At 45.7% G+C, this 141,297-nt stretch overlaps 6 protein-coding genes across 7 annotated transcripts; 3 read left to right on the top strand and 3 right to left on the bottom strand.

Moving 5' to 3' along the window:
• Window positions 1–1,077: 1,077 nt before the first annotated feature.
• On the top strand, window positions 1,078–8,988 carry RBM44 (RNA binding motif protein 44). Its single transcript, XM_036387194.1, has 11 exons — window positions 1,078–1,791; window positions 1,916–1,959; window positions 2,544–2,720; window positions 3,086–3,260; window positions 3,349–3,374; window positions 4,236–4,308; window positions 4,617–4,707; window positions 5,852–5,925; window positions 7,005–7,150; window positions 7,250–7,395; window positions 8,055–8,988. Exons 1-11 carry the CDS (start codon window positions 1,078–1,080, stop codon window positions 8,066–8,068), a joined length of 1,680 nt encoding a protein of 559 aa, XP_036243087.1. The 3' UTR covers window positions 8,069–8,988.
• Window positions 8,989–9,593: 605 nt separating this feature from the next.
• RAMP1 (receptor activity modifying protein 1) lies at window positions 9,594–32,265 on the top strand. Its single transcript, XM_036386995.2, has 3 exons — window positions 9,594–9,971; window positions 21,254–21,392; window positions 31,481–32,265. Exons 1-3 carry the CDS (start codon window positions 9,932–9,934, stop codon window positions 31,734–31,736), a joined length of 435 nt encoding a protein of 144 aa, XP_036242888.1. The 5' UTR covers window positions 9,594–9,931; the 3' UTR covers window positions 31,737–32,265.
• Window positions 32,266–32,955: 690 nt separating this feature from the next.
• UBE2F (ubiquitin conjugating enzyme E2 F (putative)) lies at window positions 32,956–94,351 on the bottom strand. The gene is made up of 10 exons (XM_036386874.2): window positions 94,247–94,351; window positions 91,307–91,439; window positions 82,303–82,332; window positions 81,316–81,381; window positions 75,162–75,229; window positions 71,682–71,752; window positions 67,239–67,296; window positions 57,143–57,175; window positions 54,869–54,931; window positions 32,956–35,039 (listed from the first exon to the last, which is right to left on the bottom strand). Exons 2-10 carry the CDS (start codon window positions 91,422–91,424, stop codon window positions 34,989–34,991), a joined length of 558 nt encoding a protein of 185 aa, XP_036242767.1. The 5' UTR covers window positions 91,425–91,439; window positions 94,247–94,351; the 3' UTR covers window positions 32,956–34,988.
• Window positions 94,352–98,583: 4,232 nt separating this feature from the next.
• LOC118688992 (interferon lambda-3-like) lies at window positions 98,584–101,494 on the bottom strand. The gene is made up of 5 exons (XM_036386986.2): window positions 99,871–101,494; window positions 99,541–99,603; window positions 99,269–99,412; window positions 99,120–99,191; window positions 98,584–99,033 (listed from the first exon to the last, which is right to left on the bottom strand). The coding sequence occupies exons 1-5, from the start codon at window positions 100,030–100,032 to the stop codon at window positions 98,941–98,943; spliced, it is 534 nt and encodes a 177-aa protein (XP_036242879.1). The 5' UTR covers window positions 100,033–101,494; the 3' UTR covers window positions 98,584–98,940.
• Window positions 101,495–105,183: 3,689 nt separating this feature from the next.
• LOC118689156 (putative methyltransferase DDB_G0268948) lies at window positions 105,184–112,322 on the bottom strand. 2 transcript variants are annotated; one of them, XM_036387250.2, is made up of 7 exons: window positions 112,248–112,322; window positions 111,089–111,216; window positions 110,626–110,786; window positions 108,845–109,058; window positions 107,405–107,505; window positions 107,132–107,269; window positions 105,184–105,644 (listed from the first exon to the last, which is right to left on the bottom strand). In XM_036387250.2, exons 2-7 carry the CDS (start codon window positions 111,197–111,199, stop codon window positions 105,554–105,556), a joined length of 816 nt encoding a protein of 271 aa, XP_036243143.1. In that variant the 5' UTR covers window positions 111,200–111,216; window positions 112,248–112,322; the 3' UTR covers window positions 105,184–105,553. The 2 variants fall into 2 exon arrangements, with proteins under 2 accessions (XP_036243143.1, XP_036243144.1); XM_036387251.2 differs by lacking the exon at window positions 112,248–112,322 and adding an exon at window positions 111,643–111,883.
• A 4,433-nt stretch (window positions 112,323–116,755) lies between these two features.
• MREG (melanoregulin) lies at window positions 116,756–132,465 on the top strand. Its single transcript, XM_036386744.2, has 5 exons — window positions 116,756–116,860; window positions 120,162–120,321; window positions 127,453–127,543; window positions 129,123–129,286; window positions 131,278–132,465. Exons 1-5 carry the CDS (start codon window positions 116,772–116,774, stop codon window positions 131,407–131,409), a joined length of 636 nt encoding a protein of 211 aa, XP_036242637.1. The 5' UTR covers window positions 116,756–116,771; the 3' UTR covers window positions 131,410–132,465.
• The last annotated feature ends 8,832 nt before the right edge of the window (window positions 132,466–141,297 follow it).

Here is a 141,297-nt window from a genome sequence, read left to right on the forward strand (position 1 = left end):
CAGCATTTGGCTTTTTAATTCCACGGAGTTGCTCAAGCTTCAGTTAGGGGGGTGAAAGTAAAGTTAGTGTAGTAAAAGGGACAACGTTTCTGAGGCAAAAGTAACTATAGAAGTGTATAATGAAGCCATGGAAGTGTTCAAGACTAGGTTGGAGGGGCCTTAGAGCAACCTGGGATAGTGGAAGGCTTGAATATTTGCACATTTGAATATTAATCCTTATTCCTCCCCACCCTCTGGGGAAGGGCTGTCAGAGACAGTGACTGCAATTGGAATGTGTCATTTAAGTAGTTTAGAAAGCAGACGTAATTGAGAAATATGGCTAATGTTTTTAGGTATTCCTTTCTTTGTTAGAAGCTTCTGAGGGCAGGCAGAGAACAATTAACAGTATTTCTAAGAAACAAGCTTCACAAAGAGCTTCTTCCATCCCTGGGTGCTTCCTCTCTGCTCTTTGGTAGTGTTGGTAGCCCAAACCGGGCTTGCTGCAAGTTCAGAGCAGGTGTATTGCTTTAGTCTGGTGAATTGTCCAGCCTCCTTCTAGTGCTAAATGACCTTCCTGTGCTCCTTTACAACTTTCTGATTGTAAAGATTCTCAGGTTTTCTTGGGGTTTTGTCCCTGGTAAGTTTCTTAATTCTGGGGAAGCAAGAAGAGGAATATGCCTTGATTTCCCCATTGTCCAACATCCAAGGGGTTTTTAGCTTTTGGGAGGCACAGAGCTCAAACTTTACCTCTTCTTAAATAAGTAACCTTTATTTGAACCCTTTGTGTGCTGTGTGGTGTCACAGGGATTCCACCAATTCAGAAATCAACCCTTGGGGTTTCTTTAGGAAGGTGCTGTAGAATTCCTACCTGCTCTGTTAGCATGTAGTAGGTGAAAACAGGATGGTTAATTTAATTTAATTATCACATTAATTTAATGTATTTTTTTTGTCCTTCTGTATACTATGGAGCATCATGACCTTCTCTTCATTTTTATTAAGGCAGGAAGAGCCAAGGCAGTGACTTTGAGAGGTTGCAGTGGCAGTGAGTTGTGTGATTCCCTCTGAGGAGGAGGAGGAGGAGGAGAGCGTGGTGGTGCCATGGAGGTGGAAAAGAGCAGCAGAAGGAGCTGCTTCACTCAGACCTCCTGCCTGGGTGCAGATTTAGGGGAGGACTCACAGCTGGAGTATCTCAGTGCTCACGAGGAGTACGAGGAGGAGAAGAACAACTGCAGTGAGTTTTCTGAGCAGGGGGAGGTTGGAGAGGTGCCACTGATTGGTGACAAGGTGCCACCCCAAGTCACAGCAGGGGAAGAAGATTCTGGAAAGAGCCAGAGCCCCACCCAGAGCGTGGCAGTGGAGCCAGACATTCCCTTGCTGCCTCCCAGGGAGGAGGCCCAGCTCTGCAAACACAGAGAGCTCTTCTACTTCAGCAGCTGTGCAAAACCTGCAGTGGGCACTCGTGGCACCAGCAGCACTGGGGAGGATGCTGAAACCCAGCTCCCAGCCCCAGAAATCCTCCCTGGCAAGAACCCTGTGGCTGCCATGGAAGCTGCAAATAAATCCTCTGCTGGGAAGACAGAGCGTGCTGAAGCCCTGAGGAGTGTCCCCAGTGTCACTGTGGATGCTGCCTCGGATTCCAGAGCTGGATTCCCTACGAGCAGAAGCAGCAGTGCCCAGGTGTGTGTGTGCTCAGTGAGCACAGAGGTGACCGTGATGAGCAAAGCTCAGCCCGTGGGGTGGCTGGGTCAGACCTCTGTGGATGCTGCTTCCAACACAGAATGGTCCACAGGAGCTCTCAGCTCACACCTGCAGGTAATTGACACAAAACAAAAGGGCCACCAGACCAGTTTGACAGAACCAGTTTTGTTAATTTTAATTTGTCTCCATGGGTGTTAATCTGTAAGTTTTGATTTTTTTTTTTTTCTTTTTTGAAAAGGGGGAATCCAAAGATCATCTTGACTGGAAGACAGGCAGTGACAGGTGGGTCAGGAATTGTTCTTGGTTTTGGAATCTGAGATCCTGGATCAGAGGTTTTTTCATGATTGAAAGGTTGTCTGTGGCTTGGCAAAACTGATGGTATTAAAAGTGTGCTGGGCAGCCGTTTGTGCTGCAGGGGCCTGGACAGGTGAGAAGAGTGAGCTGAAGACTTCCTGCAGCTGAACAAAGACCAAAGCAGCCTTGTTCTGCAGTTGCAGACCTCCAGAGATCCTTCCCATCCTAAACTATTCCTGTGTTTATTCCTAAACTATTCCTGTTCCTATTCCTAAGCTACATGGCTGTGCAAACAAAATCAGTGTGTTTTCAGATCCACAGTGTTGCTAAGTTTCTTTTTGTTCTTAAGGCTTCACTTTGTGGATAGAAATGATGATGTGCTTGGGCAGTTCCCACCTGTCAGATAAAACTGACTGTAATGCTGCAATCATTATTGTGGGCTAAGCAGGATTTGCCTTAAATCATATCAGAAATAGCTTCTGCTGAGCTCCTTGATTCAAATTAAAACACCTCAAACAAAATCTTGAAGCCCTGAAATAAATATTCTGTTATTGTTACTATTATTTTTAAAGGCCAGAACATCCCAACAAGCAAACTGGGAAGAATCCTGCATCAAGCTGCTGTCAGAACATCCTGCAGAGAGCAACTGAAGCAGAGCTGCAGCTCCTGGCCATCCATTATGAGATGTGCTACCAGCACTGCTTCAAGGTTTATGAGCTGGCCTTGGAGGAAAACACCTGTCTTGGGAGGCACGTGCTGTAATGTCCTTTAAAATAAAATGGGTGACTGGTTAGCAGGCAAAAATTGCTAAATGCTGCTGGTAGATTCTATCCATAGCTTCTAAGAGTGGTTATAATTAGTGGTGTTATCCAGAGGGACCCCCAAGCCTTATTTCCAGCCTGAATTTTTTAATAGCATTCACAGTCCTAAAATCCTGCTTTTTTCCCAGGAATAAAACTCAAGTGATGCACAATACAGTTGTTAATTCATGTTCTATAGACTATAATCTTAGAGAGGAATCTTTAAACCCTGTAAAATCTTTGGGCATCTCCAGAAGCTGTAAAATCAGTGAAATGTTTAAAGTGATGTTTCTTTCTTATGCATGTTTTAATAGCTGTGAGAAAAAGGCTGAGTTATATTCATCTCTGCTGTTGGTTTTGGATGAACTGGACAATAATTACAGCAACATGAGAAAGGAAATAAACATGGGCACACCTTTAAGTGAGCTTCCACCACTGTCAGTTGAGCTGAAGTTTCCCCCACTCTCTTCCTTTTACATCCCCTCCAAGGTAATTTCTTAACTGGTTTATGTTTTTAATAGAAATTGTTTTATAATTAAGATAATTATAGTTAAATATTTCTCCTTTTTTTTGACAGTTTTTCAGGAAGAGTCTTTACTCTGAGTAAGTAGTTTGCATTTGTTGTTGTACTTACTAAATTAACTGAGGAATGAACATAGAAGATGTTAATCCTATAATTTCTTTATATCAGGATGCATTTTGTCGTTTCAGGCTGTTTAGCTAAAAGATCAGCATTGCCCTGTGGGTACAATGCTTTTATTTTAGAGCATTTTTCCTCTGTGGTGCTCTAGTATGCAAAGCAGGGAGTGTCTTTACTATCTTTAGAGTAAATTTATCAATTTACAGGCCATTTTCCTGGTTCCCTGCTTTCACTTCTAAAAATCTTTGTCTACAGTTATAATGGCACTAAGCAACAAAAAACTCCCCCAAAAAAATCCCACACCACAAAACCCCAAAAAGACTTTGCTGCCAGCAGAGATAATATCAAGCATGTAGATAATATGAAGAGAAAATAGGATGCTGTTTTGCTAAGATTATCATTCAGATATGAAGAATGATAGAAAATAACTTATTTCAGGCAGGTACTTGACAGAACACATTCAGGGACCCCATCCAGTGACTCTCTGTAAGTGGAGATGAAAACAAATTTGGCATTAAGTTTTTACTGAATGGGGTAAACTGCTAGAGACTGTTTGAAGTTTCCTGTTAAGCATGAGTGAAGTTAATCAAGAAAAAATAAAGGCAATTTTTTGTTTTGTAAATAATTAGTCAAAGTTGCACAGGTATTTTAAATTGTAAGCAACATATCTGAACGTCACATAGAAAAGTATTAAGATATAATGAAAATAGCCAAAATTTATTAATTATGTTAATTTTACTGTGAGCTTCTGGAAATATTTCAATTACTGGAGAACTTAAAATTGTTGTCCCATATTTTGTATGAAATTCTCGGATGTGTTTTAGTGATCTTTCAGGTGAAGGGAAAGCTGACTTTGAAGAACCAAAACGTCAAGAAAAGGGGATTTCTGTCAATATGGTAGGGAATTCTTCACTCCTGGGTTTTGGAGATGGTCATGCTGAGAAGTATTTTCTCCTTTTAGGTGCCTGCAAATGTGATCAGAGTCTTCAGGGCTCTCAGCCTGGGATCCTCTGCCACTGATTGCAAATGCAGCTCATATGTTGACAATTTTAATTGCCCTTTCAAAATAAAATAACTTGGGGGGTTCTTAAGGATGATCAGCAGACTCAACTTTTTTTAAATTCACCTGCTTCATGAGCTGATATTCTGAAAAATAACTTAAAATCAGGTGGGAGTGCTGTGATATAACTGCAATATGTTTGTAGGACAACTCACAGACTGATGGTGATCAGCCAGGTGACTCTGCTTCCCCTGAGAGGTGGGAAGAACTGCTTAAAGGTCAGGCTCTAGAACGTGGTGAGTGATCTGCTCCTAGTAAAAATAATCCTTCATTTGTGAGCTAAGTTCTCAGGGGAGGAAGGAAAGCCTGTGTAAAACATGTCAATGGGAACACAGCTGCCCTTTCTGTGATGGAATGTTTATATATCAGCTATCAAAATTGACTGATAAGTAATAATAGCTCTATATTAATTACTTGCATCTTAAAAAAAAGTTTCTACTTAAATTAGAATTCCAAACTAGTAATGTCACCTCTTTGAAATGTAGCACCATGAGATGTAAGTAGCTGAAATCCTCTTCAGCACAGAAGTTTGATATTCATTTATGTAGCATACCATGATTTAAACTTTAACACTTGAATTTTATCCCAACTGCCAAGGCTGTTTAAAAAATGAGGAAGGAAGTGAGTATTGGTTTGATGCTAAGGAAGACTTGTCAGTGGCAGATATTTCAGTAATGTGCAAAGAAATGAAAAAGCACCAAGGAAAGCAAGACTCGATTGACTCAAGAGGTAAAGTTGTGTGCTTTAAGCTGATAAACCAAATAATGGTGTTTATTAGTGGAGTGCTCTGTTCCTTCTCCAAGCATAAGTAAACTGGGAATAAATGCCAGCTGGGGTTTCAGATTTTCTCATTCTCCAGCAGTGAATCCTTGTATTCAGCTGTTTTCATCCATCCATGTTTTTCCTTGAAAACTTCACCTGCAGTGCTTGAACTCAAATTAGTAAATGCCCAGCCATTTACATAGATGGAAATCTTTTCTTTTTTCTCCTCCTCCTCCTTTTTGTGCTTCCTTCCCATGCTGGACTTTTCAGAGTGAGATGCACATGGTTTGTGGTTGGAGACTTGAGTGATGGGTGTGGTGAGAAGTGCCAAGGGTGTTGAAGGCAGAGAGTTTGGGGGTTCCCTGTACCAGCCTTCAGCACTGGTACTGTTAATCCAGAGCTGTGTTTCCTCTTAAAATCTCAGGAGACGCTTTTGGGGCAAGGATGTTGCACAAACTGAACTGCTGTGCTTCTCAGGACACTCATTTTCTGTTAGGAGGTTCTCTTCTTTCCCTTAGTTTGTTCTAAGCTTTTCTCTCTGGGCTGCCCAGAACCTGCAGAGAAGATGTCAGCTCAAGAACAGTGAGTAACTCTTTGCTTTCTTACATTTATTGTTAGAAGTGAAGATAGTGGTGAGTGGGAAGGAACATTCTTCTGTTCCTGTTGGTGGCCCCAAGCCCTCAGTGCCTGAGGTGGGTCTGTTCTTAATTTGTAGCAGGAATTTCTTGCCTCTTTAAGGCTTCTTTCATACTCTACATTTACTACCAAACGCCCTGGTCTTCATGAAATCACCTACTCAACAGCTGGCACATTCTTTACTAGAAGATAATAAAAAAGGAAATAATTATTACTAGCAGTCCTTTGTGTGACAGGCTAAGAGCTTTAAATCTTCTTGATACATAACATTTATGTAGAAAATTATAGAAAATTATGGATAGAAAATTATGTCAGGATAGGAAAATACTTTACATATTGGTAATAAATTTCTGGCAGAAGAGTGGAAGCACCATTCTTCTGCCCTGCATCAAACTCTGACACTCCAGCTGTTTTTTCTTAATTCTAGGACAGTTTGGAGTTTCCCCATTAGCACTAGATTTTTCATCTTGGAACACCAATTTTTTTTAATATAAATGTCATGAGGCTTTATACAGGAAAGAGTTTGGGGTAATGGATGGGAAGGAAACACTTGGATTTTCTAGAATAAATCTAAGAAACCTCTACATTAAAACAGAGGGTTTTGTGTGTTGGCTCAGCCTGGTCCTTGGAGAGTAAAGGGAAAATCAGTAATTGCTGGTGTTGCTCACATAAACCACACAGATTTGCTGTCTTTAGGGATTTCCCTTTAAACATGCTGGTCCTTTGGGAAATGGTAATTGGATCTAAGCTAAAATAAATTAGATCCAATTATTTTACTTTATTAGAATAAAACAGGAATAAGATGAGCTTTAAGGTGCCTGCCAACCCAAACCATTCTGTGAGTCTAAGATTTTATATTTAATTATATGAATTATATATATATATATATATATAAAAATATTATTTATATATTAATTATATATATATATTTATATATAAAATATATAAATATATAATATTTATATATTTTATATTGAATTCTATTTTATAATATTATAAATGTTAGATATAGAATATATATTTATATTATTATATATAATTATATTTTATATTTATTTTCATAGGAAAGAGGTGTTGTATTACCTGTATGATGCTTAACCCATGCATTTTTTTCCTTATTTTGATGCAATTCTAGGATCCTGGGGAAAATTCCCTGCAGAAAACATCCATTTGTTCCTCTGTGAAGTCATCTGATATCTTTGTTTCTCCTTATGCACTGAACTTGAGCAGCTTTACCAAGTTAATAAGGAGACTTCAAACAAAGCATCCAGGGTTTAGCAGGTCAGAAACTGGGGGTTCTTTTCAGCCCTGATTTGTAACGAATCACTAAAGGTGTGGCACAGAATGTGACGTTAACATTTATTTCCCCCATTCCCGCAGAGGTGAGATTGTGGGGGCTGTGCAGGAGGTGAGGAGAATGAACAAAGGAGTGCTGAGTGGCTTGGCCATCAGTTCTATCGAGGAGAAGGCCTCTGCCATTCTGAGGAGTTCCACACCCTGCTCTGAGCAGAGGAGCACTGAGAAAGGTGAATATTCCAGCCTGAGGGATAACCCACCCTGCAGCCTGGCTAGGTTAATGCAGCCTAAAGCACGAGGTGCCAGGGTCAATCCACTAGAGCAGTGCTTTGTAAGGACTGGGAGCTGTAAAACAGGCTGCATTGTATATAACTGGTGGTTAATTACTGAATATGGGGATTTTGGGAGGAGTTTTGAGTGAGTTAAGAGACTGCACCTCTGAGTTTTTAGATGATGTTGTCTATTTTTCTTCTATATAGATAGGAAGGGTGAGTTTGGCTCACATCTTTACTGCATGGTTCAGAAGGTCACAAGACCTTTAGTTATAAGACTTTTTAAGGCTTTTTTGACCAATAAAACACTGTTAGCAAGGATATTAATGTTTTTGACCTAATTATTAAATATTTTGTCTTATGGACTCATGCTACAGTGTAAGTTTTCTTAGCCAATCATGTTAAGACACAAAACCCTAGAATATTGCATTCTAAACTCCTTGTTTACCTTTGTAACAATTTTGGTGGGTTTTTTTGTATCTTTAAATCTTTCTCTTCTTTAACTTGTCTCTGCTTTAAACTATAGATCCTATTCTCGCTTCTATCACCTAAGTTTGGGAGCCTTTTCCAAGGCCTCAGATCAAATCCTGTGTTTAATTCTAAGCTTTGGCTTCCAGGCCCAAAGTTCTGAGAATTCCCTGTACTTTGGATTCCAGCATCTGGAGTGCTTCACTGCTGAGTTGTGTGGAGGGCACTGTCACACACGTTCGGTGCACAGCTGACACCTAACGGCCAGGCCTTGTGCAGCCTCTGATTTATCCAGAAATCCCAGCCCCGGCTCCCTTCTGCATCCAGGCACTGATGGTTTCTGTCTGGGGGCCAGCTCTGGGCTGGAAACCTGACCCAACCAGACTGTGCCTTGTCCTTTCCTCACACCAATCCCTTTGCATGATCTCGTGGCACTGCAGGAAGCTGCAGCGAGCTGAAGGTGCTGGAACACAGCCCAGAATCCCAAAAATGTGTCTATCCATCCTTGCTTTAGTCTCCTGCTCAGCTTGGTGCTCTGCTTGCTTTGGGTACCTCCTAGCAGTGCCACTGCCAGGTTTCCTGCAAAAAGGAAAAGTCTTCATGTTAATCTCCTGTGTGACTTTCACAGGGCTGCAGATAGGGACAGAAACTCATCCCCAAAACGTTAAAATCTTTTGTTTGTTCGGTCAGTAAGGTTTTAACAGCCTCAATGTGTTGTGCTTTCCTTGTTGGAGTGATTATTTGGTTTTCCAGTGGTGTGTGGGCTCTGTAGTCCTAATTGTTCCTATTACAGTAGTTTTTCCTGTTGTTTTGTGTGGGAGATAATCACTTATAATAATTTTTGTTTTTATCACAAGGGAGGTGTGAAATGGCCAAGTCATTAGTAAATAATGGGGAGAAAAAAAGTCCCCATTTTCCATAGTAAGGAACAAGTATGTAATACAGTTAAGAGAAGGTGATTCTGCTCAGAGCTCACCTACAGTAACTCAGTCTCTCTGTTGTACTTTGTTCTAGACCCTGCTGCAATTGTTGCTGGAAAGAACAGCCTTGTTTACTGTCAATAAAGGTTAAAATTTGTTCTTCAAAAAAGTTGGGCCAATGTTGTGCTGTTTGCAGACCTCTTCTGCTGCCTCAGAGCTGTGGCTTTGGGCCGTGCCCTTGGTCCTGGTGCTGCAAGTGAGGCTTTGGTGTCTCCTGCTTTGTTCAAGATGGGAGCAGTCCCAGGTTTTGCTTTTCCACCTCACTGCCAGCAGCTGCTGCTGTTTCTGTTCCCCGAGCTCGGCTCTGTGATCAGGCAGGTGCTAATAGTTCAGGAAGAGCTGGCTCTTGGGCCTGTTCTGTTCCTCCTGGGAAAGCAGAAGCGTGCACGATGTGCAAGACTCGAGTTAGCACGCTCTGTGTTCCTTCACGTTCCCCTTTTTATTGATCTTAGAGAGGAAGAGCTGACTCCAGGCGTGAGAGAAGCGGGTTGGGGGGCAGTGACCTCGCTGCAGGCAGAGTCCTGCCCTGATCGGGAGCACCTGAGGAGCCCGGGCAGGCTCCGCTGCTCGGGCATAGCTCGGGAACGAGCTGCAGGTGGAGCTGTAGGAGCTCGGGAGCGATGTTACACTCCAATAGCAATTAAAGCGGAATCCACAAAACATTCCTCCTCAAAATCGCGTTCCATGTGTACGTTTAGCCCTAGAAAGGGGGAAGGCAGGGTTTTTTAGGGAGAAAATCCCCTTGGAGGAGGTGGAAGCGGGGTTACGGAAAGCGCGGGAGGCAGCCGGACTGCTCTGTGCATTCCTTCGGAACTGTTCGCTCCCCTGGCCGCGCCTTTGGGCTGCGAGAGGGCGATACGGAGAGCCCGGGCTCCATCCTGCTGCCCCCACCGGGGCGCTTCCCCCGTCCTCTGCTCCGCGCTGCCGCCGGGGGAGCGGGGCCGGAGCCGGGCGGGGCTGCACCGCCCCGGGCCCGCCCCTCTGGCAGCGCCGCGGGCGCGGAGCCCGCCCGGCCCCGGGAGCGGAGCCGCTCCTGCCGCGGGGCCATGGCCCTGCTCCCGCGGCGCTTCCTCTGCTTCGTCCTGGGTAAGTGCGGCCGCCGCGACACAACTTCCCGGGGGCTCCCGGGATTCCCCCTGGGCGCGGGCGGGCAGCCCCGGCCGCCTCCCCCGCGGTTTCACCGCTCTCTCTGAAGCACGGCGAGGCTCCCCCCTGGCTTCGCTGGCGACACAGCAGTAGGGGAATTAAAAGGAGAAATGATTCCAGGGCGCTTGGCCTCAGGAGCAGTGAGGCGGTGATGCTGTGGGACGCAGCCTGCCTTGTGGGGGATTCCCTGCTTGCTAGGTGAGGTGGACCGAGGCGAGTTCTGCCTCCTGTCCGCGCCTTTTGGTGCAAATGTTTAATTACTGCCTTTGGAGTCTGCCTTCCCTTTGTTGAGCCGCAGGGAAGAGCAGATAGCCCGAAGTGCCCCTTCACAGAGCTGAGGTTGGATGTTCTGGGGTTACCGGTGGTGGGGTTGGAAGCGCTGGCGTTGTGTGGTTGTTTCCATGGGATGCACCGTGCCTCGGTTTCTTTGCTGCTGCTTGCATTTCAGTGCAACAGGTAGAGATTTGTGCCGTGCTTGTCACCCGTGTACCTGCAGCAAAAGCTCGGGGGTGTTGGTGCTGTGGAAAAGAGGGAAACCGCACCCCCTCATCCTAGCGCTGATCTTCCACAAAATCAAGTGCTCCTTGAGGCAGCACAAATTTCTCCTTCCTTCCCTTCCTTCCCCTGTGCCGGTTTTGTCCCCGAAGCCCCGGTGAATAATGCATTGAGCCGTGCTGCACATAATGTGCTGATCTGTACCATGTAATTAACTATTTACTGCTCCTCAGCTGTGCGGGGCAGGAGCAGCCCGTGCCCTTGGACGAGGCACATTCCCCTGCTGGGTTGCAGGGAAAGGCTGCACGTTCCTGGCTGCAGAGCCCTGCGCAGGGAGCACTAATTCCTCTCCTGCTAGCTAGGATTTCTCTCTGCTCTGCTTTCCCAGCCTCTGTCTCCTTTCCCTGACTCTCCCTTCTCTTGGTCGGGGAGCTGTAACTTTGAAAGTACTCCAGGCTGCTCCTTTCCGTCTGTCCAGTGGGCTCGGGAGCAGCGGGATGCTGCCTCTTGTGTGAGCCAGGTGCCCGGTGGCAGCTAACCTTGGTGCTGTGGATGTGTTTTTCACTGCCTTCTCCTCCTGGGATTTTGTATTTTGAGCACATTTAAGGAAAACACCCAGCCTTTTTACACCTTTCTACTTTTACAGTCAGGGCTGCACTGAAATTGCAAGTGGCAACTGAGTGCCCAGAAATCACGGTGATTTGCACCAAAAATGCAGGTGTTTTAAAATGAGATTTTTTTATTTTTTTTTTAAGGGAGGGGTATGAAAGAAAAACCTTTCTCTTAAAGCTCGAGCTTTAAGTAACTTCACCACTGGCTGCAGTCTTTAAAAAGCAATGGCAGGCAGGGAATCAGCCATCCTAAAAACCCCAGTCTCATTCAGCAGGCCAGGGATCCAGCTGTACCCCAAGGTAACCACTTCCATTAAGGCAAAATGAGGCATTTTCTGGATTTTGGCTGCAGCTTCCTGCAGAGGCTGCTCAGGGAGGAGGGGATGGGGCAGGCTCTTGCTGTTACTGGGGCAGTGATGATTGGCACCACACACAGCTCTGTGCTGTGGTTTGGTGTTTAAGGGCAGTGCTTGGATTTCTTTTGGGTGTAGAGAACTATTACTGTGAGAGGTAAGAGGCAGTTGCAGATAAGGTCAGTAAAACATTAATATCTTCTTGATTCCCTGCATCTTCTGTCTATGCTGTACAGCACTGTGTTTGTGTAGCCTACAGATGCTTTCCTAAAAACAAAACTTCTGGGTACTGTGTATGACCTCTCCTGGAAAACAGGAATTAAAGCGCTTTGTGTCCTCTCTCAGCCCAAGCACACTCGGTAATGATTGCAGTTTGAGTGCCTCCTTTACAAAAGCCTAAAGCTCCCTTGAAACTCGAATTTAAGGCTGCTGCCTCTCTGAGAAAATCCTCCTCAATATTTACAGAGTGCCCTGGTAGAAATCCCTGACAATGAAGTAAAACATTGCTCCTCCTGACTCAGAACTTCCTATGCATCAAAAGAGAAGCGTGTGGACGGGGACAACAAAATTCCTCCCCCCTGTAATTCCTTGCAGTGCTCCTACAGGTGCCAGTTGTTTTTCCTGCAGGATTTGGTGGCTGTGTGATGGGCTCAGGAAGCCTCTTGGCTTTGAGGAGCAGGGTTGCATTGATTAACATTGATTAACCCTGAAACCGTGCTGAGTTTAAGAGCCGTGAAGCACCGGCCTCACAGCCTCCCGTTCGTGCTGACCCGGGAGGCTGCGAGTAATGCAAATACAAATGCCATGGCCTGGCTGGAATGAAATGAGACCCTCATAATGGCTAAAGATGGGCTTGGCATCTCTCACCTTTGCACGGGGCTGGAAATCCACCTTGGGGTTGTGGCGGAGTTGAGGGAGCTTTTGGAAAGCCGTGGCTGCGAATCTGGAGTTACTGCTCTGCTCTGGCGACTTTGTTCTGCCTCCCTGAGTGGATGCAGAGTCTGGCTCTGTCATTTTTTGGGGGAGGTTTGGGCCCCACACCCGTGGCTGTGGTCAGAGCCCCTCCCAGCACAGACCCTGCTCCGAGCAAGGACCGAAACCACCACTGGGCTGGAGCGAGAGGAGCATTAAAAGCCCATTAGAGGGGAAATGCAGCGTGTCAGCTCACTCAGATAGCTGAATGCCTTTTTCTCCTCTAAAATACAGTGGCTGGGGTTTGCCGGGTCAGTTCCTGCTGTGGGTGGGTGATTACCAGGGAATCTTCATCCCTGTCTGCCATTAAGCTGCCTACAGAGCTGGCTGCTTTTAATCATCAAATCCACTAATGAAGCTGCTTCATGGTTTCAGTCTCTTGTCTCTGTGCTTTTAAAACGTGAGCTTTTGGGGATGTGAAAACAGAGAAGCAGCCCAGTGGGGAGGCAGGCAGCAGCTTGGGTGAAAACCACCCCATTTCAGCCAAGGGTGACCCCCCTGGGCATCCCTATATCCCTTAGGAAACATCTGCAGGGAAAGCAGTAGTGCTGTGTGTGGGGGAGTTGCAGAGAGGTGCAAAATCTCTGTGTGCTCTTCAGCTGGAGGGGAGGAAAACCACATTGAGAAGTCTCTGTTGAAAAGGAAAACAAATGATTCTGGTGATTCCTGGGCTGCTCACGTGGCTCAGCAGCAGATTTCAGTCTGGAAACTCTGTGCTGAAAGTGTTCAGTGAAGCTGCTGTTGTGTGCAGCCTGTGATGGGTGCACCAAGGTGACAGTGAGGTTATTTTGCTTTTCTCCCGAACAGATTTTTATATTTACTCAATATGTGCTTCTTCATGGGAAATCTGTTAGATTGCCCTGGCAGTGATTTTTTTATCTTGAAGGTAATTCAATAAAATGTTTGCTTGTCCCATGTAGCAGAAAATCTGTGTTTAACACACGTTGAAACCTGAACCAGCAGGATCACAGTGTGTTGTCTCCAAACCAATGCCAGGCACTTTTAACCTTGGTGTTGCTTTCCCCTGTTCTTATTTTAGCCTCAATCAACTGAAATAGCTGAAGGAAAAAATAATCCCGGGGGTGGAAGGAGAGTACATTTGCCTTTAGCACATTCCTGAGATCTGGAGTGTGGTGGCTGCTCCTTTCTCCCTGGCTTTGAGACCAGGGATCTGTGGCATCCAGTGCTTTGTTGATGTTTTAAAAATAACTCTGAACCTTGCTCTAACATTGGATTAAGATGTTGGTTTGGCAATGTTGGACACCACATCCTGCCTGGGAATGCAGGGGGTGTGTGGCTGGTTCCCTTCACGCCCTGGATTTAGGGTGCACAGAATCCAGTGGGGATCCCTCCTTCTTCCACCCCGCTCTTGTGAGCAGGGATTTGATGGTGGCCACAGCCAGGCATGATTTGAACTCGGGGTGGGTGAAGTCAGGGCTGTACAGACACTGCCAGTGCCTGTCTAAAGCCTGTGGTTTGCCTCCATTAATTCAATCAAGAAGAACTATTTTCCAAAAGACCCCGCTGTTCATCAAGGATATAATTATCTTTATAACTAACAGCTCATGGTACATTTTTCCCTCCCCTGATGTGCAGTCAGCCAGCAGTTGGGTTTCAGCATGCCTGGCTTTTCATTTCCTTTCTCCTTCCTCCCTTCTCGGCTGCTTTTGATTTTATTTTGCCTAGTGAGTGAATTGGGGTGAGTAAATAAAAGTATTTGTCATTCTGTCCTCTGCAGAATCAAGTCTAGGGATATGTAAGAGAAATCACATTCCTGGAAATGTGCTTGGCAGCCTCTGATGGATAACAAGGCTAAGACAGGTGGGAAACTGAGGCAAGGAGGGAAAGACCCTCATGCAGTTCCTTGGAGCAGCCTATTTCAGTGTATTTAGTAGTTAATATTATTTAACAGCAATGCTTTATGACAAAAAGTCACCCAGCTAAGCAGGGCTGCCCTGCACTGGGCTACACAGTACAAACCTTGATTTTGCATTTTTGTTTCAATCCCGTATTCTGCATCTTACAGGAGCTGTTACATGGAATCTTGCATGGATTGGAATTAAAATTATTTATTTTTATTATTATCTTTCCTTTGGGGATAGATTGGATGCTGTAGGTGCTCCATGAAATACTGGACTTGAAAGAGGAGTGACACAGTTCAGTGGTACCTCTGAGCCCCCCAAAAGCCCCCAGGCAAGCTTTGCTTTCAGGCAGCTGGCTCCTACCTCAACTTCCAACTAATAATTCCCTGACAGTTATTTTTAGGCAGTTTATTTTGTGCCCTCTTATAATGCTTGGAGTAGCTATAGAATGGCAACAAAAACTCAAGTATCCCCAACCTAGCAAAAAGAAAATGCCTACAAATCTTGCAAGTACCAGCTTGAGGGGTAAATCACTTCCTTCCTTTGCAGGCACAACAGGATTTGTGCCAAATTTAAAACCTGGGAGATCCTTGTGGGTTTCATGATGATGTTCAGCTGTATGCAAAATAGCTCATTAATGCTGGCTGGAGAAAGAAAAACCAGCTTTCTCTTTATTTTGCTTAGTGTAATAAAATGAAGGGAATAACCCTTCCAGGAGCAGGGAGTTAATAAATCAGATGAAAGGCCTTTGGGTTGTGGGTGCACTTCCCCTTAATATAAAAGTGGTTTGTGGGGTGAGCCCCAGAGGGTTTTTCAGGCCCAGCACATCTTGTGCTGCATTCCCTCATAGGTGGAAACCTTTGGCCCCTTTGGAAGTTTTCCACACATCAGGTCCCTAACAGGGCCTGTCCCCAGCACCCTGAGCAGGGAGTGACTTTCTCTGCTGACTGTGGATCCAGTGTCCCCTGTCTCCCAAGCCAGCAGGATGTACTCCCACCATGGGCTGTATCTCTTCCCATTTCAAGTTTTCCCCCCCCTCTCAGCTTGAGTGGCTTCTCCCCCATCCTGCTTTCCTGGAGTCCTGTTGTGGCTTTGTGGCAGTGAAGCTGTTGGACAGGCAGAATTGGGGATGAGCTCTCCATCTGCAGGGCTCCCAGGGGAGCTCCATCCAGCAGGGCTCTGTCCCTGTGTCCGTGCCCTGTTCAAGAAGGAGCTCTGTGCTTTCCTTCTGTTGCTCCATCTGCAGCCCCTGGAGCAGGGGCAGGCAGGGAGGGGGATCCTCCTTTGGGGGTTTCCCAAGTGAGCCTTGGCAGAGAAATCCTGGGATCAGCCTTGCCAGAGATGGGCAGATCTCCCCCAACCTCCCAGCATCTGCTCTGCCTCCAGAATCCTCACTGTGTTGGAAAATCCCCACTCCCTTTCAGCACATAACCCCCCCCAAATCCCATGAATTCCCTTTTCATTCACATCCTGAGTGGCTGCCCTGGAGAAGGGAGTCCTGCAGGTTGAGGGACAGTGGCAGGAGCTGCCTGGTTTGGGGACCTCAGGGTGCTCCTGAAGCTCCATGAACAGATTGGGAATGGGATGATCCTTGCAGGTCTCTGTCTCCCCCATGGTCACCTGCAGGGCTGGGATCCCTTCATCCATCCCCATTCCCAGTCTGTGCTCAGCCCCTGGAACTGCTGCTGGATCCCAGCTGGGCAGGGAGGAGGGACTTGAAAACTCCATTCCCTGTGCAAATCCTGGAGGGAATAACCCTGCCTGGGCTGGCAGCACGGGGCAGGTGGCTCCTGAGGAGGGCACAGTGCTGGGCCAGCCCCCTGCTGTCCCCAGCACCTGCAGTTTTCTGTCCCATAAAAGGCATTCCAGCTGAACACCAGTTTAGTTTTTCCCTGTGAACCGAGGGCTGTTTGCAGGCTCTGGAGCCTCTGCTGAGCTGGTGCTGCCAGGAGCAGTCCCAGTGGAAGGATGTGTTACAAACAGAGGGTACCAGACCCTCCCCAGGTTTCTGCAGATGCTGGAAGGGCGATTTTTCCATTTTTATGGCTGCAAACTGGGATGTTTCTCACTCTCATCCTCTGCCTCCTGCCCGTGTCCTCTCCCCACCCTCCTGTGAATGTTTTATTCTGCAGCCAGGTCCAGACCACGAGGCATGTTCTGAATAAAACAGCAAAACCACCACCTTGAAGAGGAGAGCAAAACAGCCTGTTTCCATCTGGGGCTTGTTGAGAGCACTGCTCATTTCACAGGGAAGCTCTGAGAATCTGGGAGAAGCCCAGGGGAAGATACTGGGGTGTTTGTTCTCAGAGCCCAGAGCTTTGGTGGTGCCACGTGTGCCAGCCCTGCTGTCAGTGTCACTTGGCACTTACCTGCCATCTTTGGGCTTCAGCTTTTGGGTCAGTATCTGCCTGTTTCCTGCTCTTTGCTATGAAGCCCTGAACAGTTTCCCCACAAAAATCCAGGCAGTCCAGCTGGATGTTCTGGTGAATTCCCTGCAGGTGTTGTCAGACAGTTTCATCATTCACCCAGCACCACCAGGGGTACCTGCAGAATTGCCTGGGAAAGGGGAACATCCCATGCTGCTGTGCCAGTCTGAAATCCCCAAATCTGTTCTCAGGCTTCACAGTCCTCCCCCTGGAGTTGGTTGCACATCCCAGCAAGAGAAGCCCAAGAATTCCTGGAATTCCTGGCACACTGAGGAGGGAGAGGTCAGAGAGCAAGGGATTGTGCAGAGGGGTGCTGATGTGAGGTGCAGGATGTTTCTGGCAGAGAAAGCTCAGGGATTTTTGCAGGTGAACCATCACTGAGACAGATATGTGGGCTCACAGAGAGTGGTGTCCCCAAAGCTGTTTCTGGAGGGGTGGCCCCAAGCTCTTGGTCCAGGCTCCAGCTCTGAGATGTGCAGTAGGAGAGTCCAGTTGTCTTCCCTCTTCCTGAATTTTTTGTAACACTTCAGGACCAACCCTGTTTTTCTGCTGAAATAAATGTGTGACAGGCTTTGTGCAGCTAACCCTCAGTAAGCTGAGTCCTGGTGGATGCTTGCTGGGACTCTCCAGGACATCAATCCCAGGGCAATCATGAGGATCTGGGATGCCTGCAGAAGCCATCCCCTCAATCACCTCCTCACCACTGCTCTCCAGGTGTTTCCTGTGAGGAGCAAACCAAGGGTCCTTAATGTTGCATCTTTTACCAGGCAATCAGGGATTCTCTCAGCAGGGAAGGTTGTTCATCAACAATTCTCCTGAAAGGAGAAGAGGGAATGGCTTCCCATTGCCAGAGGGCAGGGTTGGATGGGATATTGGGAAGAAATTCTTCCCTGGGAGGATGGGCAGAGTCCTGGATCCCTGGAAGTGTCCAAGGCCAAGTTGGATGGGGCTGGGAGCAACCTGGGATAGTGGAAGGTGTCCCTGCCCATGGCAGGGGTGGCACTGGATAAACTTGAAGGTCCTTTCCAACCCAAACCATTCCAGAGTTCTGTGAGTCCCCATGTCCCTGTGGCACCTAAAGACCAAGCTGGGCTGTGGAGGTGCTGCATGGCTGCAGTGGGATGCTCCCAGAGGAGCACTGCATTCCTGCAGCTCTCAATGCCATTGTTCCTGAGGGAATGGCAGTGATGGGGCCCAGGAGAGGGGAGGCAGCTCAGCCTTGCTCCAGTTGAGTTGTGGAGCTCAGTTCTTCAGCAGCTCCTTGCAGCCTTCCCAGATGGATGCTGCTGAGTGCAGGGCTGTGACTGCTCTGGAGCTGAGTTATTTACAGCTCACTGCAGCTGACTTACACCATCTCCATCAGCAGGGCTGAGGGCAGAAAGAAACCTTCTGGAAGGAGAGACAGAAGATACAAAAATCCCTCCCTGCTTTTTTTCCTCCCCTGTTGTTACAAACCCTGAGCCTGAAGTCTGCAGTGGGGTTGGGGGAAAATCTGTGAAGCAGCAGGGATCTGTGGGGTGAGGTGGGCACCATGTGGAAACGTGGCAGGAGCTTCTCACTTTGACCTTAATTTGTGCAGTTCCAGCTAAAGTCAGTTCTCCTGGTCAGCTGGAAACAAAAGAGCTTTTCTGTCTCGCTGTGCCCAGCTCCATCCTCACAGCACTGACACAACGGGCCCTGCTGGGCCTGAAACAAAAGAGCCCTTCACCATGTCCAGAATCCAGTGTCCTTGCAAAAGGTCACAGGCTGATGGCTCTGCTTTCCCCAGCCCCTGGGGCCAAGGGCTTTGGGTAGGTGTGGGAGATGCAGTGGGAGAGGCACCTTCAGGAGCAGGTCCTGCTGGGGCAGGCAGGGGACAGCAAGGAGCTCCCCTGCCTCTGAAGGAGCTCCAGAGCTGCATCTTCTGAGCTGCTGGGATTAGCAAGTGCTTAAAGCTCCCCAGGGTTTGGTTTTCACTTGGTTTGGGTTGGTTTTTGTTTCAATGGTAGGGCTGATTTTCATGCTGGCTACCAGCTATGTGTGGCTTGCTGCTTCTTGCAGCCAGGTTGTGGTTGCTTCCTCCCCATGGTTTATTCAGTGTTTCTCCTCCCTCCACTCAAGGTTAAGGTGTTTTTGCTGAATTTCCTCAAGTGGCTTCGTCTTCCTCAGTTTCTCTCTGTGCTTTGCATGTCTCACTCACTCCTTCCTGCTCTGTTTCCTCCTGTGCTCCTCAATCCCCTTGCCTGCTCATCTTTCTGCTTCTTAATCCCTTCTCCTCCCCTGCTTTCCCTTGTCCTTTTGCTGTGCTCTACTCTGCACCTGACACATTCCGCAGCAGCATTTCCTCTGCAAGCTGCTTGTCCAGACAAGTGATGGCTGTGATATTTACATGTCCTTCACAGCCCAGTGCACGGATGTCACCCAGGGGTGACCCCCGGGGTGGCTCCTGAGCCTCCCTGGGACGCTGGTGCTCACTCAGCCTTCACTTGGCTCATCCAGATTGGAAGGGATGGGAAGGGGAGAAAAGCCTCCTGGCCATCAATCATCCTTCAGCCTGCCTGGAACTGAGGTTTGCAGTCTGGAAATCATTTTACATTTGCCTCATGTAAATTTGTTTCCTTCTTCATCTTCATCTTCTTCTTCTTCTTCTTCTTCTTCTTCTTCTTCTTCTTCTTCTGCTGCTTCTTCTGCTTCTTCTGCTGCTTCTTCTGCTGCTTCTTCTGCTGCTTCTTCTTCTTCTTCTTCTTTCTGCTGCTTCTTCTTTCTTCGCTTCTTCTTCTTCTTTCTGCTTCTTCTTCTTCTTCCTCTGCTTCTTCTTCTTCTGCTTCTTCTTCTTCTTCTTCTCTTGGTGCTTTGCTTCAGCATGTCAAGCCCTCCCACCTGGGAGCAGGGCTTATCCCTGGCTGAGGCTGTGCTCTTGGCTGGTATCAGCTAGGCAGAGCTTGAGATTTTGATAAACTCAGTTTTCTTATTGCAGCAGTGAGGGTTTCATGCTCTTGAACTTCTCTTGGCTCAGTGAGTCCCATGGTTTTATCTCAAGTCAGGCCAAAGTGGCTGCTGCTGTCAGAGGCAGTGTGGGAGCCTTGCACCCATCCAGGAACATCAGCCAAGGCTCTGGGGGCCCTTCCACCCAAATTCCCACTAGCTCCTGACTTCCCACCCATTGCCATAAGATGCTCCAAGGATTCTGGAGGCTGCAGAGGGATGGTGTCCCATGGTGATGTCCCTTGGCCACTAAATAAGCAGCTCAGCTCTGTTGTGTTAAAAAAATCAGATAAAAATAAAGCACAGAGTTATTCACACGTAGCAAAAAATAGATCTGGTATGTGGTGCCTGCCTGCAGTGCACTCCAGGAGCTGCAAAGGCACTAGCTGGCACTTTGGCACCAAGGGAAAGCTATTATTTATAGCCAGGCTCACTAAACCATTCCCCCAAAGGGTTTTTTCCCCTTCCCTTTGTAGCATCACTGTCCTTTCCCTTTCCCCTCACCAGCAGCATTGCAGTGATTGTGCATGAGGCTGTAAGCAGCACCTTTTTTGTCCCCTTTTTAGAGCAGTTGCAGGGACACATTCCCAGGAGGGAATTCAATCAGCACTGGGCAGCCAGGGGTGGATTTGATGGATTTCCCTGTGTCTGTCCCTGTGCTCCATCAGAGGTGGATGTTTCTTCCCAAGTGTGGCACTGTGCAGGTCATTTTTCAGGGCTCAGCAGCAGGGTTCTCTTATTCCCCAGCTTTCCCACACCCTTACTTGTGTTTTAAGCCCAAAACCCGGACATTTGAAGTCCAAAGGCGTTTTGGGTGATCAGCAGAGAATAAATCCACATCCTTACTGATTTATGAGCTGCCCAGCATGTCTTGAATAACTGATTTATCAGCACCAGGCACTTGGGAGGGTGCAGGCTCCCAGGGCTGAGAGGAGGGGAACAAACCTGGGAGGAGGAAGAGGAGGTTTAGGAGAGCTGGGGTTGCTCTGGTGGCAGCAGGGCTTTGACAGGTGCCTCTGTGTGAGGACAGGGGCTGTGCTGGGGCTGGTGATGCCCTGTGAAGGCTGACCTGGAACAGAGGCCAGACAGAGTTAAAGAATAAAGTAGGGATTTATTAAAAGGCCTCACTCAATGGATCCACCTTGGGCAGCACAAGAGCCCAGGCCAGGTGAATCCAAAATGGTCAGAAAATGCATGACTGGTCACAGGGTCTCTTACTTTTATAAGTTCTGGTCCATTTACATATTGGAGTTCATTGTCCAGTTATAGCTTTAGCCCATGAAGTCCCATCCTTCTTGTTTTTCTCTCTTTATTCTGCCATTGTTTGTGCTCTTGGGCCTGAGATTTGGATCATTTGTCCTTGGTCCCCAGCTAGAGAAGGAATTGTTTTGTCTCCCTGCTCTGTGCAGAGAGCTCACCATGCCTTAATATGAATCCCAGACCCACACACTAAAGCAGCACAGAATGTGAAAAATAGAAAAGCTCAAACCTGAGCAGCCTGTGGGCCCAGCAGAGCTGACAGCCCTCCCTGTCTTGCAGCCCAGCACTTCATCGCGGCCACGGCGTGCCAGGAGGCCGACTACGGTGCCATGATCCGCCACTACTGCCTCAAGGACTTCCAGCACAGCATGGAGGGCATCGGCCAGCGCCTCTGGTGTGACTGGGACGAGACCGTGGGGTAAGTGAGCCCCCTCTGCTCCTCCCTCTGCCATTCTGAGCTTTGTCTAGCGGGGCAGCACCCTGATGTCGCTGCTTGGCTGCTGCTGCTGCCCTGCCTCTGGCCCTGCTGGGTCCCCAGGGGGTTTCTCCAGCCTGGTCCCACCTGGAGGGTTTGGAGGGGGGAGCAGGGGATGTTGTGTGCCCAGGCTTTGGCGGGGTTTTTGGCACTGTCTCCTCTGTGTGCTGGGTGAGGTGGGTCAGGAATGCCAGAGCAGCCAGGCCTGGGGGTGCTGATCATTGGGTGCTGATCACCTCTGTCCTGCTTGATCTCTTCTTTAGTAATGTGGGTGATGGGACTGAGGGTAACCCCAGCACCTCAGGTGACACCAAGCCAGGTGGGTTGTCCTGCTGCCCACAGGGACCCCAGCAAGCTGGGAACCTCCTGAAGTTCAGCAAAGTCCTGCACCTGAGGAGGAGCAGCCCCAGGCACCAGGATGGGCTGGAGCTGCCCAGAGAGAAACCAGCGTCTTGCTTTGAAAGGACAGGTGTCTGCTAAGGAAGGCAGGAGCCTCTCTTGAAATGGAAAATGCAAACCTCCTCCCTCTGAATATTATAATTTTGGAATTAAGGGGGGCTCTCAGGCAAAGATATGGGAATAGGAATAACAGTTCTTTCCTAGGAAAAATAAAAATAAATAAAAATGCAGTAAGACAAAACGACACTGCCAGAGTCAGAACGGGAGCTGACCCCCTGTGTGTCAGGGTGGTGGCTCAGTCCCATTCCATGGGGGCTCAGCCCTCCTGCAGTGCCAGCTGTGGTTCTGCTGGAGCAGGGATCCTGCACAAGGGGGGAGTTTTCCTCTGAAGCTCCAGGGCTGCTGGAGATGGGCCTGGTGTCCCTCTGGGAATGCAGGGGAGAAGAAAGCTGCTCCTCTGGGAATGCAGGGGAGCAGAAAGCTGCTCCTCTGGGAATGCAGGGGAGCAGAAAGCTGCTCCTCTGGGAATGCAGTGGAGAAGAAAGCTGCTCCTCTGGGAATGCAGTGGAGAAGAAAGCTGCTCCTCTGGGAATGCAGTGGGCAAAGGCTGCTGTGGTGTTCCCAGGGTCAGATTGTATCCAGGTAGGAATGCTTGGCTCCTCCCCTGGGTGGAGCATCTCCCAATGGGATGATGGAATTTGATCAGCCATGCAGGGACACTCAGTGGCCATGAACAGAAGAGATCTCCTGGAGGGAGGCTGGGTTGTGGAAGAGATAAAGAAAACTGCCCCATGAACAGAAGAGAGCTGCCCCACCTCTGACAGATAGAGAATAGAATACACAGCCCCAGGCACATCTTGCATTTCCAACCAAAACCAACCAGAATGAGACCTGGGGGTTCTGGTGGGCACCAGGTTGAACCTGAGCCAGGATAGTGTCCTGGTGGGAAAGCATGGGCAGAAACTGAGGCATGGGAGGTCCCCTCTGGATACCAGGAAATGTGTTTTCACTGTGAGGGTGGCCAAACTCTGGCACAGATCTCCTGGGGGGGGATGTGGAATCTCCATCCTTGGAGATACTAAAAACCAGCTGAACGTGGTCATGTGCAGCCAGCTGTAGGTGGCCCTGTGTGAGCAGGGGAGTTTGGACAAGGTGAAGTGGATCTCCAGAGGTCCTCTCCAGCCTCAGCCATTCTGGGTTAAAGGGTTTTCACGGAGGGTTTGGAAGTCAGGGTGGTGACCATGCTCCACCACACAGCAGTGGAGCTCCAGTAGGAGAAGACCATGGCCCTGCAGTGTGCTGAAAATCAATGGGTTAATGAAGAGGCAGATTGGGATCCCCATCATGAGGGCTCACAGCTTGATGGACATATTTTCCAGGAGGTTTTTCATTTTTGCTCAGCACTCTGCTTCTCCAGACAGTTCAAAACCCCCTGAGTCAATGTGAAAACCCCATAACCCACCGAGATGTCCTCAGAGCCTGGCTGTGAGGAAATCCCAAACTGTCCCACCAGAGCTGCTGGCTCAGCCCCCGCTTCCACAAGTTGTGTGTTGATTTTCCCAAGCAACTAGAGGGAGAGGCTGCAGTGGTATGGCAGTGGCAGCAGCCTGCTCAGCCTCTTGTTTGTAATCAGTGTCAGGGAGTCAGCTGGGGTTTATGACTTGGGAGCAGAGGAGATGCAGCCCTGCTTCCCTGGTGGAATGCTTGGGAGCATCTCTGTGGGATGAGGAGGGTGCAAAGGGACACCCCACACATGCACTGCAGGGATTTGTTGGATTTTCTGAGGGAATTTCCTTTGGGTTTGGTTTTATTTTTATTGCAAACAGTGCTTTCTTTGGATAAGCTCTTTCCTATTTATAGTCAGCAGAGCTGAATCTTTTGGTACCATCACGGTGTAGATCTGCTGTGATGGTTTTGATAGAAGCTCAAAGACTGGTCAGGGGTGGCTGTGTGCTGGTGTGAGGGCTTGAGGGAATAACTTCCCTCTTTCCCCCTTCTGCTGACTTTCCATCTTGTGCCTTTCCACGGCCTTTCCCTGGGAAAATGAAGTGGCAGAACAAAAATGAGCTCATGTGACAGCAGCAGGGATGGGGGTCAGCTGGAGACAGGGAGCAGATGGTGCTGTGTGCCATGAGTGGTTTGCACAAAAATTAAGGTTTGGTGAGATTTCTGTGGTTTCCTGCTTTGTGGCCCTTTCTTCAGGGTGAAATCAAAACCTACACATGTTTGTGTATCCCTCAAAGGTTGCACTTCAAGATCTTGGAGGTCTTTTCCAACCTTGATGATTCTGTTCTGTGATTCTAAACATACTATTGGGTTTTCCTTCCCCTTGATCCGTGGCAGAATGGAGGGGAAGAAAAGAGAGCTGGAAGACTGTGGGAGCTTTCTGGTCTTGAGAAGCCTCATCTGGTGCTCAGAAATGCCCAGGGCTGCTGATGATGTTCCAGCCTTGACCATCTTGTTCTTTATCTCACACTGTCCTGTTTGTCTCCTAAAGAGCTTCAGCTGAACTCCTTACCCTTGAGGCACTTGGAGGAAATGTTGATAAGCTTGCAGGCTTTAATTTGATTGCCTGAGTCCATTTGCTCCGGGCAAACACATGGCTCAGGGTTATTTGAGAGATGACATTCCTCTGATCCTCTTGTGCCCTCAGGACGGTGGAAAGATTGGGCAGAAATAGTTCAGTTACTGCAGTAAATCAGCTGCAAGGATGTGGGGTTTGGGTGGGCTCAACACCTTGCTCCCTGGATGTGTGTGGGAATCATCATCCCCTTTTTGGGGAAGGGGAAGGTGTCCCAGCAGGAGTGGGACACAGCTGGCTGGTCACCCCTCTGGCCCTAGGGGAAGGATTTTGTGTTCCACCAGGTGTGAGACAAAGAAATGGCAATGAAACACCTGCCTAGAGCCTGTTCTCTCCAGATCTTCGCCCAAACCAGGGCATTTCAGTGCTTGAAACCTGTCTGAAACGAGGAGGAGTGTTGGGAGGTTCTGCCTCTGTACCACCAGCAGCATCGTGTTAGGATGATTCCCTGGATGCAGCATTTAGCAGGGAAATGCCCCTAAGCTCTATCATTCCTGCTCAGTTGAGGATGGGAACATCTTGACACACTGAGAGAGACTCTAAAACTCAAAGACAGGATGAGTTTTAAAGTGGATATACTTTTATTTGGCATGGGGATATCTCCACAAAGCCATGCCTGCCCTCTGTCCACTCAGGTTTTCTTTTATCCCCTAGAATGTTGCATCTGCACCAAGGTTCACAATAAATAATTTCCTGGCTCCCCTCCCTCTCTGTTTTGTATGCCAGTCAGCTTATCGGTTGTCTCTGGTGGTCCTAGGGGATGAAGTAAAGTTGTCTTCCTCAGGGCTGACATTCTGACCCTGGTGCCTTGCACATGCTTACTGATCTTTTGGCCACTGTCCAAGGCAGGAGATTCATCCAGATTCATCTGGTTTCAGGGGCCCAAGGAGCCTCATTATCTCAGCATCCTTGCATTCTGTATCCTGTTCTTGATAAACATCCTTCCCCTTATCAGGCATCCTTGCATTCTTCTTGCTGTTTTGCACATATTCCTTTCCTTGGATGCAGCAAATATTAAGCAATGTCCATCATTTATGTGCCTATTCCTAATCAATACCTTCTAATTTCTGTGATTAATATAGATATCCTCTAGTTTCTCACCCCATATTTCAATCTGGGTAAATGAATTGTCTCAGCAGAGTCTGTAATTGTGGGTCACTGGTCCTCTTTATAGGCAGCAGATGCTGCTCTGTGGATGGGTTTAGTAGTTGGTGTGTAGGTTAAACAACAGAGTTAACAGAGAAGAAATTGATAAAACAAAGAAAGTAAAGAAGTTTTCTCCCTGTCAGATACAAAGTTTAGCACATGAACTGCTTTGTCTAATCTTACCTGGGGGTTTCTCCTTACGCTGCTCCCACCTCGCCCTCAGAGGCATCAGCTGAGCTCCTGCACCACTGCTCCTGTCCTGATGCAGCCAAGGGCTCTCCCTGGAGCAGAGTGTTGGGTGAGCTTGGGTTGGGCCATGGGACAAGCACCAACTCTCTGGGACGGTTTGTCCATCCCCCTTGAGCTCTGCTGGCTTTCTCAGCGTTGCTTATTTAGGGAAAACAGGTGGATTTTGATATTCAAGTTCTTCTCATGGACTGAGGGAACTTGGGCGAGCTGTTGCCCACGTGGCTGCCCTGGGACTCAAAAGCCAGACCGGAGCTGCATCTCGGGATCTTTGGTGGCTGAGCTTTGGCCAGGAGTTCAGCTGTGCCCGGTGAATTATCCCAAAATCAGCTTGGCTATTTTGACTGCAGCTCCAGCTCCATGGGCTGGGCCAGGGGGATTAGCTGTGGTCTCCCTGGAGGCAGCTATTTCAGGGATGTGGAGCCTGGGGCTGCCCCCTGCCCACCCCGAGTGCGTCAGCAGGCGCTGATGACTTGGGGATATTTGTCCTGCTGGGTTCTGCCTGCAGGGCCCTGGCCAGGGAATGGATTTGCAGGAGGGTTTGTGCACAGGGCGATGCTCAGGGTGCTGAGTGCTGCCACAGCTGTGGGTGTCACTCCAGCCCAGCCAGGCATCTTCATCCCAAATATATCCAGGCTGTGGCATTCCTGAAAATCTCCATGGAATGCTTTCCCCTGGAGCTGCAGGAAGGAGCTCACCAGGGGGATCATGGTGCTGCTCTGACAGCTGCAGCTAGGGATGGAGCTGCTCTCCCAGCTGGCAGCACACTCACACTCTGTCTTCAAGTTATTTGTCCATTATTTCCAGAAAAGAGATAGATCCATTCTCTTATTATCTCATTATCTGCTTATTTATCTTCAGCTTGCCAGGTCCCTTCTGGATACCCCTTTAGCCTGGCCCCAGGCTCACCCTGCAGCCTTGCAGAGGAGGAAATCAATGTTTTCTTTTAATTTGCAAAACAAAAGTGAAGCCTTGTGGTGTTTTCTTTTTTCCCTTCTGAAGCAAGGAATTGAGGAAGGATAGAAACACTGGGATACTCATGGTTAAAAAAAACCCCAAAGCTGTCAATCCTGTGAACCCCAGTCCAGTGCAACACCATCCATATCCAAGTGCTGTCAAGGAATAAATGCCAGAGCCAGTTCCAGCCTTGGCTGCAGTGATAAAAAGCCCCAGAGGAATTCCTTAGGATTTATAGCAGTATAAGCATTCAGATGCCATCAAACCCTAAATCATTCTTTGACTGCTTCCCAGCAGTGGCCCAGCCCCATCCCCATCCTGCCTGCAGCCCTTCATCCCCACACAGTCCAGCCACAGCATCCTTTAAAGCCAAACCATTTCCATGGTGACAGGGACAACAGTTGTAACTGCAGTTCACTTTGGGTAGGGAGAAAATATTCCAAAGCACAGCCAAGATTTTCAGGGCCAGGTGTCTGTCTCCTGGCAGTGCTGGGATTGTTTGGGAAAACCTGCCCTCCTCCCAGTGCTATCCTACAGTGGCTCCTTCATATTTTTGTGGAGGAGATGGTGTTTGGGAGATGGAGGCGTGCAAATGAGCTGTGGGCTTGTCTGAAAGCCAGAAGCTTGACTCCAAGCTTGCTACAGGCAGAATGGAAGCTTGGAGCAAAGTTCATTAGGGAGCCTCTCCTGCTGAGTCAGGAGATGCAGAAAGGACCCCCTGGCTTCCTCAATTTCCTGGGGTGGGGTCTGGGTGTGGCTGCATCCAATTATTCCCTACATAGCACAGGTAGTTATTTATATTGTCCTGTTTATTGAAACCAAATTGAAGCAAAGCTGTTAAAATGAGCAAAATAATTGTTGTGAAACTGATGTCACCCATGTGGGCAAATCCTGACGCCCCCTTCTCCATCCCTCCGTGGGAACTTTCACAAACAGGGTAAAGTTCAAGCTGCTTTACCCCCACGGAGGCGGAGCATCCTCTCTCCAGAGAGTTTAACTCTGTGCCTGAGGCTCATCCTTGCAGCCTTGGCTCAGCTCTGCCCTTCTCAGCGTGGTGGGTGTGGGGAGAACACGGCATTCTGGGCTGGGCTGGGGGGTGGCAACAACAGGGCAGGAAAACAACCCCCCCTTCCTGAGGGATTTCACCAGAGCCCAGGCTGAATTCCCAGTGGGAGCAGGCTGGCCTGGTGCTGTCACAGTAACGTGGCCCTGCCCGTGAGAAGAGAGAGCAGCAGATGCTGTTGTGGACAGGCAGTGGGACACGTTCAGCAGTGCCAGGGAAGAGCACACCCAGGCCCAGGCAGCAGCACTGCTGCTCTCCAGAGGGATCCTGATCCTGTCTGACAGGGCAGCCTGGATCTGGGGTTAACCCTGGGTACCCCTTCCCAGCCCACTGCTGCTCTCCAGAGGGATCCTGATCCTGTCTGACAGGGCAGCCTGGATCTGGGGTTAACCCTGGGTACCCCTTCCCAGCCCACTGCTGCTCTCCAGAGGGATCCTGATCCTGTCTGACAGGGCAGCCTGGATCTGGGGTTAACCCTGGGTACCCCTTCCCAGCCCACTGCTGCTCTCCAGAGGGATCCTGATCCTGTCTGACAGGGCAGCCTGGATCTGGGGTTAACCCTGGGTACCCCTTCCCAGCCCACTGCTGCTCTCCAGAGGGATCCTGATCCTGTCTGACAGGGCACTGTGAGCAGCCTGGACCTGGGGTTAACCCTGGCTGTCCCTTCCCAGCCCATGGATCCCCTCTGTTGGTGTCTGCTGTGGCAGGAGAAGGTCCCCAGTGCCCTGTGACTGGTGCATTTGGGATGGACAGGAGATGATGGAGTCTCACAGGGCTGTTTGGGGGTCTGTGAGATGCAGGGGGATAAATGAGAGCACTTGGCCATAGGTGAGAGCTCAGCTTTGCTTTTAGCTGTTCCTGGAGAGCAGTGCCATGGTCAGGTGTGCTCTGCAGAAATCAGCTCCTGAGGAGCACCAGCCTTGCTCTCCCCTGGCCAAGAGCTCAGCACCCCTCAGAGTCACCTCTGCACTGGCACCTGTTCCTGAAAACAGCTTCTTTTCCCTCTGGGACCCTCCCAGTCACTCCCCACTGGCCTCAGGGGCGTGTGGGGCCAGAGGGTGAGAGATGCCACCCTGCTCCTGCTGAAGGTGCCAGCTGGAGCAGGGGGCTCTAATGAAAACAGTAAAAACAGAAGGGACAAGAGACTTCGGGTGTGTTAAGCCACCCCATTAAGGTGGAGGGACCCCCTATGGCCACCTCCTTGTCCCCCCATGCTGCTGGTGGGGCTGTGGCTGCCCAGCCCCTCTCCTCAGCTCCATCCTCACATGCTGGAATACACTGCTGCCTCCTGGAAGGGGCAGTGCCAGTTTATCCTTCCATTCGTGCCCCTGCTGGGCTCTGGTTCCTTGCATGTCTCACATGCACTGATGGGAGCAGTGATTTATCCCCATGGAAGTGCGGTTGGAGCCAGGGAAGAGCTAAGCCAGCTGCACTATGGCCCTTCAGCTTTAAAAATAGCTTTTCTTTGCCTGTTAACGCTTTCCCTCTGGTTCCTGAAGTTGCTGCAGCTCCTGAGATCTCCTAAGGATGCTGATGAACGGGAAATGGTAATTCTGCACACTGGGATGCTGAGCAGAAGCTGCTTTTAGCAGCTGCAGGCCCTGTTAATTAAATCTCTGGCTGTGTGGGCACAGCCTGCCCCCAAAATATTTCTTTCCCCCAGGCAGGTTTTTAATTGGAGAGTTGAGGTTTGCTTTGCTTTGCTGCTCTAGGATTAGACGTGACTAATTGGGATGGGGGGGGAAATTGTATCTGGGTTTTTATGCATGGCCAGTTCTAAAGCAGGGGGGATTTAGCTGTCAATTTTAAACAGGGAGGGTTTGGATGCAGTTTTTAAACAGGGGGGGGTTAGCTGTCATTTTTGAAGCAGGGAGAGTTTAGCTGTCATTCCAGAGCATGGCTGATGTCTGGCACAGGGACAGTGGCTCTGGCTCAGGGCTGCTCCTGCTTTTCCAGGTATTTTTAAAGAAATGGAAAAATGGACTTGCTGGTCACAGAGGGGTGGGATGGGCTGTGGGCCTGCCCTGCTGGTTTCTGTGCAACCTCCCCAGTTTTAGGCAAATTAAAGGAGATTTTTGAGTAGATTCAATGTACTTATTTCTATCCCCCTTTGGACTGAGCTCACACAAGCTGGAGGATGGTCTCTGAAGGCCAAGTTGGGACAAGTTTCCTGAAGTCTGCTTAAAATGTGGGTCTGGCCTGTATTTTCTAATAACACCAGTTCAGTCAGGAAATTCTGCAAAATTTAACACAAACCAAAGAAAAAACCTCCAAACTTGCTTCTTGGTATTTCTGTAAATACTATTTCTGTTTTCATTTCCTTCTGTAAATTAAACCACCACCACCACCACCACTACTTTGTCATTTCATAAATGAAAACTGCTTTTAGCTGTGATTGAGCACTTAAAAGTTGCCATCACATGTGGGAATTTAAAATACCCTGCAACCTTTTTACCTCTCCAGCTATGAACTCAAAACCCCATATATTTTTATAGGTTACATAAATTTTCAAACACCCGCTACATATTTTTATGGGGCTAGGTATATCCAGCTGCAAACTCAAAAAATGGCTACAAAATTTAAGAACTCAAATCTGTAGTAGAATCTCAGGTACACATTTCTGTAACAGAATATAATATATTGTACAGGGAGGGATATATTATATGCCAAAGCATATAACATATCCCTCCCTGTACAATATATATTATATATACAATATATATGTATAAAATATACAATATATACTATATATAGTATATATAGTATGTATTATACATATATATTGTTTATATGTAGTATATAGTGTATAATATACTGTATATTCTATATAAAATATATAAAATATATTTTATATATATTATATACAATATACAATATACATTATATATTACAATATATAATATATATAATATATGCAATTTATACTATATATAATACAGATATACTTTATATACTAGATATAGTATACTATAGTATATATACAATTATATGTACTATATATTACATATATAGTCCATATAATTGTATATATATGTATTATATATATAGTACATATATATATACATATATAGTGTATATATATGATACATATACATCATATATGTATAATATATAATACAATATGTATTATATAATATAATATCTATTATACATATATGATGTATATGATATATATATTTGATATATTCCATTCTATTTTCATTATAAATTACATAGCATTTATTTTGTATTTTATATACACTGCATATAATGTATATAATATATACAATGCATATTATATATATACACTATATATATGGTATATATGGTATATATATATAGTATATATACTGCATATAATATATACAATGTATACTATATATAAAACATATATACTATATATATAATATATACCATATGTATTATATATATTGCAATATATATTATGTATAATACATATATGATGTATATGGTATATATATGAGATATTCTATGCTATGCTATGCTATGCTATTTTAGTCATTATAAATTACCCAGTATATATTTTGTATTTTATATACACTGCGTATAATGGATACTGGATATTGCACGGGGGGGAGGGTGGCGTGGCCGTGGCCGGGCGCTGGTGGCGGTGCCAGCCGGTGTCCCCGTGTTTTGCAGCACCTACGGGGAGCTCACCAACTGCACGGCGCTGATCGCCGAGAAGCTCGACTGCTACTGGCCCAACCGGCTGGTGGACGAGTTCTTCGTGGCCGTGCACCGGCAATACTTCAGGAACTGCTCGCCGTCGGGCCGGGCGCTGCACGACCCCCCGAACGGCGTGCTGTGTCCCTTCATCGTGCTGCCCGTGCTGGTCACCCTGCTGATGACAGCGCTCGTCGTGTGGCGGAGCAAACGCAGCGAGGGCATCGTGTAGGGGCGCGGGGAGGGACGGGCGGGTGTTCCCTGGAGTTTGGGAAGATCTGCCGGAGGGTACCGAGCCCCGGAGGCAGGGACAGCATGGGCACCGCTCCTCCTCCGCCCGTGTGCCCGCTGGTTTCCGAATAAATGGCATTTCAGCGGTGGGTGTTGGGCCGAGCGGGGACTCCGCGGGGCTCCCCCCGCACCGGCTCCGCTCCGCCTCTCCCAGCCGCTTCCATCGTGTGCGAGCAGGGCAATTGTAAAGGGAAAGAAAACCCCAGAGGGGTGTGGGGAGTTGAAATCCTGCCAGCGGGTCTGGGTGAGCCTGATCATCCTCGGCTTCCTCTCTGTCCTGTTCTGGGTTCCCTCCCCCCCACGGGAAAGGCATCTTCTCCCCCAGCCCCCCGCAAAAAGACTGGGTTTGCCTGGGAGCTGGGGAACAACGGGGGGAAGTCGGTGGTGGGAGCGGGTGGTGCCCTGGGGCTACTAACAAGGAACGGGAATAAGGTGCTTTTCCTACCTAAATAAATAAATACCTGAATAAACCAGGTGCCTGTCTCTGTCAAGGCTGAGCTGAAGCCTCCCCCTCAGTGCCCTCATTCTGTGATGGCAGACACCCCCAGCAGTGCTGCCCCCACCCCACGAGCACTGGGTGGGGCACTGGGTGCGGGTCGGGACTCCAGGAGTGGGGTCAGCTCCAGAGCAGGGAGCCTGGACAGTGCCTGGGATGGGATGGGATGGGATGGGATGGGATGGGATGGGATGGGATGGGATGGGATGGGATGGGATGGGATGGGATGGGATGGGATGGGATGGGAACCCCCCCCTAACCCCGCCCTGACAGCTCCAGACCCCTTCAGTGCCTTGCTGGCTCAGGAAGGGGTTCCCTGGGGACACCCAGCTGCTGTTTACTCCTGACTCTCAAGATTTCCCAAAAAAACCCCAAAACCCAGTGGGACACCCAGCCCTGTGCCTGGCCCACCCAGCCCAGACCCCCTCTAACCCAAACCAGTCTATGACTCCGGCAGAAGCATACGTTAGTTGAACCTATACACATACACATAAAAACACATATAAACAAATATATATTTATGTAAATACGTACCCCCCCTCCTTCCCCCCCAGTCTCCTCACCTTCATGAAAAATTCCATAAATTCAATTTATTTTCCTGGACTGTGAGGTGATGAGATCTAGGATCCCCCCACCATGAGCACAAACCAATGCTCAGACCTCCTTGTACAATATTTAACAGTATCCAAACTTTATTATTCTGCTCATCTCCTCCAGGCAAGCAACAATACAGGGAAGGGGTGAGACAGGATTGTTCTGGGAGGCAGGGAGGGCTCTGAAGGCTGCAGCTCTGTGCTCACAGGGCTGCTGCTTAAACCCTGGACACAGCTTTCCCTGGCTGCCCTGAGCAGCAGCCAGCTCTGCCCTGCCCTGGGTGCAGCAGCAGCAGCTTCCCAGCCTGACTGGGGAGCCATCCATGGTGACAGCCCAAGAAATGGGGACTGTGACCCCTCGTCCTGCTGACAGCACCAGGGTGCCTCTACAGCAAGAACCACTTTGTTACAGCAACCTGGTTGAGTTTTTGACTCGAGAATAAGAGAATCATTCTAATACCATAAGCAAATTCCAGATGTGTTTCCCAACTTTGCTATTTCTGTGTGTTTTACCCCCTACCTTTGCTGATATATCTGTTTTGGCAGCAAAGATCTCTCACTGCAGGTGCCTGCTTAAAAAACTGAGCTGATCCATGTTTCCCTGGGAAGGTTGTCTGCAGGTGAAGCTCTTCTCTTACATGCCAATCCCTGCATTTCACTCCCTGCTTTCCAGGCCTCCAGCAACAGCTACAGGAGCTGCTGAAGCTGCAAAGGAAAAGGTACAGGGAGAACTCAACACAAAAGGCTTACAGTTTGCACCCCAGCTCTGCTGTGCTCTTGAGGGAGATCATTTTCATTTCCTCCAGCATCTGCAGCAGAGGAACAGCAGGAGAGAATGAAGGGGGAGTAAAACCCCAACAGTCAATGCCCAAGTGTCACACACACACTTGCTTTGCATGAAATCACACAAATGTTTATTTCCTAGTTTGCAGAAGCTCAGCTGGGCTCCATCAGCTCCTCTGTGTGATCCCAGTCTTGGAGGATGCCCAGGGAACTCTGGCACCAGGACTGAAGCCTCTCCTGCAGGCTCCCAGTGCCATCCAGCTCCTTAGAGAAAAGGCACCTGCAGCATCACATCCTCCCAAATCAAGAAAGCCAAAGGGTGCACGAGTGGGGGAATGTGTTGTGTTTCCAGCTGTGTCCTTCCCTCCAGTGCAGGAATCCTGAGAACACAGTCAGGTGCTCTCCAGGTAACAGTGCCTCAATTTACCTTCATCAGAGCAAATGGCTTCTGATGCTCCCTCACCATATCCAGATTGGAAAGCCAAAGGCAGATTTCTTTTTTAAAAAATCTCCCTTCCATTAATTTTTTTTCACAGAAATATATAATATATATTTTATATATATATATATATACATATAATTTTACTAATACTAAACATGTACTTAAGTTACATATTAGCCTGTATTTCTTTTAACTACTTCACACAATGAATAGAAACAAAAAACCAATAAACCTGTAGCCCAAACAGGGCCTGAAATTAACAATGTAAAAATTCCAAACTGTGACAAAAACATACTTACATTAAACAGCACTGAGAACTTCAATACCAGAAGTAGAATCTCATTTTGCACTTCCACTCTGGCAAGCTCTAAGCCTCAGCTGAGTGCTTCTCAGAAAAAGCTCATTTTGTTTTTTCTGCTCATCAAAGGCAACAGTTTTGTGATTTGGTTCACAGGAGACCATTTATTGCCAACTCGAAGTGTTCCAAAAACACACCACCTTTTCTGCTTGGGCTGTTTGGGTTTGCTTTTTTCCTTCCCCCCCCTCCAGATTAGGCAAGAGTTTAAAAAAAAAAAGTGTAATTACAATTTCAATAGTGACTTCTTTTAACTTCTCAAGCATATCTCATCAACAGGATATACAGTACAGTTCAGAAGAGTAAACATTTGTAAAAGGAAGCAGACAACTTTTTCAACCAACAGACACAATTTCTTGCTGTATTTATGCTGAACTCTCCTTTGAACATGGACAGGTTATGAAGTTAGTTTTCTTCTTCAGAACAACATGGACACAGGACTGGTACAAGCCAGGCTGCTTTGGCTGCTCCTGAGGTTAAGGACAGCTCTGGAGCCGTGGTCCTGCCATCCATCCATCCCTTCATCATCTGGCGTAGCGCTTAATGTAATCTTCCACTTTATTCCGAAAGTCCTCCTGCAGGGAAGCACAGCTCTGTTATCCTGGCACAGCAGCCATGGGCTCACATGGACATGTGCCACTGGCAGGAGCCCTGAATCCTTACAGTGAGTGCTCCACAGCAATGGAATCAAGGGGACACTGGGGAATCAAGTGGGAAAAATCTGCCATCACCAGCTACAGCTTAAGTGCAAGTAAGAGCCTGAATGAGGGATGTGGGACTCCAGGCAGCCTCTCCAAAATGCAGTTTATTGTATCCAAGAGGTTACAGCAGTCCAGGACCATGGGTGACAGAGCCTGTCAGCTCCAGCTGCAGGCAGGCCTGGAGACCCCCTGGTTTAGGTCACAATGCATTATAGACTTTTCTTTTGGTCACAATGCATTATATACTTTGCTGAGCATCTTAATACAGTAGAACCAATCTATACCTTATCTATAGTCTATCATAACTACTATAATTACCATATTCATGTTACTGAAAAGTCAGTACATTACAGTTTAAGCTGGAAGTTGTTTTTCAGTTTTCTTGCAGTGGAAAATTCTGAGACCTTTTTTCTACTTGCAACTTTGCTGCCTTGTTTGCCTGTGCTCTCTTTCTGCTTGGTAAAAACATCTTGTTTGAGGTGGGTTTGTCCTTTGCTCTAAGGCATAAAAACCCCTTCTAACTACCACAGCCTTTGCCTCCTTGGTTAGCCAGTAAAACTGGCTCAGCAATTCTTTTCTTCTATATCAAAACTTGCTTTCATCTCTATTTCTTCTTCAGATTCTACATTCAAAAATCTTTCTGCTAAGCACACACATATCTGTGAGACTTCCTTGTCAAACTTTCATCCTTCCCAACAGGTGCACACACACACTGCCTGCTATTCCATAACCTCTGTGTCCAGGGAAAAGCACAGAGCTGTGGTGGTTTGTGCTTATAAAGCACAGAGATGCTGAGCAGGAGAAATTCTGACATGGTGTGATCCCTGTGCAAGAAGGGATGCCAGGCAGACACCACATCCCTGGCATGTTATTCTGTGCCATTCACATTCTCTGGAAAATCCCTTCACCCAGGATTGTTCTCCTGGGAAGCTGAGGAGCCTCAGAGAACAGGAAAACAATTCTTAACTCATTTGCTTCTCCTGTGCTGTGCTCACATGTGGAATGTGTTTGGAGATTGTTTACCCACAGGTGATTGTTCCATTGGATTCTGCTGGGAGTTGTTTTAACTCTTTGGCCAATCAGGGCCAAGCTGTGTCAGACTCTGGAGAGAGTCAGGAGTTTTCATTATCTTTTATCTTTTTCATTATCTTTTTAGCATTCAGTAAGTGTCCTTCCTGTATTCTTTAGTATAGTATGGTATTCTTTAATATATTATCATAAAGTAATAAATTAGCCTTCTGAGAACAACATGGAGCCAGAGGCATGATTCCTGCCTTCATCAGGATGCAAATACAATATTGTTCTCACAGGCTGGTATTAAATATGTTCCACCCAAACACACCAAGGGGCCTGTGCTCCAGAGTGCATTCTGCTGGATTTCCAGCTCCCATTTTTGTGTGCAGCTGGAATATAAACCAGGAAAATCTGGGAAATTTATGTACTCACTGTTAAAATTTTATGTAACTCATCTGTTAAAAAAGGAAACAACTAAAAAACCAATGCATGCAGTAGATGAGGAGGTTTTGAAGACTGTCCTGGTACACTGGAGATGCTTTTACAGGGAAGGGCACAAAATCCCCCTGCCATGACCTGTGGGATCACAGCAAGGCACAGTCCTGCTTCAAACACTGTCAGCTCCAGGTTTGCCAATACATAAAATGATGCCTTTCAAACACATGCCAAGTGTTTTGGCCCAGACCACCCAGAGCTGGACATCAGGGCACACCAGGAAGGGGCACTAATGGGACCTTTTTGCCTGAGTCAAGCTTCAAACACATCAATATTTCCCTGGCTCCAACACCACACTTCAAACACTTAAGATCAGCTCCCCTTGTGAAGGTTTGGTTTTCTGCTGCTGAGTGAAAGGATAAAGGTTATGCCATGGTTAAAATCCAAAAGGATCAAAGAAAACCTATGATCCATGAGAAACTCTGTGATTTCACTTTTCAATTGATCAAGTTGCATCACAGATGTCCATAGAAGTGCAAAGTGCTTGGAATCTCAACAGAGTTTAAAATGCAGTTTAAGGCCAGAAATCCTGTTACAAACAGAGCTGCAGAAATCCCACTCCTCCTCAGGAACAGGCTGCCTGCTCTTCTGGGGTGAAAGAGCAGCTATTTGGGTCCAATATGGCACCTGCTAAAGGCAATAATGTGTGTAGTGACTTTGTCACTCTTCTGCTAGCACACCCATTTCCACACTCATCCAACTGCATGCTGTGTTAAAAAAATACTGTATTTTAAAAGCTAATGCCATCTTCAGCTGCAATAAAATTCCAAACCCAGACAATTTCAATCCATAGATGCAGGTTATGATGGCTGTGGTGGAAACTGAACTCACTGAGGGCTTCTTGCACATTGTTTCCTGTGGGAAATGGATTTGTAGAGAATTCTCAAAGCCTGACAGAAGGCTCACATATCTGTATGCAAACTTTGAGATAAGAAATGCTGACTTAGAAACGCCATGCAATAGGACAGACATTGAGAGAGAAATGGAACTAAAAACAAGTTTCAAAGGATGGCCTTGCAAACAAGGCTGGATACTTTGGAGAAATAGAACTGTGAAAGGTGCATTGTAGTGGGACCCATGAGGGGTAGTTTTAGATGATTGGCTTTAAGGCATCTACAGTATGGTGTGGCTAAAGCTGATAGGCCAAGAAACACTTATAATGTACTGTAATTGAAAAACAGTTAGGTTCTGATTGTGATGGTGTGAATTATAACATCTGTATTGTCTCACCCTTCTCATGAGACTGAAAATAGAATAAAAGTTTTTAAATGCCTCTCAGTTGCCCCATCTCTGGTCAGAAAACAGCATCATGCAAGAGTTTCCCACTCCTGTGTTTCTCCATAAGATGGATCACTACAAGGAACTGAGCCCAGGGCTGGGAAACACCACTGTTCACACACACAGAGCTGTACAGTATCCAAGAGCAAAGCAGTGCAGACACCTCAGAGCACTCTTGGCTTTTCCCTCTGTCCCTTTACGAGTTGTTACACAGGAGAATGGGCTCTGAGCAGTGCCTGCAGAGAAGCAGGAGCTCAGCAGGGAAGGCAGAAGGCTCCAGAAAGGCTCCCTGTCACTCCCAAGGAGCTGATGGTGTTGGCAGGATGCATTCACAGGGTGCTCTCTGGGTGTGAACAGGAGGGGCTCAGCCCAGAGCTGCAATGTTCCATCCTCACCTGCCATATGGCTCAGCACCTCCTCATTAATGGGGGGCACTTCTCTCTGGGTACAGCTGCTTATGTGCAACACTGAATAATCAGAAGCAAAAAGATTCAGCAGAGCAGGATGTACCCTGCATTATAAAGAGGCAAAATGCTGCTAGAAATGAGAAGGGAAAGGAGGATTTATAACATCCCTTCAAGGATGTAACATGTCCCACAGAAAGTGCCCTCTGTGTTTAAACAAAGATGTTTTGTTTGTACAAAGAGGTTTCATAAATAACCATTACATGAATAAACATATAAAATAAATGGGACAGGGGACAATGATTTTAAAGGGATAAAGAGAAGGTTTCCTTTCAGTGAAAACTTCCTGCACAGAAGAGAAGCACAGCTGCAAAAAGGAGCCCCTGGCACCACCAGTCCCTCACAGTGCAAGGAGCCCAAGTGCCAAAGATGGAACAGGAATTTTCCAAAAATGGCATCCTGCAACAATGGAAGGAGAGCCTCCAAAAAGACAGCATCATTCAGAATTCTCCAAGGCATTTTATAAACCCTTCATGGACACAAGGCAACTGTTTCTGATGCTGACTTCAGGCTAAAATAGCTCCAAAGACAAACTCGACCCAAGAACTCAGGTGATTTTTTAAGGTTGGTCAAAATGTATGGGGCTTTTGGCTTTGTTATTTTAAAGACAGATGCAGCAAGAGCCAAACCTTCACAGACTGGCCACAGATGTGGTGTAAAAATACTGAATTACTAATTACTAAAAGCATCTGCTGTAAGTCCACACTGGGAGAGTGATCAGAGAGGCTGTGTACAAGGGCCTGGAGTAACAAGGAAAGGAAAGAATGGCTTCAAACTGACAAAAAATAGGTTAAAATTGGGTATTAGGGAGAAATTCTTCTCTGTCAGGGTGGCTAAGCCCTGGCACAGGGTGCCCAGAGCAGCTGTGGCTGCCCCTGGATCCCTGGCAGTGCCCAAGGCCGGGCTGGATGGGGCTTGGATCAACCTGGGACAGTGGAAGGTGTCCCTGCCATGGCAGGGGGGGTGGGATAAGTTTTAGGGTCCCTTCCAACCCAAACCATTCTGGGGTGCTGTGATTGTATTTAAGAGCACTAGGGAGAGGATCTGTAGAGCCTCAACCCCAGAAGAGAGTTCCATTGTGCCCTTTCAAGAAGCATGATGAAACACACACTCAAGAACCAGGCACTGTTTCAAACACTGACATTTGACCTGATCTGGCAGCTCTGGGAGAAGAGACTATTTTTTCAACTGTTTATACAGCACCAAGTTATGCTTATTAACTGCTTGTCTTTTATTAAGCTTTTAATTTGTAATTTGCTCAGTTATCCAAAGCAAACACAATATTTTGGTGACAGCTACCAGAGAAGCCTGGAAAAGTTCTGATGGAAACTTTCCCTCGGGAATCTTCTTTATTTATTTAAAACAAATTATATATAAGGATTACCCAGAAATAAAATTTTTAAAATAGGTATTAAAAAAAAAAAAAATCCAAAGCAGATTTAGCTCATTTATTAGCCCTAACACACCCACTACTGGTATTTCACACCCTGCACTGTTTGGCCAGTCCCTGTGCAGTTTAACACATCTGTCCCCTCACTGTGACTACAACCATGATACTGTGATGAACTTTCTGATCCACCTCCACATCCTTTAGAGCCACAATCCTGTAAAATTCCAGTGGAGCCAGAAAAAGATCACAGATAATTGCTCCTGCCCTTCCCTCTTCTGTGCTAGTAATCATAATAGTAGTAATTTTTTTTAAAAGCAGCTCTATTTTACCAGAACATTATCTCAACCCAGCATTTATGACCAAGGTTAAATTCCAAACAACCTCTGCTTGGACCTGACTTGTGCTTCTGCCGTGATCAGCAGAGGGGCTTCTGAGCAGCAGTAAAATGGCATTTATTACTCAGCCAGGGCTTTAGGATTTAATAACCAGGCAGATGTACCCATTAGTCCTATGAATTATACTGAAAGCCACCTTTTCTTTCTTTCTTTCCCCCTTGCAGAAACAATAACTACTCACACCCACCAACCCCCACACATCCCCTCCCATTTAAGAAGGAGCTGAATGAAACCTTTGAGTAGTACAGAAATCTCAAGTATGAGGTGGTTTTTTACAATTCTTGTTCCTGCCTTGCTCTCATTTCTCTCTCATTGTTTTATTTAGCTCAGTCTCTACAGGATGTGAAGAGTTTTCCAAGCTGTGTAATTAAATTTTAGTTCTCTGAAGAAAGAGAAGAGTGGGGGGTTGAAAAACCTACACAAAGGAATCTCCCACGAGCTCTCTGCTTTAGCAGGTGCATCACATCCATTTCCATGGATCCCAACTGGGATTTTAAAATCCTGAGATCCCAACTTCAGATTTTAAAATTCTCCTAGACACCAAGCCACTGTCATTTTGCAAAATGATGAGGAAATGCTTTAGCACATTTCTTAGTAGCCAAGTCATAAGGTGGGGAGAAAAAGGTGAATTTTTTACTGCAGGGAAAAAAAAAACCCAACCAAAGCCAGAACACACCACTGCAGCAATTTGGAAAAGAGCAGCATTGTGAGGAAGAAGAGAAACACTAAGGTTTGGAGGTGTTTTTTTTTTAATATCTGCACACAGAGTTAGGTTAGAGAATTGGTGTGGGAAGCACTGACCTGCCTGCCAGGACAGAGAGAAGCTGAAGATGCCTTCCACAGACACAGCAATTCACTGACACACTGAACACATTTGCCATTTGTTTGAGATTTCACATCTTAAAGCAGGAACCATTTCCCTCAAGCTTCCACAAATTTTCTGCTGTCTGCTACTGCAGAAAGATAAAGGGAGAGAAGGACTCTCTGAAGTTGCTAGAGGTGGAACAGGCTATGGATGAGATAAATACACCTAAATCCTGCTGGTGCAGAGTCAAGAGAACTGAGCCAGATGAAGGGAGCCAAACAGCTTCCCAAAGAAAACTGTGCCATGGATCAGATGCACTGTGAGTGCAAACCCCCTGGGGCTGGATGGAGAGGGAGGACAGGTCTCTTACTGCCATTTAACACTTCACCTGGGCTGCTGAAAACAGAAAATGGGAATGAACCCAGGGAGCAGAGACTGCTGGTGCCTCAGTGCCTGAGGTCAGGAGCCTCCTCTGCTCCTCCAGGGCTGGCCCAGGCTGTGGCAAAGGGTTACACACAAGGAAAATAACCTGAATTATCCCAATTCCTCTGAGGCCAGCCTCCTGTGAGCTGCAAACACACTTCCACCCATGAGGATGCCCCTCATTGCCAAGAGAGGCTCTGTCCCTGGGCTGCAGGATCTGCTGGATGAATCACAAGCCCAGAGGAAATGGGAGCAGCCTGGCTCTGGCCAGAGGTTCTGCAAGTCCTGCTCTGCTCCAGGCAGATGATGTTCAAACCAACCTGACAGGGCAGGTGAGGCTCCCAGAGCTCAGAGTCCCTGGGAACAGCCCTGCCATATGTTCCCTTTCAAAAGCCATGGATGTTCCTAAAGGATGCAAAGCAAAAGCTTTCCTTTTAAGCCACTCAGTTGCCTGAAGCATCTAAAACAAAAGCTTGAAAACATCTGCATTTCTTCCACATTACCTCAGCAAATCAAACCATCTGCAAAAGCTTAATCAACTTTGCTGAACCTGAGAGAGGCTCCATCCATAATCAAAGTGTTATGGAAGATGGGGAATGGTTGCTATAAATACTTGCAGCATTAGAGAAGTAATGGTTTTCCTATTTACATCTGTTAGCACAATTAGCAGCTGTGCTGTTGCTCATTTGCACATGCCATTTAATGCACTTTGTGCTGGCTGGGAAAAGCTTTCAAAGGCTGCCACAAGGACACAGAACATAAAATAGGGAGGCAATCCAAGAAAAACCCCAGTGCAGCTCTGTAAATGCAGAAATGCTGCAGAAAAACAAAGATGTGTTCTGCCATGGCTGCCAGGGTTTCAGTGAGAACAACAAACACCAAACAGGGAGCTTGGAGGAGCAGAGGAAGTGAAGGATTTACTGCAATAAATATGGAGATAAATAAATGCAATGACTCACAGGGAGAATTGTTATGAAAAGATGTTTTTGGACTGGGATGGAACTGTTGTCCTTAATAAGCCATTAAGCTGTAATCAGAGAGTAATAAAAACCCCACAACAAAAGTTAAACAGCTTCCAAAAAGACCACATCAAGCTTGAAAGCCTTTTGGGACTACATTCTTTTCCAGTGTGGTAAAAGCTTGGAAAGCTGAGGTTAGCCAGAGGTAAAGATCTACTTCAGCTCTTCAGATACACCTTGTGGGTGCATTTATTAGAAGAATTCTTCAGTGTTTCATAACCCCTCTAGAAGAAATCTGGGAAGAGATACTTGATTCAGCAGCCAGGAATAAATCTGAGTTTCTCATTTCACCTGAAGAAGGTTAAAAGCACCATCACACGTTCATCACTGCAGTTTTGTACTGTTAAAAATAAAAAGCAGTGCTCACACAAATATTTGGAAATAGGAAGAGAGATTTCTGGATGTCAAGGTGCAGGGCTATCCATTTAAACCAGGGGATGGGGTTAAGTGGGAAACCTCATACTAGAGCAAGGACAGAGAGATCCCAGCCTAGAGGAACCAAGCACAGCAAGGATGAGACTGTGCTAATTTAAGCAACAGCACTGACTCAAATATTCTACAATGCAAACAACATAAAAAATGAGGTCCTGGCAAAGGCAGCTTGAAGCAAACATGGTGAGAGCCAGCCCTGTTGATGTCCCTGTCATGACCAGCCCTTCTGCTCTCTACCCTGAGCTAAGAGCCTTCAACAAAAGTTTCTGACAAAGTCTGACACCAAACAGGCTGAAAATGAAAATTTGAATTTGCATCCTACATTCTTGGACCCAGACCAGAAATCAAAAGCTGAGAAGTTCCTGGGTTTAAAGCAGGATTTTTTTACAGTTTCTATGGGTATAAAACTAGCTGTATCACCCCAAACTGTTTTCTGACACAGCCTTGGATCTCACCATAAACTCTCAGGAACTTCCCTTTTTTCACTGTAATTTCTCACTAGGAAAGACTGTGACCTCCCAGACTTCACATCAGAGTAATTCCAAAATCGTGTGGATTTTGGAGAATGAGAAATCCAGTCTGAAGATGAACTGAAAACAACTAAAAATGGTAAGAGGTAATCCAAGGAGATGTTATGAAAAGCAGAGCAGAATGTATGCAAGCAGAGCAGCTAGTATGGCAAAGTCCACAATTTTACAATGAATTTTATAATGTCACTCTTTCTGTATGCCTTGAGAATTAATAATTCACAACTAAGAAGCACTGCTTCAAAGCCTTGACCCCAATTACTTCTCCAGCAATTTTAACAGCATATCTTGCTCCAGTGGTGGGAGTAAGAGCCAGCAGCAATGAAAATGAAAAAAATCAGAGTTGCACAAAATCCTCAAAAAATTCGTATATGCAGCAGTGTGCCCACTAATTACCTCAAATGTGGCTAAACAGGGAAGAGGAAAAAAGACAATTGCAAGTAAAAACATGTGATCAGTAGGAAGCAATGGAACACCCAGTGGTGTTTGAATAAAGCCTCACTTACTGTGCAGGAGTCTGGAGCCCCTGCAGCCAGGGAATGCCTAGCACAGGCAAGAAAGGCCTTTAGCATGCAAAGCCAGCAGAATGTGACTGCTCACAGATGTGCAGACTCTCAGCACCACTCCCTGGCACTCTCCACCCCCTCAGCCTGAGCTCTGCTCTGAGCTGGGTGTGCCACAGAGCCCACCTGGAGCTGTCCTGGGGCTCCCTCCCAGCCCAGCCCCTCTGTGCTGCTGCTGCCAGTTTTGGTGACAGCTACAGAACTGGATGTAAAGACTCTGCTGCTCTGTCACATCTGATGGGAACCCAAGTGTGTGTTTAAAAGCTCTGGAGAGTGATGGGGAGGCTGGCATGAGGGGACAGATGGGTGGCATCACCGCATGAGCCTTGTTCCTGTGCCAAAAACAAACACTACAAAGCAAAGCAATTGCCAAAGGTTCACTTCAGTGGAGCTCCAGGACAGAGCAGGGGAAGGGGCAGTGGGGGAATGAACCTGCTCAAAGGCTGAGCTCAGCAGGCCAGGAGCAGTGGCAAAGAGTGACTGCCATCCCCAGAGGTGACTCTGTAAAACTCCTCCTGGAAATGTCTCAAGGATGAAGTGCTGGAAAAGCTCCAGAGCAAACACCCCCTCTAATGTGATTCAGAATCATTTCACTTGGTTCTGCTGGTCATGAGCAAGAGAACAAAGAAATGTTTCTAGCACATCCTGTAACTTGCATGCCATTAAAATGTAAGATTATTTTCATGGAACCTGACAGCTGCCTTGCCAAGTTTTCCAGAGGCTCCTTACTTTCATCATTATCCATAATTTTGTATTTCTTCAAATTATTCTGCTGCTGTTACAAGACTATCAGACTGACAGACTCCAACTTTCATCAGAGAAGTGAAAGGATAGAAAACAAAAAAAGCTTTAAAAGCAACAATGGCACTGGGCTGACACATCTGTCCACAGCACAGTGATGCACCAAACACGAGAACATTTTGTTACATCTTTGTTAAATCTTCTTCATAGTTTTTAGTCTTGGGGTATGGAGGAGAAAAACATCAGGCTTGTCAACTCAGTATCTCCTTGACCCTCAGCTGCACAGAAGTCCTTCTGTTCTACACCTAATTGCTATTATCTTGTACTTCAGTATGTCCCAGAGCACACTGTTTAGTTGATAATATATGGAGGGATTCCCCTCCTTCCCCATGGCAATTACATTTCTACAGTCTAGGAAACTTGAATCAAAAATTTACTTTAAACCTGAAGTGCCCTGCAGTTCTGAATCTCTCCCCACTCAAAATAATTGGCATCAATCACATTAAATTGATTGCTTCTAAGGCTAAGCCATAAAGTTTCTTTTCCTTTTCACTTATTTCAGCAGCTATCTGTACTATAATGCCTTGTTCAGGATATTACCACCCTGATGACAGCCTTTGCTTCTATTTTGAAAAAGATGGCCACAGACTTTATTCCCACATGAGAGAAAATTTCCCTTCAGCCCAGGAATTATAGCTGGGACTGCCAGCAGAACACAGGAAATAAATCATGGATCAGTGGCCACTCACGCTAAGCCACAGCCAGCCACGAAGAGCAACTCCCCCCTGAGAAGCAGCACAAGGAGAATGGTTACAAAACCCCTCTTTTTGTCAGTGGCAGAGGCTTCCCAGGAGAGGGTGCCTTAGAGCTCCTTGCCAAACACTCTTTACTCTCTTTATCACAAGGCTGGAGGGTTGAAGTTTCCAAGATGTAACAGAGAAAAGCCCTGGGATGAGTCTCAGCTCTGAGTGCAGCCCAGCACTGATTCAAGCCACAGGCCAACCTCAGTTCTGACAACCAGAGAAAAGAATTTATTTTGCAGGCAGATTAAAAGAATAAAAAGTAAAATGTCAAGATGAAAAAACTGGTTGTGCATTTTATCTTATCTGGGGAATGGGAACCTTTGGCACCTGTGAGCACAAAGGGCAGCACAGCAGAGCAAAGTGGTCTGGGTTTATTCCTTCAGAAGTGATCCTGTGAGAGCACAGATAAATCCAGGGAGAGAGGCTGTCTGTGTAGGAACATCACAGCAAGGAAAGGATAAGGAACAGAATGCAATTTAAATGTCAGGCTGTTAATCCAGGACCAAGATGATCCAAATGAATGGCCAGCCTCCCACTGCTCCATTGTCCTACCCTGGGTGAATCATTTCCCTCTCTACAGCACTCCAATTCTCATCAGCAAACTTCCAAGCACCACAACAGCTCTCCATCCTTGAAATTTAGTTTGGTTGCCCAGCACTGCAACTTGTGGACATCAGATCCTATTCTATTCACACAAAAATAAGTGTCAAGCCTACAAATTCTGGAGTAAACCAACATTAATCACTTCATGATACTGAAAATAAAACAGCCACCTATTTTTGTTTAAAGCTGTTTTTCAGTTTATAACAAAAAATACAGAAATGAAATCACTTACAGTGACTACTGAACACTACAAGGAAAATCAGGACAAGGTGAAAAGCTTGGCTTGCCTGCAGCCAATGAAGAAAAAACCCCAAATTTGCAGTGATAAAACATCAATTTTCATTCCTGATGAAGAAAGTAAAAGTCTTAAACCAAAGGATCACCTGTTAAATCTTTCAATGTTACCTACATATTTAAACTTTGCAGGCAGACATCTGTGAATTTTCAGAGACTATGAAAAACAGAATATTCCAAATTCACCCAGTTTACTGGTGAGACCTGGTTTGTTCTCTCCCCTATTAAATGAAATCCCCATTCCTTTTTCCAGAGGGATTTCAGCCCAGGGGTTCACAAGCTCAATGCCTCTGAAGAATCCAAAGCAGCTGTTGTTTTCTGCAGCAAGCCCTGGAAGGGCTGGGGGAGCTAAAAGGGCTGGTTTGGAGTTGAGGGTTATGTTAACAGCCCAGCAGGGTTAGATGGTGCAGGAATCTGAGAACCCCAGCTCCTGAGCTCACATTTCACTGCTGGGGAGCACACACCCCAACAGGCTCCTCTGGCCAACTTGTTTCTGTTGTTGCAGCTAAATAAAACACAATAAAAGCAATTGCCCAATCCTGCAGGATAAAATCTCTGTAATCCAAGCACACAAGAGTGCCTGACCAGGGGCTCTACCTCATCACAGGAGGGCTCATGTGATAAGCACCATCCTTCTGACACTCCCAGATGAGGGGATGCTGGATTAAAGGGCTCTGAACACACAGGGCTGGTCAATTGTTCCTGCAGAACTTGGACAAAGGCTGATTTTTTTCCCAGTGCTAAGACAAAATCTGCCAAAATGAACGTGGCTGCCCCAGCCCTGGAAGTGTCCAAGGCCAGGCTGGAGCACCCTGGGACAGAGGAGGGTGTCTCATGGCAAGAGGTGGCACTGGATAGTGTGGAGGGTTCCTTCTAAACCCCACCACTCTGTGACTCACATGGAAATCAATTTGGAGCTTACATGGTAAATGTTTTACTACTGAAATACAGATCTTTCAAGACAGCAGGAAAAAAACCCTCTTCTGGCTTGGTAGCTTTGTTACTGAATTATTCACACTCGTGACAAGGCAGGCAGGACATGATGACAAGCTGAATTTTCACACAGGCTCCTTTCAAGTGTGCCAACACAGGCAGGAGTCCATGGAGAAGCCCCAGTCCCTGACAACACCTCACTTGGCAGCTGGAACCAATCCCCTTTTCTCCTGTCACTTTGTCAGAATGAATGCAGCCCTAACCCAGGCAACCAGGAGCACAGTGCCAGAAATAAATTCCAAAAAATCTTCTTTATTGCTGATTTCCCACTTCTTTATGCCACGTTCAAGAGGTCAAACTTTGATAATTTGGGTTTTTTAACCCTTCAAAAATAATCCAGCTCAATCTGTTCATGCCTTAGGAGCACCTGGCACACCCAGGACATTGCTCCTCCAGCACCAGCTCAAACACAATAATAATAAAATACTTTTAAAGATTACATTCAAGGAAATGTTTTTGAAGTATTTTCTCTGTTCTAAAGCAAATTTTCCAGCTGCCTTGAGTCATCACTAAACTTCTGACATTTGAGCTTAAAGAATGGTAACAGTAATTATCAGAACTCTTCATGTATCACTGTCACTGTTTGAATACTGAACCTTACAGGGACACGTTTGGAGAAAAATTCCAACTGGCTGTGATGGGAAACCATTGGCAAAGGTGAAAAGCCTGACAAAGAGAACTGGGCTAAAAATAATGAGTGAATGAATTAAATGAGCATTATTTCTTAAAAATTCCTTAGGGAAGGCATTAGAGAAAGCAGTTTGCCATTAAAAACCCTCGGAGTGCATTCCCTGGCTGCAATCCAATAAAGAAACATTCAGATAGAAACATGATATCAACTTGGGTCATAGAGGTATTTGACTTTTGAGCCACCCATGTGCTTTGAATACTTTGCAAAACTAAAGCATTTCAATTTTCTGTTTCTTCAGGGACCACTACCCACCACAGAACACAGATTATCCACAATTATCTGGAAAATAAAATGCTTGCTTAGAGCTATTTCTAATGCTTTTTACCACAAATAACATCTCCTCTGAAATGCACAGTGACAGGATGCAGCATCCACAGCCCATGACATTTTGGTTATTATACTTTATATGTTCTCTAAGTGCTCTATATAAAAATGTATTTTAGAGAATCTTGGACAATTTTGGTGACTGCTATCCAAACAAGCTGTTTTGCACCCAAATTGGCCAACAATTACTACAGATCAGTGGATAATATTTCTAATTCCCAGACAGATTTAAGCCTCAAGGAATTAAGCCAAAAATAAACTGGGAAAAAACCTCTAAGCAGAATCTAAGCAGTTTGGAGGTAAGGAAGTGGCAAGGAAAAGACCTGATGTCTTCTGAACAGGAAAAATCCCTGCAGGAGCTAAATATTCATATATGCCTTTGACATAAAAATTCTAAAGACAGAGCAGGTACAACAGAGAAACAAAGAAGCTACTGTAAGATCACTTAAATAAATTACTTTAAACCAGAAGGTGTGAAGAAGAAATACAAATAATGAATATTTTCTTCCCCAAACTTCCAAGCTGAATTTTATTTGGTGTTAGTTTGCCTGCTTAGAGGATCCTGTGGCACACTGGCATTTATAGCATGCTTTTCATTCAGATGTATCAAAGAGCATTTCAAACAGACTGATCTCCTGAGATAGGAAATTACATTAACAGAAGAAAACTAACTTCACCAACATGATCAATGATGAGCTAAAACAGAATCCAAATTTGAAGGCCTTATTTAGTTTCAAATACTTCTCTTCAGCTATACAGAAAAATGGAATTTGAAGGAAGGCTTAAATCCAAATGTAATTATGTCCTTATTATGTATGAGCACAGAAATAAAAAGCCAGGAGGATGAAAGCACAGCTGGCCAGGACATTATTTTGGAGGAGTCTTTAGGAGGATCAGATCTGAAATGACACAGAGGCAGGGAGCTCTGGGACTCTTTAGCTGTCTAAAGGCAGCAGCAGTGCAAGGACAGAATTCCTGCAAACTTCAGCAGAGATAAAAGATCCCCAGTCTGCCAGCTCCTGGGCAATAATAACTCAGAGAGAGCACCGGGCTCTCAGACTGGGGCTGGATAAAACCTGAGGTGGGACACGAGGACAGGAATCCCTTTCCACTTGGACATGTGCTTCCCAGGCCAGATCTAAAGTGTCTGATTAAAAACAAAACAAAACAAAAACAAACCAAGAAGGAGGAAATCACTCTTGGCTAAACAAGTTTTACAATCCCAAGCTGCTGCTGCTTCCTGGTGGCTCCAGAACTGAGGAGGCTGTGCTGGGCAAGGACAGCTTTTGATGCAAGTGGAAATTCTGGGGGAAATTTTAACTCAGGGTGTTTCCAGAGGGATGCCTGGAGATCCTCTACAGAAAATGTGTATTTATTTCTTCCTTTCATTTCTGACTTGCTGACAAGCTTCTCTTGCCATGGCTCACCTGCTCTCAGGAGGTCTCTGGCCCAGGCCCTGACACTTTGTCAGGTGCTGCTGGTTCCTGCCCAGTTCTCCAGGGGTTTCAGAGAATTCCACATTGGTTTGGGTTGGAAGTTCATCCCATTCCACCCCCTGTCATGGGCTGGACACCTTCCACTGTCCCAGGCCTTGGACACTTCCAGGGATGGGCAGCCACAGCTTCTCTGGGCAATGCTTGAGCAATTCAGAGTCTTCTGTAAAAATTCTGAACTGTTTGCTGTTTAAGGGCTCTAAAAAACTGCCTACAACTATGAAATGTTAGAAAAATTACTCACCTTTATTATCCTACTGTAATATTAAGAGCTTTTTTACAATGCCTGTTCTTCATCTGTGCCCTGCCAGACCTGATTTTCTCTCCTGCTCTGTTGCAGAGTTTGTATGACAAAACTTAAAAGTCCAATCTGTAGGTTATTTCTTTCCATCTTTCCAGCTACATTTTTTTTCTGGAAATTAGATTATTTTTGTCCATATTTTTTATTCCATAACTCTGATGTAAGACTTATGGATATCCAAGGGAGATGCAGCATTGAAAGTCATTTGTCCAGCACCTAATGTTTTGAAGATGTCCCTAGAATCCTGCTGCCAGTTGTGACCAAAAAAAATCCAAAACCTCTGGCACTCACAGAGCAATTGTGGCCTCCCCATCTTTTCTTAGTTCCATGAATATAAGTTTTGTTAACTCTGTGAGTGGATCTCTTCAGTGAGATCAGTACTCAGCAACTGTTCTGATTACCAGTGGAATTTCTAATGGAATGAGATCAGTGCCATCACTGGTGATGACACCATGACAGTCCTCAGGTAACTTCAGGAGAACATTCACCCCACAGAGTCACCAGAACAACCTCCAAGGACCACAGAGGAGGGCCTGGGTATTTAAAGCCAAGCTTCCTACAGAACTGAGGGCAATTACAACCCTGAGAGGAAACCTTAGGAGGCAGCTTCACACTATGATCTTCATAAATCCAGCTCCACAGAAACAACCCTGAAATGAAAACTTTATTTTCTTTATCAGCCAGAGAAACCCTTAGTTAAAATCTAAAAATTAAAAAAAGAATTGCAGAAGTCAATCCAGAGCCAAACTCCTCCACACAAACCTATGCAAAATAATTGAATGAGCATTAAATGCTGCTTTCTAAAGAGGATGCAAATAAAATCAAGGCTCACTGAATTAGGTAAAAAAACATGTTTGAAGTGGATCCTTGGCAAACACACACATATTCCCATTAGATTTCTCAGCTCTGGCACTTCAGAGCTGCAGGTAAATGTGATAAGCTGGATTTTCACAAGGAGGAAGAAAAATTCCCTGCCAAGTGCAATCTACCTGAGGCTTTCACAAGGACACAGCACAAAGCACTGAGTGCTGACTGATGGGCTGCACTGAGATGGAAACACTGTGCAGGAAAACAGCACAGGGAGATGGAACTCAGCTTCTCCCACTGCTGAAACAACTCCTGATCACAGGCATGAAAAATAAAAGAGTGTTTGCTAATCTGCAGGATGACAAAAGTTTGCTTGAATTGCACCAAACACAGGGTAAATTGAATTAAAATAGGACACAGCATTAGGGTTCTTGACACAGCAGGCCTAGCTGAGGAAGAAATCTAAAAGGAATACTTGGAAAAACATTTCTACTTTATGCCACACTAAGCTTGCAATGAATTTCCTGTTGTGTGTTGTACAAATGGCTTTGAAATGTTTTTTGGCAGAAGTGAACACCTCTAGGAAATTTAAAGGTTTTTACATTTTACACTGGCAAATCACCATGTCCTGAGGCAGCTCCCAAACCAGCCATGACAGATGGCCATACAGAAAGCATTTCCTAGATTTCAGCTAACAAATTACACCCACAGCACCTCTGGATGAGGAAAACCAGGTCCTGAAGCATCAAGCTCACTTGATTTTCCACTGCCAAGCTCTTCCACAGCTTGGATCTTCCAAAAGATTCCCACTGTCTCAGTGCTCAGCCTACCTGACAAGCTCTATGTGTTTGCTGTATAAAAAGCAGCAAATCCTACAATTTTTAGCTCATATCATTTTTAAGTGAGTAGTCATTAAAACTTAAACACTTGCTCATTGCTTTAGAATCCATGGAACTGATTGATAATTAATGGCTCTGGCTATCCATAACTACTGACAGAGTGAGTCCTGTGCTAAATGCACAGTGCTCCAAGCTCATTAATTAGTAAGAGCTTCTTTAAATTCAGCCAGAAATCAACCACCAAACTGCTGAGATTGTGTGAGAAGACAATGCTGGTCAACTCCTTGCTTAGTTTACAAAGACACATCAATCACCTTTTTATCATCTTTTTATTCTGATTTATTGAGCTCTACACCAGGAGAGGATGCTTGCTTACCTCTCAGTGACTGTGACTCAACTGCAGAGCAATGTGGCCACCAGGGATGTTCAGCATTTGGGAAAACAGATGTTACCCAAATTTGTTGTACAGCCTGCCAAAAATTACTGGCACCTAGCAAGGTGTGTGAGGGAGAACTGTAGAATGAGTAAAGCTGCATAAACAAACATCTTTATTTTTTAAAATAATTTGTAGAAGTGGCTTGATGCTCACTGACTGAAGGGAGCTGCAAAGGAACAAGGTCAGTAAGTGACAGCTCCTTCCAAAGGAAGTCATGCAGGGCTGGAAGCTGAAGCTGCACTAACACACATCTCAGGTAGGAAAGGTTAATAAAACAATCAATTTATGGAACCTGAGCTCTGAATTTTGTATCATTTTCCATCTCAGAACAAGGCTGCTTTTGCAAACACGCTCAGATTTAATGCAAGAATGGAGATGTGCCTTACACAGGAAGGGATCACAAGAGCCCCTTCCAGCATGACCTAACACAAACATTCTAGGAAGGGATCACAAGAGCCCCTTCCAGCATGACCTAACACAAACATTCCCAGCACAGCTGTTTCCCAAGAAGAATTTGCTACCTCTGATGGGATTTTTCCAGCATCTGCAAGGCAGGAGTCATCTGTGATGACCTGGAGCTGACCAACGCCAGCCTCAGCTCTCAGTAACCACAGGCAATGCCTGGGATTAGCTGGTACCCTCAGGATTTCAGGTCTGAAGGGACATCCGTGAAATTCTGAGTCACCTCCCTGGGAGAAGCACAGGAGACAGCCCTGGGTGCAGTTTTTGGCTGTGAGCACACCCCACACTCCCAGGACTCCCCTGCACACAGATGTTTGTGTGCAGAACTGTGTCTGTAGGGATGGATTTGCACATCTGTCCATACAGATACCGCACATACATCACACATACACTATTTTTATAATCCTGTTACACATGTAAACAAGTCTCAGAGGAAAGAAAACTAATTAGCATTCCCATATTAATCCTATTGGGCATTGCAGGTATTTCTTAAGAGCCAGGATGGTACCACAGCAGTCTGACTCCACAACAAAGTGTTTATGTAAAATATGACATCCCTGCCACAGGGAACCAAAACAACTCAGGCTGCAAGTGCAGCTTTTTCTCTCCCTTGCATTATTTATTCTCTCCACAAAGGCATCATTGGGTGTTTTTGATGTCACCACAAAACACACTACAGAAAATCCAGCCCTACCTGGTGCTGTCACTACACACACATTAAATTCAGATAAGTTGAAAAAAAATTAAAATGGCATAATATGAATTTTAGAGATGCTTATGAGATCGCTAGGAGTTTAATAAACAAAAAATGTTTGTTCCCCAAAAAACTGTGATTTAGAAGACTGTCAAAAAACAGCTCAATTTCCTTTTCACTTCTTCAAACAACTTCCATGTAATTAGTTAATTAGTATAGCAGTACCTATTTTTGAGGAAGTGTGTCTCTTAAATCAGGCAGCATTTTCCTTTCTGTGGATTCCCAAGATTTCCAATCTCTCAATGAGGCTGAGAGGTGCAGGACAGCAATCTGAACCACCCAGAGGGTGGAATGGGATGGGCTTTAAGGCTCCTTCCAACCCAAACCATTCTGTGATTCCATGCTAAAACAAAAGCACAAAGACCCCTCTCTCCCAGAGGAGGTTTGCAGGTAATTTTTTCCAGCTTTGCTGTATGTTCTCATCTCAGCCCTGCACACATGGATGAATACCAGAATAGCTACAAGATCTCATTAATCAAAAAATAGCTGGAAAGATGAACTTGGAATCCTGGTATTTCCTCTTGAAAAAATGAGATAAATTAGGTGCACTGCCTGACTGTACTTTCAATGAACTCTTCAAATCAACACTTGCTTACCTGGAAACTTTCTGCAATCTTAAAGGTTAACTTCAACAAAAGTGTCAGAAGAGTTTAATTAGAACAAGATGTCTTGAACATACTAGGTGTGACTTCTGTGTGCTTGAGGAATACATCCATGACATGATGGAATTTTGGAGATGGATACAAAGGAGAAATTGGCACTTTTGCTCAGAGGTGAGCAGTACATCTCATTTATGTTCACCAGGCCATGTTCTGCTTTGCCCAGTCCATAATACATGAATATTAGGATCAGTAAAAAGAAAACAGGAGTAGAAACTTCTCCTGTTCTTTAAATTGCCCAGATTTCTCCTGGCTTTATAAACACATGCAACATGGAATAGCTCAGAGTAAAAGAGCTGCCTTTGGAAAGAGGTAGAGAGAGAGGAGATCTTCTCACAGCTCTTCTAAGGCAAAGGTCACCCACGTCTCCATGCCAAACCAGCTCACCACCAGCCTGCTGCACAGCACATGCACAACTTGAGGGAAATCTCAGACACAAGAAGGGAAAGATCATCTATTTTGGGGCTGTGACCACATTGTGGCCCACAAGCCCAGCAGATGGTGACTAACTCTGCTGTGTGCAGTTTGCTTTCCCAGAGAAAGCCCTTTTTGTTTGAATAACTGGCTGCTGATACACTGAGTCACTCAGCTACCTCCAGCAGCAGCTCCACCACCCTAAGAGGACTGGCTGGGAAGTGCTGAGTACAGAATGTGTGCTTCTTTAGGAACAACCTGCCTTAAATAAACCACTGACTCACCTTGTCACGCAAATGATGCTCTGCAGCCTCAATATTCAAAGGATCGTCAAAATTCAAAAGATCCTGGAAAAGAAAGAGAGAACACTGAGGGGCTCCCACTCACTGCATCAACAGGAGCCCAAAGCCCTCAGGAACAAGAAAATGGAATGAAGCAAACAGGGCAGCAGGTTTTATTTCATCATTTTTTTTTATCATTTCATCATTTTTTTCGTCATTTCATCATTTAATCACTGCCTCGGTGCCAAAGGTAAATGCAAATGAGTAATTTGGTAATTGGAAACCAAATCACAGAGCAATTAAGTGGCAACAGCATCAGGGCATTTAAGCCCTGCTGGTGTGGGGCCCATGGCACTTCTCCCTGGAAGTAAAAGTATTTCCATCAGAAAATTAAATTTTAGAGAGCAGTCAAACTTTCAGGAGGCACAATTCCTGTTGATTTTTGTTAGAGGGCAAAGTAAACCTTGAAAAAAACTTCTGCGAACAGTGTGCTGATAAAGTGGGAGTTTCCTTAATTCCACCTCCACAGAAAAGCAATTTCACTCTCTCTGTGAAGAAGCAATTTCACTCTCTGAGTGACCTGGAGCCTGACAGGGAAGTTTGAGTGCTCTGGAAAAAACAGGGGAGTGAAAATAGAGGAAATAGTGGAAATAGAAGTAAAAGAGAGCAAAGATCCTGAGAACTAAGGACATGTGAGGTCATGGAGCACAAATAGTCCTAACAAACCTCAAGCCTCCCAATTTAATCTCAAATATTAACTTTGATAGGAGAAAGGGTCTAGGGTTAAAAACAATGGAGAAGAGGAATGAGCATTAAAAATAACACTGAATCACAAGTGGTAGATAAAACCAGCACTGAGAGATAAAAAAAACAATGGGAAGGATTCCACTTGATGAATGGAAAAATATATTTGCCTTTACAAACAAATTGTAGTTTGCTGATAAATTAAATTGGAGATTGAAAGATAAATGAAACACTGGGGGAAAACCCTAAATTCCATGAGAATTAAAAATTAAAAAGGAGGGCTATACATTAGAGGGAAATCTTCGGTATCAGGCATTTCAGGAAGTCTGTACCTCTCAAGTACCTCAGCCATTGGGCAAAGAGAGAGGGAAATGTGGCTGGGAAATTGGGATAAAAAGGAGGCTGTGTGCTCCAAAAATCTGAGAGACCCCAAGGGAAATACCCCATGGCCTCTCCCTTTATTTGAATAAAGCAAAAGGACTCTTCTGTCTCCTTTTTGGACATAAACCTCTGGTGTTTGTGGATGTATTTTCCTGACACAGCCATGACAAATCCCCATGGTCTCCTAGGCAGGACCACCTCTCTCTGCAGCTCTTTGCCCAATATTTTTATTTTTTGCAGCTCTGCCCCTGAGGATTTTGCTTCCTTCCACTTGGCATGCACAAGGAGACTGACTCTGAAATGCAATTCACTTTTGCTGGAAAGGCAAATACTCTCCAAACTTTTACATCAATTTACCAAAGAAATTGTTGAAAAAACCAACCAAGACTTTGGATGCCAGGAAATCTAAGCTTCCTTCTACACCCTGGAGTGGGTGGGGTGGTCCCTCCAGAGGAGATGACAAATGGGGCCACCAAGTTAGTGCTGCTCTTTGCTTCCTCCTGACCTTCCCACCCAGCAGCAATGGCTGAGGAAAGGAATCCCTAAAAAAGGTAACTTTTGTAAAGACTTAGAGCTTCTCTCCACTTTTAGGGCAAAAGCAGCCATTGCTTCCTGCCCTCTCCTCCATTTTCAAGGTGCTCCTGCAATTACAGGTTCTTTGCTCCCAGCAATCTTTAAAAAACACAGGAGGAAATGGGATCCCTGAATAAAATCACATAAATTCTGTGACAAGTCAGGTTTTATGCAAACAAGGAATGAGACTGCAGGGCAGACATTAATTCCTAAATAGGTTGTTTTTTTTAAAGACTACTAACACAATTCCTTCTCAGAGCAGTACAAATTTCTATTTCCTGCAAATCAGCAGTAGTTTCACACTGTGTGGAAGATCCCAAACAATTTGTTACCAAAATATCCCCTAATATTTCTAACCAAAGTAAAATCTATGTACAAAATCTGGCATTTCAGACACTCTGGATGAGTTCCACAAACAAAAGCACAATCTGATTTCATACTCATCCAACACCCACTGAAGCCAAGGGAAATAAAGACCTAAATTTTTACAGGCAACACACAGGGCTGCCATTAGGTGATGCTGAAACTAAACCAGGCAGGAAAAAGAAAAGGGGACATGCAAAATATTCTTTTACTTACAGTAAATAAAGAGTTTAACCCCCAGACAATATCCTGCAAAGAAAAACACAGTTAGTTAGACAGGCATTTCAGGAGTTTTGAATGTGTTAACAAACTTAATTTTTTTATTAATCCATGAAATAACTGGAAACAATCTAGATTAGAAGTAATGTATGACTAATTTAAATCAAAATGCTGAAAAGGCTTTCCCATTTCATGGCCACTTGATATCTAGAAGTCAGCAGAAACCAAATACTGCATATTCAAACAGAAGGTCAGAGTTTTCTGTGTGTATTCCTGTTGCTCCTCCATTCAAGGAGAGGAGTGATACCTTAGGATTTGCCACCAGCTGAAAACTGCACTGCTTAAAGGGTGGGTAATGAAAGTTAATTCAGCAATATATTCTTAAATAAAGAGGGGTCAAACAAATTCTTGAAACTGTCAACATTTTAGAGAAAAGAGGGTGAGCTGTAGTAGGAGTTCAGAGAAATACCACTCTTACATAAACATATGTCTCAAGTCATTCCACAGCTAAAATGCAAATTTACAATAAAAATAAAGCCTCAAAGTACCAAACTTCCTATGCACAGCAAAGAACTTCAATAAATGAGTGTATGTGAGCTTGTTTCCTGTTCTGGGCCCTGTGCTGAGGGTGTGCAGCACAGAAATCCATATCCCTGAAGGACACTGTCCAATTATGCCCTAATGAACAAGAAACAAGGTCAGCATTCCACAGCCTCTCACCATCCCATTTCCCTCTGCTCCTGCACAGACAGCCCACTCAGTTTAGCTGCTTTTGGCCTGGATTGCCAGGCAAACTGGGTTCAATTTTGCCATCTGGATGGCAGCTGTCTTCTGCTAAGTTTTCCTTATCTCTTCCACAACACCTGCTGATAACAGCCAGTTGAATGTCACTGCATGGCTGATAAGAACTACAGCATCCCACTGGGAGATGGGAGCCCAGAGGGAGGAGCCAAGCATTCCTACCTGGATATAATCTGGAGATTCTGGAACACCAGCACAGCTTCTGCACTGGATTCCCAGAGGAACAGCAGCTGCCTCTTCTTCCCCTGGATCTTCAGAGGAAGAGACTGCACCTTTCTACAGGATCCCTGCTCCAGCAGAGCCACCCCTGACACTGCAGGAGGGCTGCAGCCACAATTCCCATTGGATTTCTACAGGATCCCTGCTCCAGCAGAACCACCCCTGACACTCCAGGAGGGCTGCAGCCACAATTACCATTGGATTTCTACAGGATCCCTGCTCCAGCAGAACCACCCCTGACACTCCAGGAGGGCTGCAGCTACATTTCCAAATGAACTGCTACCAACAGGGTGTCAGGTTGAGTTCTGATTCTGGCAGTGTTGTTTTAGTTTACTGCATTGTTTATTTATCTTTTTATTTTCTTCCTTAGTAAAGAACTGTTATTCCTGCTCCCATATTTTGCCTGAGAGCCCCTTAATTTAAAATTTATAGCAATTTGGAGGGAGGGGGTTTACGTTTTCAATTTTAGGGGAGGCTCCTGCCTTCCTCAGCAGACACCTGGCTTTTCAAACCTAGACAGCTTTGAAAACATCAATCTGCCAGCAGGGCTGGCACTGCCAGCCTTTCCAGCCTCAGCACCTTCTCAAATGTGGCAAAGACAGCAACTTTCAAACGTGGCAGCAGAGACACATGAACTGCACAAAAGGGGTGACCCAGACATTTAATTCCAGTTATCTGGAAATTTTAAGATTCTAGTGCTGAGCAGTCACCCTCACTCCCAAAGAACAGCTCTGCCAGTTCCCTGGCAAGCAGGAAAAAAATGAACATTTCAATTTTAATTGTTTTATTATTCAATTATTTCAAAGAAGGGATGGAAATCGTTGTTTCACACTTTATTTAAGCCTCTGTGCTTGTTCAACTGCTGGAACAGACACCAGGCATAGCAGGGGGCAGCAGAGCATGGTGTTAAGGACACCTGTATTAATCCTAGGGGGAAATTATTAGTACAATGCAGTGATGTGCCAAAGTCACAGATTGAAGGAAAATTTGTTGGCATGGAGAGCAGCAAAAGGCAGGAAGGTCTCCATTTCCACTTGATTCTCCCACATCCAGGGATAAGAGAGTGCTCAGTAGCTCTGGGCAACCCCAAAGCCCCCAAAGGTCAGGAGCCCGTTCCACTGCTGCCCTCCAAGGCTGTTCTGTCCTTCAGGGAGGCAGAGTTACAGGACAAAATGACATTTTTAGAAGTTGCCTTCTACCTACACCATGGAACAGCAGGCTGCAGCTGCAGAACCACAACACTGAGCATTAAAACCACCCTGGACAGGTACAAGGCCACCTGAGTACTCTGCGGCCTGGCCATTTCTAACTCCTGAATGCCAAACCTGCATCCCCAGGGTTACAAACTGTCCACAGCACCAGCATGGCAGAGAAGGAACAAACCAGGAGCAAGACAGTGCCTTCTAAAACCCTCAAGAGCTCATTTTCTCCTTACCCTGAGCAGTGCTGAACCCCCTGCTCTGCCAGAAGTTCCCCAGACACCAGCAGAGCTCTCTCCAGACAAAACTCCTCCTTGTCCAAGACAAGCTCCAATGCCTCACACAGGCAAATGCTGCAGCTCAAAAAGGAGATGTGATATCCTATTTTCATGTTATATAATCAATTGTTCCCAAATTCTTATTTGTTGAACCCTGGTTTTAAAGCTTTGGGGTCCTTGACTCACTTGAGTTGGTTTTAGAGAGTTCTATTAAAAATAAAAAAGAAACAGCAAACAAAAAAAAAACCAACAAAAACCTTTGTACAGGCACAAGCTGTCAGAATGCTGTACATCTCCACTGCCATTCTAGCCATCAAAAAGCATAACAGGATTACTATTATTACTGAATAATTTACCTGTGAAAGTCTTAATACCATTTTTGATGTTTCCATCTATTCCAGTTTTATGATTTCCTAGATTCCTTTTATACCCTTGCATGGCTCCATAAGAAAATAATGCTAAATTACCACCAGAGGACAATTGCTTTTTGTAATGAGCTTGAGGCTAGGCTGGATTGAAGCCTAGGATATTGAGAAAGGGAAGTGGGATGGAACAGATGAGCAAAAGTGAAGCAAGTATTTGCTATCTGAAAAGCTCAACATTGTTGAACTGTAGAAATCACTCTGCACTGCTGACTTCAGCAGAGCTGCTGGCTGCAGGCAGATAAGCCCAGCCTTGATGCTTGCTTTGGGTCTAACTAAAGAGCCAAAAGATTGTGCAAGCCCCTGAAGATCTTGTCAGATTTAACAGCTCAAAAACTTCTGTTCTCCTTCAGTATAATAAAGCATCAGGCTTGGCTTCAAATATTTACTGAACTTGTGGCTTAAATAGCCTGAAAACTAAATTAAGCCCATGTGCAGGAGTTTTTAAAGATGATCTTCACAGGGAGGAGCAGAGAATGTTCATGGTGCACACCTTGACAGTGCTGCACTCCAGTGAGATCCCACTTGTACAAGATCACACATCTGCACCTGACAAAGCTGTTTTCTTTACAAAGCTGCTGTTCTCAGACTTCTCTGGGTTTAACATCAAACTTGCAGAGGACACTGCTGAGGGGCAGCCACAGAGCAAAGCTGAGAGCCTCTGCTTTTGGCCCAAACCTGCTTTTTGTGCTGGACCTGCAGCCTGGTGTTCCAGATTGCAAGGCGAGATGTTTTCCATTACCATCTGTATGGCAGTTGTCTTTTGATAAGTGGGCAGTTTGCCTTATCTCTCTCTGAGTGATCACAAACACCCCTCCCGCTGGGAGGACACCTGCTGATAAGAGACTAATGAATGTCACTGCATGGCTGATAAGAGCTACAGCATCCCATTGGGAGAGGTGAGCCCAGGGGGAGGAGCCAAACATTCCTACCTGGATATAATCCAGAGGTTTTGGAGACACCAGCACAGCTTCTCCACTGGATTTCCCAGAGGAACAGCAGCTGCCTCTTCTACTGAGGTTCTGTCAGATCCCTGCTCCAGCAGAACCAGCCCTGACACTGCAGGAGGGCTGCAGCCACATTTCCAATGGGACTGCCACCAACACCCTGATCCACAGGGTGTCAGGTTGGGCTCTGACTCTGTCAGTGTTGTTCCCTGGGTGGTGTCCCAGAGGTTTCCCATCAGCTCAGATGCCTTTGGGAGTCCAAGGCAGGTCTGGGATATGCAAGTGGGTTTAATTTACATTTATTGTTAGTTCAGAGTAGCCAATGATGGTGTTTGAAATGAAGAACTGGGGTGCCCAAGCACTGCAGTACCTGGTTAAGTCCACAGTGGGTGAGGGGAACATGGAATAATGAGGGAAGCACACTCTGCTCCATGGCACTGCCACCACCCTGGGCTGGAGCATGGGGAAGTCAGTCAACACAGGGAAGTCAGAAGTCCAACAGACTGCTGTAAACACCCCTTTAGAATTGTCCCTTTTCATTCTGCACTATTTCTGTGCTGCATCTGAGTGAAAAGTTACACTAAACCCTTGCCCACAGATTTATTTACAGCATGCCAAACGAGCAGAAAAAACCTGCTGCTGCAGCAGTGTCTGAAGTTCAAGAATCCTCAAAATCCTCAATGCAGCTTTTGAAACGGCCTCTCCTGAGGCCAGGGAGTCTCAAAGCTTTGCATTTCTAGGAGGTCTTAACTGAGTCACTGATCTTGCCAAGGGACAGTTCTCAGAGCCACTTCACAAAAGCAATGCCACTGAAACCATGCCACACATGGGGCTCAGAAAGACAACCACAACCACTTCTGGAGAGTGAAAGCAAACATGGAAATTGCAAAATAGGATTAAATTAAAATTTTCCAGTTTACCTCACTGTTTTTTAGGTATGGAATTAATTAAGATTAAATTAAAATTTTCCTTTAACAGGCAAAGTATATTTAATACATTAATTTAAGAAGAGAGCAAACCAGACAAAAGCACCTAACAAACTTCCAATCAAAGAAATTCCCTTAAGGGGTCCAAGAAGCATTTCTGATCTACAGACAGAACAAAACAAAGCTCATTGCTAAACAATTCTTTATAAACAAACAATTTAACCCAGTCAGATGAACAAAAGGAGCAGCAGTCATTTATACTAGCCCATGTCTGAGGCAATTTTTTTTGGTTTGTTTTAAAAAGGGCTGGAAATGCCACTCTGAAGTCCAGTATGCTCTAGTCCAGGCCAGCTCCTGGGGCAGCTCTCTGCTGTCCTGTCTGCCTATTCACTACCTCAAGGTGGTTTTCCTCTTCCTTTTCCTTCTTCCACCATCTCTTAAAAACAAGCCCAGATTCTTCCTCTCTTCACTGCAGCCTAAAAAGCCAAGCACACTGCATCCCACCCTACCAACTAATCACTGGTGCTGGGGATCAAAAACAAAAATTTTCCTTCCAGTGACATAGGCACTTTTTAGCTTATGAAAAAGCTTCTTCTCTCCTAAGCTGTCATCTCCCAAATAAATTCTCTTTTTATATGTCCTCTCCTGCTCCTCTCTCATCTTGCAAAAGTTGAAAATTATTGTTTCCACCTAGAAAAAGGTGATAAAGTGAATGCCACCTTTCTTCAGCCACCCGCAAAAGCCACCTCAGCTGTCATGTGTCTGTCATCCCTGCCTGTGCTTCCCACCCAAACACAGCAGCAGCTCCCCACAGGGCTCTGGGTAACCTAAAAGGCACAAACTGCTCCAGTTAGCAAACACAAAACCAGGAGAAAGGCTGCAAAAGCATTCCTTTTGTACTGAAATATAGGAGGGGAAGGCAAACAGGACCAATGTGCTGTCCCAGAGCAGAGGAGCTGGGAGGTGCCAAGCAAGCAGAGCACTCCTCTCCCATCCCTCACTCTGTCACTGACTCCTTGACCCCTGTCCCCGTGGCTACTGCAGGACAAGTGGATAATCCTGGGGAAATTGTTCCCTGGGGAATTCTCTGTAACTTCTTCATGAACTACACCACAGTGATCTCAGCACTGAAGCCATCACCCTCTGGAGACCACTCTGCTCAGTGCATTAAATTGAATATTCAGAAATCAGCAGTTTGGGGAGAACAAGCATGGGTTAATTACAATTACTGAGGTATCTCAGCTCACCTCACTCACATGCCCATAATAACAGCTACTGCACCTACACCAAAGATTTGGCTTTGCCAGGGGACATTAAAGAGAGAAAATAAAAATTTTACTAAGCATTTCTGAAGCAAGAACTATTAGAAGACACTCAGCTCTATATTTTCACCAGCTTGGGCGTGTATGGAGGAGAGAGAAATAAATCACCTCTTACAAAACTGATAAAGCCAATTTATAATGAAGTCAAAATACAACACAATATCTCTTTGGAAAAATATTTCCTGAAGCTTATTTCAAGAAAAAAACTGAATGCCAGATCTGCACAGAAGATTGTCTTCAGCAGTTCATAGCTTCTTTTTTCAAAATACTGGGTCTGAAGTTGTTATCTAGAGCTTATTCAATTTTTAGAGGTGAGGAAGACACATAAAAAGACCAACTCCAAAAGAGGATTTGAATAAATCAATAGCTGTACAATCTTATCATAATGTTGAGAAAAACAGCCTGAGCAACAAGAATTAATGTAACATAAAGCATGCAGGTTTCTTTTTTCCCTTCATGCTCAAGACAGTGACAGTTACTTTACTGTCTGTTCCAAATGCTCCTCTACACTAATTACAGATGATTTTGACAGCAGACCATCTATTTTCCTTGAGATGATAGGTGAAACTTTTGTACTTTCAAAACTCCTCAGGTTGATGCTTAAATATTGAGGTAAACTGGGAAAATGAAGTCAGGACCCTCTGATTTATTTCTCCAAGAGATGAGTTTGATATTTGAATAATTCCAAATGAAGTCATTCCAGTGCCTGAAGACAACAGCAGAACCAGTGAAGCAAACAGGACAAAATGCTGCCATTTAGTATTAAAACATTAATTAAATAAGCAAGGCTCCTAAGGATCAACTCCAAGTAGCAATAGTTTAGTGGAAATGAGTCTTAATTCCTTTTAGATCAGGTAATCTAATAGCACAGACAGATATTTATTAGCCCAGGATCTGGAGTTATGGGAGAGAAATTCCTGAGAAAACAGTGGTTTCCTGGGGGGGGGCATGAAAATCTGTCTGCAGATCTGTAGTTTAAGATCACCTGGATGTTTCCTGCTCCTGGCTCTCCCGAGAGCAGTAACACAAAAATGACAAAACCCAGCACTTGGAGCTATCTCAGTGAAAAAGTGAACTGCACGTAACACCTAACAAACATGGAAAGGCTCCAGAAAACAGCCCAGCTAGCTGAGCCCAGCTGATCTCTGTGAGAACACAGCTACCAAAAGAAGAAAAAGGACAAATATTCCCTGTGAACATCCATCATATCTTTTTAAACACCGGCTTTGCTGTTCATATGCTCAGCCCTCCACAGAGTTGCCCAAGTGTGCTTTGATTATTTTTAAGGTCCATCAATCAGGCAGTGATTTATGAACCCATTTCCAGCTGCATTTAGTTAGAGGTAACTGCAGAAGGAGCCTGACTTTTAGAACCAGTCAGGCATTTAAAATACACATCCACCTGTTCAGTTCTTAAAATCAATCACCTGAGATGTTTGCAGAGCAAAATGAAAACAAGCATTTAGGAAAACTGAGGAGTATTAAGGAGAACTAACTGAGCTAGGCAGGTGATAATCCTAGCAAATGAGGCACATGTTGGGGACTAACACAAGTCACTGAAGCACTATGGAGTTTGAAATTGAAATTACTGAAAGGTACAAAGCAGAGAAACAGCAACTGTGTGAAGTCATGTCAGGTATTTAAAAGCTGGTACTTCCAATGACATTAAAACAACCCTGAGAACAGAACAGAATTAAAGCCATCTATCTGCTTTCTGCCTAGGAAACTTTAATTTTGACCATCAAACCTAAAAACAGGAGAAAAGCAAGTTCAGACACTCTGAGCAGGGCCCAAAGTAACTGCAGCAGTCTGACTGCAGCTTTGTGAATAAGCTGCTTAAGAGAGGAAAGTGTGCAATAAAATGATGCAGAATGTGACAGAATGGAGACTGAAAGGTAAATAAGCTCCTGTTGCTAATTCAGGTTTAGCTACAAAGGAGCAGAAGGAACACAAAAATCACAAAGGAGTAGAAAATGACACAAAGATCAGCTGGGAAGCACTGCAGCAGTGCTCACACAAGCCACAGCCTGGAGACCAATCCCTACCAGAAATTATCTAAGGGTTTGGGATCCTGGAGTGTTTCTATGAATAAAAAGAAAGTGATTTTAAAAGTGTATATATATATAGACAGGCTGGCAGGGTAATGTTTTAAACCTGTTTCAGGGTAAGAGCCCAACTCTGCTCAGAACCTGATTTCAAAAAAGCATCTCATGCAGGAATTCAGAAATAGTACATTCTTTATTTCCCTCTCTCACACACAGGCTGCTCTTCACAGTGGTCCATGGAAATGTCTTCCCAAGCACAAAGAAGGGAAAAAAAGATAAAGCTCAACACTTGGTAACCTGAGGAGAATTCAATCATGGATGAGATGACACCAAGTGCAAAACACTGCTGGGAAACAAAACTGAGTTAGGTCTTCCCCCCCTAAAGAATCCTCTACACTGCAAAAAAATACATTTTGTCAGGTAAGTTTTCCAGACAATTTAACAGATTTTCACTTTTATTTCAGCAATTTTTTTCATGTTTCTACTCATGTGATAATTAAAAAATATTAAAAAGGTCATAGCAGTTGATTTTGAAGGATTTTACATGTAAGAGCTCTGCTGTCACCACAAGGGTTCCAAAATGAGACACAGCCAAAAATCTGAGCCTTCTAAAGGGTTAAGCACACAAGCCCCACACATGCAGCTGGTTTGTGCACTGGGCTTCTCATGTGTATTCTCTATTTGAATGGCTTCTCTAATGCCCTTGGAAGAGTTTTTGTGGCAGAAGGACACATGCTCACTCTCAATTCATTTTTAGGAGTAGTTCAGAGTGCTTTATTGGGCAGGGCGGGGTGCTATTCCTCCAGAAAACCAGGCTGATTTCATATTATTGACAAGTTAAACACTGACTTTCAAGTCCATAACAGGCCAAGACTGGATTCCTGCCCACAGAGCTTCTGTGCAAATTCTCCCTGTTCCCCTTGTGGTGATGAAAAGCTGTAAAAAGCGAGCTCACGACTGTGGTGCTTCAATGTTCAAAAATTTAAAAATCCAAGGAGAATATCTGATTTTTCTCTTTTTGAAGTTAAGCTACTACTTCTTTTTCTCTTGCTGAATCTTTCATTTCAACAACCACAGTAAAAGCTTTTGTCTTTTGGGTTTCTTCTCCACTTGTATTAATTTTTAAGCTTAAAACTTTCTCTGAATGAAAATACAGGGACAGGAACAGAACTAGTTAACTTAAATTACTCAGTGACTTGATTTAACCTGAGGTGAAAACAGAAACAAAGGGCAAAACAAAATCACACTAACTGATGGAAAAACAATAGGGAAAGAGTGCTTAAGAAAATCCACAAAACAACACACTCATTTTTACTTCCAGAAAGTCACATGCTCACCTCAGCAGAGATTTTACAGATGAAGAAAGTCACAAATCTCATTCACAGTGCCAAAGAGCAAACCAAGCATCAGATAAAGGTCATTTTCAATTTGTTTTCTTTGAAAGAGACAAACACCTGATGTGTACCCTTTATCCACCTAATGCTGTTAAAGCTCTGCAAGAAACAATTTTGGCAGCATTCCTGGGAACAGCAACAGGAAGATAAATGCCCTGCTCTGCTCAGGGCTCTGCACTGATTTTGTCTTGTCAGGAGTATCAATCCCATGGAAATTGCTGGGGTTATGGATTGCTGTACACAGGATGCTCTTGTGTTTGCTGCCAGGGTGAAAACCAGCACACCTTACAGAGTGTGGGTTCTCTGAGTCACAGCAACCTCCAAAACCTTGGAGCAGAGCAGGATTTGTGCAGCCACCCCAAAATTCCCCAAACATTTCTACAATCAGCACTGTACCTGCTCCACTGCAGCCAAAGACAAAAAAACCTCACCACAAAAACCTCCTCTTGGGCAAACCACATGAGCTGATTCTTTGCAAGGCCAGGAAAGGGTTTTTAAAGATGTATTTATTTGGAAGGACACATCCAAAAGGTAACAGTACCTTTAAGGTTCTAGTTGGGGCCCAGCCAGTGCCATCAATTGAGTGTTCTCTCAATAAACTGGAAAAGAAAAACACACACATTACACAGAGCAACTTCTGCTTCAATTGTCTTTGTCAGAAAACTCCTCAGAAACCATCAGGAAGTAATTGCAAGATAAGATCTAATTCTTGCACTATTTATATCCAGGTAATGGAATTTTAAACCCCTGGAGTTGGGATGTCTGCCTAAAATTACCTTCTCCACATTGTCATTACAGAACTCCCCATCTGAGCCCAGCCTCTGTCAAAACACCTGAATTATTCTCCTCCAGCAGCACAAGTGTGACAGAAATGCTTGTGACAGGCTCAACACCGAACCCTTTATTTAATCCCTGATGCATTTTAGGACATGTTCATCTCAGGTGAAGAGACAGCCTTGCAGGGTGACCCATCTCTCACCAAAACTGGCACAAACCAATCCAAAAAAGGGTGTTTTGTGGAGGGATAGTTAATTAGCAAAGAGAGGATCATCCTCTATTCTGTGAAAGGACTTCAGCTTCCTACAGGTAAAGATAAGAAACGGGGAGAGTTTTAGTCTGTCTGCTCTGGAGAGAAAATTTCCTTATAAAAAATATATAAAAATATATAAATATAAATATATAAGATATACTTATATCTTGTATATTTATATTTATATATTTATTTTTATATATTTATATCTATATAGGATATAACTATATATATCTCATATATAAAATATATAATATATAAATATATATTATATAAAATATATAAATAAATATATTATATTATAAAATAAATATGTGTTATATTTCTAGATATTATTTTATAAAAATAATATATATGTTAGAAAATATAACTTGAATTTCAATATGACTATGAGTATATAAAATAGAGAATTTCCTGGATGCACACATCCAGTATAGATGTACCATATTATGGTACATACCAAGCCCAGTGAAGCTGCTGACCAATTTGCAAGTGGAAACCATTGAGGTGTTCAGGCATTTCTGGACCTTTCAGATCCGAACCTCAGCAGTTATGAGGAGGACATATATTGGGGATCAGAGCACAAGTGAGAAATAAGCTGAAGTCTTGCTCAGAAAAGTAATAATCTGAATGAAAACAATGTAAGAAACTCCTTGAAGGATCATTTCACAATCACACCTTGCTCTGTAAGGAGTCAGCAAAAACAACTCCCATAGCAAAGCACAGAAATTCCCCACCAGCAGCAGCTTCTGCTGCTGAAATGACAGGGTTAAAGTGAAATAGTTTAACTATAAGGTTTTAGCAATTCCCAGGCTAACATGTATTAGGTCATTTTTAAATTACAGTAGATGATTAGACCATACAGGTTATGTAGTTATTTAATGAACATGGCAAGTTTATATGCAAGGAAATTCAATCCTTGTTCAGTGCAGAGATCCTAGGAGCAGGATGATAACCTGGACAAGCCCATTCCACCTTAAGTGTGCTGCTCATCTCATTCCTGTGCCTTTCAAATGATAAAATATGCCATTACCACTTGTGCAACGTTCAGAATAACATCTTGTGGCTGCAGTTTGTCTCCATAATGCAAAAGCAAAAAAAGCTTTTTGTCTGTTCCTTATCAAACTGTGTGGCAGCGCTTCCATTTGCCTTTCCATCCACCTGACTGGGAAATTCCAAGTGTGGGGGAAGTGAACACACTAAATAAAGTCAGAAAATATTCAGTGCCAGAGCACCTGAGCATGAGCTAAGCCTCATGGCCTCAGAGCTCTCCTGGCACAGCTCCAGCTGGGACACCACAGCCAGGACTGAGGAGACACCTGCACCTCTCTGAGCACTCTGGCAGGAAAGCAGGGAACACACATGTCACAGACATATTTTCTGAAAAATCCTCTCATTAGGATTTTTCTTTTCTCTTGAGAAGCTTCAGCTTCTCCATGTTTTGCTGCTTTGCAATGTGATTTGGAGAACTGTTTACCCAGCATGTGAAATTGTTTTTACTTGATGACCAATGACAGTTACCTGTCTTGAGGCTGTGAGCAGTCACAAGATTTTATTATCATTCCATTCCTTGCTTTCTGATGAAATCCTTTCTTCTATTCTTTACTATAATTTTAGTAGATAATTTTCTTTTAATATAATATATATCATAAAATAATAAATCAGCCTTCTGAAACATGGAGTCAAGATTCTCATCTCTTCCCTCATCCTGGGACCCCTGCGAACACCACCACAGAACAGAAGTGTCCTTTGGCTTCACACTCCTCATTTGCTGATTTGTTTTTAGAGCAGCACCTTCTTTCTTCTACAGATTGGGAATGATCATTAAACCCCTCAACAGAACCTTTCCCCAGATCTAAGGAGATCTCCCAGCTTATGATTACAAATCATACATCAGCCTGGGTTCCATGGGCAGAGTGCACAATCACTGCTTTTGAACTTTCAGTACCCAAAACAGCCCCTGATGTGACCAGTCAGCTGCTCAGCTTTCATTTCAACAAATACCTCCTCATTCTGGGAGTAACTCCTGCATGGCAGAAAGCTCTGAGGAATTGTTTGCTTTTTAAATTAAGACATCTTTTAAAAAGCATCTCCTGAAAGTGGGAACTGTGTGATTGCAGCAAGTGTAAAACCTTCTGAAGCTCCAGCTGACCCAAGCTGCAGCTTAAGTGACAACAATTTACTGCAAGGGAAGATCAGACTGACCCCCTTTCTATCCACATGTGCAGTGGAGGTGATACCCAGAATGGGCCAGACCTAACTAGGATCTGTCATTAATTATGGCCCAGGGTAACTGCAGTCCATAAAGCACAGAAAAACTCCACTTTTCCTGCCCAGAACTGCTACACTTGACCACAAGTTAACTGTTTAGAATGTTTCAATCTAGGGATGATTGTCAACCCACACATGCCACAGCATGAGCTATATGGGGGGGAAAGCACTGATGAAGATGATTTTCTGCTTTTAAAAATAACTGAAGCTATTTTAATGCAAAGACTCTTGTGTAAGTTGATTGCAGACACTATACATAGAATGCATTCTCTAACAGGCAGAAAGCAATTTAGTTATTTTAGTTTTTCCATAGAATGCCAGACATTTCCAGGGTTTGATATGTAGAGGTATCTGACAGTCCAAAGTGTTTCAGAGCAGATGCCGAAAGAATGCCTCCACTTCATTAGAATTATGATGCTCCAATCACCACATTCATCTCTTATAATTAAAATAATTTCCAGAGATGGAAAAGCTGTGGCTGCCCCGTTCCTGGAAGTGCTCCAGGCCAGGCTGGATGGGTTTTGGAGCAGCCTGCTCTGCTGGAAAGTGTCCCTACCCAAGGCAGGGGGGGAATGGGATGAGTTTTAAAGTCCTTTCCAAGCCCAACCACTCTGGATGTTATGAATGTGAGGCTTTACTTCTTTACAGAAGATGCTGTGCTGTAGCTGGAGCTCCAGCTCTGGTTTGGTGCCTGGTATTTATACAAACACCTCACCTGCTCACTCCTTTACCTGCACTCAGAACATTTAAATTTCTTAATGCTGATGAGCCTGACCTGCCTAGGAAGGGCAATAAAAAACTTCATTTTCAGCAGGACTTTCAACACAGCACTAAAATGATTCTTCCATCTAGAGGAAAAATTCAGCTTCTCTTTAAGCACTGATTTGCTACACATGGTGACAAGCATGCAGGATTTTCAGAGCAGCTTTCAATCTCACTTATGGGCTTTGCTTCTGCTTCATCTGCTTTTTCTTCTGTGTGCTATTAACTTGAAAAATGACAGGCAAGCTTCTCACTTCTGTTTCTGTTTGGTTTCTGGCCAATTTCACCATCAGGTGTTGAGGATGAAATTGCAAAGTTTCACAAATTCATTTGGAAGAGGAAACATTTACTATCAAGGAAAACCACCCAGGCAAGAGAAGCCTCTCTTGCAAAGTAAAGCTTTCAGGTTTCATATCCTGACTTATCCTGACCTCAAACCTGCTTTGCTATAACTGGCACATGGGTCTTATCACTGGATATTAAATATTGTAATTAACAAACAAAGAAAAATTACTGTCAAAGTTTAAGGAACACTTTTCCTTCCTTTTTGAAATAAAAAGAATTTTCAAGCTCTTAACACGCTTGGCATTAAATGGTAAAGCCTCCCTCAGGGCTTGAGGATGATTCAGTAATGAGGCAGGGAAGAAAAAAAACCAAATACATTTTGTTTAGGATAGAGTTGATATTTTTACCTCATTTTTTGTCTACAAGTAAAACAAAGTACTAACTCTGAACCTGAAAACCCAGGCTCTCCATGGTCCTACAACACAGCAAGAATGAGACTTTCAGTAGGTTTTCATGCTCCTAAAAGTGAAATGCAGAATCAGCACAAAAAAATACTGTCAGGACAGTTACATCCAATATTTTATCCAACAGAGAAACCTCTAAGGTTAAAAAACTCCAACAGAATGTTGTTCCTACCTTAGGCAGATTTCTCCTGTCTCTGTAATGTTTGGGTGCCAGATTCTTGTCAAACATTTTACCTTTGGAGGCTGCCAGGAGAGAAAACAAATTACTGTGTTATCCTTTAAGATAAAAGCCTGTTATAACTCATAAAACAGAAAAAGGCAAATAGATTTGTATGGATTTGTATGTTTAGGGTAACAATGCATCATCTACAAGAGTCAAAATAGACTTCCCTGCCCTTTTAGCTTTTCTCAACTCTTCATAAAAACCAGGCTGGTATTAGGATTTTCCTTAGAAAAAAGAAAATTTAAGAAAGCCTTCCTTCATGGAGAACACTCTAAAGTCATTCAGCTTCTTCATACTTAACTGTTAAGACAATAATTTCAGCCAAAAAACTTCACCAAGGCTTGTCCAAATCAGGGATTTGTTAAAAAAAAACAGAAGAGGATGCAAAGATAACAAAATAACTAATAATAAATAATAAATAACTAATAATAAAAATAAATAAATAAATAATAAAAAATAAATAGCTTATTTTAAATACAGACCCTCCCGTTCAAAACTGAACAGCTGAATTTGAGGCACTAAAATGAAAAGCCACAGGCAAGATCACCAAACTTCTGAGTGTCATAGTGGGGTTCTGAAGTACAGATTTTTCAAGTACAGTCTCCTTTGCTCTAGTTTTGTGAAGTAAATAAAGAGTGGGACATAAAAATGTCAGTAGCTTAGCAACAGCACGTTGCTGCATCCCTGCTCTCGCCATTAGGACGTGCAGCTTTCAATCAGGCAGATTATTTCTGATGGGAAGTGTCCTGGAATCCATCAGCTCACACCAGCACCTTGCAGAACTTCAATTAAATCCCAGATTATAAATGTGGAGTCATCTCTCCCTCCACTTTTTCCAAGGATGTCTTCAATCAAGAGGCAAAACAGCTCCAAGAGCTGCATTTGTATGGCAGCATCATGTGGTTTATCTCATTTTGTTCCCAACTTCCCAATTACTTTTTTTAAGAAACTTTTTAAATTAAGACTCCTTGGAAGAGGTAAGAAAATACGCATGGCACTGAGACCCCAAAAACAGACCTAAAAGAACATGTTCTAGAAAAAAAAACCACTGATCAGCTCAACAAATCTGGGATTGATAATGCAGATTTTGCCTTTCCTCCACTTCATTTCTGTGCAATAACTCAAGGAACATCAGTCATTAAGTGGCTCACAGAAAACAGCCTCAATCTTTTTAACCTCCAAAACACCTCAGAAGTTTTCTAACAACACAAGCTTTTCATTAGCTACACTTCACATTGTTTTGAAAGATGGTGTCTAGTTCTCAAGCAAGGCAAAGCAGCAGAATTTATTCCATGCCATTAGATCAAGATAAAAGAGTAAATTTCTACCATATGCACCTTCAAACAGGGAATGTATTGATGAGTCAAAAAAAAGATTTATGGAAACTCTTTCAAAAAAATCCCCAAATCCACACAGTGAATTAACTGGTGTCTCTTTTTTTGTACTCTGGAAACAAAAGAATTCCTTTATCCTTTCAAAGTGATTTTCACTGCTCTAAGTTAGAAAAACCCACTCCTGACAGTAAGACAGAGGTTTTTCTCTCTCCTTTTTCACTTTTAGACACACAGGACAACTGCAGCACCACCTTAAAATTCATCTTCAGAGAAAACCTCACCTTGGAACTTCTTCCAAGTCATTTTTGAACCCTCCCTGGACCAGCAGGTCCAGAGATTTCCTCAGGATGATGTTCTGTGAAATTCTGCACAAGAGAGCTCCCCAAATCCATTCATTTCCCTGCTCAAACTCCTCAGGTAGATGCAGCCTCAGCTGGGGGGCACAGCAGTGACCACATTCACTTCCTCCTCCATTTTCAAGCAGCCACTTCTGCTCTGGCATGCTTTATTTAAAATGAGCAGTTTTGGTTCTTGATAAATCAGCACTCTAAAGAGACAGGTGTACCAACAGATCTTGTATCTTTTTCTCATTATATATTGCTTAGGTACTTAATTTGATCTCTCCACTAGTGAATAAATTTACCTGGAGAAGGAATGTGGCTCCTGAGAGAAATCTGGAACCAAAGGTATTTGAAAAGTCTTCTCTGGACACCAGCTAATCGCAAAGCTAAACCATTCTGTTAAACCAGCCTGCAACTGCAGCTCCTCTGTTGACAGTTTGTAAAAAACCATTTTACCCAGGAGGAAGGACAGCAGAGGGACACAGGTTTCCCCTAGAGAGGATACAAGTTCCTGGGGGTGAACTACACTCCAGCCCTGAGATATTTCCTGCCACTTTCCAGCAGCAGTTTCTGCAGAACTGCTCAGACTGGCTGAAACTGAACACTACACCCAGCAAAGCACTGAGAGCTTTGGCTGCAGGCCACAATACCAGATCTTGCAAATTGTTCCTCTTTATTTAGTTTATGCTCCTCCACTACACCACAATTCCACAGATCCATTCCTTTGGCCAGTGCAGGTGTGTGTCCCAGCCTTGCCTGTGGGCTGAGAGCCCTGGCAGGTCTGCAGAGCCCTCCTGAAAACAGGAGAAAACTGTCAGTCCCATTCTGCCTGGCAGGAAACCAACCACAGCTCAGCATAATTCCCTCAATATTTGGATTAATACTGCATTAATAACCTGACCACAATCCAACATTCAACCTCCTGCATTGTTTCAAAACTTTTTATTTTTGTATTGGATAAGAGGTGCTCAAATTTAAAAATATTTAATTAACACTTGCTGTAGATTTTCCTGCCCGTGTTGAGCAGGGAACAATAACAAACCAGACACTTTATAGTTATGGAAACTGAGAATCAAAAAACTCAGATCAAACACTTTCCTGCAGCAGTGTTGTTTGGGTGAACAACTGGAATACAAAAATCAGAGGAAATAAAATGAATACACAGAAGTTATTAAGGGTGACCTCTGCCACAGTATCAAATTCTTTGGTAAAGTTAAGGGGAACTTCAAACATGCCACAACCAAACCCACACAGCTGCAAACACTACCAAGCTGTGACTGCCACTACTACACACAGATAATGCTGGATTTAGGCTCAGCTGAACAGGAACCAAAGATCTTCCCTGAAACTCTTCTCCAGGATCCTCCCCTACACATTCCTCAGCCTCTCTGCAAGAACTCTGAACTACCAACACCAAAGTAAGACACCAAAGCAGAAGAATGTGAGAAAAATTACAGAATTTTTTACCTTTTGGTCCACTTATTTCACACTTAGATTTATAACTTTTTAATGAGAATAATCATTAAATGCAGGTGTCATGAATAATTAACGGAAGAGAGCAGAACCTCAGCCAGAAGGGAAGGACACTCAGGTTTGACTCATCTGCACTTCCAAGAGCTTCTGCCAGACAGCTGCAGAGATTTATTTTATTAAGAGACAGAAGATCCTTTCTCAATGCCAAGTTCCCCCAGAAGTCCTGTTACCTGCAAAGAAAATCTTAAATGACAACTATGAGACTAAAGACAAATACTCACCACCATATTGTAGGCATCAGGAACTTCAGTTTCAAACTGAAACTTCCCCCCTTGGTAATAGCCCTCATCTAGAAAAGGGAAAACAAGGCAAATAGTTAAATAAGAGAAATCCACCAAGATTGAAACAACAGCACAGGATTATTACCATCAAACACTTCAGCTGCCACCTAACCCAAGCAGTGTGTGAGCATTGTGTCCTCCTGCACTCCCAACATTTCTACAGCAGAAATCTGAAGTCAGGAGAGCCAACAGTCCCAGAAAAATCCCCCATCCTGACCACAGGAACAGAGACACCCAGCTGGAGGAACCTTGCACTGAACTTCTCACTGTGGGAAGCAAATCCTGGCACCTGGCAGGCAGCACCACATCAGAGACCCTTGGAATGAGCTGGAGAAATTCTGCAATTGCTAAAGCATTGCTGGATGCTGCTCCAGGACTGAGCACATCTTCCAAATCTGTGCTGCTATAATATTGCTAGACCCTGCTCCAGGACTGAGCACATCTTCCCAAACCTGTGCTGCTAAAGCATTGCTGAACCCTGCTCCAGGACTGAGCACATCTTCCAAACCTGTGCTGCTAAAGCATTGCTGGATCCTGCTCCAGGACTGAGCACATCTTCCCAAACCTGTGCTGCTAAAGCATTGCTAAACCCTGCTCCAGGACTGAGCACATCTTCCCAAACTTGTGCTGCTAAAGCATTGCTGAACCCTGCTCCAGGATTGAGCACATCTTCCCAAACTTGTGCTTGCTAAAGCATTGCTGATCCTGCTCCAGGACTGAGCACATCTTCCCAAACCTGTGCTTCTAAAGCATTGCTGGATCCTGCTCCAGGACTGAGCACATCTTCCCAAACCTGTGCTGCTAAAGCATTGCTAAACCCTGCTCCAAGATTTAACACATCTTCCCAAACTTGTGCTTGCTAAAGCACTGCAAAACCCTGCTTCAAGATTTAGCACTTCTTCCCAAATTTGTGCTTCTAAAGCATTGCTAAACCCTGCACCAGGACTGAGCACATCTTCCCAAACTTGTGCTTGCTAAAGCATTGCTAAACCCTGCTCCAGGACTGAGCACATCTTCCTAAACTTGTGCTTGCTAATGCATTGCTATATCCTGCTCCAGAACTGAGCACATCTTCCCAAACTTGTGATTCTAAAGCATTGCTAAACCCTGCTCCAGGACTGAGCACATCTTCCAAATTTGTGATTCTAAAGCATTGCTAAACCCTGCTCCAGGACTGAGCACATCTTCCAAATTTGTGATTCTAAAGCATTGCTAAACCCTGCTCCAGGACTGAGCACATCTTCCAAATTTGTGATTCTAAAGCATTGCTAAACCCTGCTCCAGGACTGAGCACATCTTCCAAATTTGTGATTCTAAAGCATTGCTAAACCTTGCTCCAGGATTGAGCACATCTTCCCAAACTTGTGCTTGCTAAGGCACTGCAAAACCCTGTTCCAGCACAGAGCACATCTTCCCAAACCTGTGCTTTCCAAAGCATTGCTAAACCCTGCTCCAGGACTGAGCACATCTTCCCAAACCTGTGCTGGCAACCCTGGTGAGTAGTACAATGCTGTGTGCAAGGAGTTTCAGAGTGTCCTTCAAGAAAGGCAAGCAGGCTCTTTCACTGTCATTATCTTACTGGGATGTATCTGCTAGGAACACGTCTGCCTCTCTGCCAAACTCAGTACTGAATTATTAAAATGGCTAAATTTTCAAATATGACATATTAAAAGATCTACTTGCATTTAAGCAGGGCTAATAGAATGGGATGCCAGAGAGACTGCAACTCTTGAAATAGCTGTGCTGCTTGGAAGCTGAAACGCTTGCAAGTGATCTGAAATGCACCTGGCATTGCCATTACTGAGGTTTCTCATTAAAAAGAAGGAAACAGGTACCCAGCCCACAGCGGGGGTTTGAGACATCTGAGGGATGCTCTGGCTCAAAGCACCCTGAGCACTCCAGCCCCAGTGAAGGCCAGGAGGGCTGGCTTTTTATATTTCTTAAACCAACACTGCAAAGAAATGTTCTGTGAAACAATCCAGACTTTACAGAAAGACTAAGAAGAATTTTACTATTATCTGGCTTGTTCCAAACCACAAAAAAAAAACCCTAGCTTGTCTACTGTAGGTCATCAAAATCCTCCTTCAGGTTGCTGCCTCCTGATCTGCTTTTTAAATCTATTCTCCATTCCCACTCCAATTCAATTCTGAAGTGAGCTGGATTTATTAAGCAATTTTAGGCATGCTATGCTTTACCAGGAAGTGAAGGGACATGCACTGATTTTTCTAGGAAAAAAGCAAGAGAAAAGCATTTCTCTTTTGTTGTTAAATATACAGAGACAAAAATCAGTGAACAAAGCCTTTACTGAAGAACAGGAAGTAAGAGGTGAGTTACAGGGATAGCCTTTGGTAAAACTGCTCCCTGTCAAATGTGCAATGCCCTCAGAGTGAGACACTGCTCCAGAAAGGAATCCTTGGAAAATGGTCCAATATCCCCAGGAGCTCTAACACACATTTATCCAACAGAACACAGCTGACTGCACTTTATCCACCATCTAGCACTAGAATACATTCGAAGCAACGGTCAGGAATGATCACATTTCCAAGTACAGAAGTTCTTTTCCTTGGCTTAATTTCACTAGTTCCTTGATTGGCTGGGCTTGGAGCAAAGCATGCAGCAGCTCTTCACATTCCACCCCTGCTAAAATGAAATAAACGCCTGCTGATGGATGTATCCATCAGTGTTTTATGTCAAAGAAAATCCCCAGGTTTAATGAACACTCAGTGTTCTGCAATGGCTGTCCAACAGAAACACTCAAGAACTTTCAGATCAGGTCTGCCTCCAAGACAATTCAATATTCATCACTGCCTCACATTACAACTCATTTTATATTCTGGTTTTACACCTTGTCACCAATCACTAACTGGGTAAGCTACTGGCTCTGCTATCAAATTAGCAAGGACATATTTACACAATTAGGAGAGCAAGACATCTCTCCTCCCCTCTTTTATACAATTGGGCCTCTGTGCTCCTAAAGCAACAATCAAGCTACTCATTACCAGTCACTCAAATATATATTAAAAATTCTGGAGAGCCTCAGTACCCAGCCAGAAATCTTGCACTGCATTAACAAGATAATTCACAATGAAGTCATCTTTCAGCATCTCAAGTAAATAGGTTCTCAGACTGAGAGAGAAATCCTCAATTTTTTAGGCATGGAAAAGTGGTGGGAAAAAAGTTCTGGCAGAGTTAACAGTGAGGAAAGAGCTATAAATAAACCCATCAAATGGAACAGCTTTAACACATAACTTAGGAAGTTGGCCACAGGGACTTTTGCTAAAAAGGGAGGATGTCTGAGCCACAGTTTTCCTCCTACTGCTTAAATTTATGTCTTCAGGCTGTATTAGCAGAGCAAGCATCCCTCCCACTTCAGCCTCAAGTTTCATTTCCAACAACCTGACTAAGCTTGTGTTTGTAGGGTGTTTTAATGGCTGAAAGAGCTCTGGAAAACACTTAACCAAATTATTTCCTCACTTTAGAAGAAAATGCAAGACAATTAAGGCAGGCCACAAAGGATGCACTTTGCATAGCTGCTCTCTGAATCAGCCATGCTCACCAATATTTGTGGGCATTTCACCAGAAAACAGTGCCTTTATTAATCCCCCTGAGTGGCACTCACATATCCACACCATGCCCAGACTAGTCCAACAGCCTGGGAACTGAAGGGAAATTGTATTTACTGCATTTACTCTTCTGGGTTTTTAGCTACCTAAAGTCACCTGCTTTATTCTTCTCCAGGTCATTACCGTGATTTTAACCCTCAGCTTCCAATTTTGTGCTCCAAATACCAGTGCAGCAAGCCTGGATTCTAAACATCTCCTTATTTTCCCCCAGATTTTCATCCAATATGATACTGGTGCAAAAATAAGAACAGAGGCAATGGTGGCACAAGGGTATTCTTCAAAGGCAGAACAAATGTTTCAGATGACAAAAGGCAAGAGAAGCTTCAGACAGCAGAGAAAACAAGCAGTGTCTGCCTGGGGAACAGGGAGTTTGTCCACTGCAGCAGAAAAATCCAAGTCTGAGCCATTTTCTATCCACTGATAGTGCACTGCAGAAAACTGGAGCATCCAGAGATTGGAATTCCTTCAGTTATATAAAGCAGTCATCCTCATCAAGATTTTCTAAAAAATCATTTGAAAGTAAAAACTTGCCAGTCACCAGGACAACTTTGCCACATTAAATACTGGCTGAGAAAGGTTTTTGTGAGAGGTGCTGAGCAAGGGACCTGAAAGGATTTCTGCTTGGTGGTCAAGTTTATTTTCTTATTCAAATTAGTCTTTTTGGGAAAGCCTAAGGAAGCTTCTTTTACTGTCCTTTCAGGACCAGCCACATTCAAAATGACAGCAGAGAACAAAGTCAAGATTCATGCAATACTGTTCAGACAATCCAAAAAGAGTTGGCTCAAGCCTGCTCGAGCCATAAAACTTCTGTGACAACCACTCTGCTGCCTCAAGACAGAAAACCAGGATTTAGCATACACTAGAGAGAACTTCAGTATTGAAGAGAGGCAGAAAACAACAAAGATTTTCTTGGTCTGTGCTGTGTTCTGCCTTTAGAGTGCTAAACTATGGCTGATCACAAGACTGTACACCTGAATTATGCACAGCTGAAAATAGCTGTTTACTGGGGTCAGGCTGCAACTGCAGAGACTTCAGCTGTGCAGCTATATTTAGAGTAACAAAATGTTAATTAAGATCATCTCATTGGCAAGATCATTGGCACAAAACCCCTGCTCTGCATTCAACAGCTGGTTTCTGCCTGCAGCATCCTGCTGCACAGCAGAGAGCAGACAAAACAATTCCTGGGGGGGTTCAGACACCTTGGAGTTGGGACAGCTTTGTCACACATCACTCATCTGCACAGTGATGCTCTTGTAAAGACAGTTCCTTTCCAAAATATAATAAAGAAGCAGCATCATGTAAAGGGAAGGGCATTTGGTGCAAGCAGAATTAACACCCACCAGGTAAATATGAGCACAACTCCTACACGGAACGACAGGGCCAAAGTTCTAGATTAGCTCTTGGGTTTATTTTTAATTACCCCGACAAGGGCAGCCTCATTCATTTTTCCATCACAAAAGGGAGTCACATGAATGGACTTGTTAACAGAGACCACCCAAAATTTCTGCTGGAGGAAGGCCCAGTTGGTTTGGGCTAAGGAACAGCAACAGTGACACCTAGTGCTGCTCTGGCTCCAAAATCCTGGATTACAGAAACATCCCAGGCACTCAGTAAGTGCACACCACAGTTTCTCCAGCTCAAACACCAGCGTGACTGACACACCTCACCCAAATTCTGCTGGCAGAAAGCAGCCACAGAAAATGGGCACCCAGGAGAAGGAGCTGCAGGGGGACACTGGCCCAGCACACCTAACACTGCACACAGCAATGCTCTCACCTGAGCAGCTGCACAGGAACAAATACAGCAAGTGCCTGTCAAGTTTAAATAAACTTCCATGCAAATTCATCCATAAAATACAACCCTTTATTCCAAAATGCAAATTTCAGGTGGCTATTAAGAAATTTACATGGAAATGATAATTTATGAAAATGCTTTTACTGACCAGCCTGCCAGCAAGAGCTTCACAGGACACTCAAATTGTGTTAATAATAAAAGAAATGTGATTTCACATATTTGAACAATCAAAAACTCAGAGATTCTGCCTTGTTAAGCACCTGAAGGCACACCTGGGTTTGAGGTTTTCTAGCAGGGTTACATTGGTAACCTCTCTCTGCACCTCTGCAGAACCAAACAATCAGCACAGGGGAACACACAACCTAACAGGGCTGAAATGCAAAAATAAATCAAGGTGGTTTGAAACTGGCTGAGAGGAAAAAAGGTCTCAATCCAAGTAAGCAAAAAAAAAAAAAATTAAAAAAAAAATCAGTATTTCCTAACCCTACTCATTTTTAAGGCCTTTTTACTGGAATCTGGTTGTCAAAAGTCAGCCCAGTTTCTCCATCTCTTTAATGAAATAATCACTATTGCAGTCAGATTTTCTTTGACTTGAGGCTTTATTGGAACTTCTCTTGGAATTACTTTCCTAAACATCAACACAGACAGAAACTAAAGTTACATGTTGAAAAAATTACCTGGGGTTACAGTTAGCTGAAAGTAATGGAGCTTGTTTGGGTCAGGAAAATTCACTTTACATGTACCTGTGAAGCAAAATAAAAATTTACATCAGAAATGAGCTCTCCACTGCTGGCTGCCATGAGGAGACAAGTCTATCATGGTTATTTTATCACCCACATTATTCAGTCTTTAGCTTCTTAACCCATCAAGCTGGCTGTTCCTTTTCTGCAGCCAAGGAGCTAAACAGTATCATAGTTATAAATCCCATTTGCCTGAAAAAACCTACCTAGAACTGTACACAAAGCCTAGTAAAGCACTCACATTGTAGGAACTGAAAGCACACACACTTCTGGCATTTGTTACCCTATAACAAAACTGAAAAAACTTTACCTAAAATTGCTCTCTGTAAATTCTCTATAACTTCATTTAAGGAAGGCTTAGATCTCAAGTAAGATTCCAGGTCTAAAACCACATTATCTTGCCTTTTTCTTTTTTTTTTTTTTTTTTTTTTAGAGAATATGGATCACTCTTAAAAAATTACTTTTCATGAGTATTTTCACTATTAACAAAGACATCAGGTTACATCTGGAAGTGAAAAAACTGAAGGTTGACTTCATGTTCCCTTGGAGCTGAGCTATTTGCTCTGCCCCTAAATCAGAATCTCCTGTTTTGAAAATGAGAGAATAAAGAAAAAACACAAGTGAGGCACTAATTGCACCCTTGAGTCCCAGGAACCTTTTGGGCACTTGATGAAAGTTTTGCTGCCACTCCCCAGCAATTAAAAACTGGAGGCAAATTATCAATACTCCTTCCAAAGGACACTAATGAGGGTCCAGTTCTCCACAGCCCCAGAAGAGGAAGCAACAGAGAAAAATCTGTTCAAGGCACAGTGGTAGAGCTTTGCACAGTTACCAAATACCATCAGCATTCACACTTCAGTCAAAATGTTCATTTCAATGGCCCTTTCCCCCTTTAAAATGCATACTATTAAATGTTATACTCACAAGGTAAATTAGCTTCAAGGTCTGCAACCTCTGTTGAAAGAAAAAAGAGAACAAAACCATTATTTATACAAGCATAAAGCTCTTCTTCAAGAGTCCAAATTGACAGATCTAATTTAAACCACCCCGTAAATCAAATTTAATTTAAAAATATATTTAAGCTGCAGTGGAAGTTTACCTTGAAATTTCTCTTTAAGCAACTCAATTCATTACTAAAAATGCTCATCTGCCCTACAGACATGGTAAATGTATCCTCCTTTGATGGGGAGTTCAGCTCTGCCAAGACTGAAGCACCAGGGCTGCTACCACAGAGAGCACTGGCATTTCCTCAGCACAGCTTTTGTTAGAGATATGCACTCCCATTCAATTAAATTCTCCTTTTATTTATTTCCTGAGCTTACTTAACATTCATAAAAGAAAGGAAGCATCCTGATTCTGTTCCACAGCCCCTAGGAAATGAAGTTTTGAGGGTGTTCCTAAGCCTGCCAAGTCACCTTCCCTGGAAAAACCCTGCTTTTGTGTATTTTATTGAAATCCTACTTTCAATTTCTTATGAACCAGATGCACCAAGGTATCTCCCTCTTTATTTCCAAAGTCCTAGGAAATAAAATTGAGTATATTTTTGGCTTTTCCTGTAGTCTTATTTTCCTCTTCTAGCTTTGCTTTCAGGCCTCCACAGACACAGCCCATTTATTTGGGCTGACAATGTGCAAGATTTCAATACCAACTCTCAAAAACACACATCTGAAGCAAACTGTCGCTCAGAATTGCTGGCACTGAATCCACACTGATCCCATCACAACCCTCACTAACCCTCCAGAAGTCCTCCTGCCATCCATGCTTACCCAACCTGGCATTTCTCTGCAGTGCAGTGATGTTGATTTGACTCCCATCTCCCTTGTGCTTGGCACACCCTGCACCTGCAGCCTGCTACACCAACAGAAAAAACCACCAAACCACACTTACCTAAACAATTCACAACTTCACTCTTTTAAAATCCCCCACCTGCAGCCAGAGCTGATTTAACCAAAGCCATGCACTCAAAGACAACACTGGAGCCATACTTTGCTGAAGTACTGCCTTTACAGAACACACACAAATGTAATTTCAGCTGTGATCAAGGACTTGATTTCAATTTTCCCTTCCTAGTTGATAAAAAATGATGTGACAACCAACCCCTGAAGGCTGCAGCTATGAAAACTTTCCTCTCACTCCTTTCTTTAAATTCACCAGCCTTTCATAGTGGCACACCAATCTCCACTGCAGTGCAAAGTTTAGGACCTGGTTCAATTATTTTAAAGTGTTGACTGCTTTCCTTTCTTGCTTTCTGTGCTTGTGTGATGTTCACCATAATGAATCCTGCCTGCCCTTTCCTGATCCCAAAAAAAGGAGACATTGAAGGGCAGAGCTGAGCAGTTCTGCCTCCTGCAAGGCTCAGTACAGAGTTTTCAATCACCAGAGCTCCTTTGAAGTGTGACAATTCCCTGTGGTGTGTGCACACTCCTGTGTTTCTCTGTGCCTTGGCACCAGAATGAGTGGTTTTTCTTGTGAAAACATGAAAACAAAATGTTCACACCCAGGAGAAGGCAGCACTGTGCTCCTTCTCTGAACGTGTGCAAACAGGTGGGAATGCTGTGCTAATAAACCCACACAGGAGTTTTGGAAACAAAGACAAATGACCCAAAAGTGAGCTTTCTAATGAATGCTGTGCTAATAAACCCACACAGGAGTTTTGGAAACAAAGTCAAATGACCCAAACTGAGCTTTCTAATGAATGCTGTACTAATAAACCCACACAGGAGTTTTGGAAACAAAGACAAATGACCCAAAATTGAGGTTTCTAATGAACTCTGCAACAAACCACTGAAACTAAGAATGAAACGACTTCAATGAAGCCAAAGCAGATAAAGATCTACCTCAACAATCTAAAATGTTTAAGGCAGCATGAAGTAAGGCAAAGATGTTACTATTAATTGTGCCATATGAACAAACACTGGTGATTCACCAATTAACAAGCACATTTAACAGGCCAAAGCTCAGTGTTTGAGAGTTTTCCAAATTCTGAGTCCCTCTGGTGGTGACAGCAGTGACATTAGAACCATTTCTCTATGCTGCTGTTCACAAAGCAAACATTTTGACCAGAGCATTCAAGCTCCATTGAGATTCTGGTGCTTTAACTCACACATTTTCTGCATAAATCAATACCTCTGGCATGAGCATTCTGTAAGCAAATATCCCTTGAGCAGGCTGCCAACCTATTTAACAGAGATTTGTAAACAAGCAAAGCATGGAAATGCCAGAGCTCCAAAGCACTGAACTGCCAAGAGCTCCAAAAGCTTCACTAAATTCAGGAACAAACCTTTTTCTAACCTATTTCCTCATTACAATACCTTATAAATATTTTTCAACCTATTAATTTTACAACACAATACTACTATAACTTCTAACACTAATCACCTATATTTTTTCTCATGTAGTCCTACTACATCTTTCACAATTCTAATTCTCTATGATATCCAGTCTTTTATAACCTTTATATATATTCTTTTTATATTATTTCTATTTTTTAATATTATATAACCTATATATAAACTTTTAGAACCTTTTTTATTTACATTCTGCTTTGACCTAAAGGTGTAGGGCAAAAGTAAATGATCAGAATGGCTATGGGTAGATGCCACTTATCACTGCCCAGAGCATTTCTTTCCTACATACAAGCATCTCCTGTCTGTGGTGTAATTTGTCACTGTTGCAGTATTTTAAAAGATCATATTTTAATACTTGTGAAAACTTATTTCTGTTTCAATCTCACTGAAGAATATCATCTCTATTCCATAACCTTCCTAAATCAACACACCTTATCTCAGTGTTAACATACAAATATACAAGACTGTATAAACTTGATAGAAAGTTTTAAAATTTCTTTCCAAATCCATTTCCCACACAAAGTTTTTTCTGAGGTCCTCTTTCAAGAAATGACTGTGACTACAGCTGAACAGAGATGAAAATTCAGTTTGAGTACTTTTCATGGTCATTTCATGGAGAATCTGCACCTGTGTCTCAATTCACAGCATTAAGATGAGGAGACAACCAGAAAACCCAAGTGGCAGGAAACTCCAAAGAGTCCATGTGTTCCCAAAACCTGCTGTGACCTGCTGCAGGAGCAGCCCAAGTGCAGGTCTACATTCAGAATCCTGCTCTTGACCCACTACACACCTGCTTGAACAGCTCCAAACCTACTTCAAACCATAAAAAAGGCAAGGCTTAAACTTAAAGCCAGCACAAACACTGCAAGAGCTGGGTGCAAACAGATTGTGGCTCAGCTTTTCTCTCTTCCATGCAGCTCCTGAGCTGCTCCTAAGCCTAACACAAGCAGCCAGAGTTATTTATAAATGATTTCACAAACAATAACTCTCCTACCCGTGACAGTTCTCCAGACAGAAATAGGAACACTCCTGCTGTGTGTACAAGGTTTATGAATGCTCGGTGCACACACCACAACCCCACTGCTCTGCTCCCTCACCCGAAGTCAGAATTTAGCAGTGCTTCGTTTACTGAGCCTTCCAAAAACTCAGACTCTCTGCTTCATTTTGGAGCTGCAGTTTGGTTTTAAGTACACCAAATAAAAGCTTTACTTCCTCAAGTGACCATTCTCACCCACAGCACTATTACCTCTCTGGTTTTGTTAAAAAAAAACCCCTCTCCTGTTTAGGTCCCTCTTAAGACTTTCAGAGATGAAGATGAAATACTCTGACATTAATAAAAATTCCAATTTTTAAGTACTAATTCTAATACTCTATTAATTCTAGAAATGCTGTTTGCCTCCTAATCCTTATCCATCTATCTTGACAGCATTCCTACTTAACTCCTCTGAACTGTACAGACCAGCATAAGAAAAAAAGTACTTTCTCCCCTCTCAGCTTTCCTCCCCTGTTTTTGTGAGGAGGGATATTACTATTTTTAAAGGCTTGAAGAAAGCAAATAAATGGTTTCCCTCATTTTTAGTTACAATGGATATTCACCTCATCATCATCTTTTCATCAACTGATATTTCATCATCAGTTTCCCATTTCCATTCTCTCAGGTTTAAACAGAGGCACACATTAAATATTTTCTGGTTACATAAATGTAGTGGTAAAAGCCACAGATCTTGAAGACAACCAAGGAATAAACCTTGTTAACTCGTTTTCACATGCATTAAGTTATTTCAAGTTGCCACAATCAAACTAAGCATGTAAATGTGATAATATAAATATCAAAGTGTAATATAAAAGCGAATGAAGAAGTTTCTGTGCACTACCAAAAATGCAGTGTAAGGGACAACCTCTGTGATCCATGAGCTGCTGCTGCCATCCTGGATGCTCTCCATCTTCAATTCCATTTAGCAGTCACCTTCATTATACAATATTAATCTTGGGCTTGTCCTCAGCCCTTTTTAGATTTCAGAAAGGATTTGCCTTTCAAGCTCAGCACTGCATGCTTGCCATGAGGAGCAGTCATGTGGCCCCTGCTCCTCGCTTAATGAAGTTCCCCTTAGAGATGAACAGGACATTAAAAATTGCCTCTGCAGCACAGAACAAAATGAAAGCTGCTGAAGCAATTGTACTGCTTGCTCTATTTTAATTTGGGTACTAGGCTTACAGAATTAGGGCTTTACTCTCCAACTGAGCCTAGATGGAAATGCAGTGAGAACAGATGAGCAGATGAGTCACACAATTCTGAACAAAGCTGTGCTTTACTAGGCCCTCTCAACAGCTGGAAAAGAATATCCAAATGACTCAGAATTACTTCCCTAGATATCAAACTTGAGTGATGGAGAGATTTCTATTCATAATACATCCATAAAATAACCCAAGTGTCCTGAGACATGACTGATATCTCAATCTGTGACAATGCTGGATATAAGCAGTCAAAGGAACAACTTAAAAGAAAAACCAACATAGGGCACCAAGATTTTAAGAGCAGCTTTTCCCCAAAAGTGGAAGTGGAACAAAGTCTGTTTAACATGCATCCATCAATAAATTCAAGGTCAGTGCCTGACACCATTATTTCAAACACCAACTGAGATGTTTCTTCACAGCCATAGTGCAAATAGCTACCATAACTAAATCAGCACTTATTTTTCCTATTTTCAGTTGATCTATGCCAAGTTTGTAAGCATCACCTACCCCTTTCAGTGGCTGGGGTTTTGGTCATCACCTCAATCAAAACAGAATTGATTACTGACCAGGCAGAGGACAAACACAACTGAGGGCTGCAGAGCCAGCAGTGTGACAACACATCCTCAGAGATCTGTACTGCCTTCCTGCACTGGACTCTCCATCAGCACAAACAAGGCTGTCTGCAATTTACCTCCAGGAAAAAAAGCAGACACTGTGTGTGCCTGGCCAACACCCATAGCAAAGCTGGCAGGCATCTGTCTGTGTGCAGGATTTATTAGATGATCCCCCATTTACTGGGGAGTAGGGATAGGATAGTGGTGCTTCATCACTGGCAGAACACCCTGGGCCTTTTCTCATCTCCTCCTCCTCCTCCCTTGCTGAAGGCCAGGATCTCTCTTCTTTTAGGCAGGAGAGATTATTTTCTGATTTGTGACCTGATGCAGCCTTTCCCCTCTTCTGCCACTGTCATCTGTTTGTAACTCCAGCCAAAACACACACCAGTGACAGCTTTTACTTCCAGCTGCTCTTCCAGGCTCCTGCTGGCTTTGGCAAGCAGTGCAACACCTCAGTTCAGCCCTGACAGCTCCACTGGTGCTGCTCCAGCTGCAGCAGCATCCCTGCTGTGTGCACACCTTCGGCAGGCTCTGCACTCCTGTCCAAACTCGTTCCTGCAATCTTCACATGACCTAGAAACACCATCAGCATCACAAGCTCACTCCACTCAGTCTCACCACATCGTAGCTGCTGCTGCAGCTCAGCTGTCTCCAAGTGCTGAAGCAATTCTAGAAACTTTTGTAAACAAATGGTTTACATTTAGCTTGAGCAGCTTCAAAGAGAACATCCTCAAAAAGCCTTTCCCAGTACATTTCCCTGTCACTTTCAGCAGTAACACTGGCATGATCAGCTTCTCCTGTCAGTCCCACTTCACCCAGAAATCACCCTCAGCACACTGACAGCTGCTCCCACAGCTCTTCTGGGAGAGCACAGTGATTGTGGTGCTGCATCCCCTCTCCCAACCTCTGGCCTGCTCTGCAATTCCAGCAATTCCTATCAGGGCCTGGCCTTTGCACAAGAGCTGTGGTGAATGAAGCATTCCTGACCTGCACCAGGAACTCTGCTGCCTGGACAGCTGGATAGCTCTGGAACATTCCTTACCTGAATTACAGCCTGACTGAAATGGTACCACTCCCATTTGAATTTCAGAAAATTCCAGTAACCCCCAAAAGGGATTAACAGGATTATTTCATTGATTCTGGGGGGGGGGGAATTTTTAATATGTATTCCCATGTATACATACATTTCCATACGTGTGTGAGTTATCTTTGCACATTTGTGTATATCTGTATCTATATATATATCTTTGTGCATGTGTGTGCATTGACCTGAACACACTATAAAACAGTATACATCTTATTATCTTGAATCTATATTATGTTTATAGCTGATTAATAATTAATATAACACTCAGGTGCTTTTATGATGAAGTTCTTCTCAATCTTTTAGACATAATTGTTGAGTCCAAGCCTGAGACTGGATCCACTTGCACTGAGACTCCTCCCTGAGGAGTTTAGAAAGGAAGGATTTTCACTCTGAACCTCCTGACTCAAGAGTTTCCTTTACCTTTTTCCCTTTGCTCTCTTCATTCCAGCCTCTGCATGTATCACTCTAAACTGACTCTAATTTGACTTTCCTTTACATGCATTACCAACCTTTGTTGTGCTTTTGCAAATTTCTATTGAGGCACATTTTCCCCAGTGCCTTTGGTGGTGACTCTTTACGTGACCTACACCACTCATTTCACAGCAGGGATGCAACTTCCATGCACAATCACATCAGGATCCAGCACTCAATACTTGTTTAGAACCATGTGAGCACTGACCTGCTTTTAACATTTGTCAGTCTGGGACTCGTTCAATACTTAGTTTGAATTCAGTGAGTTGAAATACTTAAGTTTTATTTAGTTTTTTTTTTTAATACTCAGTTTTACTTAGCTGATTTGCTATCACAGCCACAGCAACTACAATTACAATGTCAATACTCATTTTCTACAGATTACATTCTTTTCCTCCTCTGCACACCTGGGTATGGTTTTGAAAAACATGACTGCTGTAAGAATAGAGTAAAATTTCTTTGCCCCCTCACATGAAGGGTATTTATTTCACACTGCTATCTCCCCCTCAAGTCCATACCTGTGGGTTAGGGAAAATCTCAGATTATATATATTTAGTAATTTGGCTTTGTGCATAGCCTGGGTAAAGAGCTTACTTCTCCTGCCTGAATCATTCCCCCTCAGAACTGAAGTTAAATGAGGATTTCCAAATTGGAAGAGTAAGAGTGATCACAATCATGATTTAAAGCATGCAAAACTTCCCAGTCCTTAAAACAATACAGGGAGAAAACTGTGGGTACAACGTTGCCACAATGCAGCTGAGGCACTCCCGGTGCACAGAGGCAGCAGTGTTTGCAGGACACCTTGCTCCAGGTATCTGACAGAATTTACCCTGATTTGGAAGAAACCCCTATGCAGTGCTAGTTAGGTAATATCAGCCAGGCAATTACAGCCATGTCAGCCTCAAATCATTCTGAAACAAGACCAGGAAATGTGGATTTCCTCTGACTGGAATGAATCCCAACAGTGGCAGCTTACACACCAACAGCAGAGTATTTGCTACTGGTCATTTTCAGCAGAAACTTCAACCTAAACAACACATGCCTTTGCCAGTATCATTCAACTATTACCAGAGGGGCTGAACCTGACTTTAAATCCACAGTAACTGCAAGCTGTCAGCATCTATGGAGTTTTAAATGTGATATTATGTATGCTGCAAAAAAAAAAAAGTGCAGGAAAGTGCTGTCCCTGATTTAACAATAAAATAGTTTAATTATTGTCTCATTGAATACCCCATTTACACACAACTGCCAAGCAGTAGGTTGGGGGCTTCTTTTCCACCAGCTGGTAAAAACCTACAGCAGCCTTCCTAAAACACACCCTTGTTTTATTATTCACAACTTCACACTCAACTTATAGTGACTCCAGGCCTAGTAAAATCTGTCTCTACACTGCTTTTTAAAATCTATTTAAAGTGTGCTGCCTCTCACCTGTGCCATTAAAACCCCCAAAACACTGTTGTGACTTTCAGGATGTTTTTTCCCATGACAGGCAGTTATGGTTTGCTCAAAAACCACCTTCACACCAAGGCAGATATACTTGTGTTGACATTCTCCTCCTCTACATTCAGTGCCACTCATGTGACAATTTTTTATCATGTTTTAATTGATGATGGACTAATTTCCAATAGAGTAAGGAGGACACTTATTTTTATTGAATAGTGAAAATCAAAACAAGTGTCCTGTTGTCATCACAAAGGGTCCCAGGGTGGCCAGGTAATAATTGCCATAGACCCCATGTATTTCAGAAGGCTAATAATAATTTTCTTTATTAAGAAGCCCATTGCTTTTTTAGACTCTAGTTTGCTACAGGAGGAACCTGATTGGTCCTTCAATTAAACCACCATCACCACTGGCCAATTAAGAAACCACCCTTTGGCAAGCAAATCTCCATAACACATTCCACATGTTCACGAACACCAGGAGCAGCAACTTAGGATAAGAAACGTTTATAATACTTTTCTTTGAGCTATAACACTTTTCTTTGAGCTTTTCACAGCCTTTCCCAGAACAATGCCTGGGAAAGCTGTCTGTTTCTCTCTGTGACCAGAGAGCTGCTGCCACATCCTACAGAACATTTCAGAAATACCTGTGGGAACTGATAGACAATTTAGTGGTGTTTCTGGCACCTCAGGCAGCAGCAGTAAAGGCCAGCAGGTTTCCCTGCACTGCCTCACCTTTAACGAGTAACTTGTCCCGCACAGACACCCTGCGAGTGGAGTCGGACGCTGCGCTGGGCGCGCGGGGGCCTCGGACGCCGTCATCCCGCTTCAGCTTGCTGGCCAGAGTCAGCATCACTGCTGCTTCCACCTGCAACACAACACAGGGCAGGGACAGTCACCTGGGGCAGGGGCAAAACACCTCAGGGCTGCTGGCACGCCTCAAGTTTGGCTTTTGGATTTTCCAGTTTCTGAGCTGCTTCGGTGCGTAGTTCTGAGCTTCACAGTAAGTGTTAGCAAGCTCTCGTCACAGGGTAGGCAGACAGAACAATCCTTTTCCAGCTTGTCCAAGTGACAGTAAAAGATTTTAAGATCACAAAATTCAGGGAGCTAGAAAGAAAGTTAGGCTTAGTAGGCCCTGGGAAAAGGTTAAGGGTAGACCCTAGGAAATGTGAGGCCTCGTGTTTGCTGCAGATCCTGTGAAACTGCACCTGTGTAATCAGTACATGATACATGATATGATTGTTAGATGAGATGATTATTTAGTAATTAGATGCAATTATTGTTTAGTCATTAGAAGAATCATGAGGAACTATGTTAGGGGTTTGAAGGGGATCACAAGAAAGCCATGCTTGGATGAAATCAATGTATACAATGGAACAATGCAAGTTTGATATTAATAATGTGTAAGTTATATAATGATAGAATATAAAACATCATGATGGGGGTTCATCCCAAACCATGGTGGAGTCAGATCTGGGTTTGTCTACCCCTGACAGCCAGAGCTCTCCAACAAAAGCACCTGCAGAAATCATTCTGTGATTATGTGCTCCTGAACATTAACACAAGGACAACTGTTACAAGATCCAGGGCCCAAAAAGCATAAACAATGGTGAAGAGAGAAAAACAAGGAGGATGGAACTTCATAGCCTACAGCTGTAATTGGACAATTAACTCCAATATGCTAATGGGCCAAAACTTATAAAACTTATTAATTAAACTACACGCTTGTAAACTTTGTGTTATTAATTTATTTTGGAAACTTTTTCTATGGTCTTAGGTCAAATATAGTATTTTTGGGTCTGTGCCCTTCAGCACATTAAGTTTAAAATTAAAATTCTCAGTATCTAGGATTCCAACATGAAACCCCATGACCAATTGTCCATTTTGTGACCATTTTGGTCCATCTTGGGTGCAGCCCTGGCTGGGCTCTTGTGCTGCCCAAGGTGGATCTGTGGAGAAATCCTTTTAATAAATCCCTGCTTTATTCTTTAACTCTGCCCAGCCTCTGTTCCAGGTCAGAGCTGAATAAGGAGTGAAGGAGCATCACAAGGCAGGCAACAGGTGAATAAAGGTGGGAATGCCCTCAGCACCTGAGGAATCAGCCTGTTTGTGCTTGGAGCACTGAGGGAGGTGCCAGGAGGAAATTCAGTTTTCTGGAGAGAGGTCAGGCTTACATCAGTGTTTACAACCCCATCTCACTGCCTGACACTGCTCCTTCAAAAAAAACAGCTGTGAAAACACCCCACACTCTCCTGCACACCTCACAGGGCAACACTCACAGCTGCCTTCTGGCTGGCCAAAAGGGAAAAAAAAACCAAAAAGCAGGAAGGGGAGGGATTCTTGGAACAACTCTCTCACTAGGAAGTGAGGTTTGAGACAGCTCCCAAAGCACAGGAAAGGGATTGAGGCTGCAAACTGCAATCAGCTGCACTGTTCACAGGGCAAAAACCTGACCCCCAGAGACCAAATAAGTGAAATGAAGAGATGCTCCTGCTGTGCCAGCCATCCACTCTAGGAAATAACCACACTGAACAATTAATTACAGTGAAAGGTGGTCACAATGCCAAAGTCATGAAGCCAAAACATCCAATCTATCACGGCTTCATTTGTTTTGACACTACTCCCAGTTAAAGGCAACTCCTCCTTCTTGAATATTTTGGCTAAAACCAACACAATACTGGCAAAACTCAAACCCTTCAGGCCCCCCAACAGCTAAAATGCTTATTCTTTAAGTCATATGAATTAATTCAACCAAATAAAGGGGGAAAATGCAAAAAGCCAGGGTATAATCTTTACGTGGAAGTTGAGAAGGGCTTAACAGAAAAGCGAGCAACAAAGCTTTAAAAAAAAAGGAAATAATATATTTCACAGCAATTCCTAACAGCAGGAAACTCTGGTGAGATCTACAAGAAGGTCAATATCCCTGACGCTGACAAGTGAGGTGTGTGTCAGCTTCAAGATGTACGTTCAAAAACAAAAGTACAGCGCAGGGTGAGTGTAAAATCCAGCTGGCTCAACCGAAACAAACTGGAGGTTTTACCCCGGAGGAAGAAAGAATAAGCAGAACAAAACAGTCGATTTTTCCCCAGAGAAGGAAAATACAACAGCTGCTTTAAAAAAAAAAAAAAAAAACAAAAAAAGGAGGGGAGTAGGGGTCTGAAAAGTAATGAACGCAGGATAAATTAAAACAAAAGAGAAAAAAAAAAAACCACTTGTAAGCTGCAGACCAGCTGTTCCCTGAAAAATACCCCCATCTTTTCGGCGCTGATTTCAAATAAATTCAACTTCGATGGGCATTAAATGCCTAAATACCTTCACAACTTGTCCTGAACAACCAGGAAACCCAAGGGGAGCATGACCAGTCTGGAAAAGAAATTATTCGCTTCAGCTGCACCCCAAATTTTAGTGATACCCAGCAAGAAAGCACTTTCAAATCGCAGGTGAAGCTTTGCAGAGGAGGAAGGGAGAAGAGCTGTGCTTATTTCTAAGGAAGGGAAAAAGAGTTCGCGGAATTCTGCAGCTCCCCAGAGCCAGGGCAGCCCCTCCGCAGGGCACGGGACTGTGGAGCCGGGGGACCCCGCCGGGAGCGAGGCCTGGCGGGCCGGCATATGCGGGGACAGCGGGAGCGGCCAGGCCCGAGCTTGGGGTGAGAGAACGGGGACAGCCCTCACGTACCTGAGCGAGGCGTCAGAGCCCGGCAGCCGCGGCCAACACCATCCCCGGCGCCGGCCGAGGGCAGCGGCGGCAGCAGCTCCTCCTTCCTCCTCTTCCTCCTCCTCCCTCAGCCGAGATCTCGCGAGAGCCCAGGCGGGACAGGGCAGTGCCCCCGTCGTGATCTCGCGAGAGTTTGGCGGGGCGGCGGGGAGGCCGTTAGCCGCCGGGAGGGCGGCGCCATGTTGGGGCTGCCACTGAGGGGCCCCTCAGGCAGCGCCGCCATATTGGGGCGCTCCCTCTGGGGTGCCGCAGTGCCTGAGGGAAGCTGATATCGTTGGAATTAGCTGTCCCCAGGCCGAATTTTATCACTTTTTGTAAAGGAAATCTCAGAATCCTTACGGTTAGGAAAGATCTCTGAGATCACCGAGTCCAACCTTTGACGGATCTTCATCGTCACTGAGTGCCCCGTCCTTGACACCTCGTCGTTCCTCGTATAAGGAACAAGTCATTCCTTAAACACCCCCACCACCTTCCTGGCGAGCCGTTTCCAATAAATTCCTTTTTTTTCCCCTTCCCTCACACTGCTGTGGAAAGGGAGGCGATTCAGCCGCAATATAAATTAATGCTTTAGAGTCTATGGCAAATAGGAACACGCCAAGAGGGAGAAAAAGCAGTGATTGTGTTAAAAACGCCGATCACTTGTTTTTAAAATTTTTAAAGTTTACTAGTAATAAAATGGTTATAAAAATAGTTATACAATTAGAGTAATAATAATTTGGACATTCTGAATTAGGGCAATATGAGACATTAGAAACAAAGAGTTACAGACGTCCACGTACCTTTTTCTGGGCAGCATAAGCCCAAAAAGGGACTCACGTTAACAGAGGATTAACCCTCAAAAACAATAGCCTGTTGCATATTCATACACCTTGTACATGATGCATAAATTCTATTCAAACACAGGATTCTGTCTGTGCAGTGTCAACTTCTTCCTCATAAGCTTTCTTCTGATAATGGAGCAATAAATTCTCTTTCTCTGAAAGATTCAGGTGTCCTGTGGCTGCTATCTCAGTGCGAGTCCTCTCTTTTAGAAAAAAAGTATCCTACGTAGCATAGTTTCTATTTTAACATTTTGTTATAACCTAAAACTGTATTTAACAACACTACTTAAGAGAATTAATACAGCATTACTTTCTAACACAACACATATAATATTCATTTGAATATTTGTGAAAAGCCAGTCATAAAATACATGCATTTTTCACAGATTTTCAGGGGGACTTCAGGAGCACAACTTAGCCAGGCTGCAGTGCTTGCCTCGGTTAAGGCAAATCTACTATTAATTAAATCTACCATTAATTAAATTAAATTAATCTACTAATCTACCTAAATTAATCTACTATTTCTACATTCCAGCAGCAGATGAGTGGAAGACAAGTGAATCAGCTGGAATAGTCAATCAATATGTCTATAAGATCAATATGCAAGAATCAATTGTAAGAAAAATGACTCACTATTTAAAATATTTATAAAAGTTTATTAAGTTATAAAAGGGATAAAATCCAGTGCTGGGGTGTTTGGTGATTTGCCAAAATAAAAAAATAAATAAAAACTTAAACCATGCTCTCTATATACTGTTACATTACAGGGGGTACATGCATATTCATAAGAGTTTATACATATTCAAACATTCCTTTGAGTTTAGATGTTCTTTTGCTTGGTTTTAACCTTTGACTTGTATTCATGCTATCTTGTAGATTAAACTAATATATTTTATTTCTTCTTGTGGTTCCATTCTGTTGTATTTTCACTCCCTGATAATGAGGGTTAATACATTCTTTTACTTGGTGTTCCAGTTTCTGTTTCTGTTATCTTGTCTTTCAGATAAGATAGTCCCTAATGTGGGAAATTACTTAATTATTTTACACTATTTTTTGAGTTAGTTACATGTAGAAGCATTTTAACATTTCACAGTCTATTATGCTATAGTCAAAGATAGTATATATTACACTACTATTTATAAAAGCTATACATAAACTGACAGATTATACTACATGAAAAGCAGTAATTACAAATTGTACTATATCAGGATTTTTGTGATCAATAATAACTTGCAAAAGCTAATACATAAATGTGAAAGCCAATAACTATATTTGTTATTTATAACATCAATCAAATAGAAATATCAATCATATAGAAGCACAAGTCCACCAGATAGAATCTGTGTAAAAAATTATTGTTAAGAGTGCATTTAGTAACGGAGAGTGAATACTTGGGTATCGTAACTAGACTGCCCAAAAACTTAAGAAATTTTCATAGTTCTGTTAAATCATCTGTAAAACAGGTGCATAAACTTAAGCTATTCCACTAAATAAGGGAACCAAAACTTAGCCATGAAAGCAGCACCCAGGTCAGAAGGCAGAGCTGGAAACATGGAAAGTTTGGCAGACAGCTACTGAAATAAATACTGCATCCTAAACATTCACTGCAGTGATACCACTGCCCCTTGCCAAAACCAAACTGGCACTGAGCTTACTGAAATCTGCTTAAACCAGCACAGAACTGCTGCTTAGAGCCCTTTCTTCCCTCCTTGGGCTTTTCCCTCCAGATCCATGTATCATTTGGATAACCCAGCACAGCAGCTTTGGACGTCCTGGAAACATCCTCCTCTCACCGATGCTGGCTGTAGGTATGGATTCCCAGAGAGGGATTTCTCACAAGCCTTCAGAAGCCAGGGGTGAAATTGGGAGGAAGGTCAGGAGATTGTGGCCGCATTTCTTTTCACAGAGAAAAGCAAGGCACAACTTTCCAAGGATATTTTCTGGGAATCAAAGCCAGGAACCTCAGGAAAAAGAAAAAAACAATTCTTAGCTCATTTGCAGGGCCTGTGTTGTGCCCAAGTGGAATGCATAGTGGAAGATTGTTTACCTGAAGGCAGTTGGGGATTGGATTCTGGTGTGAGTGTTTGGATTCATTGGCCAATTGAATCCATGCGTGTGTGTCGGGACTGCCGGCTGACAGTCCTGAGATTCTGGGCGTTGAGTTGAGTGCTTGGCAGATTCAGTTTAGATGTAATGTAATATAGGGTAATATAATATAGAATAATATAGTATAATAAAGCAATTCATTACCCTTCTGAGAGCAATGGAGTCCTCCTCGTCATTTCTCCCCTCGTCGGGGGCTGCCTTGCTTTCCGATAGGAGGTGGGGTCCCAAAGGAGCTATTGGTGGCATCTGCCTGCTGGGAGCCCGAGGTCAGAGAGCAGAGCATTCCTGCAGCCCGGCTTTTGGGGACAATGAGCTGAGCCCGCCGCAGCCGAACCCCGCATTCCATGGGGAATTCCAGCCGCGCCCTCGGGGCTCTCCCCGCGCTTGGGAGGCGCTGGCCCGAGGGCGTTTCCCTCCGGATGGGTTTTCATTGCCCCGGGCGCTGCTCCTGGCATTAGGTGGCAGCACGCGGGCAGCGCCTGGGGCGCGGCCGAGTGACAGAATCTGTGAAAGCTCTCCAGAAAACCCAACATCCAGGCTTCTTTTCCTCTCCCCACCCTCAGACTAAACGCAACGAGGTTCCTTTCGGGCAATGTCCTTGCAAGGATGTGCTGTGGTATTGCGGAAAAGCATACTAAATGTGAAAAACGCCAATCACTTGTTTTTAAAATTTTTAAAGTTGAATAGTAATAAAATGGTTATAAGAATAGTAATTCAGTTAGAGTAATAATAATTTGGAAAATTTGAATTAGGACGATATGAGACAATAAAGACAAAGAGTTACAGACGTCCGGGTAACTTTTTCTGGGCAGCATAAGCCCGAAAAAGGACACCTGTTAACAAAGGATTAACCCCTAAAAACAATAGCCTGTTGCATATTCATACACCTCATACATGATGCATAAATTCTGTTCAAATACAGAATTCTGTCTGGTCAGTGTCAACTTCTGCCTCTGAATCCTAACAGTGCCTTCGAGGCGGGAAGAATTTCGTTTCTTCTGATAATGGGGCAATAAATTCTCTTTCTCTGAAAGATTCAGGTGTCCTGTGGCTGCTATCTCGCTGCAAGTCCTTTCTTTACAAAAAGTATCTACATACTACTATGCTACTACATAGCATAGTTTCTATTTTAACATTTTGTTATAACCTAAAACTATATTTAACACACTGCTTAAGAGAATTAATACAGTATCACTTTCTAACACAACACATTTAATATTCATTTGAATATTTGTGAAAAGCCAGTCATAAAATATGCATTTTTCACACTAAAAATACATGGTGGCAGTTTATCTGCTTATGGTAGTTTTGTTAACTAATTCAGTTTTCATATTAAATAGCACATAAGAAAATAACTTACACAGGCAAGTATGCAGAATATACTCTTTAATAAATAGCAGGTAAAAAAATAGATCTCCTTAAAAACATCTTAAGAACCAGCAAAACAAAGGTACCTTATAAAATACGCATATTCACGTTCTTTCGGGAAGGGCATTATCCCGAGGCAATAATTTAAAACCGTAAAAAGTAGAATAAAATAAAATAAAGAAAAAAAGTTGTTTCCTCAGCTCGCATAAGTGAGAAGAAGGGTTAAATAGGTGAAATAGGTGAAATAGGAAGTAACAGCGTAGCGCAGTCGTTTTTCCCCGGTTCTGGAGGCGTCCCTGAGAGGCGGTGCCGCGGGTCCGAGGGCACTTGAGCCCTTCAGCACCTGAGCCTTTCATCACTTCAGCACTTGTCCTGCAGGGCAGCGCAGCGCAGGTTGTCCAGCACCTGCAGGACGTGCAGGATGGTGGTGGCCCTGAGGCACTCCGTGCTCTCCTGCGGGGCGAGATGGGCTGGGTCAGCTCTGCAGAGGCGGCTTTTGACACCCCAGAAGTCTGCAGAACCCCGCCGGCCTGACTTACCGCTCGCATGGCGTTGTGCAGCTTGTGCAGCCAGTGCCTCAGCCTGCCCGAGGGCTGGTGCGAAGGATCCACCTGCAAGGAGAGCGGCTGGGTCAGCAGCGGCCCCACAGCGCAGAGCCGGCCGGGCAGGGCTCGGGGGAGGCACTCACACAGCCCTGCACGGCCTCCCGGGCGGTCCTGAAGAAGTGCAGGGGCTCCCGGCACAGCTCGGCAAAGCCGGGGGCAGCGGGCAGCCCCAGCATGGCAGTGGTGAGGTTCAGCTCGGCCGCCACCAGCAGCACTCGGTCGGACATCTGTGGGGGGAGAGTCCTGGTTAGGGACCCGGAGCTGCAGGGCTGGAGGATGGGGGTCTCGCAGACCTGCCCGGGGCTGCGGGTGGACGGGAGAGCTGTGCCCCCTTACAGCATCACCGCGCTCTTACCGGCAGGTTCACTGCGTTCCATTTCCGGTGGAAGAGCTTGGTGTTGCATTTGTGGGTGGTCACCTGCAGGTATAAACCAAGAGAGAGACTTAAAAACTCTCATCGTGACTTCTGGCTATGTTGGACCACCCTGGACAGCCTTGAGGGCTCTGAAACCAGGATGAAAATTGGCCGAGCATCCTTCATGTCCCCAAACACCCTTAGAACACATCTTGCTCATCCCCAAACTGCTGCAGAAAACATGCACCTTGTCACTCAGGTCTTGAATTCAGCATCCCCTCTGCCTTGCCCCCTGCCAGCCCACAGCCCCCTGTTGCCAGCAGTACTCACAAACTCTTGTCTCATCCTGTCCACAGCATGCCGCTGCTCGGGTGCAATGCTCTGGTACTGGGACAGCCTGCAGCCCTTCCCCAGGGTGTCATGGGGAAAGGCAGCCCCCAGGCTGACCCCCAGCACCAGCACGAGCAGTGGGGTGAGGCCGAGGTGCAACATTTTGGCAAGGAAAGCTTGACAGCCGGCGATGGAGTACGGTGGGGTGAGGAGGCTGCGGTGCAGGATGCCAGAGAGGATGAACCGCAGGACTCCGGGCAGGATCCGCTGAATTTCAGATGCAGAGGTGCCTGACAGGGGCTCCAGGTGGCTTGTTCAGACGTGGAGCTGCTGAGCTGCTGCGTGTCCCGGGGAGCTGCTTTGCCTTGCTCGCTGTGGCTGCCTTGCTGCTCCATCTCCAGCTTTTTATTCCTGCCTGGTGCTTTCATCTTTGCAGGAAAACCCAGGGCTGGTGCAGCTGGAAACAAGAAAATGAAAGTGGTGCAGGGAATCTCCCCTCCTCCCTGTTACCTGCCGGGCTGCCTCCAGCCCTGCCTGCTCCACCTCAGCCCAGGATGCTGGGGAATGCTGGGGCTGGGGCTGGCAAGTTGGGGTACACCAGCATGACCCAGCCCCACCCTGAGCTGAAAGCTGTGGGAAACACCTGGGGACAACAGGTTCACGGGGACAGGATGGTTTTGGTGCCTCCTGAGTGGCAGCAGGAGTTCAGGTCTCAGCTTCTCCGTGGGAAAGGCCGTGGTGGGTTGGGACCATAAGCAGCAGCCAGGAGTGGGCACTGCACTGTCCAGACTGCAGGTGTGAGCTTTTATGGCTGTGTTATCTGAGGGACAAGGTTCACCACCACAGCAAGGGAAAAGGTGAAGCACTTCCACCTGAAGTTTCCCAGATAGGACACAGTTGTGGAGGAAGATGAAGATGAGCAGGGCTGCCACTGGAGCTGGCTGGGGTTTCCTCCCTGTTCAGCCTGGAGACACAAATAGGGTGTATGGACACCCCTCTGCTGAGAGCTGGAATCTGCCTCTCAGCAAACTGTCCCTCCATCAAGGGAACCTCCTGTGGTCACTGCTGAGCTTTTAGTCTCATGAGTTCATCAAGCATTAAATATAAAAAATTAGGGCAATGCCTGGATCTAAGAAGCAGGGACAGTAAGAAAGTAAAAGGCATAAATGCACTTGGCAGGGCCTTGCACGATGACCACAGAACACTCCAGGAGGACCCAATTTTTAATGTTCATATTTGGAACCAATGTGCTGATTTCAAAGAGTGCAAGCAAAGGAGAAAAGTTCTTGTGGAAGCATGTGGAAAGGTACACCTGAGGGTGAGCAGAGTGGCATGGATGTGGTCATGGGCTGGGACCTCTCAACACCATCCAGTCCAACCCTTGCTGTGGCAGGATCAGCTGGCACAGGCTGCCCAGGACAGTGGAGAAGGATGGAGCAGACACTTCACAGTCTCTGTTTTTCTTGTGTTCAGATGGACTTTCCCTGGTTCAGCTTGTGCTTTGCTCTCACACCACCATGAGCCCTGAGCCTTTCCTCATAGCAGAGATGTTCCTGTGCATCACCTTCATGATCTTGATTGGACTCCTCCAGTCCCTGCCATGTCTCTCTCCCACTGAGGAGCCCAAAACTGGACCCAGCACTTCAGGAGTGGCCTCACCAGCACTGAGGAGAGGGGAGGAATCACCTTCCTCAGCCTTCTGCAAACACTCCTCCCAGTGCGGCCCTGGATACCATTCACCTTCTTTCCCACCAGGACACTTTCCTGGCTCATGTTCAATTAGTGAAGAGGTCAAGCAGGACCTGCTGTTGACTCACATGGTCCATCCAGCCCTTCTTGAGCCCTTCCCCTGCTCTAGCAGCATCCAGAGGGCTCAGATTTTTCCTGGAAAACCATGATGGAGATGAAGAATGGGACGGGGCAGCATGGATTGGACAGTGGCTCGTTCCACTTTGTCCAAACTGGATGCAGACACAGCTTGGAGAAGAGCCAGGACAGCAAAACGTGGTGCTAAAGCCCCAGAGCGTGGTGGGCACAGGTTTTCCAGTCATGGATGTGGCCACTGGATCAGGCTCCCAGCCAGCCTCCCTCACAGCAGCAGGTTAGGGGAGGTCAGTCATTAAAGCCTGAGCCCTGGTGTGGGCTGGGGTCCCTTGTCTGCCCTTCTGGGGAACAGGACAATGGCTCTGTCCTTCCTTTCTCTCCCATTAAAGAAACCCACAGGAGGTTAATTTTTATTCAACACAACGAAGTTCATGATCAGTGTAGCTGTGAAATACAAGTCCAAACCAGCATAAATAAGACCACTTCTGTCATCCAAACAAGCACAGCTCAGCTGGAATAGAGGGCACTTTGGCAGAAAATCCCAACAGATGGAAAATAAATGTGGCCCCCATGAGAGAGAGGTGATCCACCAACAACCACGGTCCCACATCACTGATCTCTGCCGAGACACTTTCGGGTCACCCGTGGGGTCACAGAGCAGCATCACATCCTCGTGGGACAGCTTGGGCTCCTGTTTCCCACGGCTGTGGCTTTTCTCTCCCAGGTGTCGTTTCTGTTTGGAGAAGTAAAGCGAAACCTCCTCTCTTCACACATGCAGAAGGAAATTCAGAGGCACCAAAGAGAAGCTAAAGCTGTGGGGTGAAGCCAGGCCATGAGCATGGCCCCTGGCACCCATGGCGGCTGGGATGGAGGGTTGAGGATCACCCTGCTCAGATATTTGTGCCACCCCCAGCCACAGTTGAACCCCCAGAGACATGGCTCTGAGCAGCTCTGAGGGCTTTTTCTTCATGGGATGAAGCCCATCCTGGGCTTTGGCGCGTGTCTTCCCCGGCAATGGCACGCTCCACCATGGCCCAGCCAAGCATGGCTGCATTCCCCACAGCGCCTCCAAACTGTGCCAGGACCAGCTCCTGCCCTGGAGTAGAGAGTTCCCCAAAGCCAGCACAGGCTGGGGACATCACACCATGCCCAACAGAGTCTGCAGAGCACTGGGGACCCACCACAATCATTGTTCTAATCCCAGTGATGCCCTGTGAAGGCTGATCTAGAACAGAAGCCAGAGTTAAAGAATAAAGTAGGGATTTATTAAAAGGCCTCAATGGATCCACCTTGGGCAGCACAAGAGTCCAGCCAGGGCTACACCCAAGATGAACCAAAATGGTCACAAAATGGACAACTGGTCATGGGGTCTCTCACTTTTATAAGTTCTGGTCCATTTACATATTGGAATTTAATTGTCTAATTACAGTCTTAGCTTATGAAGTCCCATCCTTCTTGTTTTTCTCTCTTGGGTCCACAGTTGTTTGTGCTCTTGGGCCTGAGATTTGGATGATTTGTCCTTGGTCCCCAGCTGGAGAAGGAATTGTTTTGTCTCCTTGCTCTGTGAAGAGAGCTCACCATCCCCTAATATGAAGCTCAGAGCTACACACCAGAGCAGCACAGAATCTGAAAAATAGAAAAGCTCAGACCTGTGGCATCACCAGCTGCCAATGGTGCTGTTCCAGGAGAGCAGCAGGTGGTGATGATGGAGCCCCCTCATTGAGAGGCTGGAGCCACTCAAGCTTGCTTGGAGTGAGAAATCCCAGGTGTGGGATTTCCAGGTAGGAGAACAAAAGTGAAACCTGACTGTGGCCAGGGCTGGCGTCAGCAGCGGGTGAGGCAATCGCTCCGTGGTGACTCACAGGTTCCGGCATGGCACCAGCATGGCAAAGGTGCTCACCACTGGGTAAGGATGAGCCCAGATGGGCTCCTGACCCCAGTGGGCCAGTCTGGGAGGAAGTGACTCCTGATAGACTAGTCTGGGCAGAGAAGATAGAAAAGACAGAAAGTGTGCCCCAAACAAGCCAGGTTTAAAAATAAACCCCTGGATGAGGTGTGGGAGCCCTGCCCACGGGCATCAGGTGGGCTCTGCTCATCAGCCATGCCCAGACCTGTGCCTGCCAGCCCAGGGTGTGGTGCCACCAAAGTGCCCCCCCCCAGCACATGTGAGCTGCAGCAGCCCCTGCACTGGCTGGTGCTGCTCTGCTGATGCAATCCCTGCTGTTACCTCATGGCTGGGCACCTGCTGCACCATGCTGCTGCAGGGAGGGAAGGGCTTTAAATTAAATCACAGCCGTAATTAACAAGCAGACTTCAACTTGTTGTAAATTTAAAGTGAGGAAAAAATCCAAACACTTGTTCCCCAGAGCCTTTCTGCCAGCACTGTAGGTACATGGGATGTCACCTCCTGCAGGACCCCTCCCTGCCTTGGAATGTCTGCAGGGATGCACCTCACAGGGACAAGCCCTGCCAGCAGAGCAGGCCCTGGGCATGGCAGCAGGGGTGCCACCAGTGCCAGCCCAGGCAGGAGAGACCCCTGGTGCTCACCCAGCTAGGGAGGCCTGAGAGCTGCTGCTGGCCTCAAGCCAAGCTGCACCTGGAGCAGCCCCTCAGGCAGTGACATCAGGGCCTGATCCAGTACTGCTGCCCCAGCACCTGGCTGTGGACACAGAGAGCAGCCTCCCATCCATGATGGGCTTCCTACACCATAGCTGTACTCCTGAGACCCCATCACCCTCCTGGGGGACCAAATGGGGGCAAAGCCTTTGCCCCCCACCCTGGGCAAGCTGAGAGCAGGACCCTGTGAGCCCAGGACCTCAGCAGAAGCACCTCCAGCCCCTCTCAGCCCCCTCTGGGGCTGGGAGCAGAGGTGGCACTTCACCTTTTTTAATAATGCACTGATGTAGAAGAGAGTGAGAGCACAGCCCTTCCCATGGTGTCAGGGAAGCTTTCTTGACAAGGACAGGAATTACAGGAAAGGGAAACATCCCTGCAGAGGGTGGGTCTGGACTTGAAATATCCAGAAGGCAAACAGGAGGAGACCTGTGCCAGGGTATGCCCAGCTTTGAGCCCTCATGTGTCTCCTTGCCCCTCCCAAAAAATGCAGCCTCTAATCTTCCCTTTGCAGCGTGGGTGGGTGATAGGGCACAAACCTGCTCTCCCTTCAGCAGTGATCCCACAAAGGCTCCTGAGCTGTTCTGAGGGGCCTCACTAGGGCCAAGGCACTCCTGAGGCAGGTAAGGTGCTGATACCAGGGATGGGGGCACACTGTGGGTGAGAGCAGCCCCTGTCCAGGGCAGCCCCCAAAGACAGTGCACAGCTCCTCACGTAGCCAGGGCAGGGAATGGCCCTTCCTACCCAAAACCCACCCTCCCCACAGAGCAGAGGGGCACTGAGAGCATCAGGACACTCAATGTCAATGTAGCAGAGTTATTCCCACACCAGTGAGTGCTCCACAGCCTCTCTGTAAAACAGGAACCACAGGCAACATTTTCTCAGCTGGCTTTTTAATTATTATTAATTGTGTAAGAAATGCAGTGAGTTTCAATTGAGTAAGACATTGAACAGTGAGTTTCTCAGCTGTTCCTGTGATTCTCTTCCCCATGTGTTATTAAACCATCAATCCACAATGGGACACTCCCAGTGCTGAGGGAACAGCGCTGGGCAGACAGCAGGACCAAGGTGGACAGGAAGCTGAGGGGCACAAAACCCCATCTGCTTTCCACAGAGACCAACATTTCAATCAGCAAAATTAGCAGGAATCTTCCCAAGGAGTAAGAGCAGTTACAAGCAGGATTTTAGGAGACAATCCACCTTCCCCTTCCATGGTAGCTGCAGATCAGGAGAAGGGTTTGCTCTCTCAGCACCCCTTGCACCCCAGCACACAGACGTGCCTCACCAAGAACTCCACCGGGGTCTCACGAGAGGAAACTCCCATTGTCTCCAGCATCCTGAAAGGACAAGCACAGGAAGGCTCTCACCTGCCCAGACTGCTCCCACCTGATGTGGGGCAGCAGCCAGAGACAGATCCCTTCCACCCACAGCACACAGGGGCGATGGCAGATGCTTCAGCTGCTGCACAAGGGTTGTTCTGGTCAGGGAATAAATGAGCAGCACCCCTTCCCCTTGTTGGGGCTGAAACAGATGGGTGAATGTTGGAATGCAAGCCTCTCTGAGCTCTTCAGAGAGAAAGATGAATGCAGGGGCTGAATTAAAGCCTTTAGAGAAATTAAGATATATTAAACCACATAGATATGAGGTAGAAGAGTATTTTTAAGTAAATAGAAGTGTGAGTTATAGTTTTGAGTAAGTTTAAGCTTTAGGTTTTAAGTGAGTAGAAATACATTTTAAGTGCCTTAAGAAACTGTATTAGCTAGCAAAGGCTCTAAGGCCTAGTTTAAAGCTCAGCAACTTAGCCCTAGACATAACAAAACCATAGAACAGAATTGCCACTAGAATAGATAGAATTATTCACATAAAACAGATAAAACTACATACGTAAATAGACCGAACTATTCACATAGATAAATTTTCAAGTAAGAAAACAGATAGTACATTTGCATAAATAGATAATATTATATACATAGTTTTTAAAGAAATTACACTACTTTTGTACTACTCCAGCACATTAGAATCAAGCTTAGATTGGTTTAGAAAGAACGTTTTAGAATCATGTTTTTAGTTGATTGGATGTTTTGTGAATAAAAAGTCCCTGTAAGGGGGTGCAAAACACAACATCAACGACCACCACAATCACAACAGAAGAAGAAGAAAACAGAAGAAGAAAAGAAAGAGGAGAAAGAAGACTGTGGTCCCTGTTGCTGCTCAGAACATCAGAGCAGCTCATCCCTGCTGCTGCTGCTCAGGACATTGGACCCTGTGCCAGGGAACAACTGTTGCTGCTGCTGTTGCTGCACAGAAGCTGGGACTATTCCAGAGAGCAGCCTTGCAGCTGCTGCTCTTGCTTGGGACTCTGAGCCAGAAAGCTTTTAGCACTGACTGTAACACCTTGATCTCTTTGCCTTGGAGACTGATGTATTCATGCAATAAAGAACCTCAGAGCAGCCCACAACTGCTCCTGTCTCTTTGAAGACCCTAGACCCACTAAAGCTCGACAGGTGAAGATGCAACCACCAATACTTTTCAAGCCCTTTGCCAATTAAAAGCAAAGTAAAGAAACTCAGGATAGTCTCGTGTCAGAGGTTTCATGGATACATTGCTGCATCCTACTGATAGACAGATCCTACTGCTAGACAGGCTTCATATCTAAGGATCTGCTGTTGAACCCCTGACAAGTGTCCACTCCTGGAGGAAGGGAGGGAGCACATCCCTGCACACTCCCCTGCAGCTTTGGAGGGGTCTGCACAACCTCCCTCTGCATGCACTGTACAAGACAGATCCTCCACACCCTGCTTGTTTTCCCAAGAGGTTTTCTCACCTCTTTTCAGTCTCTTGGAGGAGGGATGTTGCAGCTGTAGGGTCATTTTTCTTAAAGGTTTGATATGAAGAGGTGGACTCCATGTAACCAACCACACCCTCAACAGTCATGGGAATTGGGTCATAGATATCAGTGATTCTGCAAGAGACATGGGCAAGAAAGGAGCATTGGCAAGTTAAATCTCAAAGGCAGTGGAACACGGACCACAGGTTGACATGGTAATAAATATAAATAAATAAAATATCTGACACCATCAAAGGTGGTTCTGCTCACCTCTTCTTGTCTGGGAATGGCAAGGCCTCAAAGATTGCTTTGTAGTCATCCAAGACAAATTTTACTTTATCATTTGAGTATTTTAAAATCTCATCCCAGCACTGTAAAGACAAGAGTATTAAAAACAAACACAAAACCACTTGAAGTTCCCAGATGCCACTTAACTTAGGTTCGGGCCTGTACATTCATATATGTCCTTTTTTTTAAAAGACTTGTTGCATTAAAATACACCAAAATCTTGCTTAATGTCAAGAATTCAAGGATCCTGGTTCTAGAAATAAGGCTCCTGTCCTTCCTACACAGCTCTTACTCATAGTGGAAAGTCTCCTTTTATCCAATTGTAAAACACCCTTTGTCCAGAAAGATTCCTAAAAAAAGGCCTTCTTCCCAACAGTTTCTACTTCCCATTCTTTTCACTGTGATCAAGGCAACAGGAAAAGTCTCCTGGACAATACCAGCTCCCAGATCTGCCCTGGCACCCTTCTCACTCCCACTAGATCTGCCCTATCAGTCCTCACATCCCTCTCCTCATGATCCAGCCAGCCCAGTGTGGAAACCTCTAAATCCCTGCATTCACCCCATCTGCATTAGGATTCCTATCATCACACCCCCTCAATCCCACTCCTCCCTCTCTGGCTTGGGATTCACATTCTCTGAACCTGAGAGAAGCAGAAAAAAATATGATGAAAACAATTCTTATCTCATTTGCTGCACCTATGTTGTGCCAAAGTAGAATGCATTGTGGAAGATTGTTTCCCCAGTGATGGTGTTTTGTTTCCTTGGCCTATCAGGGCCAAAAAGGACTGGGGACTGTCACGGACATATTTTATGAAAAATCCTTTTGTTAGGATCTTTTCTCCTGAGAAGCTGAGAGGCCTCAGAAGCAAAATGTACACAATGGTTATCTGCTGCTGTGGAATGCAACAGGTGCATCTTTGATTGGTCTCATGTGGTTGTTGCGAATTAATGCCCAATCACAGTCCAGCTGGCTCAGACTCTCTGGTCAGTCAAGATTTTCTTATCATTCCATTCTTTTTCCTTTCCTTTCAAGCCTTCTGATGAAATCCTTCTTCTATTCTTTTAGTACAGTTCTAATATAATATATATCATAAAATAATAAATCAGCCTTCTGAAACATGGAGTCAACATTCTCATCTCTTCCCTTGTCCTGTGAACATCACCACAGGGGACCATGGGGACTGTTGGCTGACAGCCACAAGATCCTGTGCAGTGGAGCCGAGTGCTTTGTGCAGATTCAGTTTAAATGTAGTGTAATATAATATAGAATAATACAATATAATAAAGTAATTAATCAAACTTCTGATGTCAGTGGAGTCAGATGCATCACTTTCTCCCTGCCACGGGGGCCACCCTGTGTTTCCAATACTTTGCACCCATGAATGCCACACATTCCCCCGCCCTGAGGCATTCCCAGCTGACCTCCCTGAAGACTCTGGTGAGCTGCTGGGAGCACTCCCCGTGGCGCAGGCTCATGTCCAGGGTGTAGGTGCTGATGGCCACGCAGCCGCCGGGCCGCAGCACGCGCTGAGCCTCGCGCGCAAAGCGCTCCAGGTGGAACCAGTGCGCGGCCGTGAACGAGGTCAGCACGTCCACGGAGCCGTCCTGGAACGGCAGCTCCTCCGCCGGGCACACGCTGCGGAGAGGGGAGAAGCCACGGGGTGTTGGGAAGGATGGAAGTTTGACAAGCAAATCTCACAGATATGTGTGCTTAGCAGAAAGGTTTTTGGATGAAAGAATACGTGATGGTGTTCACAGGGGTCTCAGGACGAGGGAAGAGATGAGAATGTTGACTCTATGTTTCAGAAGGCTGATTTATTATTTTATGATAGATATATTAAAACTATACTAAAAGAATAGAGAAAGGATTTCATCAGAAGGCTAGCAAGGAAAGAAGTGGAATGATAACAAAAGCTCATGAGAGTCTGAGAGAGCTGGACTGTGATTGGCCACTAATTAAAAACAACCACATGAGACCAATCACAGATCCACTTGTTGCATTCCAAGGCAGCAGATAATCATTGTGTACATTTTGTTTCTGAGGCTTCTCAGGAGAAAAATCCTAGCAAAGGGATTTTTCATAAAATATCATGGTTCCATCTTCATTCGTGTAGCTAAGTTTTGATATAGAAGGAAATAATTGCTGAGCCAGTCTTACAAGATAACCAAGGAGGCATAGGGTATATTAGTTAGAAGGGGTTTTTATGACTTAGAGCAAGAATCAACCCACCTCAAAGAAGAAGATGTTTTTACCAAGCAGAAAGAGAGCACAAGCAAACAAGCAAGCAGAAAAAAGGTCTCAGAATTTTCCACTGCAAGAAAACTGAAAACCAACTTCTAGCTGAAACTGTAATGTACTGACTTTTAGTAATTGGAGAACAGTAACATGAATATGGTAATTATAGTAGTTATGATAGGCTATAGATAAGAGTTAAGGTATAGATTTGTTCTACTGTAATAAGATGCTCAGCAAAGAAAAGTAGCTGGAACTGACAGCTGTAGGCACAGGCACTGTCACCCACGACCCTGGACTGCTGTAACCTCTTGGATACAATAAACTGCATTTTGGAGAGCTGCCAGGAGTCCCACATCTCTCATTTCAGCTCTTACAATGTGGGATGGGGGACTTACAGAGCAGGACGTGGAGCCAGAGGGTGTTTTTGGATGGTTTGGATGTAAGACCACAAAGTCTAGGATAATGCTTGTTTGCAGCAGGAATTCCATCAAATGGAATCTCTGGTGCCAGCTGGCTCTTACAACAGTCAAACTCATGTCACCATGATATTTTCTGAGAAATCCCTTCGCCAGGATTTCTTCTCCTGGGAAGCTCGGAAGCTTCAGCTTCTCCCTGTTTTGCTGCATTGGAATGTGATTTGGAGATTGTTTATCCAGCATTTGAATTGTTTTAATTTAATGACCAATCACAGCCAGCTGTGTCGAGGCTCTGAGGAATCACAGGTTTTTCTTTATCATTCTTGCTAAGCCTTTTGTGTATCCTTTCTCTTTCTTTAATATAGTTTTAGTATAGCATTCTTTAATATAATATCATAAAATAATAACTCAGCCTTCTGAGAACTTGGAATCAGATTCTCATCTCTCACCTTGTCCTGTGGACCTCACAAACACCACATGCTCACAAACCACCCCCTTCATGTGAGGACCTGAACTGTGCCTTTGGCCGAGTGTGCTGTCCTGACACTCACAGGTAGGAGATGTTGGGCATGCAGGGGGTGGCCTTGGCCTCCTGGATCTGTGCTTCACTGATGTCCGTGCCCACCACCTTCTTGAAGTGCTCCCCAAGGAAGTGGGTGCCTTGTCCAGAGCCACAGCCAACATCCACCGCCAGCTCCGCAGGGATGGCTTTCTGCAGGAAGGAGTGCACGTGTCTCAGTGGGCAGCCACCCAATCCCTGTGCTTTCACCCCATTCCTTCCCCCAGCACCCACTCAGGAACAGCCTTGGCGTGGCAGAACCTGTAGAAAGCCTCTTCTGTGCCCCCATCTGGCCATGAGCCCTGCTGCTTTATCTTTCCCTGAGGCACCAACCAAGGTGACACTCCCAGCAAGGTAAACACTGCCTGCCACAACTGAATACTCATTGAATTTTTCCCCACCCACAATTAATACTCCTTGGATTTTTTCCTCCAGCCTGGCCCTGCCCCGCTCACCTTTTCCCGCAGGTAGGAGAGGATGGTCTGCTGCAGCTCTTTGCCCGGTGCAAACCTGTATTTCTGGTAGACAGCCGCATGCCCTCTACCCTCGAACATCTGGGTGGCCATGCTTGGTGACCTGACACCTGGAGGAGGCAGCAAGATGTGATTCCCGGGGATGTCACAGGGGCCAAACTCCTGCTGCTTCCCTAACCTGGGACCGCAGGCACTGAAGCCTCCGGCTCTCGGCGCGGCCACAGGGAGGACTTTGACCGGGAGGCTCCAGCAAGGGAGCGTGAACCTGCCCTCCAGGAATCCCTCCCACAGCCCTAAGCTCATCACAGGAGCAAACCAGCGGCGTCCGACAGGAAAAGCTTTCCAGGTTTTTACACACCGCCTAAGGGTTGTGAAACTCCTTTTTTTCCCCACCCACCCGGCTGTTTCCTCAAATAATTCACTGAGCAGTGAAGCAGGGAAACTACCAGGAAAACATGGGGGCTTTTGCTGGCTGGATTTTTTTAAAAGGAAATCCATTTTCTCATATTAGCAACGCAATCACAACTCAACCTTACGCTTTCCCAACCACCTGCTGCTTTTTGCCCCTTCCCGCCCAGCAGCCAAAGGCTTTTAGGGCACTGAACCCATCACCACGCGTGGAGGCGGGCGGGGCCCTTCGGCCTGGGCACAGCTCAGCCCCAGGAGCCGGGGGGAGACACTCGGGGAGGGCCGGGGGGAGACACTCGGGGGGAGCCAGGGGAGCTGCCCAGTTCCCGCTGGGGCCCCGTGTGGCCCCGGTTCCCGCAGCCCCTGCTCTGTCCCCCGCAGCCCGGGCCCGTCGCGCCGCCCCGGAAGGCTCCCGGCCGTATCCTGTTCGTGGCGCTGCCCGAGCAGGCGCTGTCCGAAGCAGCGGCAGCCCCTGCGGCTCGGCACCGAGCCCAGGCACTGCCAGGAGAGCTCCGTGCCCCTTTTGCCGAGGAAGGATGTGCCCACGATGGGTTTATGGAGCGATACGGAAATGCACCGGGAGATGGAGGGTTGTTCTGCCTCCGTGCAGGAAGAGATGCTGCGGCAGCTCGGGGCTGGAGCGCCCAGCCGGGAACAGCAGCGCTGCCAAAGCGCTCTCTGCTGCAGGGATCCTCCCGAGCTTCTCCCCGCACCATTCCCGCTCCTTCCTTACCGGGCAGCCCCGCAGCAGCCGCTCCCAGCGCCTCCCAGTCTGGAGCCGCGGGGCCGGGACCAGGGAAGGCGGGGGAAGGCGAGGGATGGCCCCGGCACCGCCCCCGGTGCCGCCCGCCCGGGGCTGCCCTGCCCAGCGAGTTCAGGGGGCAGTTTCTGGGGGCTCCGAGATTCTGGAGCCGCACACACAGCTCTGTGGTTGCTGATCATGTAGTTACGGCTTTCAAAATGCCCACGGATCCCGGGAATGCTCAAGCAGCCTCCACATCTCGGGAAGCAGATGCAGAGCCCAGCAGATGCTGCAAGGTAGCAGAATAGGATTCAAATGCTGTAGGCAGCCAAAGCCATACCTACAGACCTCTGTCTGCACTGGAGTCCCCTCCTGGTGTCCAGCAGAAAGAGAAAATGCAGCAAAAGCCCCCAACAGCAGCACTTGAAGAGCTTAGAACGTTGGGATTTCAGACCTAGGCAGTTTTCCCTGATTTGGGGCAGGATTTTACCCCTTCCTCAGGAGAGTAATGTTAATTCTGTGCAGCTGAGACCAATGGAGCCATGGTTTGCTGGAAGCACGGTCCCTTCAGTTTGTACTTTGCACAACAGTCATGGGTCCATGCTAATTAGCACAGCCTTTAAGCCACTCCTAATTTTAAGAAAAATCTGTGAACTTACTCAAGGACTGAAGACAGAGGCTGGCTTGAAGCAGTTTGCTAAATCAAAGCATGGGTTGGAGTTCTGGGCTTGTGTCCCAAATATTTTATTTGAGCCACCTGGTGCTTAATCATGCAAGGGTGGCACCTGCAGCAAGAGAAAATACCACACAATCACCAAAGGGCCCTGTGTTTTCACAGCCTGGCTCTCTGGGGTTTGGACACCCCATTTTGCCTGGATTTTGCTGAGAGCACCTCCTGCAGACAGGAGGGAGTGATGTCCCTGAGGCACCTGCCCAGTTCCAAACCCCACAGTTCCTGGGCAATGCACAGGTGATGTTTAAGTGGGCTACAGCTGACACCAGACACCTGCAGGAAAACAAAACACCAGTCAGGCATGGGCTGCAAATGGCACCAGGCCTTTCCTGAGCTCTCCCAAATTTGGCACACTGGATTCTGCTGCCTTTGGCTCTCTCCTCCATCCCCACTGTGCTCCCCAAGGGACTGCTACTCTCTGATGGCCCTGCACCATGCAGAAATAAATTGGTCTCCTCAAGATTTGGGTTGCTGAGCCTTAGGCCAAATGTGGGTTTAAACACCAGGCACAGAGAATCAGACACTGTCCATCATCCCTGCCTGCCCACTTATTAAATCCAAATAATGGAATGCTAAAGTGCCCTGGGGTCTTCCCAACTTGTTCCCCAAACCTTCAGACCCTGGGGATTTTAATTATTAAGCAGGGTCCTGGATTAATAGACCCTCACTGGGAATGCATCTCACTCTGAAATTTATTAAAACTGAAAAAATGAATTAATCTATTTTAGGCGACAAAAAGGCCAAAGGATGCTCCTGTCAGTCCTCCTGTGTCCAGTGGTATTTTTTCCAACAGGTTTACCTGTGGATAGATTGCTTGGAGCTAAAGGAAGAGGAGGCCAACAGCACCATTACCCTGCTGCATTTAATTTACAAATCTAATTGTTGTAAATTTCATTTCAACTTTAATTGACTAAGAGGCTTTTTGCTGGACCACACAAGAGGGAGGATGCCCACAGGGCTGCGTGGGCTGGGGTCCACCTCCCCATCCCCAGGATCCCCTGAAGAAGTCAGGGATATGTCTCCTACCTTGTGGAAAACTTGGTTTGATTTTAAGATCCCAGTAAGGCTTCAGCTCTCATGGGACTCTCCCCTGTTTATTTGTTCTCTGATGGAAAAGGAGCAAGATTTATTATCACAACAAGGAATAAAGGGATTGGAAAAGAGTTGGTATTTCTTCAAGGGTCTTTTCAAACCTAGAGGGCTCAGACTTTAAGTTTGTGAAGAATATAATTCTCTTGTCTTAAAAGCAGTGGGGTATGGATAAAGTTCCTTGTAGGGAAGAGATTTATCCACAAACCGGAGATGTCACTGTTGATGTGTTAGAGTTGTGCCTCAAGCTGGCATTAGGGCTATCCTGCCTGCTCCTGGGCATTTGCAATCCAGGAAAAATCAGTGTTTGTGTCAAAAGAAAGCCCAGATGAACAAGAGACAAGAGAGGGGAGGGAGAAGGGAATTCCCACAGCAGTGACTGTTTTAGGGAAGTGCATCCCTGCCCCTGCAGTTCCCGGATCCTTGCAATGGCAGCAGCAGTGGCTGGTGATGTGCTGGTGATTGCTGTGCTCCAGCACACAAAGGGCTGGAGGGGAAGGAAAGGCAGGCAGGACATGCTCAAGGGCAGAGGAGGAAGCCTGCAGAGGAGAGAGCCCTTGGCTTTGCAATCCTGCCTCACCCTCAGCTCATCCGGCCAGAAATCCTTCCTGTGGAATGACTGATGAGCAGCACTGGGGCTGAGAGCAAAGCCCAGCACTGGGGGCTGCAGAAACAATAGCAGCAAGTCCTTCTCCCTTCACTTCACCTTTTAATTAAGGAAGCTGGGAAATCTGGTGGTGGAGCCAGTGAATTAAATGAAATTTAGAAGTCACCTGAGAATCTGTGTCTGAGCAACCTGAGATAGCCCGTTCCGCATGCAGGGGCCAGATCCACTGCTGATGAATTAACAATTCTGGATAAAAGGAGGGAGAGAAATGTGAGCTCAAAATGAGCTCTTATTTCACCTCTCCTTGCATGCACTCTCTGGGCATGAGGATGTAGTGGCTGATATTATTATATCTGCTGGCACAAGCAAAAAGTCCGGTGGCGTCAGGAAGCTGCTGTACTAAAATTAAATAACTCTTGGGGATGTGCATGGCCAAACCAGACTCAGAGCAATTGCTCTGGGTTTGGCTGATGCCTGATGGGCTGCTCTGAAATTGCAAACAAATTTGTGGCAATTAAACAAGATTCAGGACCATCTTAATTCAGAGTTTAAGCTTTTCCTTCTTGGGGTCCCAGCCAGGCATGTGATAGACAGTGAAAGGAATGAGACGGGTGTGTCTTTACAAACTGTGGGCCTGATGGTGGGTGAGGCCAGATAGGGAGAGGTGAAAGAAGCAATGGGGGGAAAATTTATACATAAATTCCATAGGAATTCCACTAATTGACACAGACTGTTACTCACTCAAAACTGTGCTAAATATCTGGATTTAGAGAAAAAGAACAGAGACACAAAGAAAAGCGGGGTATACATTAGAAAGGGCCTTCGGTATCAGGCATTTCAGGAACTCTGTACCTCTCAAGTACCTCAGCCAACCGGCAAAGAGAGAGGGAAATGTGGCTGGGAAATTAGGATAAAAAGGAGGCTGTGTGCTCCAAAAATTGGAGAGACCCCAGGGGAAATACCCCATGGCCTCTCCCTTTATTTGAATTAAGTTACAGGATTCCTCTGCCTCCTTTTCGGACAGAAACCTCTGGTGTTTGTAGGATTAATTTTCCTAACAATAGGGAGGAAAAAAAGGGAGAAGGAAGCAATATTCTAGGCTCTTCTCTTCTTCCTCAAAAGCCCCTGCACCAGGAGACAGCTGAATCCACCCCTCGCTGTCCATTTCCCATTGCAGCTCCCAGGATCACAGCCTTGTGTCCCAAAAGCCAGGTGGGAACAGGCCTGGAAGTGTAGTGGTGCAGAGGGTTGGAAAAGGGGGATTTTTGGGTTCTGGCCGTGCTGTGATGACCAGTGATAGTCTGTCCCAGTGGGGGCACGAGGGCTGGAGGCTGCAAATGCACCATGGCATTGAGGAGGGTGCAGGAGGGCACAGAAGGGTGTGACACAGTGCAGCAGGGTGAGGAAGGGTGTGTGATGATGCAGGAGGATTAGGATGTGCAGGAGGATGCAGTAGGATGGAGGAGGGTGTGTGAGGATGCAGAAGGGCAGGGAAAGATGCTGCAGAGGACAAGAGGGTACAGAAGGGTTTGGAAAGGTGTAGAAGGGCACTTCAGGATGCAGGAGAGTGCAGGGGGGAGCCGGGGGTTGCAGGAGGATGCAGGAGGATTGCAGAGGAGTGCAGGAGGATGATGCAGGACAGTGCAGGAGGGTGCAGGAGGAAGATGCCGGAGGGCGGTTCAAGGAGGATGCAGAAGGAGGCAGCATCTCCGTCCCTGAGCTGCCGCAGCATCCGCCGCTCCGGCGGGGCCGTGCCGGGCGGGGCAGGGCAGGGCAGGGCAGGACCGAGCCGTGCCGGGCGGGGCAGGGCAGGGCAGAGCCGGGCAGGGCAGGACCGAGCCGTGCCGGGCGGGGCAGGGCAGGGCAGAGCCGGGCAGGGCAGGGCGGGACCGAGCCGTGCCGTGCCGGGCGGGGCAGGGCAGACCCGGGCGAGGCAGGGCAGGACCGAGCCGTGCCGTGCCGGGCGGGGCAGGGCAGGCAGCGGGGGCGGCGCGGAGCCCGGCCCGGCCCCGGCGGGGCGGGGGCAGGGGACGGCCGTGGGGCCGGCCCGCCCTGCCGTGCCCTGCCCGGCTCTCCGGCGGCGCCGATGGGGCTGCGGGCCTGGCTGCGATCGCTCGGCTGCTGCGGCTGCTGCGGCGGGGAGGCGGCGGCGCCCGAGAAGGAGCCCCTGATCAGGTGAGACCCTGCTCAGGTGAGACCTGGCCCGGGATGCGCCCACCCAGAGCCTTCCCCCCGCTGTCCCCTGCCCGCTCCCCGCGCTGTCACCGCCGCTGGAGCGGGGCTCCATCCCCTGCCAGAGCCATCGCGGCTCCGGAGGGATCTTCCCCGGCGGGATGGAGCCGCTGCCCGCTCTCTTTCCGCCCCGGGTTCTGCCACAGGGGCTGGACTCCTTCTGACAGCAGGAGCCCTGCCCTGCGCATCCCCTCGGGGTTCCCCGGCCCTAGGGACGGTCCAGCGCTTGTCTTTCCACGGTGGGATTTCAATGGAGGAGCTGAGGCACTGAACAAAAAGGGGACGCTGCATCCTTGACAAAGGCCAGGTCCCACTGCCGGCAGCTCTGGGTTGTGCAGAGCTCTGTTCGCAGGCTGGGCTCACAGAATTGCAGAATGGACTGGGATGGAAGGGGCATTCAAGCTCATCCAGTTCCACCCCCTGCCATGGGCAGGGACACCTTTCACTATCCCAGGCTGTCCAGCCTGGCCTGGAACACCTCCAGGGATGGGGCAGCCACAGCTTCTGTGGGCAGCCTGTGCCAGGGCATGACCGCCTTCACAGGGAACAATTTCTTTCCTAGCACCTAATCTAAATCTCTCCTCGTTTAGTTTAAGCCCATTCCCCCTTGTCCTATCACTATCTGCCCTGGTAAAAAGTCACTCTCCCCTTTAGGCACTGGAGCATTCCCTTTTCCAGGTGACCACCCGCAGCTCTCCAGCCCGGCTCCATTCAGGGATGCCGGGGAGGAGATGGATGCTCAGCGGAGCCGGCTCTGAGGAGGGGCTGCGTTTGCTGATCTCCGGGGAGCAGCTCCTGCTCTGCTGCTCTCGGTGCACAGAGCGTGAGGTTGGGGCTGTTGTATGAACAGATCCTCCCTGACCCGTGGAAAAGAGCTGTGCAAGCACTTAAAGAGGCTTTGCATTTTGCGGCGACTCTTCCTCCTTCCCCGATGCCAGGCGCTGTCCTGGCACCGCAGAGGGTGTGCCAGCCCCGGGATGGCGCCGAGGCCGTGCCCTCCCTGTGCCAGGGTGGGACAGACGCGTTCGGGGAGCAGGGAGGGACGCTCCCTGCATCGGTAACAGCAGAGCTGGGCACACACGGCTTCAAACGCCCTGATTTTGCGCTGGTAAAGCAGCTACCTAAATAATGACCGGCTAATCCCAAGCATGGGGCCTCGGGCCAGGAAATTGGCATTAACCTCCCGGGAGCCGGGCACACGTGCGGAGAGGCTCCCGCTGCTGTCCCGTGTCCCTCCCCTGGCACCTGGCTTTAGTAACGGGCTGGCGATCCAATTAATGCTGGCCCAAGGAGGAAAGGCTCTGTAAATTCTGGGAATTGGAAAGGCACCTGCTCTTATACATGTGTGCCAGCATAATTAATCTAACAGCCTAATTGCTGTCCCTAACAGCATAATTGCTTGCCCCTTCTTGGGGCTGTGGGGTCTTATTTCATAGTGGGGCTCTTGCAATAGCTTGCTGGATTTGTTTTTACTGCAGTGCTGTTTAAAGTGAACAAATTGCTTGAGATTTCAGCTCTTTTAACTGAGTTTTAGGTTTGGAAGCTGCTGTTGCAAAACATCCAGGCTGCTTGGTTGGCTCTTGATGTGTGAAGGCAGGGTCTGGCTTGGATGGTGCACTCAGGATGAAAATCAACTAAACTTTTGGGCTCCAAATGCTAAAATTTAATGTGAACTGAAAGCCCCCTGGAGCAGCAATGATGAAGCACTGGTTCTCACCATTTTCTGGATAAAATCCACAGTATGAAATGCTCCCTCTCCCCTCTAGTCCCACAGAAACTCCTTAACCTGCACAGCCACTGCTGTCCACGTGCTTCTTTTCTCCCTCCCATTTTTTCCTTTGCAATGTTGCTTGCAAGAGTTGTTGGCAGAGCTCTCCGTGCTGGTATGGATTGGCTGACTCCTGGGCACTGCCACATGCCTTACAGGATGCTCCATGCTGTGATTTGGAAATGGGAATGTGCTGGGAAGGGCCCTTCGAGCTGTGAGGGAGGGAGTGGCTTAGAAAAGCTCAGGTGTGGCAGTGTTATTGCTAAATGCTGGTGTTTTAAGTAATTCAAATGTTAAGCATACTTACAGGGGTAAATGCCTGAGTGGGAAGAAGCTCAGCATGGGAGTGAACTCCTGCTGATGGCACAGCGGGCTCCTGAGGGCTCCCTCCCTATCTGCTCCACCATTGAAAAATGGCTGTGCCCCTCCACACCCTCCAAGTTACCTTTGTTTGCTTGTCTTTAATGAGAGATTAAAAGAGATTATCTTTCCCTTATTATTACCTGTTGCTCAGGTTTTTGGTTTGTTGAAAGTCTAATTAACCTTCCTACTGGAATGGTGATGGGAATTAGTTTTTTTCCTATTTCATCTATGTGCTGGAGCTCCTCTTAGCCTCCTTTTGTGGCTTGGTGCCATGGCACCCACAGTGTTACCTGAAGTTTCTCTGGATTGGTTTCTTGGGAAAGGAATGGGGTTTGGGTAGCAAACAAAATAAACAGTGGGTTGTTCTGACAAGAAGTGAGCAGGGATTGCCAGAGGGTGATAAGGCCAAAAATAGTTCTCCACTTGTATTGTTCTGCTGGACATCTTGCTTAGACACTTTATGGAAATCCCCTGCTAAAGGTTCTCTTGGCAGAAGTGTTCTTGTTAAAAAATTACACATCCCCAGAGCAACATAAAGCCATAAAACACAGAACTGCCCCAGTGCAGAGAAAAGCTCACCAGCTCTGTGAGGACAGCCTTCCCAGAAGATGATGCTCAGCTTTGCTAAGCAAATAAAGCCTGAAGTTCATTAGAAGGCTGAGGACATTCCCATTGCCAAAGTAGATGGGGCTGAATATCCTTTCCATGCCTTGTCTGTTGTTGCACAGCTCAGCACATCACTGCAGCTCTGGGGGGGAGCTGCTGGGTGGGGGCACCTGTGGGCACTGCGTGGGTTGATTTGAACCATGGTTTGCCTGCTCAGGATGGAAAAAAAAGGAAAACAGAAAAAAAGGAAAAAACCTCTGTCCTTCCATTCCCCCTCCTCTCTGGGAGAGGGGAGGGCACAGCAGTGGGCACTGGGAGGGCAGCAGGGGCCAGCCCGGTGCTGAGCTGCCTGGCCCTGAGTCCCTGCAGTGACAACAACCCCGTGTGTCCCTGCAGTGACAACAACCCCTAGGTGACCCTGCAGTGACAACAACCCCTGTGTGTCCCTGCAGTAACACAACCCCTAGGTGACCCTGCAGTGACAACAACCCCTGGGTGTCCCTGCAGTAACAACAACCCCTACGCCTCGTTCGGGGCCACGCTGGCGCGGGATGAGGAGCAGAACCTGTGGAGCACCCCCCACGACGTGACCCACACCGAGGCCGACGACGACCGCGTGCTCTACAACATGATCGTGGTCAGGAACCAGCTGGACAAGGACTCGGAGGTGAGGGCTGGGCTGGGTGTGGTGAATCACAGAATCACAGGAGGCTTTGGCATGGAGGTGACCTTAAAGCTCATCCAGTGCCACCCCCTGCTGTGGGCAGGGACACCTTCCACTGTTGTATTTGCTGGGAATGTCCTGATGAAGGCAGGAGTGATGCATCTGACTCCATGTTCTCAGAAGGCTAAGTTATTACTTTATAATACTATATTATAAAGTAATAAATACTAACTATACTAAAGAATACAGAAAGGACACTTACTCAATGCTAAAAAGATAATAATGAAAACTCCTGACTCTTTCCAGAGTCTGACACAGCTTGGCCCTGATTGGCCAAAGAGTTAAAACAACTCCCAGCAGAATCCAATGGAACAATCACCTGTAGGTAAACAATCTCCAAACACATTCCACATGAGCACAGCACAGGAGAAGCAAATGAGTTAAGAATTGTTTTCCTGTTCTCTGAGGCTTCTCAGCATCCCAGGAGAAAAATCCTGGGTGAAGGGATTTTTCAGAGAATGTGAATGCTACATTCCACTGTCTCAGGTTCCTCCTGGTCCAACCTGGCCTTGGACACTTGCAAGGATGTGTCAGCCACAGCTTCTCTGGGCACCCTGTGCCCACCACCTTCCCTCAGCACCCTCTCAAAAAGGATATTTTTCCTAATATCCTGTCTAAACCTCCCCAGGCTGCGGGTTTGGTTGGATGTTTCCCTGGTTTGTCCTTCCCCTGGGTGCACCCTGGGGCTCCACTGTGCTGTGGGGCCGTGTCGGGTTCAGTCTGCTCCAAAGGGATACATGGCAATTATCGGGGAGCAGGCAACTGGCACGGCTCTAGTGGGAAGGGAGAAGTCATAGCTGTTACATAAAGGCTGTTGTGCAGCCCTGATTTCCTTTGCTAAGGCACTCAGTGCAAAGGAGATTGCAGTGGCCTGATTAGGAGCAGGCTGGAGCAAACAGTGACACATTTTTCCCCTCTCTGATTGCTTTCATGATGCCAGAATGTTTGCAGGGAAACCTGGAGGCTTCATGTTTAACTTCAACGTGATCCTGCTTCATCTGAGCAGAGTCTGCAGGAGTGTAACTGTTTCTCTCTGTAAACCAAAAGCCAGCTCAGCTTTACAAGGAGCCTTAAAACCCCAGAGAAATCAAAATTACAAGTTTTAATTAGCGAAAAGAGGTAATTAAATGCTTCTATACAGTTGGCCAGAATCCCCACTTAAGGGGTTGTTTTTTGGTGAGTTTGATTTAATGTGGTGTTTACAATGGATGGTTTTGTAACAACATTTTCATGGTTGCATGTGACCTTTAAGGCTCAAACTGGAGATCTCTTCCCTCCCCACTGCTGCTCTCTCTACCTTGAGTTGCTTGCCTGAGAGAAGCCAGGCAGCTTCCTTCACCCAAAAGTGGAAACAAGGACAGCTCCCTTTAGGGGCTGCACTGGTGCACAGCAGTGTTGTGTGTCACCCTTGTTCAGGAGGCAGGGAAGAGCATCAGCTATGGCTGAGCAGGAAAGTGCTCCTGCCCCTGCATCTCCTAAACCCAGTGGGCCTGCCTGCCCTAAATCCTGCCCTAAATCCTGCCCACAGTGTATCTGTAGGGTTTTTAGCAGCTCTGAGCAGTCCCTGTGGAAAAAGAAAGCCCAAAATTCACAGGGCTTCCTCTCCATAGCAAGGCAGGATCACATACTCTGCTTTTTCATGCAGTGCAATCAATAAAAAGCCTGGGGGGCACAACATCAGGACAACAGTGAGGAAGGTTTTGAGGAAAGCTAACACACTTTACACTTGCTTTGAGTGTGGCCCTGTGCCCTTTGCAGCCCAGGATTGGCAGCAGCTCTGCTGGTCCCCTCTTACAGCTGGGAGACTGAGGCACACAGGGAAGCCCAGCAGGCTCCTGCTGGGTGGCAGGACAGGGAGGGGCTGGGACAGCAAAGCCAGCATTCCTGCTCTTGGCCCCTGGTGCCAGAATCTCTCCTTACTCCAGAAGCATTATAAAACTAGGCCAGATTGCAGTGCCCTCCCCTCCTAATGAGACTTCAGCTCAGAGAGAGAAGAAAGTCTGATTGCAGAACAACACTGGGCTGCAAAAGCCAGCATCTGCTTGGGGGCTGCTCTGCCCCCAGAATCCCCAGGGAGAGCCTGTGGATGCTGCAGGAGTGAAGATGGAGGAACAGTTTCTTTGTGTGGTACACAAGTGTTACAAAACCACAGGTACTTCCTGTGGTTAAAACTGCCTGAAAGGAGAACTTGCTGCATTTCTACTCCTTCATTTAACAAAGAAATTGTGGTGTGCAGTGCACTCACTGTGTGCTTTGCCATTCCCCACCTGTATCTCAGGGATTTCCCAGCACAGGTCTTTGGAATGATCCCAAAAGAGCAGGCTGCTGTCCATCATGGGTTCCTGATCTGCATGGTCCCATCCTGGCAGTGCTGGTGCCCTCCCTTGGGGTCAGTTCTTTGCCCCCACCATGGGGCAGGACCCACACATGATCCATGTGGAGCTGTGTCTTCCTGTAGCCCAAGCTCAGTGTGTCCTTAGCTTGCACAGGGAAAACCAGGAAAGCCATTGCTGAGGGGTTGGCTCAAGCAGATGCAGCCTTTGAGGATCAGAGCTGCCATCACAGCTTTTGAATTCCAGGATCATGTTTCAAATATGGGAAAAATGGGAGGTTTTTTCCCTACTCTGGCTCTGCAGCTTCATGGAGCCTGTTGTAGGGTAAAATACATCTGATACCTGGTGGTGAAATGAGCAGCAGGGGCTGCACTGGGGCTGTTGCTGGGCTAATGAGTGTGAGATGCACAGAGTCCCCTCCATGAGGTCCCCTCTGGGAGGGCCCTGGTTTCTCCATGGCCTCTGCTGGGGTGTGTGGAGTTACCCAGCTGTGGGCAGGGAGCTGTGCACCGGTCCTGGCTTCAGAGAAAGAGCCAGGGCAGCTGTGCCACAGCTCTGGGAACAGAAACTAAAGGGGCATTTCACATGGTGACTGAGGAAAACCCCCTGCTCTCATGGCTTGCTGCAAATGCAGTGTTTCTCTCTTCTCTTGGCTTATTCCCTAGGGAAAGGTGGAATCATAAACCCCATAGCAAAGGCAATTCCTCAGCCTGCATCCCTGCCAGGGGCCTGGCTGGCAGAGCAACACTGGCATGACCCCCCTGAAAAGCCCATTAATGAGCTGGCAAGGCCTATTTTTCTTTCTCCTCCTGCTCTGCTACAGGATTATTCTTTTCTAAACACAGAGATCACAGAGAAGGTCACAGAGAAGGTCAGAATTGTCACCAGCTGTTACTGGGGCACAGAGAGGTGATGGGATTTATCCAGGGCTGGGGATGCTGGCTGGGGAGCCCAAACCCAACCCTCTTAATGTCTGCATGCCTCTCTTAAATTGAATCCAATTTAAGCTTCTTCTGAGATGTCAGTCTGTAGTTTATATTTGTGTTTTATATTTGTTCAGCTGCTTCCAGTGGAGCCAGAGCAGGAGCATCCCTGGTACCTGCCTGCACTGATATTCTGCAGTCTTTCCCTGAAAACTCTGTTTTGACCTCATTTCTAAAATAGCTCTTGAACAGAGTGGTGACCTCAATTGCTTTTAAGAGAATAAAGGCAATGGATTTGGTAGAGGATTGTTCTGGCAGCATGAAGAAAGCTCCCTAGTAATTAGGAAACTTTCATATGATCAGGGATGAGAAGCTGGACACTGTTGCCTGTTCTCTTGGCACATTTTTTCCCAGAGCTCTGAGTTATGTACCAGCCTGGCTTATTCCATGTCATTTGGCATTTGCAGCTTTAGTGTTTCACACTAGAGAGTCTGGGGAGGTTTTCCAGATAAATATGTGAAGGGCTGAGCATGTAGAAAAGGGAGGCAGCGGGGTTTCCCTCCTGCTCCTGGGATATTCTTGACTCACACACTCAGGGCTTTCTCAAGCCCCCACTGGTATCTGTTGTGCCTTCCTCTGTAGGTTTAAAGGGCAAAACTGGCTGCAAAAAACCAGAACTGGGAACTGCAACCTGCTTTGGTCTCCTGTGGTTAACTCAGATTTTGGCAAAAGAGTTAAAAGCATTTAAGAGTTAAAGGATTGCTTTGGAGTGCATGGCTGGGATGTCCCAGACACACCCCACGTTTGTGTGTCAGTTCCCCCTGTGCTTTCAAGCCTCCTCCCTTGTCACTATAGGACACCAAAGAACACAAGCACACACTGCTGCTCTCAAGGTGAAGAAGAAAAGGGAAGTTGATTTTCTGACTCCAACATTTATAGTTTTCCAAAAGTAACAGGGGATTGGAGGGTGACAGTGCCACCTCTCCAATGACACTGGACAAACCAGCAGTCTATCAAATTTCTCCTCCATAAAAGAATGCAAAACAGTGAGTTATTTACAGAAAGTGTGTGAGAAAGTTCGCTACAAGAATGTCAACATCAGAAGGCTTAGAAAATCTTAAAAAAACAGGGTGACACTCCCTGGCCCAGGAGTTCGTGACTGCCCAAGAAGGTCGAGGGAGAGGGGATTGGTGTGGAGCCTCTGCCCTGAGCAGCCCCATGATGCCACCAGCCCTGGGGACTCATGGGATCCCTTCCCAAAGCCTCTGATCTCACCCTTCCCTGTGCACAGGCAGGGCAAGCTTTGCTCTGCCTGTGCTGTGCAGCTCGAGGGAGATGCTTTTTAGAATAATTTTGGGTGTGGAGAGATGCTCTTGAGTTGATTCTCTCATTAAAGGCACACAGAGCACAGCCCATGGCAGTTCAGGTGTCTCTGCTGGAAGGAATTGCCTGGGAAGATCCAGTGGTTTCTGAGACTGATGGAGAGCAGGGCATGAGTCCCTTTGAGAGCTCAGCCCAATCTCATCCTGATAATCTCTGCTTCTCTGGGTGTTTTTCCATGGCTGGGAGCATCCTCCTCCCAGCTTTCTCTACAGAAAGATAAACAGATGCAGCTTCATGCTCAGGCAAAATAAATCCCACCAGAACAAAAGGTCCCACCCAGCACCACAGTTAAGCATCATTTTGTGATTTAAGCATCAAAATAATTCCTTTGCACACTCCCCAGACTATCCATCAACAGGGCACTGTCAGAGCTCCCCTGGGACTGAACATTCACCATATCACTTCCATAACAGAGCTCAGACACTGTGATGTACAAGAAAGCCATAACCTAGATTCCCTTAAAACAAAAACAGACAAGGGAAAGCACGCTGCTGTTAATCCAGAGAAAATCAGGAGCAGCTTCCCTGCATGCTAAGCACTGCTCTCCATGCTGAGAGAGGAGTCTGGCTCCTACCACAGGGTAAATCCCCACAGCCCTGAAGCTGCTGCTCGGTACCAGGAGGCCACATTTTGTGAGAGGAGCATCTTTCCCAGTGGCCCAGGTCCCTAATTCCACAGTGTGAAGCAGGCCTGGGATCCCAGTGGCTGTCTGGAGGGGTTGTCTGCACTAGAGGCCTTGTTTCTCTCTGTGGGAGGGCACAGACACACAGCTACTCCCCACCAGCATGCCCAGACTGGCTCCCTCTCCTTTCTGCCTGAGCCAGGAGGTCACGAGAGGGCTGAGACGTTTCCAAGGAGCCCCTGCCAGCAGGGACCAAGGCATCGTGCAGCTTTTCAGCCTCTTTCTAAAAGCTCTCCAGTTTTCAATACCCTTCCCACAAAGCTTGAACATAATAACCCCCCTCTTTTCTTTTCCACCCAGAGCAGCTCAGTTCCCAGCTCTGAGCTGGGAGAGGAGAATCCTGCCCCTGCCTCATTCCTCTGGTCTGGTGCCTTGTGTTGGCAGCCAGGTGCTCTCCTGTGCAAACAGCAAAGCTGGTCTCAAGTGCCACTCCAGGAGAGAGGGAAATGTGCCTCTGGAAGGGGATTTTGTTTTCTGGAAGTGAGTGGCTGTGGCAGAGCTGGTTCCCCTGCTCTCCTGACCTGAAGTCACCACTGCCTTAACCCTGCTAGCTGCTTTTTCCAAAGTGTAATCCCCAGGGCTTCCTGCAGCTCGTGCTGATCAGCAGGAAAACAGGCTTGGCTTTAAATCTCTGCTGTCGTGGCATGGCAGCCACAATCAGGGAAAAAACACAAAGGAATCTTCAAATCTTTATGGAATCAAGTCAGCATTTTGACCAAGTACCAGAAAACAGTGGGATTTCTAACATATGGCTGACCTCTGTGGGTGTTGTTTTTTTGCTGTGAACCCAGCATGGCCTGTAGGAAAATCTCAGGGTGACAGCAGAGATTAACACCTGTTTATTCTTCAGGAGCCCATCTAGGTAATCCCCTGCTGAGAAATGAGATTAATTAAGGTTGTTACTGGAAGGAAGTTAGCAGGTAATGTTGTCACCCTGTTGTTGGGCTGCTTCTAAAAATGCACCCTTTGCAGGGTGTGCATTGATTAAACTCGGCTAGGAAGAGCTGGGAAAAGTGCTCCTGGTTTTCTTGCATTTCCACAGGAATGCATGCCTATGGAATCATGGAATCATTTAGGTTGGAAAAGTCATCTGAGATCATTGAGTCCAGCCATTAAGCCAGCACTGCCAAGCCCACTGCCAATGAAACTTGTGTAGTTGTGTTTAAATGTGCTGGTGACTTTATTAAATGACCCCAAACCCATTGTCCAGTTCTAAAGCTGGAGTTCCAGTGCAATATTTCAGCAGTGCAGTGAAGTGAGGCATTAACTGCAGCACCTGGCAGCCACTCAGGGTTATCAGATCAGATGGCTCCAGTTCAGCCCTCATCCATTCCTGTGCACCTCTTTCAAAAGAGGATATCCTGATCTTTTAAAAAAGTCTGGTTTTCTTGTTTTCTAGTGCTTTTGAACACCTGCCTGCTCCAGTTCATGCCACACAGGGCTCCATGTCTGACTGAGGAGCAGTTGTCAGCAATACCTGAGCTAAATTCTGTAATTCCAGGGAAACTGAAAGCAGTTTGGAACAGAGAAGACACAGAAATGCTGAGCCAAGTATCAAGTTAAAAATTCTGTGTTGGTCAGGGTAATTTCTTCTAGGGGCAGCAGCAGCCTGGTCACTGACCTCCACAGCCACCACCCCACAGCTTAGTGCCTACACCAACTGTGCACCTCTGGCTCCCTTCCTCAGAGCTGAAATTCCTTGGAAAGCAGCAGATTCCAATGACTGAGTGTCTCTCACCCCTTTTCTTTGCAGGAGTGGCAGAAGCTCAACTATGACATTTATACTTTACGGCAGACCCGGAAAGAAGTGAGGAGCAGGTGGAAACACATTTTGGAGGATTTAGGTAAGCTGGAGGCCAAAGGGATGTAATTCCAGTGGTACTGAATGTGAGATCCCACCATGGCTGAGGATGGGAACAGCTCCACAAAATCAAGCTGGAGAGGAGGGAAGTAAAAGGAGGTTGCTGAGCGATGCCCTCAGGTGTCCCATGTGGTACCTGAGGCTCCCCAGGGCTCAGGCACAGCTGGGAGGGGACAGGGACACCGTGTCTGCAGGCACATCAAAAGCCCATGAGCCATGATCACCTTCCAAGCCCATAATAACATGCACAGTCATCCATTTCAAGCTTCCTTGTGGAAACCTTGCAGTGGGAGTTCACCCTGGGTTTTTCCAAACAAGATAAGCAGGAAGGAATGAATATTCCTTTCAGATGGGAACACAGATACATCTATTTCGTTTCCTTAGCCAATGGCAGCTGATCAGAGCTAAGCCTCTCACCTCATGTGCTCCCAAGTGGGTTGAAATATTCTTTCACCAAGTGGAATTGCTCCACAGGAACCCTCCTCCTGCTGTTTCCAAGTGCTGGTGGTGGGTGTGACTTTGGACTTTCCCAATTCCCTGGCACACAGCATGTGACACTCAGGATGTGCCAGCACAGCAGCTGGGTGACTTCCATCATGCTCTGGAGGTGGGTGGTGGCTGCTGAGAGGAGGATGAGTGAATCTATTCTAGGATACCCTCAATGGGAGCCAGAGATGGGTATCTCAGCCACTCCTGCCCTACCTGCTATTCTGGCATTTGGGTGGGAGGAACGTCATAAATCCATAACCAGCTGTCAACCCTCATCTCCACCCAGCTGCTCACAGCAGGCCAGGCTTGGGAGGGATCACTTGGCATCCTTCCATCTCTCACTGCAGGCTGACAGAGGCTCTCCCACATCCCTCTCACATCCACAGTGGCTCTGGAGATGTTCTGCAAAGGCTGGGGAAGCTCAAGGCCAGGGATCATTTGGCATTAGTGAAGCTAAATGAGTAATCAGATGTGAAACCTGCTATCTTCTGTTATCTAGGCCTCTGCTTTAAGCATAAGCCCACCACTCTCACCCCATAACTGTTTTCATATGAGATGCATCACCACCAGCCCTCTGGAGCTGAACAAAGAGTTAATGGGAGCCATTGCATTTCAAGACCCCTGCACTCACTCTCCTCCAGCTTTCCTCCCCTGGATCCCTTTCCTGTAATTGATGCTGACTGCTACAGGAACAATTAACCTGGTGTTCATCACTGCCACAGGTTTTATCCCTGTTACCTGGTTTAGGGATTCCCCAGCAGCCCTGAAAGCTCTGGTAGCATCAGGAGCATGGAAGAGCTGAATCAGCACCCTGGGTTGTGCATGTTCACACAGCTTTTCACAGGAAAACCAGCAATGAACTCGCTGTGCCTACTTTTGTGATTTATTTTCCCTACCAGCGAGTTTATACCTGTCCCACAGCCTGCCTGAGGGGGTGCTGGTTTGTTTTAGGAAGTAGGGATGCAGCTGCCCGGGGTGGAGGGGGAATAAGGAACCTTCCAAGAGCCTGGAGGGCTCAGGGATGACCCTGCTCTCATGTTTAATGACTTGTTTCTGTAACATCTCTTTCCCAGGTTTCCAGAAGGAAGCAGATTCCCTCTTGTCAGTGACCAAACTCAGCATCATCAGCGACTCTCAGAACATGAGCAAAGCCCGGGACATCTTGTTAAAGCTCTCGGAGGAGACCAACATCTTCCCTACCAGCTGGGAGCTTTCTGAGCGCTACCTCTTCGTGGTGGTGAGTTCTTTGAGTACTGCTGAGGGAGCTGGGGTTGTTTAGCCTGGAGTAAAGGAGACTCAGGGGTGACCTGATCACTCTCTACAGCTCCCTGAAAGGTGCCTGTGCTCAGGTGGGGTTGGGCTCTTTCTCCAGGAACTGACAGAACCAGAGGACACAGTCTCAAGCTGCACCAAGGGAAATACAGGTTGCATATCAGGAAAAAGTTTTTTACAGAAAGAGTGATAAAGTTCTGGAATGGCTGCCCAGGGAGGTGGTGGAGTCACCATCCCTGGATGTGTTTAACAAAGCCTGGATGTGGCACTGGGTGCCAGGCTTTGGTTGAGGTGTTGGGGCTGGGTTGGACTCAATGATCTTGATGGTCTCTTCCAAACCAGTGATTCTGTGATTCTGTGAAAAGATGAGACCTAATGCCTGAGAGCAGCTGAGGAGGGAGGGCTGAGACAGAGTGGAAATTTTCCAGAGTAGAAATTCATTTTGATTTAGGTGAAATGTACATCTTTGAATTAAGTCTGTAGCTTGCAAACACCGCTGTTTGGTCTGACTGCCTGTTCTCTTAAAAAACCTATGCTTGAAGAAACTGCTTCAGCCAAAGGACAGAGATAATGAAGGCCCCCTTGAACTCTGAACAAACAGAGAGGATGCTGCAGGAAACAGGGCAGGATGACCCAGAGTTCTTTCTGTACTTTCTGATTTAAAAAAACCCTAGCTGCAAGTATATGCAAAATCAGTAAAATGAATATTTATGAGCCTGTTGCAAAATGCCATGCATATGGATTAGGAAGGGAGATAAAAAGAGATCTGGAGTTCCCAGAGGTACACATGTCCTTTTGAGGGCAGCGATCCCCACACGTGTCCAGTGCTGGAATAAACATACAGCTTTACAACTTCCACAAAAGTTGTGGGGTTTGTTTTCTTTTCTGCAATTCAGGGCCCCAGGAAGGGACATGCCTGGAACGCCCCAGAGTGACCACAATCCCCCTTTGTGAAAAACGCCAATCACTTGTTTTTAAAATTTTAAAAATGTAATAGTATGTAATGGTTGTTGTAGCCATGATATTTTCTGAAAAATCCCTTTACCAGGATTTTTCTCCTGAGAAGCTGAGAGGCCTCAGGAGCAAAATGTAAACAATGATTATCTGCTGCTGTGGAATGCAACAGGTGCATCTGTGATTGGTCTCATGTGGTTGTTTCTAATTAGTGGCCAATCACAGTCCAGCTGTCTCAGACTGTCTGGTCAGTCACAAGATTTTATTATCATTCCTTTCTTTTTCCTTTCCTTTCAAGTCTTCTGATGAAATCCTTTCTTCTATTCTTTTAGTATAGTTTTAATATTATATATATATATATCATAAAATAATAAATCAGCCTTCTGAAACATGGAGTCAGCGTTCTCGTCTCTTCCCATGTTGGGGCTGCCTGCAAACAGCCACAGGTTATAAAAATTGTGATACAATTAGAGTAATAATAATTCGGACAATTTGAATTAGGACAATATGAGACAATAGAAACAAAGAGTTACAGATGTCCGGGTACCTTTTTTGGAGCAGCATAAGCCCAAAAAAGGACCCACATTAACAGAGGATTAACCCTTAAAAGCAACAGCCTGTTGCATATTCATACACCTCATACATGATGCATAAATTCCATTCAAACACAGGATTCTGTCTGGTCAGTGTCAACTTCTCCCTCTGAATCCTAACAGTGCCTTTGAGGCGGGAAGAAGTTCATTTCTTCTGATAAGAAGGCAATAAATTCTCTTTCTCTGAAAGATTTAGGTGTTCTGTGGCTGCTGAGTCCTCTTTTTAAAAAGTATCCTACATCGCACAGTTTCTATTCTAACATTTTTTTATAACCTAAAACTATATTTAACACACTACTTAAGAGAATTAATACAGCATCACTTCCTAACACAAGACACATAATATTCATTTGAGTATTTGCAAAAAGCCAATCCTAAAATAGGCATTTTCCACACCCTTGTTTGGCAGGACCGCCTCATCGCCCTGGACGCCGCGGATGAGTTCTTCAAGATGGCCAGCGCGGTGTACCCCAAGCGGCCCGGCGGGGACCGGCTGGACGAGGGACCCCGGGCCCTGCAGAGCGTCCCCACGGTGCCCTGAGGGACCTGCCCTGGCGGTGTGACACGGCCAGCGCTCCTGGGCAGGCTGCTGTGCCCGGGGCCAGCAGGACAGAGCCCTCCTGGTGGCCCTGTGGAGAAGAGAGTGGGCAGAGCAGGGCGAGCTGTGCCCAGCAGGAGCGCACACGGAAAGGGACGCTGGCACCACCGGGCTCCCAGGCACAAGGGAGCGACAACTGGGACACCACTGGCCAGTAGTGTATGAAATAGGCACAGGGAGGATCTGCCATGCAAGGCATTGCTGCCAGTGCCTCTAGTTCCAAGGGCTGTGAGGAAATGCACCTTTCCACCTGGATGGTACCTGCCACTGTCCCCTCCCTCGAGCTCCCAGCCAGGAAAAACACCTCTGTGTCTACAGCTCTCTGTGACTCTGTGCACTGGTCCTCATCCTCACCCCAGCCCTCCAGGCAGGTCCCAGGGGATTGGGAAAGAGGCAGGAGCTGTGCCAGGACAGGATTTAATTCCAGGCAGCAAAGCCTTGGAGCAGTGTCACAGTTGGGTGCCCCATCCTCAGTGGTTGAGGGATGTTTTGACATCTTAAAAGAAGGTAGAGTTTAGGAAGGTGCCAAGTTCAGAGCTGCTGAGAATTTGGCTCCTGGAACATTGGTTGCCCAGCATCTCAACCTATTTTGAAAAGTTTTAGTCTTAATTGCCTAAAAAAACCCCAGCACAAAGCTGCATGTACTGGTAATATAAAAATCCTCATTACCAGCAGGGATGGTATAATGAACATCCTTTTTATCTCGGGGTTTTGTCTGATAATGAGCAATAATTTTTAAAATACTGGATTTGATAATTTAAAAACAAGTGGAAGTTCTTCACTGATGAACACACATGCTGCTAATTGGCCAGTTGAAAATGCTGGTAACACAGGGCCTCCCAAAGTAGCAAACCAGAGCTTTTATTTGTTTATACCTACAGTGTTTGAAAAAAATATATTTATGAGCTGGTTTTGTTTGTCAGTCTTCCTGGGAAATATTTTTGTCAACTTAAAACAGCAGTGAAAGCTGAGTTTAATAAAGAAAACATTACAAAACCAGCCTTTCTTACTCACTCTGTGAACCTATCCAGGTAACAATGTTTATGTTGACTGCTGATACCAGAAGGGTTGGAATATTTGTAGAGCCTCTGCAGCTTGTTCTCCACACACTTTAAATTGCCTGTTGACTTAGGAGAGTTATGTTTGCCAGCCTAAGACAAAAGTCTTTGTAGGAGATCATGGGGATCAAATTTAATTTCAGTGGGATTTGGCATTAGGTACCCATTTCCTACTGATTTATTTTTTTTCTAGCAGGAGTTCAGCTGCCCTTTGCAAAACCTCCTGTGTTTTTAGAGAAAATAAACTTTGGTGCACGACAAATCCAGGCTGTGATTTGAACAAATTGTCGTGGAACAGAGAGAGATCTGTGCCAAGGTGCCTGACACCGCCCAAAAGTCAGCCCTTGGCACGTTGTCCCTTACAGTGCTACCTGTTATTTAAAGCCACCTGATGAGTTTGGAAACCTCAGAGGCAAGAAGTGAAATCCTTTTAGCTGTGCTGCTTTTTTTGAGCACGGAGGTCAGCGTTCAGCAGTGCCTGTGCAGAGCTGCCCCTCGCTGTCATGGCTCTCAAACCGGTTCTCATGTCACCAAAATGCATTTTGGTGGAACTTAATAGGACAGGCTGCCCAAAAGGGACAATAATCAGTATTTCTAAGTGGGTTTAGTTGCTGAAGTAAGGTCCCAATGCTGGGAAAGCGCTGAGTTTCTGAGTGCAGCCACAAGGAGGAGCTGGAACTTGTTGGATGAGAGCAGAGCCGCTCCTTTCCACACTCGGGGAGGAGTAACCGGCTCAGAACTTCTGTTTATGGACCCATCACAACAGCAACAGAGAAAAACCTGTCAGTCCCAGCACTCAGCTAAAACTGGTCATGGGGTATCCTGAAAATATTGCACAACAGCCTTTGGTGAAGTAGAAGGATGCAGAGCTTTGGAAAATCTGCAACTTGAAAACTGATAGGAACCAGCAGAAATTGTTTCCATATAGATCCAAGCTCAGCTTGTTCATTCTGTCCACCTCCATAGGAAATGTCCTTGCATTCACTCGGGACAGGAGACCAATAAATTGTATTTCAATAAGCAAAATGCAGAGAGCAATTTACCCTTTCTAAATTCCATAGAAAATACCAGGGAGATGCACAATGGTCCTGGAATTCCTGCCCTGACAGAGTAATTCCCTTCTTCACTAGAAGCAATTTGGGATTTGATGCACCACCACCATCCAGGCCTCCAGCTGCCATTCAGATGGGCTTGAGCCCTCACCTGATATTTGGGGAGACGTTTTGAGCATCCTACATGTCCCAGGTGCCACTGGGGAGCCAGACTCTGTTGGATTAAGTGCTTTTCTGACTTAGAGATGGGGTAGCTGACAGGGGTTTTAAAAACTTTTATTCTATTTTCAGTCTCATGAGAAGGGTGAGACAATACAGATGTTATAATTCACACCATCACAATCAGAACCTAACTATTTTTAATTACAGTACATTATAAGTGTTTCTTGGCCTATCAGCTTTAGCCACACCATACTGTAGATGCCTTAAAGCCAATCATCTAAAACTACTCCTCATGAGTCCCACTACAATGCACCTTTCACAGTTCTATTTCTCCAAAGTATCCAGCCTTGTTTGCAAGGCCATCCTTTGAAACTTGTTTTTAGTTCCATTTCTCTCTCAATGTCTGTCCTATCGCATGGCATTTCTAAGTCAGCATTTCTTATCTCAAAGTTTGCATACAGATATGTGAGCCTTCTGTCAGGCTTTGAGAATTCTCTACAAATCCATTTCCCACAGGCATCCTGCATGTCCCAGGTGCCCCTGGGGAAGCCAAACCCTGCCCATGCCCAGGGAATGTTCCAGCAGCTGCCTGGGAAGTGCTGGCTGTAGGAGAGCCCAGCGAACAGCAGATGCCACTGTTCCCTCAGCATGGGAAAAATCCTGTTTACCATGCAGGGGAAATATTCCCAAGCTTTTCTTGCATGCATCAAGTCTCTGGAGCCTGCAAGAACAGGATTTCTGTTAAAGGTTGGGGTTTAGACATTCAGTAATGACACAGGCACTTTCCAGGAGATGGTGCCCAGCCCATCTCTCTTCCAGGGCCTCTGCTCCTGCTTGGAAGTGCCACTTGGCCTGAGGCTGACTACTGCAGGAATTAGCATCTTCACAAAGAACATTTATTTTTCTAAGTAGAGAGTGGGTATGGTATCCCTTCCTTCAATCACGAAAGGAAAAAGACCAAGAATTCTTTCAAATGAGTGATGTGAGAGGGTTTAAAGTACATCTGGGTTTACTTGGCTTTCAGATATTTTTCCTCCTCAATTTGACATTGCATTTAGCTAATATTTCATCAGAAGAGAAAGAAAGAAAAAAGCTACCTTTGTTTTTTTTTTTTTTTCATTTAGAAGCCATGGATATGCTTCACTTGGATTTCTTCTCCTAGAACCACAGGATGGTTTGGTTTAGAAGAGACCTTAAAGATGTTCTACCCCCTGCCATGGGCAGGGACACCTTCCACCATCCCAGGTTGCTCCAAGCCCTGTTCAACTTGACCTGGAACACTTCCAGGGATGGGGCAACCACAGCTTCTCTGGGCAAAATATTTTAACATTTTTGGGTCATGGGGAGCAGCACTGGAGAGTTCCCTTCCTCCAAATTAAAGCTAGGAAGTCAGGATAGTGTAATTAATCGAGACCAGCTAGAAAAAACCACAAAAAACCCCAGTTAACAGATTGTGCATATGCATGTGTGGTTTCTTCTTTGTATTCCAAGTTCTCCTAGGACATATATCCTGAATTCAGCAGGATGAGCAAAAGAAATACTGAAGTGTGGTGGAAATTCAGCTGTGAGATGTAAGCTGGGCAGAAGGTGGCAGTGCAGGTGTTTGGTAAAGGTTGGAGCAGCAGCAGGCACAGGAGATGGGATGCAGTGGCCTGGAAGGGGTCTGGCTTATCCGTTTTACTTGTTAGGGATGTAAATCACAGCCTAAGTTCTGATAAATAATGAGAATGGACACGGGAAAGAAAACTGTCATCTTTTAAATTTCAGCTGTAGGAAAAATTACCATTTCAAACTGCTCAGTTTCAATCATTTCGAACGTTAGAGATTCCAACACTTACACACTCTTCCTGGAGGGAAAGCATGTACTTTTCTGGTCTAATGAGGATCACTAACGTTGAGTGACTGGCCACAAAGAAGCTCTCCAGAAGCATTCCTTTGAAGACAAGCAACCATTTTTGTGTGGGGAGTCCTTGTTCTGCAAGTTGTGGATTATCAAAACCATTTCTTTGCCTTACAAATTGCAGACCTTGAGGACACATCCATCAGGAAGCTGTCCTTGCACAGGGGAGACCATGGAGAAATCTCTTAATAAAACCCTCAGGAAAGACTGGCAGAGCAAAAGCTTGGCTGCTTTGCCTGTCTTGTTTGGTCTGATAAAATGTGCTACAATTCTCTCTGTAAGCCTTGTCCTTAGTCTTGGGGAGAACAGAGGTTTTTCAGGGTGATAATAAATTTAAATGAATATTTTGTTGGACTTAGATTAGGAAAGGGAGGCACCATGGAGGCTGTGGGTGCCCTCCATAGGATCTCAGCAGCATTAGAATAAACAGATTTAGGCAGCCAGAGATATAAATAGATGAGACAGAGATGGAGATGATAGAGATAGATAGAGATGATAGAGAGAGATAGAGATAGAGATAGAGATAGAGATAGAGATAGAGATAGAGATAGATATATAGAGATAGAGATGATAGAGATATAGAGATGACAGAGATGATATAGAGATGAGGAGATAGAGATAGAGATAGAGATAGAGATAGATATATAGAGATAGAGATGATAGAGATATAGAGATGACAGAGATGATATAGAGATAGAGATGAGGAGATGATAGAGATAGAGATAGATAGAGATGAGGGGATAGAGATAGAGATAGAGATAGAGATAGAGATAGAGATAGAGATAGAGATAGAGATAGAGATAGAGATAGAGATAGAGATAGAGATGAGGGGATAGAGATAGATATAGAGATAGAGATAGAGAGATAGAGATGAGGGGATAGAGATAGAGATAGATAGAGATAGAGATAGAGATAGAGATAGAGATAGAGATAGAGATAGAGATAGAAATGATAGAGCCACATGGCTGGATGGGGCTTGGGGCAACCTGGGCCAGTGGGAGGTGTCCCTGCCCCATGGAAGGAGGTGGGCTTAGAGGCCCCTTCCCCCCAAACCATTCTGTGATCTCAAAGCAAAGGCAAGAGGGCAGCAAAGGGAGGCCCAAGAGGCCCAGGCATGGCCCAAGGGAAGGGCAGAGCATTTATTTGGGGTGTGCAGAGGGTACAGCACTGGTGCCAGGATCTGTTGTGATGGTGCAGCATCATCTGGGTAGCAGCAGCAGGAGGAAATGTGTTTGTGCATGCCCCAACAGCCACCAGCAAAACTCCTGCCTGAGGAGAGTCACCAGCACGTCAGAAAGAAGAGAGATTTATGATAGGATGTGTTACCAAAAGCTTCTCCTTCCCAGAGTGGCAGCTTTATATCTGCTAAACTGCTGGGATTCTTTCCACTGGCTTGAGCTGGGTTTGAGTCAGACTTTAGAGACACAAACACCAGAGCAAGTCCAGACACCACTGGAGTCATAAACAAACCTCCTGCCAGCTGCCCATCTACTCTTCTTCTGCATCAAAGTCACAAAAATAACAAATATGGTTCCTGAGAGGACTTTTTACAAGGGATGAGAGGATCTACCTGTACTTCCCTAAAGAACAAAATTAAAGCCCAACCCATTTCTCCCAGCCAAGGGATCATAAGGAAAATTCAGGCTGGAGGAGACCTCAGGAGGTTCTCTCAGCCAACCTCCTCCTTGCTTGAAACCATCTTCTCTCCCCTTTTGAAAATGGCATGAGAAACTTGTATGGAAAACATTGTTGGCATGCACAGTGTTTCATCTCTCCAAAGCAGTACTGGCTGGTACAAAGAGAATAAATTTCTTTTTTTGTTTGAATTAAGAGAAATAGAAGATCTGTGCAACCCATCTGGAGGGCAGGTTTGGACCGGATTAATCCCCTCATGAAACTGCTTTGATACCTGTTACTCAAGTGACCACAGGTAGCTTTAAATGTGCATTTTCCCACTCCTCCATAGGTGAAGGAGCTGGAGGGAGGAGTGTTGGGAGCCTGGAGCCACCCAGGGCAGTTCAGCCAGCCTGGGACATGGCCAGAGGGGTGATGTGGTCAGCAGGGAGCCAGCAGCACCCACAGGGTCAGGGTGAGCCTGCTGGGGATGAAGGGGGAGGAAGGGAAGGGCTGGGTGTTATCTCAGTGATTGGGAGCTGGCCCAGGATTTGGAAACTCAGCTGCCATTCCCAGACATGCCCCATCTGCCTCTGCCCCCCAGATCACCTAAAAGCAGAATGGGGAGGTTGTGCCTCCTAGAACTGGTGGCAAAATGCTTTTCCTGTGTTGGAGGTATTGTCAAGGTCTTGATATTTCTGCATCTGTCTTCAAGTAAAGCTTTGTATCTCTAAAATGTTCACAATGCTATTATCCAAAAGACTCTGCTATAATACTTTCAAGATGTTTTGCTTCAATTTTGACTTTTCTTTCTTTTTTTTTTCTTTATAATGCTCTCCAGCTTTTTAATATAAGCCAAATCAAGCATTGTTTCTATCCAGAAAATAGCATTTCAAATTTAGATCACAGCAGTGCTGAACCCATTGGGTTCTTTCTAAATTCAGGGGAATACCTATTCCCCCTAATAGTTTCAATTCTGATAAATCAGAATTTCCAGACAGAATAGCAGTCAGTTTAGTTTTAACTCCTAACCCTGCCCAATACCTAATTCTTTTTGTGATCTGCTTGGGGATGCACTAACACAGTGTGCTGCACAGCTGTCAGGAACATCCCAATCATTTTTCGAGGGAAAATTACATTTCAAAACAAAAGGGAAGGGCATGTTTTAATCATTTTGACTATGTTTAAATGAGATCACCAAGAGAGACTATAGCTCTGCATAGACATGTGCAGGCATGCCTGCAGGAATTTGGCTTGCCTGCAGTTTATCTGTCCCAATTAAAGGCAGATGCAGCTTTTTGCTTCCATGGACATTTATGAACTGGTAGATGTGCTAAAAGGGAGAGAGCTCACACACAGCAACTGGCCCTGATCTAATCACACACATTCTTACAGTGCTGTTTGGCTCCAACTTGCCCAACTGCGGGAATATTTTCAGTTTTCCTTCCTACCTCCTTGGACAGGAATCACCCAAGTTGATTAATCAGGCAGTTTGTTTATGTCACTTCTCCCCAGACTGTGGCTAAAGAGGGGAATTACAGGATGGGCAAAGTGGCTTAGGCTCCAATTCTGCTTTGCAGATGAGAAGGAGCTTCCTTGGAGTACCTGCAAACTTACTGGGAATGCTGGTGAGTGGCTCAGAAAGCTTGGCAGGTACTGAAATCTGCCTCGTGCTCAGGTATCCAAGGAGTTCACTGGAGCTGAGCACCACCATTGCCACGCTGAAGGGCTGGGGATGCCCTGCTGAGGAGCACTTCAGGTACCTGCTGAAGCTGCCAGGCTGCAGCTCTGATGGAGTGGGGACAGCAGGAGACAGGGAGACCTGACCAGCTCCCCTCTTGGAACCCTGGTTGCTGAGAATTTTAGATTTTCTGTGCTGCCAGGCACTGACCCACAAGAGAACACTGCATTTGACCTGAGACCATGGAGAAGGCTTCCAAAATTGAATGATAGAACTGGGATTGTGGGTATGGAGTTTGAATAGAAGTGTGAAATATCACATGGTGGAAAACTTTGAGTTTAAGGTTTTAGAATATACTAATATATATAAAGCAAGATGGAGGTTTTAGGGCAGCGGCTGATCCTTCTTCTTCTTCACCTTCTTCTCCTTCTTCTCCATGGGTGGTTTTGTGTAATTGGATAGAAAAGTCCACATTGTGGGGCATAGGTGGTTGGTTATTGGGTTAAAAGTAAAAATAATTTAGTTGTCATTTCCTAATTGGACAGCTTATCCTTAAAAGGCCTTGTAGAGAGAGAGATGGGGCTCCATTTTTCCTTTGTTAGAGAAGTACTGTAGAAGTCACACTTTGTGAGACTGTAACATAGATAAGAACTAATAAACATCTGAGTCCCAACAAGAAATACCATCTCAAGCATTTAATCCCAACCCTGACAAAAAAGAAGCAAAGACTCTGCACTCCCCTGCAGCCCTGGTGTCACCCATGAGCCCAATCTGACCCAGACACTCAGAAGTCACTGTCAGCTCCTCTCAGCAGTTCTTGCTCTCAAGAAGAAGGACTAGCCTCTGCTTTAAAACTTCTGTCTTGCTCTCTACATATTACTATATCATAAAACCCCAAACTCTAAGTGTTCTACCTTGTAGTATTACACACTTCTAATCAAACTATACACTCGTAATCTCAGTGCTATTAATCAGTGTTGGAAATTTTCTCTATGGTTTCAGGTTAAATGTAGTGCTCTCCGGGGGTCAGAGTCTGTGAGTACAGAAAGTCTAAAATTCCCAGCACACAGAACTCCAACACTTGAACAGCAGCAGTGCACAGAAAGCTCAGTTTCCAGAGGCAAACACCCAGCTCATGGATCCAGCCCCCTGGATGGGAGCCAGCACAAACCCCTCAGGCAGGCCTGGCAGACAAGCAGGATGTCTCAAGGTAAGCTCAGTGCAGTTTTTGTTCCTGTGCTCATAAATACTCCTTGCTAAAGCTGATTTCTCTATGAGCTATATTATCAAGAGTTTCGAGAAGTCTCACAGCAATGGCCATGCTTCACACCACTGCAGAGCATATGCAGGACCAGAGGGCCCTTTTCCACCCTCCCCAGCCCTTATTTTTCTTAACAATGACAATTTACATCACTACCCACCACCTCTTTTCAGATTCTTTCCTTACCTTTATTATTCTTATTTCATGTTATGTTTATATGTACTTTTTTTTTTTACCTTTGAGCCTTCCCTTCCCCACCTCCTCACTTCCTAGTTTGCAATATTGTAAATTTGTATATTGTAAATCTGCAAGGTTTAAAAGCTGATGAGGTGGTAGGGGCTGACTGGGAACAGGACCTCCTGATGGCAGTGATTACCAGGCTTTTCCTCTATTTAGGAAAAGATGTAACCATGGAACTATGTGAGGTGACAGTCAGCAAACCTACAGCTCTGCTGTGAAATATGTGCACAGACGCAAGCACCAGCCTGTGACTGAGTCTCCCACACATCACCCTGTGCAGGAGAACTTGCTGGAAACAGCAAAGCTCTTCCCTTTTTTAATGATTCATGCAAATACAGCCACTGAATTGAGGGGAGAGAGCTTGAGGTTTGAATCTGGGGAGGCTGGTAGTCACTGTGCAGTTTCTAGATAAAAATAAACACATTTCCCAACACTGAAAAAGGATCATCCAGAAGAGATGAGTGGCCACTCCACCCAGCTTTTCATTCCTGTGTTTGCAGCTACTTTTAGAGATGCTATTCTCCATTTTTAAAATTTCTTTTAGATTAGAGACCAGTTGAACTTGCTGAACTGGATATAAAGGTAGGGGGAAAATGAAGATGAGTAAGGAGAGAGAGGGATGGCTGTGAAGTCCTGAGCATTTTGACATTGGGTTTTCCCTTGCTAAGCTAAAACTTGGAGAACCAGCACTGCAGAGTAATCCCTCCAAAGACACAAAAGGCCATAATGCACCCATTTATTCTTACAGCCTTGCACAAAAGGGGTTTTATGTGCAGGGAGGATAATTGTGGGTAAGGAAGAGGTCAGCATGGATGATGGGACTAAGCTGTAAACACACCTCATTGAGGTAGTTTATCTTCCTG

The sequence above is a fragment of the Molothrus ater genome, chromosome 7, assembly GCF_012460135.2.
Source record: "Molothrus ater isolate BHLD 08-10-18 breed brown headed cowbird chromosome 7, BPBGC_Mater_1.1, whole genome shotgun sequence".
NCBI lineage: Eukaryota > Metazoa > Chordata > Aves > Passeriformes > Icteridae > Molothrus > Molothrus ater.

What these genes read in the sequence shown, in the direction of transcription:
- RBM44 (XM_036387194.1), top strand. Translation starts at nt 1,078, where the DNA reads ATGGAGGTGGAAAAGAGCAGCAGAAGGAGCTGCTTCACTCAGACCTCC. An exon ending in TGGAAGACAGGCAGTGACAG is followed by an intron (nt 1,960 to 2,543) that starts GTGGGTCAGGAA and finishes TTATTTTTAAAG; the next exon opens with GCCAGAACATCCCAACAAGC. An exon ending in GAAAACACCTGTCTTGGGAG is followed by an intron (nt 2,721 to 3,085) that starts GCACGTGCTGTA and finishes ATGTTTTAATAG; the next exon opens with CTGTGAGAAAAAGGCTGAGT.
- RAMP1 (XM_036386995.2), top strand. Translation starts at nt 9,932, where the DNA reads ATGGCCCTGCTCCCGCGGCGCTTCCTCTGCTTCGTCCTGG. An exon ending in CTTCCTCTGCTTCGTCCTGG is followed by an intron (nt 9,972 to 21,253) that starts GTAAGTGCGGCC and finishes CCTGTCTTGCAG; the next exon opens with CCCAGCACTTCATCGCGGCC. An exon ending in GACTGGGACGAGACCGTGGG is followed by an intron (nt 21,393 to 31,480) that starts GTAAGTGAGCCC and finishes CGTGTTTTGCAG; the next exon opens with CACCTACGGGGAGCTCACCA.
- UBE2F (XM_036386874.2), bottom strand. Translation starts at nt 91,424, where the DNA reads ATGCTGACTCTGGCCAGCAAGCTGAAGCGGGATGACGGCGTCCGAGGC. An exon ending in TCAGCTAACTGTAACCCCAG is followed by an intron (nt 75,230 to 81,315) that starts GTAATTTTTTCA and finishes TCCCTTTTCTAG; the next exon opens with ATGAGGGCTATTACCAAGGG. An exon ending in CTGATGCCTACAATATGGTG is followed by an intron (nt 71,753 to 75,161) that starts GTGAGTATTTGT and finishes CTCTCCTGGCAG; the next exon opens with CCTCCAAAGGTAAAATGTTT.
- LOC118688992 (XM_036386986.2), bottom strand. Translation starts at nt 100,032, where the DNA reads ATGTTGCACCTCGGCCTCACCCCACTGCTCGTGCTGGTGCTGGGGGTC. An exon ending in ACAGGATGAGACAAGAGTTT is followed by an intron (nt 99,604 to 99,870) that starts GTGAGTACTGCT and finishes TTATACCTGCAG; the next exon opens with GTGACCACCCACAAATGCAA. An exon ending in GGGAGGCCGTGCAGGGCTGT is followed by an intron (nt 99,192 to 99,268) that starts GTGAGTGCCTCC and finishes CTCTCCTTGCAG; the next exon opens with GTGGATCCTTCGCACCAGCC.
- LOC118689156 (XM_036387250.2), bottom strand. Translation starts at nt 111,199, where the DNA reads ATGGCCACCCAGATGTTCGAGGGTAGAGGGCATGCGGCTGTCTACCAG. An exon ending in TCTCCTACCTGCGGGAAAAG is followed by an intron (nt 110,787 to 111,088) that starts GTGAGCGGGGCA and finishes TCCTTCCTGCAG; the next exon opens with AAAGCCATCCCTGCGGAGCT. An exon ending in CTCCAAGAGACTGAAAAGAG is followed by an intron (nt 105,645 to 107,131) that starts GTGAGAAAACCT and finishes TTGTCCTTTCAG; the next exon opens with GATGCTGGAGACAATGGGAG.
- MREG (XM_036386744.2), top strand. Translation starts at nt 116,772, where the DNA reads ATGGGGCTGCGGGCCTGGCTGCGATCGCTCGGCTGCTGCGGCTGCTGC. An exon ending in GAGAAGGAGCCCCTGATCAG is followed by an intron (nt 116,861 to 120,161) that starts GTGAGACCCTGC and finishes GTGTCCCTGCAG; the next exon opens with TAACAACAACCCCTACGCCT. An exon ending in AGCTGGACAAGGACTCGGAG is followed by an intron (nt 120,322 to 127,452) that starts GTGAGGGCTGGG and finishes TTTTCTTTGCAG; the next exon opens with GAGTGGCAGAAGCTCAACTA.